At 43.2% G+C, this 144,179-nt stretch overlaps 4 protein-coding genes across 7 annotated transcripts in view; 2 read left to right on the forward strand and 2 right to left on the reverse strand.

Moving 5' to 3' along the window:
- The first annotated feature begins 6,723 nt into the window (after nucleotides 1-6,723).
- si:dkey-284p5.3 (uncharacterized protein LOC557830 homolog) lies at nucleotides 6,724-34,171 on the forward strand. Of its 2 annotated transcripts, XM_067978048.1 has the most exons (4): nucleotides 6,724-7,083; nucleotides 27,904-28,200; nucleotides 30,369-30,482; nucleotides 32,924-34,171. In XM_067978048.1, exons 1-4 carry the CDS (start codon nucleotides 6,993-6,995, stop codon nucleotides 32,938-32,940), a joined length of 519 nt encoding a protein of 172 aa, XP_067834149.1. In that variant the 5' UTR covers nucleotides 6,724-6,992; the 3' UTR covers nucleotides 32,941-34,171. The 2 variants fall into 2 exon arrangements, with proteins under 2 accessions (XP_067834149.1, XP_067834152.1); XM_067978051.1 differs by lacking the exon at nucleotides 30,369-30,482.
- An 8,706-nt stretch (nucleotides 34,172-42,877) lies between these two features.
- rida (reactive intermediate imine deaminase A homolog) lies at nucleotides 42,878-64,695 on the reverse strand. 3 transcript variants are annotated; one of them, XM_067978081.1, is made up of 8 exons: nucleotides 64,060-64,145; nucleotides 58,353-58,805; nucleotides 55,873-55,978; nucleotides 48,409-48,492; nucleotides 46,111-46,165; nucleotides 45,215-45,283; nucleotides 44,302-44,357; nucleotides 42,878-43,219 (listed from the first exon to the last, which is right to left on the reverse strand). In XM_067978081.1, exons 2-8 carry the CDS (start codon nucleotides 58,382-58,384, stop codon nucleotides 43,145-43,147), a joined length of 477 nt encoding a protein of 158 aa, XP_067834182.1. In that variant the 5' UTR covers nucleotides 58,385-58,805; nucleotides 64,060-64,145; the 3' UTR covers nucleotides 42,878-43,144. The 3 variants fall into 3 exon arrangements, with proteins under 3 accessions (XP_067834182.1, XP_067834164.1, XP_067834172.1); XM_067978063.1 differs by lacking the exon at nucleotides 58,353-58,805 and having other exon boundaries at nucleotides 64,060-64,695; XM_067978071.1 differs by lacking the exons at nucleotides 48,409-48,492; nucleotides 58,353-58,805 and having other exon boundaries at nucleotides 64,060-64,689.
- Nucleotides 64,696-64,782: 87 nt separating this feature from the next.
- Nucleotides 64,783-115,987, forward strand: pop1 (POP1 homolog, ribonuclease P/MRP subunit). The gene is made up of 16 exons (XM_067978094.1): nucleotides 64,783-64,846; nucleotides 68,272-68,442; nucleotides 73,401-73,568; nucleotides 77,472-77,644; nucleotides 78,610-78,858; nucleotides 80,747-80,834; nucleotides 82,258-82,445; nucleotides 83,863-84,110; nucleotides 85,595-85,688; nucleotides 86,978-87,092; nucleotides 88,082-88,201; nucleotides 98,049-98,164; nucleotides 100,745-100,936; nucleotides 102,934-103,088; nucleotides 109,838-110,206; nucleotides 112,886-115,987. The coding sequence occupies exons 2-16, from the start codon at nucleotides 68,274-68,276 to the stop codon at nucleotides 113,535-113,537; spliced, it is 3,096 nt and encodes a 1,031-aa protein (XP_067834195.1). The 5' UTR covers nucleotides 64,783-64,846; nucleotides 68,272-68,273; the 3' UTR covers nucleotides 113,538-115,987.
- A 14,220-nt stretch (nucleotides 115,988-130,207) lies between these two features.
- Nucleotides 130,208-144,179, reverse strand: part of LOC137305923 (NIPA-like protein 2) — a 16,779-nt gene continuing 2,807 nt past the window's right edge. The window contains exons 2-6 of the mRNA XM_067974872.1: nucleotides 140,713-140,848; nucleotides 137,763-137,851; nucleotides 136,668-136,731; nucleotides 136,281-136,375; nucleotides 130,208-131,134 (exon numbers count right to left, since the gene is read on the reverse strand). Coding sequence (XP_067830973.1) covers nucleotides 131,025-131,134; nucleotides 136,281-136,375; nucleotides 136,668-136,731; nucleotides 137,763-137,851; nucleotides 140,713-140,848 — 494 coding nt within the window. The 3' untranslated portion in view covers nucleotides 130,208-131,024. The remainder of the gene's footprint in view (nucleotides 131,135-136,280; nucleotides 136,376-136,667; nucleotides 136,732-137,762; nucleotides 137,852-140,712; nucleotides 140,849-144,179) is intronic.

Genomic DNA, 144,179 nt, shown 5'->3' on the forward strand with positions numbered 1-144,179 from the left:
GACTGGAGTCACATGTAGGCCAGACCGGGTCAGGACGACAGATTTTCCTTCCCTAAAGGATTAGTGAACCAGTTGTGCTTTTTACAACAATCCGACAGCTTCATGGTCACTTTTACAGATCCCACCTTTTTAATTCCAGATTTTGTTTTTAGTTGTTTGTGCGGAGAACAATTATACCACAGGGACCTTGCCTGTCCTGTGGGAAACAGCCAAGATTTGCATAGTAACACTGTTGCCTATTTCTCCAGGAAGAAGAAGAAAGCCTTAGCTTGAACTTGCTCATCTGTCTCTGCTGGAGCCTCGAAAGGATTTAGACTCACTTTTGATCTCTCATAGAGAACGCCTTGATATTATGGGGTGTCTTCTGTCCTAAGGCTTTTGGAAGCAACAAAACGGCTACACAATTTTTAAAGTGAAATGGAAGGATAGTTGACTCATCGATCATCCTGTGAATTTTAAGTCTTATTTTGATCTCTACAGGTTGGAACCCAAGGTTGCTTCTGAGTCTAATTGTGGCTAGCTGCTTAATCTTCCATTAGTACATTTGGAGGAGGAGGACTGCACTGGATGTATCTGTGGCTATAGAGAAAGTTACCCATGGTCATAGGTTCCTTTCAGACTGGGCCTGATGACTTCCTGGTTGAACTGTACGGAGATTCGGCTCGTCTTTTAGTAGTTTTTCACTACTTTGCCGTGGCTCAGTGGCAGCACTCTCGCCCCTGAGTCACGAGGTTATGGGTTAAAGTCCCACTCCAGGGACTTGAGCTCAAATTCGAGGCTGACACTCCAGTGCAGTACTGAGAGAGTGCTGCACTGTCGGAGGTGCCATCTTTCGGATGAGACATTAAACCGAGGCCCCGTCTGCCCTCTCAGGTGGACGTAAAAGATGCCATGGCACTATTTGGAAGAAGAGCAGGGGAGTTCTCCCCGGTATCCTGGACAATATTTATCCCTCAACCAACACCACAAAAAACAGATTATCTGGTCATTTTTACATGTGGGACCTTGCTGTGTGCAAATTGGCTGGCACATTTCCTACATTACAACAGTGACTACACTTCAAAAGTACTTCATTGGATGTAAAGCACTTTGGGACGTCCTGAGGTTGTGAAAGGCGCTATATAAATGCAAGTCTTTCTTTTCTTTCTTTTACATCACATACAGCAACTTAATTCCTGATCCCTGGAGAGATGCATTCAGCTCCTTTATCTTGAAAAAGGGCCAGGATCCCAGAGTATACGCTTTCTGCGGACCCAAATTCTAGCTAATCATCTGAACAGATTTGTTTTCAGGTTGGCTCAGCCTCATCAGACAGGTTTTAACTGTGGAAGGCGTTAATATGGCAATTTTTTCCAATGGGGGTAATTTTCACTTTAGGCAGGGGTGTAAAACTGGTGGCAGTGGATGGGCTGCCCGTTATACACCCTGTCCGATTATCCTTTCCATTGGAGTCAACCTCAAAGAAAATCGGGTGAGGTATATAATGGACGGCCAACCTGCAATTGTCAGTTTTCCACCCAAGCTCAAAGTGAAAAGTGCCCCTAGTATCTTTTTCTCATGCGAATGGCTTGACAACAATCACTTGAAACAGATCACATCTTTTAAAAGCAGAAACCTGTGTCTTTTAATCTCTTCCACACTGAGATAGCGTAGCTCATGTCTAACATGTCGCCTCAGTTGGAGTAAAGAAAGAAAGAACTTGTCTTTATATTGCACCTGTCATGATCTCAGGATGGCCCAAAGCATTTTACAGGCAATAAGGTACGTTAATTACTGGAGAATACTTAAGATGCCCACTATTCCTACATTACAACAGTGACTACACTTCAAAAGTACTTCATTGGCTGCAAAGTGCTTTGGGTGCTATATAAATGCAAGTTCTTTCTCTTCTTTCTTACTCCTGCCAATTTGGGACATCAAAAATATTCACAGCTCTAGACTACTGCCTAGATTACTGACAAATAAAGTGATTCTCAGAAGCAAAATTATAAGCAAGATACTATACAGTACAATCAACTGTATGTGTTGACTGTTTAAAGGAGTTTGTGGTTCTTCTGGCTTCTCTTGACAAACTCTTGAGAGGACAGTCTCTGGCAGCACATACATAAGTGCTGCTTCCAGAACTCTATCCATAATAGCATGATAATTTATCATTGAAGAGCGTGAGAGGATTCTTGTGTTAGATGTGTTTGAGGTCCAAGCAATTTCTTGACTATGATATCGACCATCGAGCTTGATTATATTGAATATCAAAGCAACAATGATAGCTTGTTGAATAATAAAAACGCCATTCCTAAACCACAATTTACAAAGGCTTTGCTTGCTCAGCACATTTGATAACAAATTACTGTATGCTCCCAGCAGTTAATTAACAGGGGCTGGAACATTGTCCCTAATAACATTATTGATATACTGGTTGCAAACAACATTTCTGTTTGAGTTGCTAATCAATCAATTAACATTTATAAAATCCCTTCCACTCAAAGGTAGCCTTCAATATGGCTGGTTCTTGATCAAAGGTTTTTAGATCTAGCAAACAGACTGAGCAGCTATTTCAGTTTTCAACACAAGTGTTTGGAGTCCAATTTCGAGTTACCACACTTACAAATGATGCTTATACGAGATAGACGTGTCTCACAGAATGAAGACTCTATGGGCGGAACTTTCAACTTTGATGATTGCGTAAAACTGGCGGTTTTGGATCAGCTGCTCGTTTTTATACCTGGCTCGATTTTCCTTAACTTTGATTTCAATGGAAAGAAAAATCGGTTCGGGTGTATAATGGATGGCCAATCCGATTCTGCCAGTTTAATGCCCATACGATGTTAAGAGTTCCACAATATACTGTTTATAAGATATTAAGGGGAACGGATAGGGTGGATAGAGAGAAACTATTTCCACTGGTTGGGGATTCTAGGAGTAGGGGGCACAGTCTAAAAATTAGAGCCAGACCTTTCAGGAGCGAGATTAGAAAACATTTCTACACACAAAGGGTGGTAGAAGTTTGGAACTCTCTTCCGCAAACGGCAAATGATACTAGCTCAATTGCTAAATTTAAATCTGAGATAGATAGCTTTTTGGCAACCAAAGGTATTAAGGGATATGGAGCTAGATCACAGATCAGCCATGATCTTATCAAATGGCGGAGCAGGCACGAGGGGCTGAATGGCCTACTCCTGTTCCTATATTCCTATGTTCCAATGTTCCACAGTATCAGCTGTGGCTCAGTTGGTTGCACTCTCACCTCTGAGTCAGAAAGGTCGTGGGTTCAAGTCCCATTCTAGAGACTTGAGCACAAAATTTAAGCAGACACCCTACTGCAGTATTGAGGGAGTGCTGTCTTTTGGATGATGCGTTAAACTGAGGCGCCTGTCTTCACTCACGGATGGATGTAAAAGATCCCATGGCACTATTCGAAGAAGAGCAGGAGAGTTCTCCCCAGTCTCCTGGCCAATATTTATCCCTCAACCAACATTACCTAAAACAGATTATCTGATCGTTATCACATTACTGTTTGTGGGACCTTGCTGTGCACAAATTGGCTGCTGCATTTCCTACATTACAACAGTGACTACATCTCTAAAGTACTTCATTGGCTGTAAAGCACTTTGGGACATCCTGTGGTCATGAAAGACGCTATATAAATGCAAGTCTTTCTTTCACTGAACCCAGGAAAGAGTTACACTCAAACAGGGCGTGGGTTGGAGAATCGGCATTGAAGTATTGTAGCCTTAACTCCATCCCTTGCTCCCTTTAAGCATGGCTCCTTTACGTTCACCATTATGGTTTCTTCTCTGGTTATAAAATCAGTTATGCTAAGTCAGAGCCATGAATTTAGGTTCGCCACTATCCGTGACATTTTGTGAATATTTTTTATTTTGGTGAACTCATTTAGGATCCCAATTTTTTTTTTCCTATTTCTGCCTGTGCCTCTATTGAAATGTCTTAATTTATGGATTAGTTGTACCCTGATATGATCGGTTGCATTCATATCGGCTGAATATCTGAGGGTAGATTTTACGAATTCACACTCCCAATGTGGAGTTCCGTGAAGCGCACGTCGGGAATTTGGGTGTGGAATTCTGGGGGCCCTGCAGCATTTTCCACCCGTTGTGATGAATGGACGAAACATTCTGCGCAGTACAATGATCTCTCAGTCTGAAGTTGTAAAAATGTGCTCCTGGGAATACAAATTCATAGAATTGCCCTCTGATTTGTACATCGCCTGGTGCTCAGGGGTGTACACAGCATCTGGTCACCAAGCATGCAGACCCCCCTTCTCTGTTTTATGACTTTGCTGGATTGAGAAGTTCGGATATAACTCATTCCACATTTACACTTCTAAGGTTTAACGTGTTGCATTGACACATTAACCAGATGCTGTTTTATTTGTGCTTTTTCTTCCCCTGTAAGTTTTAAATAAATGACACTTGTTAGTTTTGGTCTGATAATGCTTCCTAAAGCTGGTACTTCCAGAAATCTGCATTTAAAATAAATGAAAAGTGGGGGGAAGGGTGTGGGAATTGTCAGGCATTTCTAGTTTTCAAGGCCAGATATTTCTGTTAACAATGTACAGTTGAGGTAGTTGGCTTAATGCCATTAATTACCCGCCCTTGTTAATTCAGTCATAATAATTACGCGCCTCCCTTGTCATAGCTCATTAATCATTATCAGTTACGTCAGAACTCAATTGATTTGAACTGACAACTTAGTGTGAAAAGACAGGGTGTCTGCCACATTCATCTCTTTTGGGCTGTGATATTAAAAGTGACAACCTTTGTTGCAAGACAATGAAAGTGCTCAGAAGTTAATGTGAACAAACTGTTTATCCCACTCCCTGTCATTTTTCTTTAAGGTCTGCAGAACAAAAATAATGGAATGGGCTTGACAAAAATAACTGATGTGCAATATGCTTGCTGCATATTACAAAAAGGAAAATGTCAAAGTTTTTTTTTTCTGTTCCACTATTTATTATCAAAATTCCACTGCAATGTGTTTTTTTCCTTGTCCAATTGTCCCTGTGTATATTTATAAGTACTTGTAAAATAAAAAAATACATAGTCACCCAATTACATAACAGTGTGAAGTTATATAATTATTGAGGGTAGCACTCTCGCCTCTGAGTCAGAAGGTTGTGGGTTCAAGCCTCACTCCAGTGACTTGAGCACATAAGCCAGGCCGACAGTCCAGAGCAGTGCCGAGGGAGTGCTGCACTGTCGGAGGTGCCGTCTTTCGGATGAGACGTTAAACCGAGGCACGTCTGCCCTCTCAGGTACACGTAAAAGATCCCACGGTACTATTTCGAAGAAGAGCAGGGGAGTCCTCCCTGGTGTCCTCTCCCACATTTATCCCTCAACCAACATCACTAAAAACAGATTATCTGGTCATAATCTCATTGCCGTTTGTGGGACCTTGCTGTTATACCAAACTATAATCTGTTTTAGTGATAGTGGTTGAGGGATAAATATTCACCAGGACACCAGGGAAAGCTCCCCTCCTCGTCTTCACATAGCACCATGGGATCTTTCACATCCACTTGAGAGGACAGACTTGGCAGCAGTTTAACGTCTCATTCCAAAGACTGCGGGGTGAATTTGGACGTGGGCGGGGATGTAAAACGGGTGGTTACGCATCTGCTGCCGTTATACTTCCCATCCGATATTCAATGCAACTGAATCGGGCGCACTGTATAACGGGCGGCAGACACGATAACGCCCGTTTTTTGCATCCCCGCCCAAATCTAAAATTCACCAGCTGCATGTCTTATAATAACGCAGTCCCTCAATGCTGCACGGTCAGCCTTGATTATGTGCTTGTCTGGAGCGGGGCTTGAACCCACAACCTTCTGACTCAGAGGGTTTTTTTCCCCATTATAAGTTAACTTGTGAATAACAAATAATTAAGAACAACACAGTTTTTACGTATTATTTACGTAGAATTTTACTGCCAGAAATTGGCCATTTGGCCCATTAGGTCTATGCCAGTGTTTATGCTCCACATCTCCCACCATATTTCATCTCACCCCATCAACATATCCTTCTATACCTTTCTCCCTCATGTGTTTATCTAGATTCCCCTTAAATGGATCTATGCTAATTGCCTCAACTCCATGTGGTAGCGAGTTCCACATTCTCACCACTCTGAGTAAAGAAGTTTTTCCTGAATTCCCTTTTTTTTTTATTCGTTCATGGGATGTGGGCGTCGCTGGCGAGGCCGGCATTTATTGCCCATCCCTAATTGCCCTTGAGAAGGTGGTGGTGAGCCGCCTTCTTGAACCGCTGCAGTCCGTGTGGTGAAGGTTCTCCCACAGTGCTGCTAAGTAGGGAGTTCCAGGATTTTGACCCTATTGGATTTATTAGTGACTATCTCATATTTATGGGCCCCTAGTTTTGGACTCCCCCACAAATGGAAACATGTTTTTTACGTCTACCCTATGGAACCAAATAGTAACTATTTGGACTACATTTGTTCCTGACAGAATACAGGATGATGGTTAAAACGAAAGAGGGGACACGGCAGCATTTTAGTAAAATATGGATCAGGAACTGGGCTGTGCTACCTAGCCTGCAGCTCTTTCCCTAACAGTACACTGGCCAGCCCATTATCACTCAAAGCAATGTAAATCAATCCATCTTTAGTCAGGCGGATTACGTCCTGCTCATATGGCAACCGATCAAAACACACAGTGCACATCATCGTATCTTTGCTGAAGCGGAAACAAGGTTAATAGGGGATAAAATTGTCCGGGTTTTAAGAAAACAAGTTGGTTGTTTCACCGTCTTGCCCCAAGCTGGTAAGCAAGTCCTGTTTGCTGCTCCCTCTCCCAGGTGCAGTGCAGAGAGAGAGAGAGAGAGAAAGAAAGAGAGCACCGAGTGCCTTCTTCGAGAGGCTTTATTTATTTTTTGTTGCCAAGCTGAATTCTTTGGACCGATTTTCTTTTTTTTTGCCTGGTGAATTTCTGCTCTGTCACCGATTGTTTTGGAGTCGACTCGATGGGTTGTTCAACCAGCACGCAAACCCAGCTACAGGATAGTAACAGACCGAGCTCCAAACTGGAGGAGAGGAATGCAGCCAACAAATGTGGTGAGTGCCTCCCCCTCAGATAGACTTACTGAGCTCAGGGTACCAACAACCAAATACTCTGGGTTTCTACATTAACACAATTTAGATCTTATAGTTGCTCAAGCATATTTATTTTGTGTTTTGTTATGAAATGCTTTGTTTTTTAATACAATGTTTGTCTAGTCTTGCACCGTTGTTGAAAGTCATGTTTTTTTTTTTGCCTTGTATTTAAAAGAGATTCTTTTAAAATTTTCTCTTCTGGAATGTTTTCAGAAGTTAAATGAGCCTGGTCACTTACTCGGAGTCATAGAATCATAGAAAGGTTACAGCACGGAAGGAGGACATTCGGCCCATTGAGTCCGCGCCAGTTCCATGCAAGAGCAATCCAGCCAGTCCCACTCCCCTGCCCTATCCCCGTAGCTCTGCAAATTTTTTCCTTTTAAGTACTTATCCAGTTCCCTTATGAAGGCCACGATTGAAACTGCCTCCACCACCCCCTCGGGCAGCGCATTCCAGATCCTAACCACTCGCTGTGTAAAAAAGCTTTTCTTCATGTCACCTTTGGTTCTTTTGCCAATCACCTTAAATCTATGTCCTCTGGTTCCACCAATAGGAACAGTTTCTCTCTTTCAACTCTGTCTAGACCCTTCATGATTTTGAATACTTCTATCAAATCTCCTCACAACCTTCTCTGTTCCACCAAGATTAAACTGACTGGCCTTTAGTTGCTGGGTGGGTTTATCCTTACACCCATTTTTGAACAAGGGTGTAACATTTGCAATTCTCCAGTCCTCTGTCACCACCCCCGTATCGAAGGATGTTTGGACGATTATGGCCAGTTCCTCCGCAATTTCCACCCTTACTTCCCTCAGCAGCCTAGGATGCATCCCGTCCAGACCGGGTGACTTATCTACTTTAAGTACAGCTAGCCTTTTCAGTAACTCCTCTTTATCAATTTTTAGCCCGTCCATTATCTCAACTACATCTTCCTTTACTGAGACTCTGGCAGCATCTTCTTCCTCGGTAAAGACAGATGCAAATTACTCATTTAGTACCTCGGCCATGCCCTCTGCCTCCCTGAGTAGATCTCCTTTTTGGTTCCTAATCAGCCCCACCCCTCCTCTTACTACCAATTTACTGTTTACATGCCTACAGAAAATTTTTGAATTCCCTTTTATGTTAGCTGCCAGTCTATTCTCATTCTCTCTCTTTGCCCCTCTTATTTCCTTTTTCACATCCCCTCTGAGCTTTCTATATTCAGCCTGGTTCTCATTTGCATTATCAACTTGACATATGTCATATGCCCCTTTTTTCTTGTTTCATCTTACTCTCTATCTCTTTTGTCATCTAGGGAGCTCTGTCTTTAGTTGGCCAACCTTGGCCCCTCATGGGAATGTACCTAGACTGTACCCGACCCATCTCCTCTTTGTTCGATTACAGTTTTGCCTACCAATCTTTGATTCCAATTTACTCGGGCCAGATCTGTTCTTATCCCACTGAAATTGGCCCTCCTCCAATTGAGGGATCAATATTGGTCAGGGTGTGAGGGGGAAGTATTTTCATCTACCTCAGAAAGAGGAGATGAACGGGTCACTGACAGCTAGGAGAGAGAAAAACAGACCACTGAGTGCAAAAAGAAAACATCGCTCAGCGCAGAGAGAGATCACAGAGCACTCTAAGTGTAAAAGAAAGAAAGACTTGCATTTTAAGAATATCCCAACACTGGACAAACAGGGGACTCTCGGGGGGGAGGAGCTAAATACGATTAAAATCACTCAGGAGATGGTACTCAGTAAAATAATGGGACTCAAGGCGGATAAATCCCCTGGACCTGATGGCTTCCATCCTAGGGTCTTGAGGGAAGTGGCAGTAGGGATTGTGGATGCTTTGGTGATAGTTTTCCAAAATTCCCTGGACTCAGGAGAGGTCCCGGCAGATTGGAAAACTGCTAATGTAACACCGTTATTTAAAAAGGGTAGTAGGCAGAAGGCTGGAAATTATAGGCCAGTTAGCTTAACATCTGTGGTGGGTAAAATTTTGGAGTCTATTATTAAGGAGACAGTAACGGAACATTTAGATAAGCATAATTTAATAGGACAAAGTCAGCATGGCTTTATGAAGGGGAAGTCATGTCTGACAAATTTGCTTGAGTTCTTCGAGGATATAACGTATAGGGTGGATAAAGGGGAACCAGTGGACATAGTGTATTTAGACTTCCAGAAGGCATTCGACAAGGTGCCACATAAAAGATTATTACTTAAGATAAAAAATCACGGGATTGGGGGTAATATTCTGGCATGGGTGGAGGATTGGTTATCGAACAGGAAGCAGAGAGTTGGGATAAATGGTTCATTTTCGGACTGGCAACCAGTAACCAGTGGTGTTCCACAGGGGTCGGTGCTGGGTCCCCAACTCTTTACAATCTATATTAACGATTTGGAGGAGGGGACCGAGTGCAACATATCAAAATTTGCAGATGATACAAAGATGGGAGGGAAAGTAGAGAGTGAGGAGGACATAAAAAACCTGCAAGGGGATATAGACAGGCTGGGTGAGTGGGCGGAGATTTGGCAGATGCAATATAATATTGGAAAATGTGAGGTTATGCACTTTGGCAGGAAAAATCAGAGAGCAAGTTATTTTCTTAATGGCGAGAGACTGGAAAGTACTGCAGTACAAAGGGATCTGGGGGTCCTAGTGCAAGAAAATCAAAAAGTTGGTATGCAGGTGCAGCAGGTGATCAAGAAAGCCAACGGAATGTTGGCTTTTATTGCTAGGGGGATAGAATATAAAAACAAGGAGGTATTGCTGCAGTTATATAAGGTATTGGTGAGACCGCACCTGGAATACTGCATACAGTTTTGGTCTCCATACTTAAGAAAAGACATACTTGCTCTCGAGGCAGTACAAAGAAGGTTCACTCGGTTAATCCCGGGGATGAGGGGGCGGACATATGAGGAGAGGTTGAGTAGATTGGGACTCTACTCATTGGAGTTCAGAAGAATGAGAGGCGATCTTATTGAAACATATAAGATTGTGAAGGGTCTTGATCGGGTGGATGCAGTAAGGATGTTCCCAAAGATGGGTGAAACTAGAACTAGGGGGCATAATCTTAGAATAAGGGGCTGCTCTTTCAAAACTGAGATGAGGAGAAACTTCTTCACTCAGAGGGTGGTAGGTCTGTGGAATTTGCTGCCCCAGGAAGCTGTGGAAGCTACATCATTAGATAAATTTAAAACAGAAATAGACAGTTTCCTAGAAGTAAAGGGAATTAGGGGTTATGGGGAGCGGGCAGGAAATTGGACATGAAGCTGAGTTCGGATCGGTCAATGCCCTATGGGTGGCGGAGAGGGCCCAGGGGCTATGTGGCCGGGTCCTGCTCCGACTTCTTGTGTTCTTTAGATTTGTGGTTGGGATCAGATCAGCCATGATCTTATTGAATGGCGGAGCAGGCTCGAGGGGCCGATTGGCCTACTCCTGCTCCAATTTCTTATGTTCTTATGTTCTTATATAATGCCTTTCGCAACATGCCAAAGCGCTTTACAGCCAATGAAGTACTTTTTGAAGTGTAGTCACTATTGTACTGTAGGAAATGCAGCAGCCAATTTGCACACAGTAAGGTCCCACAAACAGCAATGAGATAATCTGTTGTAGCGATGTTGGTTGAGGGATCAATATCGGTCAGGATCACCAGTGTGAACTCCCCTGCTCTTCTTCACAATAGTGCCATGGGATCTTTTACATTAATCTGAGAGGGCAGACAGGATCTTGGTTTAACATCTCATCTAACAGACAGCACCTCCAACAGTCCAGCTCTCCTTCAATACTGCATTGGGAGTGTCAGCCTAGATTTTATATTCAAGTTTTGGGAGTGGGACTTGAACTCACAACCTTCGGATTCAGAGTCAAGCGTGCTACCCACTGAGCCACAACTGACACCAAGAGAAATAGATCCCCAGCACGACAGGAGAGTCCAGACCACTCAGAGAGAAACAGATCCCGAGCAAGGGAGGCGATCCCTGAAGAGAGTATCGGATCCCTGAGTGCAGAGAAACAGATCCCTGACCACTGAGAGAAGCAGACCATTCAGCACAGAGAGGAATATATCACCGATAGTAGAGAGAAACAGACCCACCAGTGCAGAGTGAGAGAGAGAAATAGATCTCAATGGGCAGAGTACAAGGTCATGGAGGGTAGACACACCATTCAGAGTGGAGAGAGATCATCCGTTGCAGGCAGATTCCTAAATTCATAGACTGATCACTGAGTAAGGAGACAGAGAGAGAGGAAGGGAAGGAGAGAGAAAGAGGGAGGGGGAAGGAGAGAGAGAGAGGATGGAGAGAGAGAGAGAGGGTAAGGAGAGAGAGAAGAGGAAGGAGAGAGAGATGGGGAAGGAGAGAGGGGGAAGGAGAGAGAAAGGGAGGTGGAAGGAGAGAAAGAGAGGGGGAGGAGAGAGAGAGGGGAAGGAAAGAGTGAGAGCGGACGGAAAGAGAGAGAGGGGAAGGAGAGAGAGACAGAGGAAGGAAAGAGGGAGAGGGGGAGGAGAGAGAGACAGAGGAAGGAAAGAGGGAGGGGGAAGGAGAGAGAGAGTGGCAAGGAGAGAGAGGGGAAGGAGAGAGAGACAGAGGAAGGAAAGAGGGAGGGGGAAGGAGAGAGAGTGGCAAGGAGAGAGAGAGTGGAAGGAGAGAGAGAGTGGGAAGGAGAGAGAGATAGAGGAAGGAAAGAGAGAGGTGGAAGGAGAGAGAGAGAGAGGGGGGCAAGGAGAACGAGAGAGAGGGGAAGGAGAGACAGAGGGGTAAATTTTAACTTTGAGCCGGGAAGGGAGTGGGGTGGGGGGGGGGGAGATTTTCGGATGCAAAACCCGGAAGGTAAGTGGGTGACCTTAATGAGGCCCATCAATTTTACCTCTGGGTTTCGTGCCCAGTAGCCAGCCTGATTGACAGGCTGGCTGGCTGTCAGGCAGCAGGCCGCAGCTGAGGATTGGAGGGAGGGTGGAAAGGATCATGGGCCGGGAAGAAGATCAGGGGGCTGGGGAAGAGATTGGGGGGGTCGGGAATAAGATCGAGGGGCTGAGGAAGATTGGAGGTCACTGAAGGTCGGGTGAAGAGTCGGAGGTAGGTTGGGGTCCACCATCTGTTGTGGGTGGGAGGGGTGGAATTGCGGGGATCCTGTCGGCCAGGTGAGCTTGTTGGGCCTGAATGAAGCCCTCCTGCTCCTCCGGGCCCACAAGCAGTGCAATAAAGGCCCTCACCTCACGGATCCGGCCCTTCCCGCCTGCATTCACCTGACGTGAGTGGGAAGCGATGGGAAACCCGAACAGGTACAGCTAAATTCAATTTAATTGTCCAATACACAAAATATTAAGTACCTCAAATATTTCAATGAGTTACATTGCCCCTTTTAAGTATCGGCCTGCTGGCTTTAAGTGGGGGCCGGACTTCCTGGCGTCTGCTCTCCACACGCAGACAAACCCGCCTGGGTCAAACCCGGAAGTGGGTGAGTTGGACCCTGGATGCGGTCCCGCTCCAAAAACAAGTTGTTGTTGTGTCAGTCGCTCAGGATAGAGAGGAATGATAGGGATCAAAGAGAGAAAATATTAAGCAGAGCAAAAATAAAGATAATTGGAAAGTTCTAAGAAGCACCTAACATTCATACCCAGAGACAGGTGAAAGGTTTGGATTGTAGGTAACGGTTACTATTCTATATTTACAGCCACAACTGTTGTGAAAACTGGCGTATAATTTTCACTGTAACACAGGCCTATACGACCTGCAGGCCCAGAGATGCGACTTATATATTCTGGCAATCAATGTTTTTCTGTTAGGTATTAACGACAGAAGAGGGACTTTCACAGTGATTCAACCAACTTGGCTAAAAGAATTGAGGGACATTTACTCCAGCGATCCAGAGCCTGGTGAAATATTCTGCAATGCACTGTTCAGAATAACCTGCTAATCCATGAAGCCCAGTGAAACAAACAGCCCTCCTCCTACGTTATCATTTCACATGATTCTAGGTCCTACTCCACAGCACTAATCTGCAATATCAAAAGTAGCAGTTGACGTAAAAAGAAAATTAAAACTATAGACTAGAAACAAGATTGCAGACAACAATCCAGCCCCATTGGCCCAAATGGTGAATAAATTGAGCTTGAAGCTTGCGGCTTATGACGGTGTCCGAACCCCTCGAGAGAATCACTGCCTTTTAATCTACTCTTGCCGTCTCTGTGTTCTTTGAGAAAATACAATTGGTGTAGCATGTACGCGTTTTGTACAATAGTCCCTTGCTGTGATTTATTTAGGAGTAGAATCATACAAAAAGTATGTGAAAAAGATGTCCATTTGGCTCTTTGTTAGTGAGGGAACCATAAAAATCATTGTTCTATTTGGAGCAACAGTAATGCAGATTTAGCCACGCTGTTTAAATTGTGAATTTTTGGAGTTTCAAGTTAATGTGTAACCCTGTCACTGTAACAATTTCTAATCTATCTACCTATACTACTACAACAACTTGCATTTATACAGCACTTTTAATGTGGTAAAACGTCCCAAGGCGCTTCACAAGAGCGATTATCAAACAAAATTTGACACCGAGCCACATAAGGAGATATTGGGACAGGTGACCAAAAGCTCGGTCAAAGAGGTAGGTTTTAAGGAGCGTCTTAAAGGAGGAGAGAGAGGCGGAGAGGTTTAGGGAGGGAATTCCGGAACTTCGGGCCTAGGCAGCTGCCAGCACGGCCGCCAATGGTGGAGGGATGAACATCTGGGATGCTCAAGAGGCCAGAATGGTATCTATCTACCAATCCATAACATATGAAAAATCTTCCGACTGCATGCATTCGGTGCTATTTGATATTCTGTTGTTATATTTTTGCCACGCATTTTGTGTCAACATTTGACCATTATAAATCCTTGTGTCCACATTTAAAGAAGAAAGAACGAACTTGCATTGATATAGTGCCTTTCATGACATCCCAATATGCTTTACAGCCAATGAAGTACTTTTGAAACGTAGTCACTGTTGTAATGTTTCCACCTCGAACTCCCACAAACAGCAATGTGATAATGACCAGATAATCTGCTTTTAGTGATGTTGGTTGAGGGATAAATATTGACCAGGAAATCAGGAGAACGCCCCAGCTTTTCATCGAAATAGTGCCATGGGATCTTTTACGTCCACCTGAGAGGGTAGACAGAGTTTAACATCTCATCCGGAAGACGGCGCCTTTGACAACACAGCATTCCCTCAGTACTGCATTGGAGCTTCAGCCTAGATTACGTGCTCAAGTATCTGGAATGGGACTTGAACCCACAACTTTCAGACTCAGATACAAGAGTGCGACCAACTGAGCCACAGCTGACACTGACGAACATGACTCCCTCTTCCCCGCTGACCCTCTTCCTTCTCCCTCCCTGCCCCTCCTCTCCGACCCTCTTCCTCCTCTCATCATCCTTTCACTCTCCCTCCTCCTCTGTCCCCCTCTCTTCCACCCCTCCTCTCCCCCTGCCTCTAACCCTCCCCTTCCCCCTGCCCTTACCCCTCCTGTTACCCTCTCCCACCTCCAGTGGGAGGGCATAATTACAGTGAAAGGTTCACATAGACAGTTTCCATTATAAATGTGGACATAGGAATTTATAATAGAAATATACAAATTTTACATCTACGTACCCTGGTCCAGTTGTCCCACACCCTTTAACCCCATTTCACCCAAAGATTACACTTGGTTTTGACTCCCATGTGCAATGCCATAGGAGATTGGCTGGTATATTATTAATATCAGTATGTCTGTCACATGTCCTACGTAAGCTTTTTCCTGTGTCAGCTTTAGGTAATACTCTAGTAGGATTTTTCAATGTTAATTTGAGACCCAGGGATGCACTGTGACACTGAAATACATTGAAAACAATTGGTTTGAGTCTGAATGTTGTTGCAGGCTTTAGCTACTAGCACTTAAAATGTTCTCTTGAAAATTTTCATCCACCATATCTTCTCAGTAAATGATTTTATTTTATTGCTTTTTTTATTGGGTTTTCAAGAATGTGCAATTGTATTTTATGAAGTTATCTTTCATGTAGGTGTAGGAACATAGGAACAGGAGTGGACCATTCAGCCCCTTGATCCTGTTCTGCCATTCAATTAGGTTATGGCTGATCCGAATCTTAACTCCATTTGGCCACATGGGTATCATATCCCTTAATACCCTTCCCTAACAAAAATCTATCAATCTCAGTTTTGAAATTTTCAATTGACCCCCAGCCTCAATGGCTTTTTGGGAGAGAGAGTTCCAAATTTCCACTCCCCTTTGTGTGAAGAAGTGCTTCCTGTCATCACCCCTGAACGGCCTAGCTCTAATTTTAAGGTTATGGCCCCTTGTTCTCGACTCCCCACCAGAGGAAATAATTTCTCTCTATCTACCCTATCAATTCATAGACATATTTTATGAATGTATACGTATAGGAGTACAGTCATCCTTATATTTTATGAAGCTTTTATACATATCAATATACATTTACATTTTTTTAAGAAGCAATTGTGTAATTAAGGGTACATTAATATAGACATTTTATGAGGTCATTGTATATTTAGGTGTATAATAACACACATTGTATGAGAGTGTAAATTCCCATACATAGTTTATGAAATCATTGCGCATTCTGACCACACACTGCCTGCAAGAGTAATGTAGGACAGCATCAGATTGCTTGTACTGGGAGCAATGCAGGTTGAAGGGCTGAGGGAACTTTCTTGGCCCTGCTCTCTGAGGTTAGTTAGAGTTGGTGACAGTGGGAAGGGCCCCTATATACTGCTGACTATGTTAGCTGTGGGGTTCCCTTCGTTACCAGTGGATGAATTAATGTGCTGAAGGGGTAGCTTGTGTTGAGGGGATTTGTAACGTAATTTTTAATATCCAAAATCCAGTGATGGATGCCGAAGTCACTTATGCAACAGGTATGCTCAAGTTTGTGTCCCTTGGACTTGAGGGAGAGAAGATGGGGGTGATAGAAATACTTACATTTATAGAGTGCATTTCATGACCCCAGGACATCCCAAAGTGCTTTACAGCCAATGAAGTCCTTTTGAAGTGTAGTCACTGTTGTTATGTAGGAAACGCAGCAGTTAATTTGCGCACAGCAAGATCCCACAAACAGAAATGTGATAATGACCAGATAATGTGTTTTTTTTGGTGATGTTGGTATACTGAGGGGAATGACCAGGATGGAAGACAGCAAAGATTTTGCTGGGGACAAGGGCATCAAGAGTGGAGTTATGAGAGTGGTTGTGCAAATCAACAGCTGCAGGGGCTATTGTGGCAAATGGAGGGCCGGAGACCGGACAGTGCGGAGTTTGAAAGTATGGTTATGGACGACTTGGGGGAGAGTTTGTTTCCGGAGGCGGATGGAGAAGGAAGAAATGTTGAAGGGGGTAAGGGTGGTGAGGGAAACAAGGAAATGGTTGGAGACATCCTTGTCGGTGATCGAAACCATGGGAGGAGAGAGGCCATGGGAGACTGGATTGCTCTTGGCTAGAGCTGGCACGGACTCGATGGGCCGAGTGGCCTCCTTCCGTGCTGTAACCTTTCTATGATTCTATGGTTCCATCGAGGGAATGATCATGAATAATTGTAAGAAAGTTTATATGGAGGGAGAGGTTAAGAGAGGGCAGGAGGGCTGTGAATTGGGAGGGGAGAGTCCAAGGAGTGCTGATATAGGTTGGAAGTACCTATGATGAGGAGTTGCTTGGTGCAGAGGCTGAGGGAAGAAAGACGGTAGAATATCTCAGCGAGAAACTCAGGGTGTGACTTGTAGACAATGAAGATTTTAAAGCAGAGGTAAGAGAGGTTCAATGCAAATGTTGGAGCATTAGCCTGTCCCAATTAAAATGAACTGAAGGAGAAAGACTGGCTGATTTTTCCTTTCTCCATTGCCCAGGAGCACTGAGGCCAATTGTAGAACCTCTACCGCTGCCTCGGCTGAGATTAACTATTTCAGCACTGAGCAGAAATTGAGCCTGGGACCTTCTGTTTGTGTGTGGTGCTTTTAACCACTAGGCCATCACTTTCAGAGATTATTATCATTGTACGGTCGAAGTGCGATCACTTCAAGGCTGCTACCGTCGACCTGGATCAGCTGTAGCTACATTCTAATGACAATTTGGATAGATGTTCCTCTATTTCCCCGATTTCACGATAGAATTATTTCTCTTCTCAGTCCTATGCTGAAATGGCCCGCTGACATTATACTGTCTAGGTTCACACATGAGAAGTGACTCCTCAGATGAGGTACTGGTGCTGGTGCTTGCAGAACTAAATCCCACAATACGTTAGCATTTTAGGGGGGGGGTGGGAGGAAGGGAAAACAACAACAACTTGCATTTCTATAGTGCCTTCAATGTAGTAAAACGTCCCAGGGCGCTTCACAGGAGCGATTATCAGACAATATTTGACTCCAAGCCACGTAAGGAGATATTAGGACAGGTGACCAAAAGCTTGATCAAACGGGTAGGTTTTAAGGAGCATCTTAAAGGAGGAGAGAGAGCTAGAGAGGCAGAGAGGTTTAGGGAGGGAATTCCAGAGCTTAGGCCCTAGGCAGCCGAAGGCATGGCTGCCAATGGAGGTGCGAAGGATATCGGGGACGCACAAGAGGCCAGACTTGGAGGAGCGCAGAGATCTCGGAGGGTTGTAGGGCTGGAGGAGGCTACAGGGATTGGGAGGGGCGAGGTCATGAAGGGATTTGAACACAATGATGAGAATTTTAAAACTGCAAAAAAACCTTTTTTTTATTTGTACTCAAAAGTGAAATCATAGAATCAGAGAATGATAGAAAGGTTACAGCACGGAAGGAGGCCATTCGGCCCATCGAGTCTGTGCCGGCTCTATGCAAGAGCAATCCAGCTAGTCCCACTCCCCCGTCTTTTCCCCGTAGCCCTGCAATTTTTTTCCTTTCAAGTACTTATCCAGTTTCCTTTTGAAGGCCATGATTGAATCTGCCTCCACCACCCCCTCGGGCAGTGCATTCCAGATCACAACCATTCGCTGTGTAAAAAAGTTTTTCCTCATGTCACCTTTGGTTCTTTTGCCAATCACCTTAAATCTATGTCCTCTGGTCCTTGACCCTTCCACCAATGGGAATAGTTTCTCTCTATCTACTCTGTCTAGACCTTTCATGATTTTGGATGCCTCTATCAAATCTCCTCGCAACCAAGGAGAACATCCCCAGCTTCGCCAGTCTATCCACGTAATTAAAGTCCCTCATCCCTGGAATCATTCTAGTAAATCTCTTCTGCACCCTCTCTAAGGCCTTCACATCTTTCCTGAAGTGCAGTGCCCAGAACTGAACACAATATTCCAGTTGTGGCCGAACCAGTGTTTTAATAAAGGTTCATCATGACTTCCATACTTTTGTATTCTATGCCTCTTATTTATAAAGCCCAGGATCCCGTATGCTTTTTTAATCACTTTCTCAACCTGCCCTGCCACCTTCAATGATTTGTGCACATATACCCCCAGATCTCTGTTCCTGTACCCCTTTTAGAGTTGTGCCCTCTAGTTTATATTACCTCTCCTCGTTCTTCCTACCAAAATGTGTAATTTGCATTTTTCTGCGTTAAATTTCATCTGCCACGTGTCCGCCCATGCCACTAGCCTGTCTATATCCTCTTGAAGTCTATCACTATCCTCCTCACTGTGTCATCTGCAAATTTTGAAATTGTGCCCTGTACACCCAAGTTCAAGTCATTAATATATATCAAGAAAAGCAGTGGTCCCAGCACTGCCCCTGGGGAACACCACTGTATACCGTTCACCACTGCTCTCTGTTTCCTGTCCCTTAGCTAATTCTGTATCCATGTTGCTACTGCCCCCTTTATTCCATGGGCCGCAATCTTGAAGATAACCCTACCATGTGGCACTTTATCAAACGTCTTTTGAAAGTCCATATACACCACATCAACTGCATCGCCCTCATCTACCCCCTCTGTTACCTCATCAAAAAAACTCTATCAGGTTAGTTAATCACGATTTGCCATTAACAATTCCGTGCTGGCTTTCCCTAATCAATCCACACTCGTCCAAGTGACTGATAATTGTGTCCCGGATTATCGATTCTAAAAGTTTCCCCACCACCACAAATAGACCTGAGCATCTGGACAACAACTGCAGCATGGCTGAAATCCATTAAAATCCAATTCTGGAACCGAGTACATTTGGTGTAAATTAACACAATAACACATCAAATTGTGCAAATACATAGTTAAAATGCAAATCAGGGGTAGAAATTATTCTGACAGTGCTTAAGACAAATATCTAACAGGAGACAGATCAAATACCTCCATCTGTTTATCGAGATATTGACCCAGACTTTTAGGAATGCTTTAAGAAGTATAAATTTTGATCACTAGTCAACTCTGAGGCTTGATCTTGTTATATTATCTACATTACAACAGTGACTACACTTCCAAAGTACTTAATTGTTTGTAAAGCACTTTGGGATATCCTGAGGTTGTGAAAGGCGCTATATAAATGCAAGTGTTTTCTTTTGTATAGGTAATAAAGGTTCAAGATAGTGGTTGAAAATATATTGTTACACTGAATAAAAGGCGAGAAAATATAATTTTTTTAAAAGGCTCCTATGCATTTGTATCCCTGAGTCAAAACATTTCAAAATGTTGGTTCTGCAGTGCCATTAATTAAAGTTTTTAAAATATATTTATTCTCAGCATGTAGGTGATGCTAGTAAGGTCACATTTATTGCTATCCCTAGCTGCCCTGAAGGCATTAAAAGCCAACCATATACTGTGGGACTGGAATCACATAGGCCAGGACAGGTCGGTTCCCTTCCATAAATGAATCTAGTGAACCAGTTGCTTTTTTTGCAAAAATCCAACCTCTTCAATGGTCTTTTTTTTTCTGGTGCTAGTCCACAAATTACCAGGTTCATTAAATTCAATTTCACAATTTGCTGTGGTAGGATTTGAATTAATAATAATAAAAACAGAAAATGCTGGAAATACTCAGCAGGTCAGGCAGCATCTGCGGAGAGAGAGAAACAGAGTTAATGTTTCAGGTCGATGACCTTTCGTCAGAACTGGAAGAAGTTGAAGATTTAACAGCTTTTAAGCTTAACACTTAAAAACATTAACTCTGTTTCTTTCTCCACAGATGCTGCCTGACTTGCAGTGTATTTGCAGCATTCTCTGCTTTTATTTCAGATTTCCAGCATAGCTGGTATTTTGCTTTTGATATTATTAAAAAACTTTTGTACACATGCGCTACCTGAGCACATACCTTACTACCTGTTGAAACAATTTTTAGTAATGTTTTTATGACAACATTTTGCATTTAAATTTTCCATGTAAACAATTATAATTGGGATTTCCAATGTAACCAGTTACCAATCACAGTTTGTTAATGAACCAATGATTTCACTCAAAATACTTTTTGTAAAAAAATTCAAAGGCTCAGTAACTGAAATTAATAATGTTCAAAATAAAGTTTTAAACAGAATTAAAACATCAAAAAAATTACATGTTTCACCATTAAATTTACCAATTAAATTGTCTTTTGTGTCTTGAAACCTCATTTGTATAAGTTGGCAGAACCATTTTTTCCTTTCAATAACTTCAATTTCAGTAACTTCAGATCATAACCACTGCTCCCATTTTTTCGGTCAGCTAGTGCCAGTAATAGTTCTGCTGCTGCCATTTACAGCTACTCCTGATCAATCTTTTGTTTCTTAACCTGTCTCATTACCACCTTCCTTGCCTTGCACCATCATCCCTTTTGTCATTTAATCACTCCTGCCCGCCACCCTATCAGAGACCTTCCCTTTTGTTCTTTCGTCCCCTCCCTCCACCCCTCCCCCCTTTCCCTGGCTCTCTGTACTCGCTTAAAAACTTTAACTCTTTTAACATCGAAAGTCATCGACCTGAAACATTAACTCTGTTTCTTTCTCCACAGATGCTGCCTGACTTGCTGAGCTTCTCTAGCATTTTCTGTTTTTATTTCAGATTTCCAACATCTGCAGTATTTTACTTTCAAAAGCCTGGGCTTTGACTGGAAATTTTTCTCAAGAAAGTTGCACGGAGCTTCCAACATCTGTGCATTCTGAGCATGTGCAGCGTGCACAATTTCCAAGCATGTATTAGTATGTTTCTGAGTTGAAGTAGAAAAGTGTGTCCCTTCTTCCTGTGAAGATGTCTGAGTTTCTGTGCTTTTCCAAAAGACTTGAAAACAAACTTGAGATTGAATTTTGAAAGATTTATTTCAGGAAGATCTCATTTGAAATATCATCAAGTTTACTGTTATTAAGTGCTCAGTTAAACAACCTGTGTGATTAACAGCGGCTATCGTTAGCAGCAGTTATGGTTTCTTTGTTTTCCCTTCTGTCAACAAAGGTTGTTTATTGAGAATGGATTTCTTTTCTCTCTGGGTCAAAATCCTGGAACTCCCTATCTAACAGCACTGTGGGAGAACCTTCACCACACGGACTGCAGGGGTTCAAGAAGGCGGCTCACCACCACCTTCTCAAGGGCAATTAGGGATGGGCAATAAATGCCGGCCTCGTCAGTGACACCCACATCCCATGAACAAATTTTTAAAAAATTGAAATGTATAAAAATAGAATTACAAAATCTTCTTCTTCTGAATTAATTTTTGGGGTTAAAGTTTTTTTTAAATTAAAAACTGCAAAACTGTAAACAGTGAACTATTGAGCTTTTTACGAGGTAATTTTTGTTTGTTTTCAGAAACTCATATATGTTAAAAACTGTAGAAGTTGGCAGAACCACTTTTTCCTTCCAAATGCAGCACTTTACACTTGCCTATATTAAATTCATCTGCTATCGTTCTGGCCACTTACATATTTTGTCCAACTCATTTTGTGTTTCCCCATCTGTGTCCTCAGAATCAGCTGCCCCTTTCCAGTTCGTTATCTGCAAATCTGATCAGTTTGCGTCGAGTTTATGAATCAAAATCAATGAAAATTAGAAACAGGAGTGGTCCAAATAGGGAACTCTAGGGCTCCCTACTCATCACTTCTCACTCCACCCTGCCTCTAAGAGGTTCTCATTGTTTCACACCCTTTAGCTAATTTCCAAAGCTGTCTGTCTTTTATTTCAATTTGTGAATGTCATTAAACTTTAACGATAGGAAAATTGCAAAGCATTGATAGAGAAAAAAAATCTGTACACTGAAATCTGAGATAAAACGCAAAATGCTGAAAATAGACAGCAGGTCACTCAGCATCAGAAAAAGAAAAATAGGTTAATGTGAGACTCTTCATCAGAACAGGCTGGAGAAACCCCTTCATGTATAGTCTGCGGTTTTGATGAAGGGTCACACACAAAACATTAACCTATCTTTCTCTTTCAGATGCTAATTACCTGCTGTGTACTTCAGGATTTAAAAGAAAAATTAAAACTGCACCCTTGGTTTAATCATTAGGCAGTCGGTTCATCCATTGTCTATCAGCAAAATTAATTTGATTACCCATTATTTTTATTTATAGAGATACCTCGTGTTTATTTTGCAGTAGCGTTCACTTTAAAATACATCTTAGAGAATTGCTTGTTGACTAATTTGTGACCTTTAATGGTCGTTACATCCACAATAAAGAAGATCCAATTCCATCAAGGAGAATTCCAAACTCATTGTGTTACAAGATGAATTATTCACGCTTTCTCTCTCTTAAAGGATTATTGTCATCTAATTTGGAACTTCTGACCCGCTGTAAACAAAGCAGACATTTATTCATAGACTGCCCATGATGGCAGTGGTCTGTAAACCCACTGCACAATCTGTGTAATAACGCTATTGTGAAGAGTCTAAAGAGTGGAGTCTTCACACAGATGTTACTGCCTTACTCTTCATCTGCCTCAGCATTTAGCTTAACATAACATAGTTCCCACTTCTTCCTTAAGGTCTTTCCACATCCACCTACCACTAGACTCGAGCACATAATCTAAGCTGACGCCTCAGCTAATCATTATCACATTGCTGTTTGTGGAATCTTGCTGTGCGCAAATTGGCTGTCACGTTTCCTACATTACAACAGTGACTACACTCCAAAAGTACTTCATTGGCTGTAAAGTGAAAGGCGCTATATAAATGCAAGTTCTTGCTTTTCTTTTTTCTTTTTGCCTCATTGGGAAACAAATCCCATGTCAGAACACCAAGATCTGAGATATATGCACATGAATTTCAAATTATACATGTGTTTTTATTTACTACTAGCTTTTTTTGGAGTTGCACAGATTTACATTCATATCTGTGTGTTGTACAGAAGAATGCAAAAATCCCTGAGAATACAATAGCGAAAAATGGACCATTAGTGAGCAAACACATTAATCAACTTATACACAGTGAAGGCAGACACAGATTGGGGGATGAGTTTATTTTAGGAAGGAAGCACTAAGAAGTTCAAACATGGAGCTGCACCGTGTGGGTCACACATTACGGGTTTGTGTACAAAGTGATTCTAATGGGATTGCATTCCATTTGCAGTCTAGTGACCAGTTTTATATTGCTATCCATTTACATTGGAAGGAAGATTCCAAAATGCCAATGGCTACACAGGAACCAATAGCACGTGTACAATCATGACTTTAATATTCTGTTCATGGAAGTTCCCTAATGTCAGATAAAAGTCCCTACAGGTCAACAATGAAACAATTGTATTGAGCCATTTGCAGCAGCCTCGTCACCAAATCATTATAGATCAACGAACTTAGCATTGATTGAGGATCAAACCTTGAATCATGTTGGTTAATATGGATTATTACCACACCATTTATCCCCCAAACCATTGAAAGAGCTGTATTACTCTTTGGGCATTTTAAAGATCTCTATCAGGTCTCCTCTTGGTCTTCTCTTTTCCAGAGAAAAGAGTTCCAGCCTGCTCAATCTTTCCTGATAGCTGCATCCTCTCAATCCTGGTAACATCTTTGTAAATCCTTTCTGCACTTTCTCCAGTGCTTCAACATCCGCGTGGTAGCATGGAATCCAGAACTTCTCACGGTAGTCCAAGTGCGGTCTAACCAAGGTTCTATATACATTTAACATTACCTCCCAGCTTTTGTATTCTAGAAATGATCCCCATTACTTTGCACTCGACAGTACTGGCTTGATCGATTTGTGTTACTACCTTTAGCGACTTATCTATCTGTGTTCCCAGATCTCTTTGCTCCTGTAGCCCATTTAGTTTCTTACCTTCCAAGAAATAAGAGGCCTCTTTATTCCTCCTACCGAAATGAACCACCTCACACTTTGCTATATTGAATTTAATTTGCCATTTATCAGCTCACTCTGCAAATCTGTTTATGTCTTCCTGTGTTTTGGTGTGCTCAAAAGGAAGAAATAAAGGGAGTACTTGTATCTTTATATAGTGCTTTTCATGACCTCAGGACATCCCAAAACACTTTACAGCGAATTAAGTACTTTTAAAGTGTTGTAATGTAGGGAGATGCAGGTTGCAGGTGCCGTCTTTCAGATGAGACGTTAAACCGAGGCCCTGTCTGCCCTCTCAGGTGGACGTAAAAGATCCCATGGCCACTATTTCAAGGAAGAGCAGGGGAGTTCTCCCCAGTGTCCTGGCAAATATTTATCCCTCAACCAACATTACTAGAAAAAAACAGATGATCTGGTCATTATCACATTGCTGTTTGTGGGATCTTGCTGTGCGCAAATTGGCTTCTACGTTTCCTACATTACAACAGTGACTGCACTTCAAAAAGTACTTCATTGCTGTAAAGCGCTTTGGGACGTCCAGAGGTCGTGGAAGGTGCTTTATAAATGTAAGTTCTTTCTTTTTTTTCTTTATAGCAGTGAGGTCGAATCTCTCATCTGTGAGATAACAGCCCTGATCTCTCTGTATACACATCTGTCAGCAGTGTGGCTTCCATCAGGCTGAACTAATCAAACAAAGTTTTGTCAGGGGGTTAAAAGCTATTATGTTTCTGATTTTGGGCAGAACCAAGCCATGTCAGAATATTTGCAAAGATGTGATTCCAATAAGACTAAGCAAGTGTGTATAATAAATTAATACCAGTGGAGCCAGACTGAGTTTCTGCGAACTGTTACAAAGGGACTTTGTATCATCGGCAGTCAGGGACGTTTTATTTTGCTGTTTTTGTGCATACAGTTTTAATAACAACAGGAACCAGTGAAGCACAAAAAACTATCAGCAAGAAAAATTAAACATGATTATGTTCACTTTCCAGTTCCTGTCAGAGTATGAGACTCTCGCAGATCTCAATATAAACAAAAACGCAGGGGGTAAAATTCCAGTCAACTGCACCACCACCGGAAGGGGTTGCCACGTTCAGAGTGGGTACATCGCACCTGAGAGGGGGCATTAGCGGTCCTGCCCCAATCCAGCAGCACACAGTTGTGGAAAGGTGACTGATGAGAACTTCGCAATTCCGTGACCTAAGAAATAGCTAAAGATGATCCATTCCACAGAATAATAGAAGAAGAAAGATAGATCTTGCATTTCTATAGCGCCTTTCATGACCTCAAGACGTCCCAAAGTGTTTTACAGCCAATGTGGTACTTTTGAAGTGTAGTCACTGTTGTCCTGTAGGAAACACGACAGCTAATTTGCGCACAGCAAGATCCCACAAACAGCAATGTGAAAATGACCAGATAATGTGTTTTTATGATGATGGTTGATGGGTAAATATTGGCCAGGGCTGCTTTTATGTGGCAGATTGGGAGGGGAGGGTGGGGGGACTTCACAAACCCACAGTGGTAGTAAGTTCATCCATGGAACTAAATTTGAAGATAAGAACGACATCTTAAAGCATATTCAACCAAATATTCTGTCCATTGCCAGTGCTGGGCCTGTGATGAAAGGTTCACAGTTCTTGCTCTATACTGAGCAGTGAGTTGCCAAACATTGTTGTGTTGGTTCAAATCGTGGGTGTCTTGAGCAAAATGGAGAAAATGAGGCCAGAAGATGAGGAACACTAGAACAGAAGGAATGTCATGTATGTCTGCGGGGGGCCTGAATTATGACTGTTGCTTTATCACATGTTGCACTTGTTAATTTCCTCTGGGAGCTCACTGGTTAATGAGTTAATGTAAAATTCCCCTCTGCTATCACACAGCTATTAACCCATTTAAGCCCGAGGAGCTTCACAAATGAGGACATCAAGTTGTAGGGTAGCTGGCAATAGTGAGACACATGAGTTACTACGGTCTCCCGCCATTTGCTTGATTGCGTTCAGGGGGTCAGAAAGGAATTTCCCAGATTTTTTTCTAGATTGGACACAGGTTTATTTTGCATCTCCCAGGAAATTGTATATTTGAGGGACAGGGGTGTGCGTACGTGCCTGCACCGGGCCTGGGTAGGGTATCGCACATCTGTTGGTTGACTGACCATCTCACACTGAGCAGCCATTTTCTTTGGTTGGGGCTGAAGTGAACATTGGAAAGTGATGATTATATATTTTTTTCTTTTGTATTATTATTTTATTGGATTTCTATTTAAAATTATATGTTTTAGGCCTCACAGTTTAGAATTCTGAACCCTCTAAAGAACAAAACCCCAGGCCAAGACCCTGGTGTCCTCACTCAGGTAGATATATTTGTCACTGCTGGTAGAGCTAAGGTCAACTTTTATTTGTTCTTCATCTTTGCTGGTTCAAAGGGGTTAAAAAATGCTTCTTCCACAGCACCTCCCAAACCCGTGACCTCCACCTCCTCGAATGACAAGGGCAGCAGCCTCTCTGTTTCCTCCTCTGTAGCCAGTTTTTAATCCAATTTGCTATCCTTCCCCTAACTCCATACCCCTTAATCTTCTCCAAAGTTCTCTTGGGTGGTACCTTTTCAAAGGCTTTCTGAAAGTCCATGTACACAACATCCACTGCATTTCTCCATCGACGTTAAATATCACCTCCTCAAATCAGGTTTGTCAAGCACGATTTTCCTTTCTGAGCTTTGAGCACTAGTTGTTGTTATTTTCCCCCCTTTAATGTTATGATTTATAGATTCAGTTAGTATGGTGTAGACGTCGTGCAGGACTTTACAAATGTTTAAAAGAGTAAAAGAGAAGATGAAATAACACAGCCTATATATTTGAGCCTCTAGACTTGACAATTCCAATGCTCTCCTGGCCGGCCTCCCACCTTCCACCGTCCGTAAACTTCAGCTCATCCAAAACTCTGACGCCCGTATCCTAACTTGCACCAAGTCCCGTTCACCCATCACCCCCTCTGCTCGCTGACCTACATTGGCTCTCGCTCTGGCAACGCCTTCATGGCCTCGCTCTCTCCCTATCTCTGGGGATCAGGCGGGAAAGTGGAGTTGAGGTCGAAGATCAGCCATGATATTATTGAATGGCGGAACAGGCTCGAGGGGCCATGTGGCCTACTCCTGCTCCTATTTCTTATGTTCTTATGTAACCTCCTCCAGCCCTACAACCCTCCGAGATCTCTGCACTCCTCCAATTCTAGCCTCTTATGCTTCCCCGATTTTCATTACTGCACCATTGACAGCCATGCCTTCAGCTGCCTAGATCCCAAGCTCTGGAAATCCCTCCGTAAACCTCTCCGCCTCTCTCTCCTCCTTTATGACACTCCTTAAAACCTACCGCTTTGACCAAGCTTTTGGTCACCTGCCCTAATATCTCCTTATGTGGCTTGGTGTCAAATTTTGTTTGATAACGCTCCTATGAAGGGCCTTGGGATGTTTTACCACGTTAAAGGCGCTATATAAATGCAAGTTGTTGTTATTGTTGCTTATATGAATGATAAAAACATGATTGATGGGAATATTTTTATTGATCAAAACTTTTTTTGTCTCTCTCCTTTAATGGGCATGATGATCCGTGGGGAAAAAATCATCAGCTCCAGATATAAATGGCCCTATTGCCGATGAAAGTGAAACAATTCCAGATCAGTCCCAACTACTGGAACCCAAGCGAGCCGACACTGTCCCTGATGAGGTTGTCACCAGTGAACCGAGCCCTTCAGAGGTTGGTGGGGTTTTGGAGATGGCTACTGAGGACTGCAACAGTTCTGTTCCTGCGGAGATGATTCTTGAAGAACCAGAGATACCGGCCGCTCCAATGGAAGAGACCTCTCCTTCTGACGCAGATGATATCACAGAGGTACAAGCCTCTGACACGGGGAAACAGACTGAAGGTAACAGAGCAGCTGTGATCTGAAATTGTGGTGTGGCGATGAGCAGTATTTTCCACACGCCGTAACTCAAAAGGGACGGTCAACGGCGAAGGGTATTTTACAGGCGGGTTTAGTTCTTGAAACAGGGAGGGACACTCAGCACTGTAAGACTCAGCTTTCTACATCGAAGGACTTCTGAATGTGAGATTTTCAATTAAAAACGGGAGGCACTCACTCCATAGGTCTGCGTTTTACACGGGCAATCAGTATTTCAGATACATTTAAGGGTAAATTTTAAGAATACATGCTCCCACCCATACAGCCTCGCCCATTGGGAATGTGTAGTGGGAGATCACAGTTTTCAGTTCATTAAAAGCAGTGATAAAAATGTAAATAACCTATTAGATTTTGTTATCTAAAATAAAAGAAACCCTGAAAGCTAAAGAAAACCATTTATCTGAAGTGTGAGTAATTTTAAATATATACACATGATCTCAAGGGACCTTGCCATGTGTGGACTGGGTGCCAGGTGACCAACAGTGACTACACTTCAAAAGTGGTTCATTGGTTGGGGATGTGATAAGCCATTAAATAAATAAAAATTCTTTCATTCTTTTAATTCTCATTCAACTATTTCTGTTACAATGCAGACTAATTAAATATTGATATTTTCTAAAATATCAAGTTAACCTAAACATTAACCAGTTCCCTTAAGAATAAGCAATTTCAAAATGGAGAACAATTACTGTCTTTCCATATTTTTATTGCAATTTTCCATCAATTCGATCACCCCACTGTGAAGCACCAGCAACACTCCCCGTACTTTCCCTTGAACGTGTTGTCGCCTCCCAAATCCGTGCCCATCTTTCCCGCAGCTCCATGTTTGAATCCCTCCAATCAGGTTTCCGTCCCTGCCGCGGCACTAAAACGACACAAATGCCATCCTCTGTGACTGTGACCGTGGTAAACTATCCCCCCTCATCCGTCTCGTCCTGTCTGCAGCCTTTGATACGGTTGACCACACAACGTTTTATTACGTGAAAGGCGCTATGTAAATGCAAGTTGCTGTTGTAGGATAAGTTTCAATGAATAAGAAGGGTCTTTATTTTGTATTTCATTCACAAGGCAAGTGTTACAGTGGTGTGAATGTGTGTTGGTTTTAGAACACAACAGGACAAAACAAGACATTAGGCCAGGAGGGGGCACGGGAAAAGGGAGAGAGTACTTCTGGTACTAAGTTTAAGTTGTTCCTTTAATTGGTCTCTGGGTGCGTGCCTCGTATTGATGTTCACGGTTACAGGAGCCACCTAATCATGTGACCCTCGCTTGCACAGAAGGTCCACACGTGAAGAAGAACTTTATCCAACAAATCTTGGGGCTGGCCTTGGCGTAGCGAGGAACGTTTCAAATCGCGCTGATCTTTGTCAGCAAGCAGTGGGCGGGAAGCGCTGACGGCCAGTATATGTGTTTCAGGAGAGGGGGGGGAAGAAAATTTAAAAAGAAAAAAGGCTTTCATGGAATCATAGACTCTTACAGCACAGAAGGAGGCCATTCGGCCCATCGTGCCTGTGCCAGCTCTTTGAAAGAGCTATCCATTTAGTCCAACTCCCCTGCTGTTTCCCCATAGCCCTGAAAATGTTTCCTTTTTAAGTATTTAAGTATTCCCTTTTGAAAGTTACTATTGAAACTGTTTCTACCACTCTTTCAGGCAGTGCATTCCAGATCATAACAACCCCGGCATTAAAAAAAATTGTCCTCTTCTCACCTCTGGTTCTTTTGCTAATTACCTTAAATCTGTGTCCTCTGGTTACCGACCCTTCTGCCACTGGAAAAAGATCCTCCTTATTTACTCTATCAAATCCCTTCATCATTTTGAACACCTCTTTCAAATCTCCCCTTTACCTTCTCTGCTCTAAGGAGAAAACCCCAGTTTCTCCAGTCTCTCCATGTAACTGAAGTCTTTCATCCATGGTACCATTCCAGTAAATCTCCTCTGCACCCTTGACATCCTTCCTAAAGTGTGATGCCCAGAATTGGTCACAATACTCCAGCTGACTTTGTGTCAGCATTGCTTACTTTTCTGTATTTCAGGGATAAACCCTTTCAGAAAGTCAGCCGGCTGTAAGATAAGAATGTGTCTAGGTAATGCATGTATAACTTGATTCAGATTCCATGGTTACTGTATCCAGGTGAGACCGGAGAAAAGGTGGAAGGTGAGATAGCTGTTGAAGCAGGGGTTGAAGAGCCAGAAACAAAAGAAGCGGAAACAGAAGACACCATGGCCTCTGGAGTGACAGAGATAAGTAGGCTGAAAGTAGAATAATTATTATTTGTACTAATTACTTTCACCAGATTAAGCATTGCCCCTGGCAACAGGCTGACAAGCAGAACACAACATCTCATGTTTCTCATTGTCTTGATTCCCCCCCTGCCTTCCTCTCTCCATCCTCACTTGCGTTGAAATCAACACTCATTGCATCATCTCCCACTCCCACTCCAACTCATTCGTTCCCAAGACCGCTAAACTGAAAGGTTATACTTATCATGAAAGGCAGAACAGGCTGGAGATCTTTTCTCTAGAAAAGAGAAGGCTGGGGATGTGACCTAATAGAGGTCTTTAAAATTATGAAAGGGTTTGATCAGGTAGATGTAGAGAAGATGTTTCCACTTGTGGGGGAGTCCAAAATTGGGGGTCATAAATATAGGATAGTCACCAATATATCTAATAGGGAATTCAGGAGAAGCTTCTTTATCCAGGGAGTGGTTAGAATGTGGAACTCACTACCACATGGAGCGGTTGAGGCGTATAGCATAGATGCATTTAAGGGGAAGCTAGATAAGCACATGAGAGAGAAAGGAATAGAAGGATATGCTGCTAGGGTGGGATGAAGAAGGGTGGGAGGAGGCTCGTGTGGCTCATGTCACCTTTGCTTCTTTTGCCAATCAACTTAAATCTATGTCCTCTGGTCCTTGACCCTTCTGCTAATAGGAACAGTTTCTCTCTATCTACTCTGTCTAGACCCTTCATGATTTTGAATACCTCTATCAAATCTCCTCTCAACCTTCTCTGTTCCAAGGAAAACAACCCCAACTTCTCCGGTCTATCCACGTAACTAAAGTCCCTCATCCCTGGAATCATTCTAGTAAACTGGAGACGTGGGAGGTTGCAGGGCTGGAGACTTGGGAGGTTGTAGGGCTGGAGGAGGTTACAGATTTAGGGAGGGGCGAGCAGGGATAGCGCACCACGGTCACAGTCACAGAGGATGTAATTTGTGATTTTGATTAGAGCCGTTTCAGTGCTGTGGCAAATGCCTGGGATGGCTAAAGTCCACTCACTTTGGTTACAGATTCAGAATTGTGCTGCTGATTCAGACTGGTGAAACACACAGCTGACAGATATCCATGCTTGAGGTACCTTAAGTTGCTGTAGTCTTTTGAAGCCTGAACATACATTCTCTGTATTCCCGCTCATTCCATGTTTATTTCAAATGGCTTAATGACCATCCTAAAATAGCACAGACAGGAAATTAACGTGAATAAGTCATCTGGCCAATTGGCTGCCATGTTTCCTACATTACAACAGTGAGTACACTTCAAAAGTATTTCATCGTTTGTAAAGCGCTTTGGGATGTCCTGAGATTGTGAATGGCGCTATATAAATGCAAGTTATTTCCTTCTTTCCAGTTGCAGTGTTCAAGTGTGAATTCTGAGAGGTGATCTCATGAAATATATAAGATTCTGAGGGGGCTTGACAGGGTAGAGGCTGAGAGGTTGATTCCTCAGGCTGGAGAGTCTAGAACTAGAGGGCATAGTCTCAGGATAAGGGGTTGGACATTTAAGACTGAGATGAGGAGGAATTTCTTTACCCAGAGGGTTGTGAATCTTTGGAATTCTCTACCCCAGAGGGCTGTGGATGCTGAGTCGCTGAGTGTATTCAAGGCTGAGATAGATAGATTTTTGGAATCTAGGGGAGTTGGGGCAGGAAAGTGGAGTTGAGGTTGAAGATCAGCCATGATCTTATTGAATGGTGGAGCAGGCTCAAGGGGCTGTATGGCCTACTCCTGCTCCTACTTCTTATGTTCTTAACTAGTTTTATTGCACAGACAAGTTCGCTCATTGTTATTCACTGCAGTAAATCAGAATACAACAGTCAGTTATATAACCTAATTCACAGCCACCAAAATAACTATAATAGTTCTGTCACAGGCTAATGATATTCCCCAGGCTATAAACACGATTCTAAAATATTACCAACCAGAATATAAAATTTGCGACTACACCCACCCTTCCTCGATTGTTATAGTGATGGTGCTCTGAGTTCTGGCCTACCTTTGCACAGCATTATCACTTTAATAATTAACTTGAGAGGCCAAACATTCCCCATCTTCCTTGAAACAGAAACAAATCCTCGCCAATTCTATACCACCCTCCTTCCCAATATCCCCAAATGGCTGGTCAAAATCTCAATAAAAACTTCTTTCCTGATTTCGAACAGCTGGCTACAGAAAATTCTCTCCCCTCTCAATTTTAATTTTTTTGCACACATCACATGGTTCTATATTTCTGCACATGGAATACATAATGAAGGAGATAAAGAACTACAGGCATCCCTAAAATATTGTAATTGATTCGGTTTGACTTCGATAAATGAATAGTTGTGTTCTGTTGCTATTTTGTTGATGTTGTCTACAATCCGTAAATGTGCAAAGTAACTCAAACTTTTAATGTTTTCTTCTCTTGGCAGAAAGTAAGGAAGATTAAACCTTTGCTATTCCAGTCTTGAAAATTTCTCCTGAAGATACGTTTCTGCTCACCTGGAACCTGTACAGTTGCTTTATATCCTACAATTCACTGTCCTCAACACGAAGAGATTCTAACAGCAGGTATCAGCAATTCTGCAGAATAAAGGGGAACCTGCTTTTACTCAACAATATTCAAGCTGGTGCTTCTACACACATCACTTGCCAAGCCACAGCCAAGCAATCCATTCAACTGGATAACTCGGTGTATTAATGATATCCATTGACTGTCCAGTTATGTCACTGTGAACGAACGAGAGAGTGACCGTTTCACTCTCGGAAGCTGGTTTTTCACTACACATTCACCATCTCTTAAGCCTGAAAAAAAAATCTCGGAAAGTGCCTTTCTGTGTAATTGCAAACTTGGGACTGTAACCTTGCAGGTGAATTTGTTTTTAACCTGTTAAGTCAGGTGGCTATTCACAAGGTGAAAGCCAGCGACACATACACAAAACCAAAAAAATTTAGGGACATATACAAAGTAGTGTTGTGCGATCACTTTGTAATGGAAAGAATAATGTAACAATCTCGCAGTGTTTTATAATTTGTCATTATGCTTACAGTACAAAGTAGAGTATTAATGTTTTTTAAAAAGTGATTTTTTTTTTTGGTAACACTGCACAAGAGCACGCTAATGACTTTATACAGGACCATGTACGCTGTTGGGGAATGGAACTATCGGGAGCACTGCCAAGCTGTTTGCAATACTGGGTACTGCCCTGTGGTTGAGGAGGTTCAGTAATGTGTTCCACCAAAATTGTCTTTTCAATATGCAATGGCAATGTCATACAGACACAAATTATTTTAGAAAAAAAAAATCAGAATTTTATAAATTATTGGGACCATATGCTTATATTAATGGAATATATTCCTGCTCTAACACACCAGATGTTAATAAGCATGTCATTTAGGTACATTGATTGATAAGATTTTTGTTAGGCAAGGGTATTAAGGGTTACAGAACCATGGGGGGTAGAAGGAGTTAAGATGCAGATCAGCCATGATCTAATTGGATGGTGGAACAGGCTCGAGGGGCTGAATGGCCTCCTCCTGTTCCTATGTTTAGAAAAAAAAAGTATGAGAAATCATGACATCACATTAGCTACGAACCTCCTTAAAATTGATCTGTATTTTGATTTATTTTAAAGTGTAAATGCTGGAGGATGTGAAATATACAACAGCTTTCAACAATATTGAGGGCATTCATGTGGTTTATTCCTTACTTAATTGCAGTTCAACATGGACCTCTTGAAATTACAGCTAGACACTATTATTACACTTACTATGGCAACTTAATGAATCATCTCCTGAAAAATTAACATGTAAGACAATAAAACAAATACATTTGCACTTAACGAAGGTATCAAGTGCCCACTAGTCTCGAGTAGTATGGGTCAGGTACAGTACAGATCTCTCTCATATGTGCCCAAATCCTAGTTTAAGAAGACATGTCCTGCTACATTATTTTATATTTCTGTTTCACATATGATCCATTATTAGGGGAACGGAGTCTGCTCACTGAAGTCCTTCACAATAAATGAACGATTAACAAGAACATGTTTTAGCAAGCCAAAGGAAAAACTGGCTGCTGGCAGTGGGGGGTGGGTGAAAGAATCTAAGTTGTGAAAAAGGTGTTTAGTTTTTGAGAGCTGTATAGTGGAATAGGGTTCATGGCAGGAGGTGTTGCTGAGGCTATTTGATCACATGGACACAGATGAGCCCAATCCTGTACTCAGCCAATGACTAACAGGTGTTGTTGGATAATGATCAGGAATTGGAGCCTTAGGCAACTCGACCCTCCATAGACCAGGGACACGGAGACCAAATGTAGCACTCCAACTAACAGTAACTTGCATTTATAGCACGCCTTTAGTGTAGTAAAACGTCCCAAGGAGAGTTATCAGACAACATCTGACACCGAGCCACATAAGAAGATATTGGGACAGGTGACCAAAAGCTTGGTCAAAGAGGTAGGTTTTAAGGAGCGAATTAAATGAGAAGAGGTAGAGAGGCAGAGAGGTTTAGAGAGGGAATTCCAGAGCTTAGGGCTTAGGCAGCTGAAGGCACGGCCGGCAATAAAGGAACGAATGGAATTCAGGGTTGTGCAAGATGCCAGAATTGGAGGAGGGCAGAGATCTTGGAGGTCTGTAGGGCCGGAGGTGGCCACAGAGATAGGGAGGGGCGAGGATGTGGAGGGATTTGAACACAAGGATGAGAATTTTAAAATCGAGATGTTGCCGGACCGAGTGTTGCAAGGCTATTTGATCACATTGACATCATAGTTGAGCCCAATCCTGTACACAGCCAATGACCGACAGGTGTTGCTGGGCAGTGACCAGGAGCAGGAACCTTGGGCAACTCGACCCTCCGTAGACCAGAATTAAAATAGAATTAGCAACAATTGGAACAAATGGAGCTTGTCAACACATGGTGTGCATGATGTTGGGATGTGTACCAAGATTGTGATTGATAAAGTACTTAGAGACAGGTAGAAAAAGTATCGATGATGGCTACTAGCCTATAAACGAACAGTATCGATAATAAACTCGCCAACGCTTCTTCGACAGCACCTCTCAAACCCGCGACCTCTACCACCTAGAAAGACAAGAGCAGCAGGCACATGGGGACAACACCACCTGCACGTTCCCCTCCAAGTCACACACCATCCCGACTTGGAAATATATCGCCGTTCCTTCATCGTCGCTGGGTCAAAATCCTGGAACTCCCTTCCTAACAGCGTTGTGGGAGAACCTTCACCACACGGACTGCAGCGGTTCAAGAAGGCGGCTCACCACCACCTTCTCAAGGGCCTTTAGGGATGGGCAATAAATGCCGGCCTCACCAGCGACGCCCACATCCCATGAACGAATTAAAAAAACAGTATTGCATGCATGATCCTTGCTAACTGCCCCCGTTATTTTGGCAGTCATTTCCTGTTTCTGAGTTAGGGGAATCAGGCTGATACCAGAACTAAGAGGTTAAACTTATCACTATAGATTGAACAGGCTGGGGCTCTTTTCTCCAGAAAAGGGAAGGCTCAGGGGTGACCTATAAAGGCCTTTAAGATTATGAAAGGGTTTGATAGGGTAGATATGGAGAAGACATTTCCACTTGTGGGGGAGATCAAAATTAGGGGCCATAAATATGTTTGTTGCCAATAAATCCAATAGGGAATTCAAGAGAAACTTCTTTACCCAGAGAGTGGTTAGAATATGGAACTCGCTACCACATGGAGAAGTTGAGGCGACTAGCATAGATGTATTTAGGGTGAAGCTAGATCAGTACATGAGGGAGAAAGGAATAGAAGGATATGCTGATAGGGTTAGATTAAGAGAGGTGGGAGGAGGCTCATGTGGAGCATGAACAATGGCAGAGACCTGATGGGCCAAATGGCCTGTTTCTGTGCTCACATCAGTCTGGTGTTATGGGCTTCTTTTTCCTGCAATCGTAAACAACCTGGTGAAGTACAAGAAGTTGAAAAGCCCCAACATACTAATGCTTGTTGTCATCCTGCCTCTCAAACATGTCTGAGACCACCACTGTGCAGCATGCCATGTTGCTGTTGGTGGACATATTAGCAGACTTCTAATAACTGAGCTGCAGCATTACAGATTTTCCTCAAAAGATTCAGTGTGTCATACATCAGTATGAGATACCTTGTGATGGGAAACATGTAAAGTCAAGGAGCAGCTGTTTTAGGTGAAAGTGCTTGTTGCAGGCATGAAACGCTATTTAACTTGAAAAGAAGTTTCTCCTGAATTCCTTATTGTATTTATGAGTGACTATCTTAGTAAAATACTGGAAACACTTACTTTAACAAACATCACAAGAGTGGAAAATATTTTCCATATTTCTTCCAGGCACCGACCTTCTCCCAGGCACATCTGGCCAAAGTCTTTGCCGAAGTCTTCTAAGGAAGACATCCCTCAGATCCATACAAGACGTGTAAATGGCAAATGAATTTCACTATAAGGTGTGAGGTGGTGCATTTCGGTAGGAGAAATAAGAAGGCCACATATTCCTCGGAAAATAAGAGTCTCGATGGGGTAGAGGAGCAAAGGATTCTCGGGGTACAGTCACAAAGCATTAAAAGTAGCGATGCAGGTTAACAAGGCCATAAAAGTGCAAAGCACTGGGGTTCATTTCTAGAGCATTAAAATTGAATAGCAGAGAAGTTATGTTAAACTTGTATATAACCTCAGTTAGCCCACATTTAAGAGGAGTGTGCACAGTCCTGGTCTCCAAATTTCAAAAAGGATATAGTGGGACTGGAGAAACGGCTAAGATTTACAAGGATGATACCAGAACTGAGAGGTCATAAATATCAGGAAAGATTGAGCAGGCGGGGTTTCTTTTCTCTAGAAAAGAGAAAGCTGAGGGGTGACCTAATGGAGGTCTTTAAAATTATGAAAGGGCTTGATAGAGTAGACATAGAGAAGGTGTTTCCACTTGTGGAGGAGTTCAAAACTAGTGGCCATAAATATAAGATAGTCACTAATAAATCCAATAAGGAATTCGGGAGGAACTTCTTTACCCAGAGTGGTTAGAATGTGGAACTCGCCAATACAATGGGCCCGATATTACCAGGGCGGCGGGTTCGCGGCGGGGGGTCGATTGGGCGCGTGGGTAATGCGCCCGGTGAAATCAGTCTGCCCCATGCGCAATCGCAGGCTGATTGGATCCACTTACCTCTTGTTCCGGGTTCCCCGCTGCTAAGCTGCGCGGCGGGCAGACTGCGCATGCGCAGTAAGGTCTGTCAGCTGGAGGAGCTCTATTTAAAGGGGCAGTCCTCCACTGACTGATGCTGCAAGAAATAGGAAAAATTACAGCATGGAGCAACCCATGGGGAAGGCTGCTCCCAGGTTTAATGATGCCTCACTCCAGCTCTTATTGGATGGGGTGAGGAGGAGGGTGAGGACAGAGATCTTCCCCCCGGCGGGCGGGAGTAAGCGGCCTGCCTCTGCCACCAAGAAGGCCTGGCTCAAGGTGGCAGAGGAGGTCACCTGCACCACCAACATATCGCCCACCTGCATACAGTGCAGGAGGCGCTCCAATGACCTCAGTAGGTCAGCCAAAGTGAGTACACTTACTCATTCCCCTACACTCCGTCTGCCACATCACTGCCCCCACCCCACATCTCCTTCAGCACTGCCAACACTACTCTGTCACATCACTCCTCAGACCCACTCAAACCTCATCCTCATCTTACCTGCACTTACTCACCTCGCCAGTACTCAACCCGCCACTACCACTCAACCCAATCCTCATACAATCTCATGGCTCTATCTCATACTCACCCTCTCATGCATCTCTTTCACAGTCAGCCTCACTCAACCTGCCACTACCTGTGCTGCAGCCACAGGGCATGCATCACATATGTGCAGTAGGCAGCGTAAGGCAAACGTGTCGTGAGCATGAAGGGGATGCACAAGGGTGTTTGAGGGTTTGTCATGGTTTTTACTTCTATTTAATTTCTGATCAACTCACATCACATATTATATTGGCACCACTACTGCCATGTCTTTGCGAATCTTGTCTGGTTTGTGCAATAATGCCCTTTCCTGAGGATCACTATGAAGACCCACAACTGATGCCACCCATTGTGTCACTGCAGAGTGGGTGTAGGTGTATTTGCAGGGCTCTTTTGTGCAGACGACTGAGAGACGTCGGCGATGTCCCCGGTGGCACCCTGGAAGGATGCGGAGAAGTTGTTGAGGGCAATGGTGTCTTTGACACCGACAGTTAAGAAGATGGTGCTCGGGCCAACCAGGAGCAGCTCGGCATGAAGGAGGCTGCAGATGTCCACGACTACATGTCGAGTGACTCTGAGCCTCCGTGTGCACTGCTGCTCAGAGAGGTCCAGGAAGCTGAGCCTCGATCTGTGGACCCTGTGGCGAGGGTAGTGCCCTCTGCGACGCATCTCTCTCTGCGGTTGCCCTCCCTCCTGCTGTGCAGGTGGATGTATCACAGCACTGTGTTGTGGAGCTCCACGTGTCAGAGGTGGACGGCATGGCCGGCGAGGCTGGTGATGCTGTTTGCCCTCTGAGGAGGTCATGACTGCAGCTACGGCGACCCCCATCCAGAAGATGCACATCTGAGGGGGTCCGCAAGGTAGGTACGTGTTTGGACACCGGGGTAAGTGTGCAAGTTGGTGAATTTTATTGTTAGGAGGAGGGTGGTGGAGGCCAAACTTTGTCCAAGGTGACAGAGTGGCCTCCTGCAATGAGTGAGGGTCTCCCCCCACCCCCACCTGTCAAATGGACCTTTGCAGCTGCCACAGGCTGATGGCTGCAACACATCCATTTGAACTGGGAGTGTTTCCCCCAGTACGGGAAACAGTCCCAGTTGTTTGCAAAATCCGACCCCTCCTAAAATATCATGTTAATCAGGTCTCTAAACGACCTGAAATACCTAAATAAATACCTTAAGTGGCACCCCGCCGGCTTTAATTGCCGGCGGGAATCCCACATCCGGGAGCTGCGCGCGCATGTCAGCACGTCAGTGGGGAACCCGGAAACGGGGTGGGTTGGAGCCGGGCTCCCGACCCGCCCCGGGAATCCCCGATTTTCGTAGCCCTCCCTGCCAGGAACACACCCGATCGCGGGTGCTAAAATCGAGCCCAAGGAGTAGATGAGGCAAATAACATAGATGCATTTAAGGGGAAGCTGGTAAACACATGAGGGAGAAATGAATAGGAGGGTATGCTGATAGGGTTACATAGAAACATAGAAAATAGGAGCAGGAGTAGGCCATTCGGCCCTTCGAGCCTGCTCCGCCACTCAATATGATCATGGCTGATCCTCTATCTCAATACCATATTCCTGCTCTCTCCCCATACCCCTTGATGCCTTTTGTGTCCAGAAATCTATCCAGCTCCTTTTTAAATATATTCAGTGATTTGGCCTCCGCAGCCTTCTGTGGTAGAGAATTCCACAGGTTCACCACCCTCTGAGTGAAGAAATTTCTCCTCATCACAGTCCTAAATGTCCTACCCCGTATCCTGAGACTGTGACCCCTCGTTCCGGATCCCCCCAACCAAGGGAAACATCCTCCCTGCATCCAGTCTGTCTGGCCCTGTCAGAATTTTATATGTTTCAATGAGATCCCCTCTCATTCTTCTAAACTTGAGTGAATACAGGCTGAGTCGACCCAATCTCTCCTCATACAACAGTCCTGCCATCCCAGGGATCAGTCTGGCGAACCTTCGCTGCACTTCCTCTATGGCAAGTATATCCTTTCTTAGGTAAAGAGACCAAAACTGCACACAATACTCCAGGTGTGGTCTCACCAAGGCCCTGTATAATTGCAGTAAGACATCTTTACTCCTACACTCAAATCCTCTTGCAATGAAGGCCCACATACCATTTGCCTTCCTAACTGCTTGATGTACCTGCATATTTGCTTTCAGTGACAGGTGTACAAGGACACCCAGGTCCCTTTGTACATCAATATTCCCCAATCTATCACCATTTAAATAATACTCTGCCTTTCTGTTTTTCCTTCCAAAGTGGATAACTTCACATTTATCCACATTATACTGCATCTGCCATGTATTGTCTAAATTGCCTTGACACCTCTTTGCATCCTCCTCACAACTCACAATCCCACCTAGTTCTGTGTCGTCAGCAAACTTGGAAATATTACATTTGGTTCCCTCTTCCAAATCATTGATATATATTGTGACTAGCTGGGGCCCAAGCACTGATCCCTGCGGTACCCCAATAGTCACTGCCTGCCACCCCGAAAAAGACACATTTATTCCTACTCTCTGTTAATATACTGGCATGGATTGAAAATTGGTTATCACCAATCCCACGTGCATTAATTTTGCAAACTTACCTTATGTGGGACTTTATCAAAGGCCTTCTGAAAATCCAAATAAACCACATCCACTGGTTCTCCCTTATCTATTCTACCAGTTACATCCTCAAAAAACTCCAGTAGGTTTGTCAAACGATTTCCCTTTCCTAAATCCATGTTGACTTTGTCTAATCCCATTGATATTTTCTAAGTGTCCTGTTATCACATCCTTTATAATAAACCCTAGCATTTTCCCTACTACTGATGTTAGGCTAACCGGTCTGTAGTCTGTTTTTTCTCTCCCTCCTTTTTTAAATAGTGGGGTTACATTTGCCACCCTCCAATCTGCAGGAACTGTTCCATAATCTATAGAATTTTAGAAGATGACAACTAATGCATCCACTATTTCCAAGGCTACCTCTTCTAGTACTCTGGGATGCAGATCATCAGGTCCTGGGGATTTATCGGCTTTCAGTCCCATTAATTTCTCCAGCACTATTTTTTTTACTAATACTAATTTCCTTTAATTCCTCCTTCTCACTAGTCCCTTGGTTCCCTTGCATTTCTGGGAAGATTAAGGTGAGAGGAGGCTTGTGTCGTATAGACCTGATGGGCCGAATGGCCTGTTTCTGTGCTGTAAATTCTATGTAATTCTATGTAAAAAAAAAGTAAATCCTCTCTGCTGCACTCTCTACAGCAATATCCGTGTTTTGGTGAAGTCTGGCAGCTCAATTGTTGGGCCAGTCAATCCCCTTAAAGGCACAGCAACAGCGCTTTGAGTCTGCTGCTGTGCCAGATATCCTAATATTCCCATGTGCAGCGTCCAATCTGTGCAGGGAATGCATGAATAATATTTAAAGGAGTGGAACTCTCAAGGTATCACAATTTGATACCTGTGCTCACTTGGCAGGGATGGGATCCTAAAATTTAGCCAAAAGTGCCTCATCACCTCCTCCGAATGTCCTGAAGCACTACATAGCCAAAAAAATATATTTTTCCAAGCAAAGTCAATTTGAACACAGCAGTTCCGAGAAACATAAAATGAGTTGGCCAGTTATTCTGTTTTTGGTGGTGGTTGGCCAAATGAGGAATGTTGGAACTCCCTGCTCTTCTTGTGATTCATTTTGGTAGGAAGAATGAAGAGAGGCAATATAAACTAAACAGTACAATTTTAAAGGGAGTGCAGGAACAGAGACCTGGGGGTGTACATACACAAGTCTTAGAAGGCTGCAGGACAAAGTTGAAAAGTTTGTTGTAAAAATTCATATGGGATCCTTGCCTTTATTAATAGAGGCATAGAGTATAAAAGCAAGGAAATTATGCTAAACCTTTATAGAACACTGATTAGGCCCCAGCTGGAGTATTGTGGCCAATTCTGGGCACTACACTTTAGGAAGGATGTCAAGGCCTTAGAGAGGGTGCAGAAGAGATTTACTAGAATGGTACCAGGGATGAAAGACTTCATTTACATGAAGAGACTGGAGAAGTTGGGGTTATTCTCCTTACAGCAGAGAAGATTAAGGGGAGATTTGATAGAGAGGTGTTCAAAATCATGAAGGGTTCTGAGAGAGTAAATAAGGAGAAACTGTTTCCAGTGACAGAAGGGTCAGTAACCAAAGGACACAGATTTAAGGTGATCAGCAAAAGAGACACAGAGGCGAGATGAGGAGAAATTATTTTTTTTTTTTTAAACACAGCGAGTTGTTATGATCTGGAATGCGCTGCCTGAAAGGGCGGTGGAAGTAGATTCAATAGTAACTTTCAAAAGGGAACTGGATAAATACTTGAAGGGGAAAAATTACAGGGCTATGGGGAAAGAGCAGGGGAGTGGGACTAATTGGATAGCTCTTACAAAGAGCCAGCACAGGCACGGTGGGCCGAATGGCTTCCTTCTGTACTGTATCATTCTATGATTCTTCAAATAGTGTCAAGGGAACTTTACATCCACCTGAATAGGTAGACAGGGCCTTGGTTTAACTTCTTATTTGAAAGACAGCACCTCTGGCATTCCAGTATTTTCTTAAAACTGAACTGAAATATCAGCCTACATTTTGTGAGAAGCAAGAAGAAAAGAATCAACACATCAATAACCAAGCTGATTCATTTGATATCAGGTGTATTTTGCAAAATCGTCATTGCAGGATATTAAGCATCATTAGTTACTGAAAAATAAAGGTTCTTCTTAAAGGCAATTAGAAGTTACAGAAGACAAAGAACAATCACAATGTTTCGAATTAACAACTTTGAAAGCTTGCCTTTTTAAAAAAATTATTGCTTCATACAAAGAAAACAGAACAAAAGTAAAAATCACAGTTCAGTGACTTCCTTGGTGCTTGTACTATATCCCTACAGTTTTAGTCTCCAATTTATAACTTCTGGTCAAAGGGTCCATCCATAATAGGCCCCAATACAGCCACAGCTTCAATCTCAACTCGGCCCCCCTGCAAAGAAGAAAAAAAACAAAATCACACAACTGCAGCAAATATTTGACCTACAGATGTGTTGTTAGTAGTATGGGCTCTATAACACAGTAGATCCCACTAAATTCTGCTAGGATCAGAAAGCTTTTACAGTTACATTGAATGTACAGCACACAAACAGGCCACTGGGCCCAACTGGTCTATCCCGGTGTTTATGCTCCACAAGAGCCTCCTCCCTCCCTACTTCATCTCAACCTATCAGCGTATCCTTCTATTCCTTTCTCCCTCCTGTACTTATCTAGCTTCCCCTTAAATGCATCTATGCTAGTCGCCTCAACCACTCCATGTGGTAGCAAGTTCCACATTCTAACCACTCTTTGGGTAAAGAAGTTCCTCCTGAATTTTTCATTGGATTTATTAGTAACTATCTTATATTTATGGCCCCTAGTTCTGGTCTCCTCCACAAGTGGAAACATCTTGTTAGCTGACTTGTTAATTACTCAACTAAACGAACAAAAAAAACTGCACACTTGTTGATTTCCTTGTTTTCTTACTGCATATGACATGGGAAAGATTCTGACTTACAGCTGAAAAACAAGCAAGAACGACAGTAAAATGAAAATATGAAGTAATAGGCTGCAAAATGGCAACAAAAAAAAAAATACAGTAGCCTGTTGGTTATGGCACTGGACTAGCAACCCAGGGGGTCATAGATTCAAATCCCACTATTGCAAGTTGTGAAAATTAATTCAATAAATATGGTATTTTGCTAGCGCCAGAAAATAACCATTCAAGCTGCTGGACTTTTTGTAAAAAAACCCCATAAGTCACTAACGTCCTTTAGAAATTTGATACTGAAAGTAAGATTCAGCAGAAAATTGAAATACTGGTTTATGTTCATTATATTTCCACTGTATTCGTAATATTTTGAAAAAACACATACAGGGCACACAGTTAAAAACTGCCACTTGATTGTGAAGAATGTATTCTCAACCTTTTTTTTTAAAAAAAACACTTCCCAATTCTTTCCCCGTGATCCAATGCCTTGGGTCAGCTCACCAACACAGACTACTGAGACGCACCAAACAACCAAAACAGCTTACCCGCGGCAATGCAGCAACCTGATAGGCAGCTCTGGCTGGGAAGTTGGTTTTGAAATCTGAGAAGGAAACAAAAATGTACTTAAATAGAAATTACAGCACAGAAACAGGCCATTCAGCTCAACTGGTCTATGCCGCTGTTTATGCTCCACATGAGCCTCTCCCACCCTATCAGAATATCCTTCTCTTCCTTTCTCCCTCATGTACTTATCTAGTTTCCCATTAAATGCATCTATGCTATTTGCCTCAACCACTCCATGCGGTAGGGAGTTCCACATTCTCACCACTCTCTGAGTAAAGAAGTTTTTTCCGAATTCCCTATTGGATTTATTAGTGACTATCTTATATTTATGACCCCTAGCTTTGAAATCCCCCCCCCCCCAAGCAGAAACATCTTCTTTACATCTACCCTATCAAACCACTTCATAATTTTAAAGACCTCTATTAGGTCACTCCTCAAGCCTTCTCTTTTCTAGAGAAAAGAGCCCCAGCCTGTTCAGTCTTTCCTGATAGATGTAACCTCTCAGTTCTGGTATTATCCTTGTAAATCGTTTTTGCACCTTCTCCAGTGCCTCTATATCCTTTTTATAATATGGAGACCAGAACTGTGTAAAATTCTCCAAGAGTGGACTAACTAAGGTTCTGTATAAGCTTAACATAACTTCTCTGCTTTTCAATTCTATTCCTCTAGAATAAAATAAAAGACAGATGTGTTGGTCAGGGAGAGCAAATACGTTTTACACAAATTGAAATAACTCTGACTGATGCTCTACTTTTGAATACCAGCAGGAAAGCCTTTCAGTACTGAAGCTAAATAGAATTGCAAAAGCATCACTTCAGCATTCACCATCATGAACTGTAACTTAGGGTTATTTTACCACCCCCCTCAATATACAAACATGAGAGCTATACTTACATTGCATGTAAACTTCGTTAACACAGCTGAAGTCGTTTATGTCTGCCAGCAGAACTGTTGTTTTTACAACTAGGAGATAAATTTAAAATAAACCTCTCAATTAAGTATTCAAAACCACAACCATTGGCGATGAAAGGGCTACTATATTAACAACGTCTTACTCAACAGGTCAAAAAAAGTTTTATGCATTTTTCTTTAAAATTGTATCTATCCTGCCAATGTATGGTTGATGTAGTATTCTCTGCCATACTGTAGAGTAAATTCAGTACTGCCATACAGAGTACATCACTCCATTAAGTACATCTTGTTCCAGGGATGAGAGATTTCAGTTATGTGAATTGACTGGAAAAGTTGGGGTCGTTCTCCTTACAGCAGAGAAGGTTAAGAGGAGATTTGATAGAAGTGTTCAAAATTATGAAGGGTTTAGATAAAGTAAATAAAGAGAAATTGTTCTCATTGGCGGAAGGGTCGAGAGCCAGAGGACACAGATTTAAGGTGACTGGCAAAAGAACCAAAGGCGACATGAGGAAAGCAGATTCAATCGTGGCTTTCAAAAAGGAACTGGATAAATACTTGAAGGGAAAAAATTTGCAGGGCTATGGGGAAAGAGCTGGGGAATGGGACTAACTGGATTGCTCTTACAAAGAGCCGGCACAGGCTCGATGGGCCAAATGGCCTCCTTCTGTGCTGTTAACCATTCTATGATTCTATCTTTTAAATTAAAATTCCTAGGTCAAGCCGAAAGTAGATTTTGACCATATTCCCTACTAAAGTCAAATCATTTAACTCTTTTTTGGGTTATTTACTCTCTTTTTGGGGCTTCCTGATTGATGATGACACCTCTAGTTGCTCGTTGTGTGCGCCAAAAGGAGGAACGTTACATTTTAGCTTCGTACCATTATTGTAGTCACAGTTTGCAGCCTTGAGGATCTCTCCCATGTTGATAAGTGCCTGCCAAAACAGTAAACACCACAAATTAGTTCAGGCATTCTTGTTACAAATGTGCATTCTATCCCCCACCCCTAACTGAAGGCATATATAAAAATGTAGTATGTCTGAACTGCAGGCCCCCTAAAATATTTCTTGCAGCAATAAGAACTTGCATTTATATAGCGCCTTTAACGCAGTAAAACGTCCCAAGGCAGTTCATTGGAGCATTATCAGACAATATTTGACGCCCAGCCACATAAGGAGATATTAGGACAGGTGAGGTAGGTTTTAAGGAGTGTCTTAGAGGCAGAGAGGTTTAGGGAGGGAATTCCAAAGCTTAGGGCCTAGGCAGCTGAAGGCACGGCCGCCAATGGTGGAGCAATTAAAATCAGGAATGCGCAAGAGTCCAGAATTGGAGGAGCGCAGAGATCTCGGCGGGTTACATAGAATGTACAGCACAGAAACAGGCCATTCTACCCAACAGGCCCATGTCGGTGTTTATACTCCACGAGTCTCCTCCCACCCTTCTTCATCTAACCCTATCAGCATATTCTTCTATTCCTTTCTCCCTCGTGTTTATCTAGCTTTCCCCTTAAATGCATCTATGCTAGTCACCTCAGCTACTCCTTGTGGTAGCAAGTTCCACATTCTAACCACTCTCTGGATAAAGAAGTTTCTCTGAATTCCCTATTGGATTTATTAGTGACTATCTTATATTCATGGCCCCTAGTTCTGGTCTCCCCTGCAAGTGGAAACATCTTCTCTATGTCTACTCTATCAAACCCATTCATTATCTTAAAGGCCTCTATCAGGTTGTAGGGCTGGAGGAGGTTACAGAGATAGGGAGGGGTGAGGCCATGGAAGGATTTGAAAACAAGGATGAGAACTTTGAAATCAAGGCGTTGCCGGATCGGGAGCCAATGTAGGTCAGCGAGCACAGAGGTGATGGGTGAACGGGACTAGGTGCGAGTTAGGATAAGAGTAGCAACGTTTTGGATGAGCTCAAGTTTATGGAGAGTGCAAAGTGGGAGGCCGGCTAGGAGAGTATTGGAATAGTCGATTCTAGAGGTAACAAGGGCATGGATGAGGGTTTCAGCAGTAGATGGGATGAGGCAGGGGTGAAGACGGGTGATGCTACAGAGGTGGAAGTAGGCAGTCTTGGTGATACATCCAGTGGTGCTTTGGAGAAGCATAATTTCTTTCACAGTGGCTTCGAAAACAAATTATATTTTTGTGGTTTACAAACATGGCTATAAAGTTAATAATTTTCCAAGAGTGACTGCTCTCCCTTCAAATGATTACGGTTTTGTCACTGTCAGAATCTAGTCTAACATGACCCATTAATGCTGGCGCATGTCCGGACTCTGGTTAAATTCCTCTCTGGTCGGCTCTGCAACTTGAATTCTAGGTCCTACTGCAGAGTCAGCTTTTACATTGAAATTACAGCACGGAAACAGGAAAATTAGGCCCAAATGGTCTATGTTTATGCTCCACACATGCCTCCTCCCACCCTCTCAGCATAGCCGTCTATTCCTTTCTCCCTCATGTACTTATCTAGCTTCCCCTTAAATGCATCAGTGCTACTTGCCTCAACTAATCCATGTGGTAGCGAGTTCCACGTTCTCACCACTCTCTCGCCAAGTTGGTAAAGAGCTGCAATCTCTTGTAACCGGCCCCGGCACATGTCTGCAGCACCGAGCTGTTCACTTAGATTTATCTATACTGCTGTTGGGGTTTATAAAGGAGGGAGGAATGGTCTAAATTTGCAGACCAGAATGTGAGTGGGGACAGGATATTTCATTAGAGCTGGGATAATTCTAGGGCTCATTACAATTGTGTATCGGGTTGGACTCTAAAAACGGTTTATTAGTTGAACTGAAATCGATTTTTCAAGTTAGTGATTGAACTCTCTGCTTCACAGGGATTTACTACTAACTGGAGGGAGCGAGTATCTGACGGTGCAGGAGTGATCCGCCATCATTTGTTTCAATGGTTAGATTTCGGCATTCAGTACAGAGCCTGGACTGGTTTATATCCTGGAAATATGCTGCTCAGTAACACATTCTACATCTACAAAGTGATGAAGCAAGTTCACTCCGACACCGGCAAAAAAATGTGGAACTTGCTACCACGAGTTTCCGGATTATTTCTAAAGCAAAATGCAGCGAGTGGAGGATAGTCACATAATACAAGTTATGTGCGTCAAATCAATCCCAGTTACTTGCAGCAGTGCAGTCTCTAGGCGTGATTGACGGAGGAATTACCCAATCGTCTCCATTCTGGACGGGACTTGTGATGTCAGGACACGCAGCCATTAATTTAAGCCAAGTCACCTCATGGACACTTGTCTGTAAAGGATTAATGCAGGTTCAGTTACAAGCCACTTGGCAGAGACAAAAGCAAAATACTGCAGATGCTCGAAATCTGAAATAAAAATAAAGCATCAGCAGGTCAGGCTGCATCTGTGGAGGGAAAAACCGAGTTAACGTTTCAGGTTGATGACCTTTCATCAGAACTGGAAAGTCATCAACCTGAAACGTTAACTCCGTTTCTCACTCCACAGATGCTGCCTGACCTGCTGAGTGTTTCCAGCATTTTCAGATTCTAAAGAGAGATAGTGTGACATTTTCAATATTATTTTAACACATTTCAAATTCTAGTCAGTGCAAGAAATTTTAGCAAATTCTTCTTTTTTTGGGTGGGGATGGAAATACAAAACAGTTCTGCAGTATTTTGCTTTTGTCTCCTTTAGAATCTATTTAGAGAGACTGTAGGTCTAATGTATTCCAGTTTATCAAAAACAAAGATCAGACTTTTATGATTGAACTTCTGTATTTCTGTGACCAGATTGTCCATTGGGTGCACAGTGGGACTGATGTTCATTGTAGGATGTCCCAATCTTTCAATTACACCCTTTCACCAGTTCCATTGTGAGGTGTTTGATCTTTTCTAACTCTTGGGGCTCTATTTTAGCACCCGCTATCGGGTGCATTCCTGGCAGGGGGGGGGGGGGCTCTGAAAATCGGAGAATCCCGTCGCGGTACCGGAGCCCGCCCCGAACCCGCGCACTTCCGGGTTCCCCGCTGACGCGCCGGCATGCGCGCGCAGCCCCCGCTGGTGGGAATCCCGCAGGCAATTAAAGCCAGCGGGATGCCACTTGACAGTATTTATTTAGGTATTTCAGGTCATTAACTGACCTGATTAAGGCACTATGTGGGATTTTAGAACAAAGTGGGACTGTTTCCCACACTGGGGGAAACACTCCCAGGTCAAATGGACGTGTTGCAGCTGTCAGCCTGTGGCAGCTGCAAAGGTCCATTTGACAGGTTGGGGGGGGGAAGAGACCCTCACCCATTGCAGGAGGCCACTCTGTCACTTGGGACAAAGTTTGGCCTCCACCACCCTCCTCCTGACAGTCAAAGTCACCCACCTGCACACTTACCCCGGGGTCCGGAGACATGTACCTACCTTGCGGACCCCCTCAGATGTACATCTTCTGGATGGGGGCTGCCGTAGCTGCAGTCATGACCTCCTTGGAGGACGAACAGCATCACCAGCCTCGCCATCCACGCCGTCCACCTCTGACACGTGGAGCTGCACAACACAGTGCTGTGACACATCCACCTGCACAGCAGGAGGGAGGGCTACCGCAGAGAGAGATGCATCGCAGAGGGCACTACCCTCGCCACAGGGTCCACAGACCGAGGTTCAGCCTCCTGGACCTCTCCGAGCAGCAGTGCACATGGAGGCTCAGAGTCACTCAACATGTAGTCATGGACATCTGCAGCCTCTTTCATGCCGAGCTGCTCCTGGCTGGCCCGAGCACCATCTTCATACCTGTCGCTGTCAAAGTCACCACTGCCCTCAACAACTTCTCCTCCGCATCCTTCCAGGGTTCAACCGGGCACATTGCCGATGTCTCCCAGTCGTCTGCGCAGAAGAGCCCTGCAAATACACCTGCACCCACTCTGCAGTGACACAATGGGTGGCATCAGTTGTGGGTCTTCATAGTGATCCTCAGGAGCGGGCATTATTGCACAAACCAGACAGGATTCGCGAAGACATGGCAGTAGTAGTGCCAATATAATATGTAATGTGAGTTGGTCAGAAATTCAATATAAGTGACACCCATGACAAACCCTCAGACACCCTTGTGCATCCCCTTCATGCTCACGACACGTTTGCCTTACGCTGCCTACTGCACATATGTGATGCATGCCCTGTGGCTGCAGCACAGGTAGTGGCAGGTTGAGTGAGGCTGGCTGTGAAAGAGATGCACGAGAGGGTGAGTATGAGAGAGAGCCATGAGATTGTATGAGAATTGGGTTGAGTGGTAGTGGCGGGATGAGTACTGGCGAGGTGAGTAGGTACAGGTAAGATGAGGATGAGGTTTGAGTGGGTATGAGGGGTGATGTGACAGAGTAGTGTTGACAGTGCTGAAGGAGATGTGGGGTGGGGGCAGTGATGTGGCAGATGGAGTGTAGGGGACAGACTACGTGTACTCACTTTGGCTGACCTACTGAGGTCATTGGAGCGCCTCTTGCACTGTATGCAGGTGGGCGATATGTTGGTTGCGCTGGTGACCTCCTCTGCTACCTCGAGCCAGGCCTTCCTGGTGGCAGAGGCAGGCCGCTTACTCCCACCCGCCGGGGTGGGGGGGGGGAAGATCTCTGTCCTCACCCTCCTCCTCACCCCATCTATTGATACCTGGAGTGAGGCATCATTAAACTGGGAGCAGCCTTCTCCCTGGGCTGCTCCATGCTGTAATTTTTTCTATTTTTTGCAGCATCTGTCAGTGGAGGACTGCCCCTTTAAATAGAGCGCCTCCAGCTGACAGACCTTACTGCGCATGCGCAGCCCGCCCGACGCGCAGATCAGCAGTGGGGAACCCGGAGGAGCAGGTAAGTGCATCCAATTAGTGGATTGGATGCTACAATCGCGCGGGAAACTCACTAATTTCACCGGGCGCGTGCCCCCCCGCCGAGAACCCGCAGCCCTGCTAACATCGGGCCCTTGGAGTCTCTGCCAAGTGGTTTGCAACTGAACCTGCAGTAATCCTTTCCAGACAAATGTTCATGAGGTGATTCAGGTTAAATTAATGGCTGCAGGTACTGACATCACAAATCCCGGTGTCCCGTTCTGGGCACCACAGTTTAGGAAAGATGTGAAGGCCTTAGAGAGGGTGCAGAAGAAATTTACTGGAATGATTCCAGGGATGAGGAACTTTAGTTACGTGGATAGACTGGAGAAGCTGGGGTTGTTCTCCTTGGAACACAGGCCGTTGCGAGGAGATTTGCTAGAGGTATTCAAAATCATGAAGGGTCAAGACAGAGAAGAGAGAGAAACTGTTCCCATTGGCGGAAGGGTCAAGAACCAGAGGTCATAGATTTAAAGTGATTGGCAAAAGAACCAAAGGTGACATGAGGAAAAACTTTTTTACACAGCGAGCGGTTATGATCTGGAATGCACTGCCTGAGGGGGTGGTGGAGGCAGATTCAATCATGGCTTTCAAAAGGGAATTAGATAATTACTTGAAGGAAAAAAATTTGCAGGGCTACGAGGAAAGGGTAGTGGAGTGGGACTAGCTGGATTGCTCTTGCAGAGAGCCAGCACGGACTGGATGGGCCGAGTGCCCTCCTTCCATGCAGTAACCATTCTACGAAATAGCTACAGCTTTCTAATGTGAAGATTAATTTATAGAGTCATAGAGTTATACAGCACGGATAGAGGCCCTTCGGCCCATCGTGTCCGCGCCGGCCATCAGCCCTGTCTACTCTAATCCCATATTCCAGCATTTGGTCCGTAGCCTTGTATGCTATGGCATTTCAAGTGCTCATCCAAATGCTTCTTGAATGTTGTGAGGGTTCCTGCCTCCACAACCCTTTCAGGCAGTGAGTTCCAGACTCCAACCACCCTCTGGGTGAAAAAGTTCTTTCTCAAATCCCCTCTAAACCTCCCGCCTTTTACCTTGAATCTATGTCCCCTTGTTATAGTACCCTCAACGAAGGGAAAAAGCTCCTTAGTATCCATCCTATCTGTGCCCCTCATAATTTTGTACACCTCAATCATGTCCCCCCTCAGCCTCCTCTGCTCCAAGGAAAACAAACCCAATCTTCCCAGTCTCTCTTCATAGCTGAAGCGCTCCAGCCCTGGTAACATCCTGGTGAATCTCCTCTGCACCCTCTCCAAAGCGATCACATCCTTCCTGTAGTGTGGCGACCAGAACTGCACACAGTACTCCAGCTGTGGCCTAACCAGTGTTTTATACAGCTCCATCATAACCTCCTTGCTCTTATATTCTATGCCTCGGCTAATAAAGGCAAGTATCCCATATGCCTTCTTTACCACCTTATCTACCTGTTCCGCCGCCTTCAGGGATCTGTGAACTTGCACACCAAGATCCCTCTGACCCTCTGTCTTGCCTAGGGTCCTCCCATTCATTGTGTATTCCCTTGCCTTGTTAGTCCCTCCAAAGTGCATCACCTCGCACTTTTCCGGGTTAAATTCCATTTGCCACTGTTCCGCCCATCTGACCAACCCATCTATATCGTCCTGCAGACTGAGGCTATCCTCCTCGCTATTTACCACCCTACCAATTTTTGTATCATCAGCGAACTTACTGATCATACCTTTTACATTCATATCCAAGTCATTAATGTAGACCACAAACAGCAAGGGACCCAGCACCGATCCCTGTGGTACCCCACTGGCCACAGGCTTCCAGTCACAAAAACAACCTTCGACCATCACCCTCTGCCTTCTGCCACTAAGCCAGTTTTGTATCCAAAGTGCCAAGGCACCCTGGATTCCATGGGCTCGTACCTTCTTGACCAGTCTCCTGTGGGGGACTTTATCGAAGGCCTTACTGAAATCCATGTATACCACATCCACTGCGTTACCCTCATCCACACGCCTAGTCACCCCCTCAAAAAATTCAATCAAATTAGTCAGACATGATCTTCCCTTGACAAAGCCATGTTGACTATCCCTGATTAATCCTTGCTTCTCCAAGTGGAGACTAATTTTGTCCTTCAGAATTTTTTCCAATAATTTTCCTACCACTGATGTTAGGCTCACTGGCCTGTAGTTCCCCGGTTTTTCCCTACTCCCCTTCTTGAATAATGGTATTACATTAGCGGTTCTCCAGTCCTCTGGCACATCCCCTGTGGCCAGAGAGGTTCTGAATATATGTGTCAGAGCCCCCGCAATCTCCTCCTTTGCCTCACACAGTAGCCTGGGATACATTTCGTCCGGGCCTGGGGATTTATCCATTTTTAGGCCTGCTAAAACCGCCAATACCTCCTCCCGCTCGATGTTAATATGTTCGAGTATATCACAGTCCCCCTGCCGTATTTCTATGTCTACATCGTCCTTCTCCATAGTGAAAACAGATGCAAAAAATTCATTTAGAACCCCTCCTACATCTGCCGGCTCCACACACAGATTGCCATTTTTGTCCCTAATGGGCCCTATTTTTTCCCTAGTCATCCTCTTACCCTTAATATACTTATAAAACATCTTAGGATTTTCCTTTATTTTGCTCGCCAGTGTTATTTCATGGCCCCTCCTTGATCTCCTAATTTCTTTTTTTAAGTATCCCCCTGCACTTTTTGTGCTCCTCTAGGGCTTCCTCCGTCTTTAGCCTTTTGTATCTGCCAAAAGCCCTCCTTTTTTTCCTAATCCATTCTCGTATATCCCCTGACATCCAAGGTTCCCTGGAGTTCTTGGAACCACCCTTGACCTTTACGGGAACATGTTGCCATTGTATGGTCTCAATCTCCCTTCTGAAAGACTCCCATTGCTCCGATGCGGATTTTCCTACAAGCAGCTGATCCCAGTCCATTTTGGCCAGATCCTGCCTTATCCTATTAAAATCGGCCTTCCCTCAATTTAGAACCTTTATTTCCGGCCCCTCCCTGTCCTTTTCCATGACCACCTTAAATCTCACCAAATTATGGTCACTGTCACCAAAGTGCTCACCTACTAGCACTTCTTCCACTTGGCCGGCCACATTCCCTAGAATTAGGTCCAGTACCGCCCCCTCTCTTGTAGGACTTTCTACATGCTGGCTCAAAAAGCTCTCCTGGATGCACGTCAAGAATTTTGTACCCTCTAAGCCTTTTACACTCTGAGTATCCCAGTTAATATTGGGGAAGTTGAAATCCCCCACTATTATTACCCTATTATTTGCACAATTTTCTGAGATTTGCCTACATATCTGTTCCTTATGTTAAAGCCTTGGATTGCAAAAGTTTTTTTGTAATTAAAGCACAGGCTGCATGCCCAAACTTGCAAATATCCTTCAAAGACTTGATCATGCATCATAAGGATTCATAAAGTGTCCTTGTGTATTAGGAATTTATCAATGCTTCACGTACAAAAGGATATGAACCATGAAAAAAAATCTCAGATTTCATCAAACCCAGCCAAAAAAAGTGATTTTCATTTTAAACTGATTAATTGTGTCACAGATATCAGAATAGTGGTTTACAGAGAATAACTCACTTGTATCCTGGTCAACATAATTCACTTACACTTGGGAGCTTTTGCAAGCTACGTTGCATTTCTATAAACCTTCAACTACTGACATGTATAGCTTAGTCTACACCCACACATGCGGTACAAGTACAATTGTATAACTTCTGACTTAACAACAACTGGTATTTATATAAGCGCCTTAGTAAAACATCTCAAAATTTGACACCGAGCCACATAAGGAGATATTAGGACAAGTGACCAAAAGCTTGGTCAGAGGTAGGTTTTAAGGAGCATCCTAAAGGAGAGCGAGGTAGAGGCGGAGAGGTTTAGGGAGGGAATGCCAGAGCTTAGGGCCTAGACAGCTGAAGGCACAGTTGCCAATGGAGGGGCGAAGGAAAACAGGGATGCGCAAGAGGCCAGAACTGGAGGAGCGCAGAGTTCTAGGAGGGCTGAAGGAGGTTATGGAGATAGGGAGGGGTGAAGCCATGGAGGTATTTTAACACAAGGATGAGAATTGTAAAGTCGAGGCGTTGCTGGACTGGGAGCCTATGTAGGTCAGCGAGCACAGGAGTAATGGGTGAATGGGACTTGGTGCGAGTTAGGAAGCAGGCAGCAGAGTTTTGAATGAGCTCAAGTTTACTGAGGGTGGAAGATGAGAATGGGCCAGGAGAAGATTGGAATAGTAGAGTCTGGAGGTGACAAAAGGATGAATGAGGGTTAGAGGAGTGGAAAGAGAACAGTGTCAAACATCAAAACGTGTATTAAATCTACACATTATCAACTGCGGTAGATTGTTGAAGCACTGCCACCCATCGGCATGATCTGTCACCAAGCAATCACAAACCTCGGAAGTCTCCAATTATTGTTGTTCCAGAAAGCAGAAAGCAGGAAACATTCAAGTCTACGCCAGCAAAAGTTAGTACTTGACTAATTTATGATGCAAAGAGCTGTAGTTTGAATTGGAAACTTTTTACTGAGAAACCAAGGTAAAGATCGGAGGCCAGCGGCGAAAGACAGAGTAGACTGGATAAAATAAGAGGAAAGACATGGTTAAAATCAAGACGTAGTGATACAGAATTAAAACTAAATAAATTGCTAGAGGAAGGAAAGAGTGAGGGAAGTAAGAGGTCCACAATATTAAGGTGCTGGGAATGATGGCACAATGAAGAGCAGTAGGAGTATTAACTGCATATAGAACGTACAGTATGAATTGGTCAAGATTTTCATTTTTAATTTGTCTAAGACATTACCTGCTTGGTTTCCTGTGTTGCTCCTCCATTCACAAGCTGCCCAGTTGTAGGATCCATACCCAGCTGCCCGGAAATGTACATGGTGCGATCCACCACCACAGCTTGGCTGCAGGATACAATTACAAAGCACACAATGGTCATAACACTACAGCACACCACGGAATAGCACAGTAAGCAGAGGCTCTAAGATTTCGAATTCCCTCCCTAAACTTCTCCGTCTCTCTCTCCTTTAAGACACTCTGTCAGCTGCGGCTCAGTGGGTAGCACTCTCGCTTCCCAGTCAGAAGGTCGTGGGTTCAATCCCACTCCAGACACTTGAGCATGTAATCCAGGCTGACACTCAAGTGCAGAATTGAGGAAGTGCTGCACTGTCGGAAGGTGCCGTCTATCGGTTGAGAGGTTAAACCGAGGCCCCATTCTGCTCTCTCAGGTGGATGCAAAAGATCCCATGGCACTATTTCGAAATAGGGTGTACTCCCTAGTGAATTGGCAAATATTTATCCCTCAACCAACCCCTAAAAACAGATGATCTGGTCATAATCACATTGCTGTTTGCGAATGCTTGCTGTGTGCAAATTGGCTGCCGCATTTCCTACATTACAACAAAAACTACACTTCAAAAAAAAAGGACTCAACAGCCAAAAGAGTAAATTTTTATCCCATCAGCCCGATCTCACAAAGTTAAATGCCAGGGCCTTGCCAGTGGTTAATCATTCAGAAGGCCCGTCGAGAAACTCAGCAATAGTTCAATCGCCAGTTCAGGGGACTCTGGAACCAATGGTTTAGTCGCTCTGGCACGAAGGCGCAAGCATGTTATGGACTGATCGAGGGTTACAGGATCTGGTAAATCTCCGCAATAACTACGACTTGATGTTGCTGAATTGATAAATAATTCTCCAGATACCAGGCATCAGGACAATGAACAGAAGTTCAATTTGACAGGCTACAGAATCCACTACAGTGTAGCGATCAGAACAACAGGCAAAAATAAATTATTAACTAAAACGATAAAATAAATCTGATTATTCAAACGCTTTACAACATTACATCCACAAGCTAAAACATAAACCCAATACACTAATATTGCGTCTGTTTATGGTACCTGTAAACACCAAGTCTAATTGGAGCTTTAGAAGTATATGCAAGAGCCCGTTTTGTAGCCATAGTCGATATAGTTTCTGCTTACAATTTCCTGAGTCAGATTAGTATTAAAACAATAAAGTGACCTTTGGAGCATACTATTGCCAGAACATTGACAGCAGCCATCAATACTTTTGGCATACATTGTTCTTTGTGATGTCTGAACTATACGATTCTTCCCGTGGGCTATTTTCTCTCAAAAAAAAGACTGGGAGGTGGCCTGATAGAGATCTTTAAAATTATGAGGGGGTTTGATAGGGTAGATGTAGACAAGATGTTTCCACTTGTGGGAGAGTCCAAAACTTGGGGCCATAAATATAAGATAGTCACTAATAAATCCAATAAGGAATTCAGGAGAAACTTCTTTTCCCATGGAGTTGTTGAAGCAAATAGCATAGATGCATTTAAGGGGAAACTAGATAAACACATGAAGGTGAAAGGAATAGAAGGATATGCTGATAGGGTGAGATGAAGTAGGGTGGGAGGAGGCTCATGTGAAGCATAAACACCGACATAGGCCAGTTGGGCCAAATGACCTGGTTCTGTGCTGTAATTTCTATGTAACATTGATGACAGCAATTAATACTTTTGGTATACATTGTTCTTTGTGATGATACCTGAATTATTCGATTATTCCCCACCATCCCAAGATCATTTTGCAGAAAATGAAAGTGATTCACCATTTTTTTTGCTAAACTGCTTCAGTTTTTCCTCTCCACCGCAACACAGTCAGGTCAGGTCACAACCTTTTGTTTGGTCAGCTGGGTGTCTAACATTCATGAAAACCCAACACCATTTTCAGGAGTCTCCAAAATCAACCTGCTGAGAAAACCACAATATAGAGTCTCCATCTGCCCAATATGGAGTGCACTCTCTCCTCAAAGGACACACCACGTTTATACAAGCCCTGAGAATTCAGGCACGGGTTGGCTACAGCCAGTGAGAGAGTGAGGTGAGTGAAACAGATTATCTGATCATTATCTCATTGCTGTTCGTAGGACCTTGCTGTGTGCAAATTGGCTGCTGCATTTCCTACATTACAACAGTGACTACACTTCAAAAACACGTCATTGGTTGTAAAGCACTTTGGCATGTCCTGTGGCTGTGAAAGGTGCTATATAAATGCAAGTTCTTTCTTTCTTTTCTTTTATCCTGGACACTCACTCAGTTTCCAGAAACTCCCACATCATGCTAGTTCTGCAGAGCAGTTTTCCACTGTTCTGCCCTAATATATGGGCTCAAAGGACTTGGAAACTCAAAATAGCAAAGTAGTTTCAAACTAACTACACTTCAACGCCAAATTCCAGTTCAGAATAAACTCCCTGTACTCATTTACTTACTTTATCACTCTGCTAGTCTCTTGCAATTCCATTTTTTCCAAATTTGATCTTTGGAAGGTCACATTTATTGCCCATCTGCTCTGAGGTGGTGGTGATGGGCCCGTGTTCTTGAACTCCTTTTGCGTCACCTCCTCAAAGAACTCCACCAGGTTGGTCAAGCACGATCTTCCTTTTTGAAATCGATATTGGCCGCTTCTAATTATTTTCTGTTCATCTAGATATTTAGTAATTTCATCTTTAATTAAGGATTCCAAAAATTCCCCTACCAACAGATGTTTAATTACAGGCCAAGTAGTTTCCCAGGCTAATTGTCTTCCTTTTTGAACTATGGTTCAGCAGAACGTGAACTGTGTATTCTCAGGTGGACGTAAAAGATCCCATGACATTATTCGAAGAAGAGCAGGGGAGTTCTGCCCTGTGTCCTGGCCAATATTTATCCTTCATCCAACATCACTAAAAAAAAAAGATTATTTGGTCATTATCACATTGCTGTTTGTGGGGCTTTGCTGTGCGCAAATTGGCTGCCGGGTTTCCTACATTACAACAGTGACTACACTGCAAAAGTATTTCACTGGCAATAATGCACCTTGGGACGTCACGAGGTCACGAAAGGCCCTATATGAATGCAAGGGTTTCTGTTGGTGAGGAGGTCATTGATGAATAGGCACTGCTTGATGGTGCTATTGGTGATTCTTTCCATCACTTTGCTGATGATTGGGAAGAGGCCAAAAGGATAGACATTGGTTGGGTTAGATTTGACCTGTGTGTAGAACATCCAGGGGAAATTTTCCACATTGTCCGGTAAATGCCAGTGTCACAGCTGCATTGCAACAGCTTGGCTAGGGAGGTGTTGGTATCTACAATGGTGGTGGCCTCAGAGACCGACAACTAGGATTGTCCACTTAGTACATTTGGCTCAAGTTACTTACAAACACTTTGCCTTGTCTCTTGCACTCAGGTGCTGGGCTCTGCCATGAGTGAGGATGGGAATTATTTGCAGCCCTCTCGTTCTGTTAATTGTCCACTAGTGTTCTCGACTACTCTGATCTGTTGATTATGGGACCACTTTGCTCAGTTTATAGCTTGCTCTTTTTGATATTTAGCATGTAGGTAGCGGTGTGTTGCAGTTTCACTAGATTGCCACTTCATTCTAAGGTATGCGTGGTGCTGCTCCTGACACATTCTCCAATGAATTCTCTCAAAACATCAGTCAGCATACACACAGTCATTTGCCTGATCTTGCAGATTCAGGACCACTATGTCAATGCTGAATTCTTATTCAAGCCAAACTCATTTCTTCACTTCTCTCAGCAAAATCTCAGTCAGCTTCCTGCAGCTCAAGAATCTCTTGCTAGCATAAACCATGATCTATCTACAAGAGTCAACCTGATGATTGCCAAACCCCACAGACCTCAGTGATCTCCTCCAGCAGAAGCTGGTTGAAGTCAATCATGGGGACAAGGGGTAGTCCTCGCTGCCTTAGAATTGACTGTAATCCAGGTGGCTGCTGACATAGTTGCTGGGAAGATGCTCACTTTGTCCTTGATCTTCCCTGTCTACCAGCCTTTGTCCCCGGATACATTGGAGTCCTTGGACAGGAGCTCCACCAGAGGGTCAGCTCCTCGTCAGCTCTGGATTCATAGTCAAACACCGCCGTCGAGAACCTGTGGACGTCGGCCAGATTGGGGTGGGGGGGGACCTATGTACCCATGTATCAGCCGGGAGCTGGGCTCTGACCAGCGGGAGAGCTGCTGAATAGGGAAAAAACAAACTGGAGCCCTTGTTTATTTCAACACAGAAATAGTGGCCTTTGTTTTTTTTTGGAAATGTGTTTTAGGAAATAATGCAAATCAACAGGGAGCAAAGCAAAGAGTAAAAATAAGAGCCCATTGCGGAGGGACTGGGCACTGATCATTAATAACGATGGAGATGGGGCGAGAAACCCCAAGCCCTTCATTAACCAGCCCAGCACTCAATGGCCAGCCTGGTATATGGATGCACAATCCAGGATTTTCTGCAATGGAGCCATCGGGAATGAGTTGCCCTGCAGCTGAAGCTGCCACTTGCAATGGGGACCATCAGGAGTCTCCCTACATCCAGTCTCCCACTGAGTGCAAACTCCTTCTTCAGCATCCCCCACCCACCCCCAGCGATGGTGTTTGACTACGAATCCACGGCTGACGAGGACTACCCCTTGCCCCCGGTGATCGACTTCAACCAGCTCCTGCTGGAGGAGATCAATGGGGTCTGTGGCGTTCGGCAAAGTCTGCAAGGACACTTACAGAAGGGATGAGGTGGCGGTCAAAACAGCCCAACAAGATCCTGACGAGGATATCAGTGTGACAGTTGACAACATCCTGAAGGAAGCCAAGCTCGATGTTGAGGCATCCCAATATCATCCTGCTGAAGGGTGCATGTCTCAATTTGTGTCTCGTGATGCAGTACGCCTGAGGTGGGGCTTTAAACCGAGCCTTCTCTGGGATGAAGGTCCCTCTTCACGTTCAGGTCAACTGGGCTGTGCAGATTGCTAGAGGATTGAACTATCTCCACAATGAAGCTGTTGTCCCGGTCATCCATCGGGACCACAAATCCAGCAACAGTAAGTAGAGAATGCGTCATTACACCCATCATTATAGACTGGTGGATGATGCTGCAATTTTAGTTATATAGAAAAGGCACTTCTACCATTGCCCTTAAGGGATTTCAAAAGAGGCAACTCTAATAGTCCAAGCCGCAGGTTTGAATTAACACCAGTGGAGAAATCACATACAAACTATCCGGAAAGAAAATCTTTCCTTTTGTATGTATTTTTAAAAAAATTGTTCTTTGGGCATGATAGGAGCGTGGTAGGAGCAAGGCAAGAATTTAATACCCATCCCTGGTTGCCCTGAATACAACTGAGGGGCTTGCTAAGCCACATCAGAGAGCGCTAAGAGTCAACCAACCAGTGTAGACTAGTCACAAGTAGGCCAGATGGATAAGAGTGTCAGCAACCCTTCGTTGCATCTGGGTCTGCCAGCTTACGTGGTCATTTTCTCTGGTGCTAGCCCACAAAATACCAGGGATGGGGGAACGTCTCTTATGTGGAGAGACAGGAGGCACTGGGATTGAAAGCCATAGAACAGAAAGTTAAGGGGAGATTTAATAGAGGTATTCAAAATTACAAGGGGTTTTGATGGAGTAAATAAGGAGAAACTGTTTCCACTGGCAGGAGGGTCGGTAACCAGAGGACACAGATTTAAGGTAATTGGCAAAAGAACCAGAGGGGAGATGAGCAGAAAAAATTGTACACAGTGAATTGTGGTGATCTGGAATGCACTGCCTGAAAGGGTGGTGGAAGCGGATTCAATAATAACTTTCAAAAGGGATTTCGATAAATATTTGAAAAGGAAAAATTTGCAGGGCTATGGGGAAAGAGCAGGGGAGTGGGACTAATTGGATAGTTCTTTCAAAGAGCCCGCACAGGCATGATGTGCCAAATAGCCTCCTTCTGTGCTGTAAGATTCTATAATAACAGTGACTACGGTCAGTGACTGAGTGAGAAGATTGTGATTTCAAGTCCCACTCCAGAGACTTGAGCACAAAATCTAGGCTGACACTCCCAATGCAGTACTGAGAGAGTGCTACACAGTCTTTCGGATGAGATGTTAAACCAAGGCCCCGTCTGCCCTCTCGGGTGGACGTAAAAGATCCTACAGCACTATAAGAACATAAGAAATAGGAGCAGGAGTAGGCCTTACGGCGCCTCGAGCCTGCTCCGCCAGTCAATATGATCATGGCTGATCTTCTACCTCAACTCCATCTTCCCGCCCTATCCCGTATCCCTCGATTGCCTTAGTGTCCAAATATCCATCGATCTCAGTCTTGACTATATTATGATGTGGAGATGCCGGTGATGGACTGGGGTTGACAATTGTAAACAATTTTACAACACCAAGTTATAGTCCAGCAATTTTATTTTAAATTCACAAGCTTTCGGAGGCTACCTCCTTCCTCAGGTGAACGATCTGGAAATGAAGTCCTCGAAATGAAGTTGCATTTATAATTCACAGAACAATGCTTGGTGATAACAGACAGTTTTTTCAACTGCCCGTTGCCAAGGCAATCAGTGTGCAGACAGACAGGTGTTACCTGCCAGGTCTCAGAATATACAAATCACCAAAAAAAAACAAACAACAAAAAAAAAAGAGATAGAGAGGTAGAAACATAGAAAAGACAGCAACTGTTCGCTAATGTTATCTGTTTTTAATATAACGGGTCAGTTGCTGTCTTTTCTATGTTTCTACCTCTCTATCTCTGTTTTTTTTGTTGTTTTTTTTTGGTGATTTGTATATTCTGAGACCTGGCAGGTAACACCTGTCTGTCTGCACACTGATTGCCTTGGCAACGGGCAGTTGAAAAAACTGTCTGTTATCACCAAGCATTGTTCTGTGAATTATAAATGCAACTTCATTTCGAGGACTTCATTTCCACATCGTTCACCTGAGGAAGGAGGTAGCCTCCGAAAGCTTGTGAATTTAAAATAAAATTGCTGGACTATAACTTGGTGTTGTAAAATTGTTTACAATTGACTATATTAAGCGTCTGAGCATTCACAGCCCTCTGGGTTAGCCAATTCCACAGGTTCACAACCCTCAGTGAAGAAATTTTTCCTCATCTCAGTCCTAAATGGCCGACCCCTTATCTTGAGACTATGACCCCTAGTTCTCAACTCTACAGCCAGGGGAAACAGTCTCTCAGCATCTATTTTGAGAAGATCTGGGGAGCTCTCCCTGGTGTCCTGGCTAATATTTATCCCTCAAACAACATCATTACAAAAACAGATTTTCTAGTCATTATTACATTGCTGTTTGTGGGATCTTGCTGTGTGAAAATTGGCTGCTGCGTTTCCTACACTACAACAGTGACTACACTTCAAAAGTACTTCATTGGCTTTGGGATGTCCTGAGGTTGTGAAAAGTGCTATACAAATGCAAATCTTACTTTCTTTTACACTTAGAAAGTAATCCATTGACTGTGAAGTGCTTTGAGACATGCCAACAACATGGAAGGCACGAGAGAAATTAGCCTACATTTAATGCCATGATGTGGAGATGCCGGTGATGGACTGGGGTTAACAATTGTAAACAATTTTACAACACCAAGTTATAGTCCAACGATTTTATTTTTAATCCCACAAGCTTTCGGGGGCTTTCCCCTTCCTCAGGCAGTGTGGCTGAGGAAGGGGAAAGCCCCCGAAAGCTTGTGGGATTAAAAATAAAATCGTTGGACTATAACTTGGTGTTGTAAAATTGTTTACATTTAATGCAAGTGCCTTCTTTCCTGACACATACTTAATATTTTGGAAAGTTTCCATGATCTTGAGTGGGGGGGGGGTGGGGAAGGCAGTAATGAAGTGGCTCGGTGCCCAATCGGACTTTGCACTATCCAATAGTTAGGCATAGCTGCTTGTTTTACCAGAAAGAACTTGCATTTATATCGCGCTTTTCACGACCTCTGGGCGTCTTAAATCTCTTCACCGCCAATGAAGTACTTTTGAAGCGTAGTCACTGTTGCAATGTAGGAGTTTTAGTTTAAAAGGCACCTATTTTTGCAGAAGATATGGGCAGTTCCATATGCTTAAAGGGGTTTGCAATGTATCTCACTGTTAGAAACTATATAAGAATCTCACTCGGTCGTCCGACGGGAGCTACCAGCCATAATTTACCTGTAGGGACCGATTGCCCCCGGTGCCTTGGTGGTGCTGATGATCCTCCGCACGAACGCTGCCATTCCGCCCGGGCAATAGATTCGCAAACTCGACACGCACGTGACCCACCAACCCTTCGGGTCCCGCAGGCCAACAGCGCGCATGCGGAACCCGGGCGCGCGGTGCAGCTCGGGAATCGTAGTCCTTGTCCTGCCTCCGACGGGACACACCTCCCAGGATGCCGCGGCGCCCTTTAACCCGGCGGCGGCGGAGGGTGGGGCCCTCGTTTGATTGGCAGCTCGCGTGGCGGCTGGTGCATGAGGCCGGTTGACCGCACCGTCCACAGTTCTTCACCGAGGGGTCGTCCACCTGAAGCGTTAACTCTTTTTGTTTTTCTTTCCTCCACCGACCTGCTGAGTATTTCCAGCGTTTTCTGTTTTTAAAAAAAAAAATTCCAAGTTCTTCACGGAGTTTGGCCGTCTGTCACCGTCACTGCAGCAGAGTAGGAGGCTCGGTAAGTTTTATTCACAGTCACAATGTGGACCGGGTTCCAGCAGATAGTTGTTTTTTTTAAAAAATCCGAGACGATGAATCGGTGGTGGGGAGAGAAAAAAACGGTTTAACGTTTCGCAGTGACTATTGACAACGCCGCATTGCGCAGGCGCGGCGCCGTGGACAAGTTCGCGCACGCGCAATTCCGCGGTGCATGGAGTTAGCGCATGCGCAATTTGGCTACGGAACGGCGCCGCTAACGCTGAGGGTGGAGGTCTCTCCCAGAGTCCGACTCGGACACCGTCTCCTCCCTGTGCGTATGTTTTTGTAAATGTTGTTGTTTCAGGCAACTGGAAAGTTGAAACTTGGGTCTACAAGAAATTCCTCTCCCTCCCCTCCCTCTCCTCCCCCCCTCCCCTCTCCCCCCCTCCCCTCCCCCCCCCTCCCCTCCCCCCCCCTCCCCTCCCCCCCCCCCCCCCCATCTCCCCATGATCTTCTCACCTTGCCCAAGTGCCCACTATTCACATGTCATCTTAATGAGTGAGTATTGGTGAGTAGTTTTCCTTTGGAAGGCATCACAGACAAATCCGACCTTCACCTGATGTCCCTTTTTAAAAGAGAGAGGGGGGGGGGAGTTGACCTCGAAGAGGAGAGAATATAAGGGATGCAAGTCCAGGCCTGAGTGTGGTTAGGTGCATAGTTGGGGCTAAAATGTGAGATACGACTAAAGTTTAGAGCCTTTAACAAAAAGTGCTTGGTAACTATTCTGTTGCTCAATCGCCTTTCGGATGGGATGTTGAACCGAGGCCCCGTCTGCTTTATCGGTAAAAGATCACATGGCATTATTCAAAGAAGAGCAGGCGGAGCTCTCCCTGGTGTCCTGGCCGGTATTTATCCTTCAACCAAGATCATTAAAACAGGTTATCTGGTCATTATCACAGTGCTGTTTGTGAGACCTTGCTGTGTGCAAATTGGTTGCTGCATTTCCTATATTACAACAGTGACTACACTTCAAAAGTATTTCATTGGCTGTAAAAAGGGATGACCTAAGGTCGTGAAAGGCGCTGTATAAATGCAAGTCTTTCCTCTTCAATCACTTCCATTTTGCAGGTTGTGCTAACTTGTGTTGTCTGCCAACAATAAAAATGTGTGCATTTTCTTCCTCCCTGAGAGTAGAAATGGGCCCTTTTTACAATCCAATTTCAGAGATGCTCTTCCCTTGCTGCTACTGTTTAAATATTTATCCTTCGATGCATATTGTGCACACATGGAACATTTCTCTTCAAAGCCACAGCCAGTACTTTGTCTTGAAGCATCTTATTTTTTGAGCCTTAAACAAATGCAAAATTAAATTGATCAAGGATGCAGGCCAGCTAGGAAAAAAAATGAAGTGCTGTTGGGATCTCTGCAGTGATACAATGCAGCAAAGGAGATCATTGGGTGGAGTTGCAGATGGAAAGATAAGACAGGATTTATCTGGCTTGTAATTGTATATGCTAAATGGGTCAAAATGATGTTGTTCCATACTTATGCTACCATTAATGAATGGAGTTGAGCTAAATAATTTCTCTCAGTATTGCAAGGAAGCATCCGTACTGCACTCAGCCTTTTAGTCCATTTATGTCGGAGAACAGTTTCAGATCTTCCAGCCCCTCTGCTAAAAGATAGAGGCGTTGGAGAAGGTGGAAAAAAATTCACAAGGATGAAACCAGAACTGGGAGGATATACTTATCAGGAAAGACTGAACAGGCTGGGCCTTTTTTCTCTCGAAAAGAGAAGACTTAAGGGGTGACCTGATGGAGGCCTTTAAGATAACGAAAGGGTTTAATAGGGTAGACATAGAGAAAATGTTTTCACTTGTGGGGGGAGTCCAAAACTAGAGGTCATAAATATGTTAGTCACTAATAAATCCAACAGGGAATTCAGGTGAAACTTCTTTACCCAAAGAGTGTGGAACTTGCTACCACAAGGAGTAGTTGAGGTGAATAGCATAGATGCATTTAAAGGGAAGGTAGATAAGCCCATGAGGGAGAAAGGAATAGAAGGGTATGCTGAAAGGGTTAGATGAATAATGGAGGGAGGAGGCTCCTGTGGAGCATAAATGCCAGCATGGCCTGTTTCTGTGCTGTAGACCCAATGTAACTCGATGCTCTTTAAAGCATGCTGATTGCCTTGCAAGATATTTGACACACATTGGGGCAGAAAAGGTGGCAAAAACATAGGCACTGCCATGCTGATGAGCTTAAATGATTCCACTCCCCTTTGTACAGGGAGTGAAGCAGCTTCATTTACCATTGCAGAAGTTCTGAACCACTGAAGAAATTATTGGAGTTATAGATAGAACTTTTCTGAAATAATTGCATATAGTGTACAAGTAACAATGCCTTGTATGCAGGTTGTTAAGGAAAAGGTTTTTTTAAAAAAAACTTTGTTTTGGTAACTTCTGCAATAACTAGGGAAGCTCTGTGAAAGAGTGAAGTGAAATGACTTCATCCCTTGCTCAGAGGTGAGTGGGAGCAATCTATTGTCCAGCCTGGTATGTTTACCACTTCTGTCTCTCCAGCACCAGCACCATATCTTATATATACAGACAGAGTTGGCGTTGCTCTCTGCAGCATGAATGCAAACCCACCAACTTTCCCACTCCCTGACGACAATTTCCAACAATTTAATGGTTTAAATTATTGCAGTGAAGTCTACAAACTACTAATGAAAAAAGCTCTTCAATTTATCTTGTTTCCCAGTCTTTCCAACCCCGGATTGCTGAGTATTCACCAATGTTTGCCTGAGTTGACATTTTTAAGTATCACATTAAAGAATTAAGTCCTCTACATAAAGTCCTTGTTTAGCTTTTAGAATAGAACAGAATACTGCAGAGATTTTCTTGTGTGTAAGATTGGATGTATTTCACTGCCAGCTGTATGAAGCAAAGGCAGAGAGCCATGTTGTTATTCCATGCTGTTCCACCTTATTGGATAATTTCATTAAATGTTCTTTCAACTTTTTTTTAAAACTCCGCATTACGTTTAGAAGTTTGTTCCTCTTAAAGACGCTGAATGCCCCTCTCTTTGTTGGCTTGCAAACGTTATACAATAAATACCTGAAGTATCATTTTTAAATTTATAGAAATGTTTTGATACTGGATATTATTTTCATACTTTTTTGATTAAGCAGTCAGTAAATTCTAATTAAATTACACCCCTAATTATTTTGTTATGTGCAATGCTTAATTTTTGTATAATGAACAAAGTTATTACTGTGTGTATATTTATCTGTGTTTCAGATTTTTTTAATTCTTGGGATGTGGATGTCACTGGCAAGGCTGGCTTTATTGTCCATCTCTAGTTGCCTTGAGAAGGTGGTGGTGGGCTGCCTTCCTAAACCACCACAGTCTCTGGTAACAACTGAGTTCCTTGCTAGGCCGCTTCAGAGAGCATTTAAGAGTTGACCACGTTAGTGTAGGACCAGTCACACAGGGCAGACCGGCTAAGGACAATAGGTTTCCTTCCCTAAAGAACATTTGCCCACAGGTATAGCAGTCTTTTAGAAATGTATCTTCCAGTGGCATGGACATATAGAAAAATATTTTCTCTAATAAATGCATCCTTGTTTTAATTATAGTACAGCAGCTTGTGTATTGTGTATATTTAATTATAGTACAGCAGCTTGTTCATTGTGTATATTTCATGTGTAAATTTTGTGGTGAAAGTATATTAATTAATTTTTTTTGTTGTAAAGCCATGTCTGGAATCAATCGAAAAGAAAAGAAATATGCCAAGAAGATGAGAAACCAGCCCAGCAATATCACCTTTTCCTCATCTGATACAGGGGCCGGCAGATCTGGAATGGGGCGATCTGAATCACAGACAGATATTCCACATGACGGGTGGTTTACATGTCATCGTGAAGGTACAAAATGTTTGTATAGTCTGAAGTTTTGAGCAGCATGTACCTGGTTTATGGGTGAAAAATAAAAGTATTGATCCATTCGTGTTGGTAAAGTATTTGAGATCTATAGATCCTTTTGGCTTTGCTCCACCCTCTGCTGCAACCTTGTCCAGCCATACATCGTAATTCAAGCTGTCTTCTTTTGAGTTTGGACCACTGTGCCCCTCTTCCTCCCTCCGTTCCACCACTGGTGGCAGAGCCTTGAGCCATTACGCTCCTGCATTCTGGAATTCTCTTCTCAAACTGCTCTGACTTGCTATACATATCCCAACCTTCAAAAACCTCCTCTAACCTACCTTTCTGACCATGCCTATATTGACCCTCTATAACTCTCTCCATATCTTGCCTGTTGTTTACTCTTCCCTCCCCCTTAGAATGGTTTTACTTGAAAGGAGCCATATAAATTTAATTCCTGCAAAATCACTAACCCATTTTTTTTAAATAGTGAAAACTTCATTTCATGGAACCAGTCATTACAAATTCAAACAGGAAAGCAGTCAAACATTTAGCTATTAATAGTTAAGGTATAAGCATTCTTTGAAGAGAAAGTTTGTATGGTGGTTTACATAGTATTATGGTACATTTTCTTATGGCATGTACAGAAAGGTACATCAATAACATAGTTGTGCCGATTTGTACATTGGTCTTGCATGCCTCCCAGGCTCAGCCAGCCATCGCAGTGGAGAACTCAGTCAGGGGAGCACATGGGCTATTTTGGATGTGTTGTTGGATTGTCAGTGTTCTTGTGCATCTGGGAGAGAGGGTGACTGTGCTTCCATTTTTGATTTGACATTGTCCTTCCACACTCTGCACCTGTTGGTAAGAGGAGGCTTGTGTGGGCCACCAGGTAGTGTGCAGATTATTTAATATTTTCCCAGTTCTATGAGGCCGTGTATCATGTACATCTCGGGTGTGTGATAAGGGTGAGAGGGTGAATCATTTGCTGCTAACAGTAAGAGTTGCACTCGTTTGTGAATCTCAGGTGGTTCTTGTATCCTTGGAGACAAGCACAGCAGATGGAATAGGATCTGAGGATATCTGCATCTTGGTCATGACATTTGTGGCCTCCTGGATTGGTGTTCCGAATGTTTGGATCTGAAGCAGAACCAGAAGATGTACAGTAACTGGCTGCATTCTCTCCAACATTTATCTGACTGGGAGAGGTGCAATCTGATTTAGACTGTTATGTCCAGTTTGCATTGGCTGTCGCTCAACTTGCAAATGGCAGTTGAGGATTTGTTCCCAATTGTCCTCCATGTTATTTGATGGACTAGATCTCGCTCCCAGGCTCTGTTTAGACTTTCTGTGGCGGTTTCAGAGTGATGCATGGAAGTTACAACATGAAACAGGCGATTCGGTCCAAGCACTCCATGTCAGCATTTACCCTTCATGGGAGTAAATCGTCCTAATCACATTTACCTACCCTGTTCCTCTATCCCTTCATCCCCTTTTCCTTCATCCACCTGTCTTATCTAATTTTGAATGTTGACATTCTAGACTCCTCAACTACTGGAAACAGGCTACTTCTATGCACCCTGTCCCATCCTTTCATAATTTTAAACACTTTGTTCATATCACCCCATAATTTACATTCTTCTAACAAAAAAAGACCCAATTTTTCAAATATTTTCTCATTAGGCAGCATCCTATTGAATCTATTGTACTCTCTCTAAACTTCCTATAGTGTGGAGCCCAATACTGCACACAGTACTCTTAACAGGTCTTAAGGTTTTGTGTAGGATCATTATCTCTTGGCTTTTATATTCTATACCTCTTGTGATAAAACGGTGTTCCATTAGCTTTTTTTAAGCATAATCAACCTGAGGGGGCTGCCTTTAATGCCCTGTGAACTTGTACCCCCAAATCCCTCTGCTCTTCCACAGCACTGAACCTACTTCTGTTCAGAGTATATTTACTGCTGTTATTTTTACCAAAATATATCACCTTACACTTGCCTGTCACTTTTTAGCCCATTACCCCAACTTATTAATATTCCTTTGCAGCTTTCTTTGCTCTTCTAGAGAATTAATTGTACTTCCTATTTTGGTATTGCCTGCAAATTTTGCCACCCCTTCCTCTAGGCCTATATCCAAATAATTGATATACGTATATATTGATTGCTTTCAACAATTCTCTTTTTCTGATATACTTGTAAAATAGTTTACTGTTCCTTTTGATGTTTTGTGATTTTTTTTTTCTCATGCTCCCTCTTAGTGTTCCAAATCCCACTCTTGACCTTTTTTTATTTTCTCATTCTCCTTTAGCTTTTTCATTATTATTATAGTGCTTCATAAGCCTCTTCAATTTTAATTGGTTTCTAACCTCTTTATTTATTCATGGCATCTCAAAAGTACTAGTAGTTTCCTTTTTTAATGGATATGCTTATTCTGTACATTTACAATCTCTTTTTAAAACAGTCCTATGTGCCAATTTCTCCTTCCACCTCAGCTAGCTCACTCTTCATCTTTCTAAAATCTGCCTTAATTCAATCTAGTATTCTAGCCTTCTCCCCTTTTTAGTTGAATCTTAAATTTTATTACACTCTGGTCACTACTTGCAAGGTTGTCGCCCACATTCAGCTCATCTATCTGATCTATTTCATTGCTCATAACCAGCTCTAGCTTTTGGGTTCAGGATGTGTAGCTCTAAGGAGGCCAATTCTTGCTGGAGTTTGCAGCGTATTTGCCTGTCAGCTGCTAGTGGGCCAAGATCTTCCTCTTGCAGAGAAGCTGACCCAGCCTAGCAATACCTTTCTCATGCCAGGCTTGGATTCCACTCATAATCAGCGCCTCTGGAATTCCTTTTGTAGTGCCACAGTGGGGAGAGGGCTCACTAACCTGGTGGAATCTTCAGTCGAACTTGGGCCTCTTTCTAGATTTATTATGTTAGCTTGACAATGGGTGCTTTTGTTCTCTTGCCAGGGCTTATGAGAGCACACTGGGCAGAGAAATGGATTGGGAGGCTTCAGCTTCCCTACCTTGCCATGGGTTCTATGGTGAGGCTGTATTCCAGCGACACAAGCATCCTCTGCGTGTATGTTCTGTTGTCTGCAGTATGACGGTGCCTTTGGTTGATGTGTGGTAGGGCTTCCTGTGGTTCTCGGTGGGTGTTTGCATACGCCTCATCCTCCCTCAGCAGCTGATGTTGTCATGTTCAAGGGAATGGAAGAATGGGGTGGATGGGAAGCCTGGGTGTCCCTGTTCTGTAGGTAGTCTGGCTGTCTCTGGGCTGGTAAGAAGGGTTTAGGTGTCATCGCTCAGTATTTTGAGCTTGACAGGTTACGTCATGTTAGCGATACCTGTCTTGCAGAGTGAGCTTGACCTCCTCGAGCTCAGAAGTCTGCAAAGATTAATGTGTGCCTGGAGGTTCAGCACTTCTTTGACTCTTGCTGTTCTGACTTCTAAGGTTTGAAATTTTTGTACACAGACCACAAAACTCCTTGGTGATTTGGGGCTGAGGGCATGAGCTCTGACCAATATCAGGTTTACTTTAGTAATCGGGTTCAGGAAGGATTTGAGGCTATTCTGGATGAATATGATTGGTCTGTCTTTCTCAAGGCCTTCAGAGGTACCAAAGATGCAAAATTACATCTCCCCCTGTTGTTGAAGTTGTCCAATTTAGTGGATGTTTCTTGTCCCACTCGCACAGGTACATTATCTGCATAGTTGGGATTCTTATGATATTTAATTTTCACAAACAGGAGTCTCAAGTTCATTTCTACAGTGTCCCACCAGGGATTTGCACTATTAATTTTTCATTTGCTTGCTAACGAACGTTCTAAAGTTCTCACTGTCCTTCAGGAATTCCGTGAGAAGGATTTCATCGGTTGGCGTTACTTTCCAGTCTGATTCTGTCCTTGCCACCTTTCTTGGAACTGCATGGGTTGTTGACGGTGGTTGGCTAGTGGTGTTGTGCGTGCTGCCTGGTTCCTTGGGGCTTCAGGATCTATTGGATTTGGAAGCCCTGGGGCTCACCACTATGATCACATTTGGGGACCGCTTGTCTGTAATGGTACCACTCTAAACAACACCCGTCATGTTTCGGACTGCATGCCCTGTTTCCTTTGGGAGCTGGTGGTATTTTGGGCCTGGCTACTTCTGGTGCTTCTCTATGGTTGAAGGTGTTCAGGGGCATCCAAGCTGGCAGTTTTTTCTGAAGAAGAGTGTAACCAGTTGAGCTGGGGTGGCTCTAAACCTTGAGGGGCCCTCCTGAGGAGAGGGATAGGGGAGGATAGGTTGCTACTGGGAATGAATTCAGCTGTTTCTCTGGTATCCCCAGTAAGCCCTGGCTGTGGGCTTGGGAGGTGGCTCCAGGGATTAGGGACTGCATACTGGCAAATGTAATCCTGCTGCTCCCTACCAGTAGGTAAGCCTGTTGTGTCTGAATCTGCTGAGAGGATTTTAAAATTTCTGCCCTTTTGAGATGGGAGGAAACTTTTGGGGGTGGATTTTAACTCGGAGTGAGTTTCCAGCAGGAAACTGCTTTGATAAGTTAATATCCCACCTGCCGGCGGCAACAGGAGGCCTTTGGCTATTTTAACCGCCAGGCCTCATTTAAATGCCGCTGGTCCACTTCACGGCCGAAACAGTGCTGGCGTTAACGCGATTTACCTGTTATAAGCGGGAGACTTGGCATTCATATCTATTGTTTAATTGTTCATGCGTTCTGTCTGCCTTCCTTTTAGCCAAAGGATAATAGAGTTCTAGAATGTTACCAGGGAAGGCCTTGAAGCAGATAGTATCAAGTAGTATCTATCAGGTGTGTTTTTGGAGAAAGAAGGGATTGTGAGGTATTGTGTGAAGGCAGGTAGTTGGGATAGAGATCTGTCAAAAAGATACAGGCTTGTTGGCCTAGTGGTCCCTTTTTTTTAAACTTCTATGAGAATTCAATCATTCTTAGCCTTTTCTTTTGAAATTCAGGTGTTAATGGTGACCGTGTTCAACAGCAGCAGGTGGGACCCAGTCACCAGGCAGCCTGTTATAGTGATCGGCAGAGGGGTCCACATAGAGGAGGTTTCAGAGGATACAGAGGAAGCTCAAGAGGAAGTTATCGTAGCCATTCACAAGAAATTCCCAAAATTATAACTGGTAAGCATTCTGCAGTGGACAGTACTTTATTATTTATTTATTATTGGAACAAAAGTTTTTAAATGTCTGGTTCTAAAGCTCTCGTACTGGCTGACTGTTTTATTTGATGCTGCTGTGTAAACTGGGTGTCTTGTAATGGTGTTGAACAATGAATAGGGTTATGACCTTCAACGGGCGACTTGCATTCTGTCAAATAAATTGACCCCTGAATTATAAATGTCAGTTGTGGTCAGCAACCGTAGTTAGTTAATTGTTGGATCCTCACGTTATTTGGCAGTTTCCTCCGTTCATACGCCCTCACCGCACATAACCTTCATTTTCCTCTGAGTAATGCCTGAATCGCTATATATTGGTCTCCTTCCTGTCCTTCTATTGGGGCAATGATGAAATTGGGGTAAAAATTCTGATGCGCTATTCCTTGGTGCACACCTTTTTTTGTTCATTCATGGGATGTGGACGTCATTGGCAAAGCCAGCATTTATTGCCCATCCCTAATAACCTGGAATGCGTATTGCCAAATTGAGATAGTTTATTTTCCCCTCCATCCATTAACTTTAATTGACAGAAATTCCAAGGTTGGGAATGATCAAATTATACCAAACATCCCAGCAGGTGCTGAGGAGCAAGTTCATTAGATTTTTTTTCCCTTTTTGATTTTTCACGTTTCTCATAAGTCTAACCAGCAGCTATCACCCCTTGTCTTTAATTTCTTCCACTGTAGTTTTTCTTCAGCTATTGACATTCTAGGACTCGCAAGCTCCTTTGATCTCTAGTGGAATTGCCACCTCTCCATTGTTGCTGAAGTAGCCTTCAAAAAGTTTGGTTTACCGTTTTGTACCTAACAACATTTTCCCTTCAACAATTTTTAAGTAAAGCCCAACTCTGTCCATGAATTAAATATTGCTCCCATGCCTGGGAGGTTTTTCTAATGTTTGTTTAGCACTTCTGAACAGAAAAGTTTTTTTTTTAAATAACTGGTGGGTGAAACCCATTCTCCTCTCTAAAGGTATCTCATTTTCACCCTCTACTCAGATCTGTACTTCTCTGAACCTTCCACTTGTTCTCCTAAGCAAACATGCTGCTTAGGAGCTGCATGCTCTACCTCCTTGCATCCTCACTTCCTTACTATGTTGCAATCAAGACTCACTTGCATAGTCTGTTACTGTAGCTCATTCTTTCCCAGAAAGATTGGGAAGCAGGGATAATAGCAACACTGAGGAAAAATTGAATTCTTCAAAACCATCCTTGCGCAGAAGGAACATACAAAATTGGTGGGCACACAAAGATCAGCTGGTCCATCAAGCTTACCCCACACCAACACTTCTTCTCTCCCTCTACCTCTTTATTTCCCCCCCACCCCTCACCCATATATGTCCCTAGCATTCAAAAGGGCACATGGTAAAACAAAAACAAATGAGCTAACTGGTCATGTCCAATTACAAATTAGACTAAATTTTTTACAGGTTTAAGGAAAATAACTCCCAGGAGAACACAGATAGGTATCCAGTTCAGCTGAGGACAACAATAGCTACTTTAAGAACAGCCAAAAATACACTAGTAAAGAGGATAATGGATAGGTGTGGTAGTAATAACAAGACTTTTCTCAGCTATGTTAGGAGTTAGGGGTTAAAGGGCCATTGAAGGATTCCACAGGGCAGCTTCGGGTGGATTTTAAATGGTTACTTTATCAGTCTTCAGTAGTGGAGACTATGGGTTACCAATAATATAACATAGGATTTATTCTACAATTGAAAGTGTTCAGGTAGATACGGATATAATCCTTGCTATACCATTGATCTTAAAACAGATCAGGAGGGCATTCTCCCTAGGGTGCACAGAGAATTGCTAGGACCACTCTGCTCCAGACCTCATTACAGCCTTGGTCCAAACATGGACAAAAGAGCTGAATTCCAGAGGTGAGGTGAGCGGGACTGCCCTTGACATCAAGGCAGCATTTGACCGAGTGTGGCACCAAGGAGCCCTAGTAAGTTCAGTTCCATTCGTAACCCCTCAGATAATGAAGCAGTCCGTGCCTGCATGCAGCAAGACCTGGACAACATCCAGGCTTGGACTGATAAGTGGCAAGTAACATTCGCGACAGACAAGTGTCAGGCAATGACCATCTCCAACAAGAGAGAGTCTAACCACCTCCCCTTGACATTCGATGGCATTACCATAGCCGAAACCCCCACCATCAACATCCTGGGGGTCACCATTGACCAAAAACTTAATTGGACCAGCCATTTAATACTGTGGCTCCAAAAGCAGGTCAGAGGCTGGATATTCTGCAGCGAGTGACTCACCTCCTGACTCCCCAAAGCCTTTCCACCATCTACAAGGCACAAGTCAGGAGTGTGATGGAATACTCACCACTTGCCTGGATGAGTGCAGCTCCAACAACACTCAAGAAGCTTGACACCATCCAGATCAAAGCAGCAACCCTATTCACCACCCTAAACATTCACACCCTTCACCACCAGTGCACTGTGGCTGCAGTGTGTACCATCCGCAAGATGCACTGCAGCAACTCGCCAAGGCTTCTTCGACAGCATCTCCCAAACCCTCGACCTCTACCACCTAGAAGGACAAGGGCAGCAGGCACATGGGAACAACACCACCTGCACGTTCCCCTCCAAGTCACACACACTATCCCGACTTGGAAATATATCTTCGTTCCTTCATCGTCGCTGGGTCAAAATCCTGGAACTCCCTTCCTAACAGCACTGCGGGAGAACCTTCACCACACGGACTGCAGCGGTTCAAGAAGGCGGCTCACCATCACCTTCTCGAGGGCAATTAGGGATGGGCAATAAAAGCCGGCCTTGCCAGCGACGCCCACATCCCATGAACAAATTTTTTTTTTAAATTTGGGGGCTGTGCTATCCAAGCCAATAGCTTGCTTGACTCTGGGATTGTTGCCATGGGCTATGGGAAGATATTTATGGTACCAATATTTAAAAGGACAATAAGTCAGCACCAGGAAAAACATAAGGCTTAGTTTGACTTCAGCTACAGGTAGGTTGCTCGAAGGGATCATTAGTTATGCACTGTGCAATGGGAATCTCAACATGGCTTCTGAAAAAGGTCCTGTCTCTCCAACTCGGTTGAGATTTTTGAGGAAGTTACAAAGTTGGTGAATGTTGGAAGCTAGGTTGACATTGTGCATCTAGCCTTTCAAAATGCTGCACAAAAGGCTACTAAGCAAGGAAGAGCCTTGTGGGAGTGGTGGGCAGATTTTGGGTTGGATAAGGAACTAGTTGATTCGCATAGACCGAAGGTAGTTATTAATGGTAGTAGTTCCATGTGGGGACAAGTTACTAGTGAAGTCCTGCAGGGACCGGTGTTTGGGTCAGAGAGGAAGTTCTCTGAATGTTATCCTAAATTAGCCTGAGAATTTTTCTCTCCAAGGAAATTGCTTGACTGAGTGGGCAGGGACGGAAGTTACACCATGCCGGGATGGGACAGGCCCAATGGACTAGCTACTGGTCTCTTTTCCCCTACCTTTTTGTATGTTTGTAGAATCTCTATATAGTGGAATTTCTTACCTCCTTCAGTTTTTCTTCTACAATTTTCAATTGTGTTGAGTTATGAATCAAGGCTATAAAGTGAGTTCTGGAATTAGACTTGACATCTGTGGGCTAGGAAAATTTGTCAATATACCCGCACCTGAGAGTGCATCTGTGTGGATGATGTCTTTAACGGCAAATAACTTGGTGACATGTATTGTCCAAGGGTTGCACAGTATTGAAGTGACCACCTTCAGAAGAAAAGGTGTAAAGGGGAGGAAATCAGAGAAAACGCGAAGGGGATAAAAGTTGGAAAAAGGAAACTTTTGTCGTCTTAAAATTTTAACACTAAATAGGGTCAAAATCCATATCTTAACATTTGTTTTTCATATTGCAGCAACAAATTTTGCTCAAGCCCGTGCTGCCGAAATCAATGCCATGTTAAAAGCAGTCACGCACAAATCTAGTTCTCAGTTTCTTCAGTCCCTACCACCACAGATGCGCAGAAGAGCGATGAGTCACAATATTAAACGTCTTCCACGAAGACTGCGAGAAATTGCAAAGAAAGAGGTAAAGCTATTACAAGTGAATCAATCAAAGTGATTGGTAGAGTAATAGAGGCAAAAACTCTGGAGTCATTCAATTATTGATTAGATGTTATGAATGGGGCATTATGGGTTTTTATGGAAGGAAGACCTCCCTTATCTTTGGGAATGTAAATAAAAATCCAGGTTGTAGTTACATATCCTTTACGCTGAAGGCGAATAAATAAGACTGGGCTCCCTTGTTGGAGCAGCTAATTTATCATTGAGTAGCACAGCTATATTATTTTTTAGCAATTGCTAATGTAAATGGTTAATGTTCACCGTGCTCTTCTGGCATTCAATACTCGGCATAGCTTCTACATGCTGATGGCCTTGCTGCTACATTTCATCTTGTGCATGAAATAGTCATTGGTAGATTCTCATTCTGATTAATGTTGAGTAGATTTTAAGAACATAAGAAATAGGAGCAGGAGTCGGCCATATGGCCCTTCGAGCCTGCTCCGCCATTCAATAAGATCATGGCCGATCTTCGGCCTCAACTCCACTTTCCCGCCTGATCCCCCATATCCCTTGATTCCCCTAGAGTCCAAAAATCTATTTATCTCAACCTTGAAAATATTCAACGACTCAGCATCCACTAGTGCTCTGGGGTAGAGAATTCCAAAGATTCGCAACCCCAGACCTTTTTAATTAGGTCTAGTCTTGATTGTTTCAGGGTGCAGAACAAATTTTCTTTTTTAAAATATTTTTTTAAAACTCTAGCTTTTGATTATAATCTATTTGATTGATTATACATTTTATAAGCGGAAGTGCAGTGAGAATGTTGTCCTGTGCTGAATTAGACAAACTTTATTCGAGTATTGATGCAGATAATTATGGTTTGTCATTTTTGTGTGCTGTTGTGGTCAGTGTAGCTGCTCGAAAGAACGATTTGAAAATGCTTTGTGAAAGCCCTGATTGAGCAACTTACTGACCAGACCTTTCCTACAGGTAGAAAAGATTGCCCATCTGAAAAAAGAGCAATCAAAAAGCAAGTCTCGCAAAGCCCGTCGACGACATGGGAACTTGCTACTGGAATTTAACCGAAGACAAAGAAAAAACATTTGGCTGGAGACTCACATATGGCATGCAAAAAGATTCCATATGGTCAAAAAGTGGGGATATTGTTTGGCCAATAAACCAACCACAAAAAGTTACAGAGCGTGCTATCATGCTATGACAACACACTGCCTTCTGCAGGTATGTTACATCTAAAATCTGTTTGATGTTTTAACATTCCATGGAGGAGAATTACATTCTATACTGGAAGAAAGTAATAAAATTTGGCAAGTCCCTATAATTAAATACGATGCAAAAATTCATCTTTCTAAAAATGTTATGAAGCTATTTTAATATTTAATACCACACCTGGAGCACGATGCCCCCTCCTTCTCCTCCCCAACCCCCCCTCCCCCCCCCCCCCCCCCCCCCCAAACATCAAAAAAGAGATGTATGGGAGAGAAGGATAATTTACAAGCAAAAGTAGGTTCCCTCCCTGATGTATTGCTGGGAGAATTCTGGATGAGTATTGTAGCAGTGCCAATATTGCCTGGTTCACTGTTCACCATCGTCACTGGACAGTTATAGGAACAGGAGTAGACAGTGTAGCCCCTCGAGCCTGTTCCACCATTCAGTGAGATCATGGCTGATCTGTGACCTAACTCCATGTACCTGCTTTAGCCCCATATCCCTTAATACCATTGGTTAACAAAAATCTATCAATCTCCGATTTAAAATTAACAATTGAGCTAGCATCAACTGTCGTTTGGGAAAGAGTGTTCCAAACGTCTACCACCCTTCGCATGTAGAAGTGATTCCTAACTTCACTCCTGAAAGTCCTGGCTCTAATTTTTAGGTTATGTCCCCTTGTCCTAGACTTGCCAACCAGTGGAAATAGTTTCTCTCTATCTACCCTATCATCTACCCTTAATATCTTGAAAAACTTCGATCAAATTACTCCTTAATCTTCTAAATTACAGGGAATACAACCCTAATTTTTGTAATATCTCTTTGGAGTCCAGGTATCATTCTAGTAAATCTACACAGCACTCCCTCCAAGGCCAATATGTCCTTCCTAAGGTGCGGGTCCCAGAACTGAACACCGTGCTCCAGGTGTGGCCTAACCAGGGCTTTGTGATCTGACAATCTGAAAGCTCTGGACAATGTCATGTTTCATTTTTTTTTCCTTCCTGCTACTCAACTGACCCTAATCTCTTACTATGATTTTCACGATGTGGAGATGCCGGTGATGGACTGGGGTTGACAATTGTAAACAATTTTACAACACCAAGTTATAGTCCAGCAATTTTATTTTAAATTCACAAGCTTTCGGAGGCTTCCTCCTTCCTCAGGTGAATGTTGTGGAAATTTCCACAACATTTAAAATAAAATTGCTGGACTATAACTTGGTGTTGTAAAATTGTTTGATTTTCACATCAGTTATTTAATTATGCAATAGCCTCAAAGGACATTCACTTTAGAATGTAACAGTTGGGCTGCAGAAGAATTTTGAAATAATTTAGAAACTGTTATAAATTTACCAGTAGCTCAGAATATGGACTCATAATTCACTTACTCTGTTTTGATAGGTTTATGAAGAGAACTATGCTCAACTCTATTCCGAAAAACATTAATTACATTTTAGTGGAGGCTGCAATTTTTTCCCCTCACACTTTGTCCAGAAGTTAATCTGAGATAGTGAGAAAAAATATTTGGATGGAGCTCCTGTTAAATTGTGTCCTCCTGATCTCAGGATTTGAGTGCAATAAGAGGGTTCTCGTGTACTGTGTCCCAATTGAGTGAGAAGTTTTGTCCACACAATTTAACAAGTACATTTTCTAACTTTTTATTAAATCTGAAAATGAAGTTATGTTGAAAACTGTAAATATTTCAGATCAGTACTATTTTATCCTGCATACTTTTTTTGGACAAAGGGTAACTATTTATTTATCTGGACAAGATGAAGATAATTGTTTGAATCAATTCATAGAGATATCACTGTTTATAATTGCCATTTTATATTCTGGGATCATTTGGCCGTAGTTTTCATTAGTAATCATGGCGGTGTTTTTGAATGCATTTCTTTCAGGATTTGTCTTACTATTGCTGCTTGGAGCTGAATGGTACAGAGGACAAACTTCTGAAGGCACTTACACGTTTGAGTAGTAGAGATGCAGGTATTTCAATCGTTATTCTCAAATCCAAATTAAATATTTAAACATTATCCTCATTTTATTCTGTTGTTTCCTGATTGAGACAATGCAACATGCTACCAGACTTTTGACCACACCATTCTTGACACAGCTAATAGGAGCTTCATGATGTGTGGTACACATTTTAAAGTAATTGGTAGAAGGATTAGAGAGGAGCTGAGGAAGAATTTTTTCGCCCAGAGGATGGTGGGGGTCTGGAACTCACTGCCTGAGCGGGTGGTAGAGGCAGCAACCCTCATCATATTTAAAAAGTACTTGGATGGGCACTTGAAGTGCCGTAACCTACAAGGCTACAGACTAAGTGCTGGAAAGTGGAATTAGGCTGGGTAGCTCTTTTTCAACCAACATGGACACGATGGCCCGAATGGCCTCCTTCTGTGCCGTAAACTTTTCTATGTTTCTATGCATGAACCAAGTTTACTGCTTCCCCTTGGTGGCCTGATAAAGATCAGGAACTCTGGGGAATCCCGGATGCACGCCCTCCTCCTACAACCTAGGTGACATTGTGTGTTAATTCACCACACAAATGCAGTTAATCCAATCCATACAGCTCCCAGGTAATAACAAGACACAGAATTCATTGCTACTTATACTTTTCAGTGGACTGAAAACTTTTCACCTGCTTAATCATTTTGATGCACGTACTTTTCCTTAACATTCTTTTTTGGCACAAATGAACTTCAAACTAAATAAATGACCTCTTTCTCCCTGCTCCAGTGCAGAGGAGTTTGAAGTGCCTGGAAAGCCACCCTTATGAGAAAGTGAATAGGTGTTGACTCTTCCCCACTTTGTTACGAGACTTTGCTAGTCAAGACTAATCTTTCTTTTTCTCGCTCTCTCCCTCTTGCCCCTCCACCCAAGATAGGTTAATGGCCCAAACCCCTAACCCCCCTTTGTTTACTGGGCTTTGGAACAGCATTATAAGCACCCCCCACCATCACAAGCTCAGAGGTAATTGGCCTTGAAGTAAAATGTGTGACGTCCTGTCCCCCCAGTTGAGTGGAGTCTACTTGCATTGATTGTCTTTCCTATCCCCCCACCCCCCCCTCAACCTCTCGAGAGGTGGCAGGCCATGCTTCCCTGTTTTGTGCGTGTGTGTGTGTGTGTGTGTGTGTGTGTGTGTGTGTGACTCCAGTTATCCCCCTATTTTACCTGAACACTGGTCGTAACGCACTGTGTGGAATGCTGCAGGTGATCAACTGGTTATAGTAATCAAGACCTTTCATTAATTACCTATTTGTGAAAATGACTAGATGACATAAACCTGTGAATTTTTTTTATAGTGATTAGTTCCCCACTATATGTAAAACTTGTTCTGAGAGAAATTATTGTACCTTTTTAAATGGTGTAATGAATAACTTTCCTGCTGATTTTTGTGGTACTACAGGTGCAACATTTGCCTCTGTGGCCTGTCTGTCTGGGAAGTGTCAAGGGTCATTGATTCTTTACAAGGCAGACCAATATCCTGAGAAGCCACTGGGCCCAGTTACATTCCTGTGGAGGCCTAAAGCACAGTCTGAAAGCCATTCTGAAAACAGACAGCTTTGGATTTGGACGCATCCAGCACTTAAAATGGTAACTAATTTTCATTGTATGCGATGCTATTGTGATGTAGAGATTTACATCAAGTGTTAACAAATGTAATTTACAGAATAACTGAAATTACTGTAAAATAAATTTGTAACAGGGCATGACTTTTACTTAGCCTGATTGCTAATAGTACATAAGGTGTGTGACTCTAGCCTCTTGTGTATTCCCCCCCCCCCCACCCCCAAACTGCCTTCAGCTGACTAGACACTATGCTTCTGAATTCCTTTCCTAAACCCAACTGTCTATCCACCTCCCTAAAATCCACCTCTTGCCAAGGTTTTGATCACCTCTCCTAATCGTTTTTTTGGCTCGGCATCTATTTTCTTCCCTCGTTGCACATCTATGAAACACCTTGGAATGTTTTTTACATTAATGGTTCTACAAATGCAAGTTGTTGTGTATCGTTTGGAAGTATTTCTAGTGCAGACATAGGCTGCACTTATATTAGATGTAAACTTCATGTTAGGTAAAAGTTGTGAGTAGCTTTCCAATGTCAGCTTGCCTCAGATGCAGCACTCAGAAGGTCATGGGTTCAAGTCTCTCTCCAGGACTTGAGTACATAATTTAGACCAACACTTCATTGCAGTAGATGGTGCAGTATTCTTGGAGGGCCATCTTTTTTAAATGAGATGTTAACCTGAGGCCCCATCTACCTGTTCAGGTAAACATAAAAGATCACAAGCCGACCAAAAGAAGAAAGAAAGAACTTGCATTTATGCCAGGTAGAAAATTCACAAACAACTGAGGTGTGAGCGACAGATACGATGTTTTCCACAGTATAAGCAGTTAAATAATCCCAGTTAGATGAGAATTTTTATCTAAGGGTTTTTTTTGTTGCTGAAAGCAACTGATGTTTGCAGCAGGAGCAAAAGAGAATATTATAACTACATAAATAGCTAAGAAAAAGAAATAAGGTTTTGGGAAGGAAGATGGGAAGAATTAACAAAGTACTGGTATTTTAAGCAAATACTGGATGGAAATAATGTAAAAACTATATAAATAACTGGAAATAAGATGCTTTGAGGAGAGTACAAAAGTTATTTGCATCTTACATTTTGTAAAACAGTAAGTATGAGGTTTGTAACTTTTCAGTGCCAGTAAGATGTGTAATATTTAATCGTGTTATTCATGTGATATAGCTTCAGTATATTTACTTTAGGAATATTTCCTCAAGAGCAACGAAGATGGAGGAGGATTTTTATTAGACAATCAATTGCATGTAGTAACATTCTGTAACTGAGAATTACCTCTCGTGCTGGATATCAAACATAGCTGCTGTAATTGTCAGTGCAACTTCATCTTATGTGAACTTCTTGCAAATCGTCTTGTATCTATATTTACATCTGAATATGATAGGAGACAATCCAGAGAATGCATTTTTAATTGATTTTGTTTTCTTTAGGATATATTAACTGAACTTCAGTTGGTCTGTCAATGTTTGGATGTCCCTTTGCCTGAACCAGTTCCTAGTGAATGTAAATCTACAACACAGACGACAGAAAATCAAACCAAAGTGGTTGGCTTGAAAAGAAAACTGCAGGATAAAGATGGAGAGGAGGTCATACCCAAGAAAAAGATCTTGGGCAATGGTACCAGAGATCCATCGGAAACAGTGTCTTGGACATCGTTAACTACCGGAATTGTAATAGAGTGAGTATACTACCTTTATGTAGAATGAGCGCAACCAAAAATGTTAATGTCTAGTTAGATGGCATTGTTGACATTACCAGAAATGGACCAGTACAGACTGTTTATTGCCATATCATATGCTTCTATTATTCTGGGTCCCTAATTCACACCTCCCAAGTGTGACTTCAGACCTGTGAAATTGGGTAAGTAGGTTTGTGGGAGGCTTTATTATAAGAAATGGCACAGCTGAGTTTGGCAAGCTCCATTCAGTTCAAACTCATAAGCACTTGATTTACAATCTATTTGCTACAGTCGAAAAACTACTCTATAATTCAAAGAGCCTTATGTGCTCCAAAATGTGTGGCTGAATTTGTTCTGTAGTACTAGAATTCTTGAGCGTGCACTGAATGAAGCTGTTAGATTCCTATGGTTGACATTGCTATTCTCATACTACCATAGCAAATTATAATGCTACCTTAAAGGGACTATACGTTAAGTAAGTTCATTCCGATTGGCCAGAATTTGCCTGAAAAGTCAATGGAGCAAAGATATAATCTTGTATAAAGTGCCAGAAAACTTTTGCAAAAAGCAGGTAAAAGTTTCCTGCTTTGATAACTTAGAGATCAGAGAAAGGATATTTTTATCCTATGGTTACATTCTGATATTTCTACATCAGTCTAGGCTGGTTTTGAATCCAGAAATGCGAGTTGGCAGAATAGTTTTCCAATCCACTTTGCCACTCAGTTCCCCAAACTCCACCGTTGTGTTTTGATGCACTGGTACCAAATATACATTGGGCTGCTGAAATTTGGAAGTTGGATCCGTGTTGGCTATCTGATGCTCTAAGTTTAGCAAAAACTTACTATAATCTCAAGGGAAGGCTGGATTGATGTATTTTTGCTACTGGTTTGTTGGTTATCTGGTTGACTTTAACCTTCCCTTGCAAGCCTTTAATATATCAGTTCATCGTCAGTGATGCCTCTATAGGATGCTCACATCATAGAAGCAATAATACTTATCCATGCGCTTCAGTTTACTTGAGCCACTGCTGTTTTCACTTGAGTACGGTTGCTAATCTGCAACTAAATCTTTCTTGGCCTTTCTCTACCTTCATGCTGTCCTTTGGGTAAATACCTTGTGGCATTCTCATATCATGAAAGAACAAAAATACAGTAAAATATTAAGACAGGTATTTAATTTGGGCAACTGGAATAATACCAAATATAAGGGATGCCTGTGGGAAGAAAAGTAATTTCCTACATTACAACAGTGACTGCACTTCAAAACGTACTTCATTGACTGAAATGCTTTAGGATGTCTGAGATCAGGAAAAGATCTATACGAGTATAAGTACAAGTTTGTTCTTCTTTCTTTAACTCTTATAAATGAGTGTTACTGAGGCAGAAGGGAGGGCTTTGCAGCAGCAAATGTTCACCTAAGTGAATAGGTTTATTGTATGTGATTGCTCTGTTCAATACAGAACTTGTGGGATCATCTTCTTTCAGAGATCTGACCATGGAAATCCTGAGGTATCGGCTGATTGGCCCTCTATCCCACTGTGTGATACTCGAAGCCTTACAGGCTGCTGCTGTCCTGAAAGTGAGTCTTTTCTTTGAGTCATCCTGTTGTGAAATAATGAAAGATTCACACTGGCCTCAAAAAAAAAAAATTAGTCAGTGCATTAATTATAATTGAGTGTTTAATACTTAGCTCCATTTCCCTGAGTACCTGTGTCATCAATAAACCTGCAGGTCTAATGCTGCTATTTATTTGTGGCTCAGCAGTTATGCATTACTGTTCTAGTTGTCAATTTTTAAGTTAAGAGTGCAGTATACTAACATAAGCATTGTGACAGTGTAGTACTTCAGTAAGTTATAACAATACAATGACAGCCAATCTGCTTCCACATTGACATGTCTGGGGCAAAATCGCACTATGCAGTATTTTAAAAGGTACTAACCTGTTCAAAATAAGCAGATAAGCAAAATAAGCCTTTGTTAAAGTAGTGACCAGAGGAATTTTCTGTGAATGCTTAATTACCTCACAGCATGATTTTAGCCCCTTAACGATATTGCTGACTCTTGCTCCTGTTGGTTAGTTCCTCATTACTGTTTAGGTTCCTTGATGTCCTGCCACTACAATGTGAAATAAAAATGACTATAATAAAGCATTTTGACTAGTTTTGTGTATGCACCATAGAATTTAACAAAAAGGGTGTTGCAGTATTGTAAATATAACAGATTATTTCCTGGTAATCAGTTGGAAAATATTTAATGGTGATAGTAAAGTGCTGAGATCCACAAGGTACTGGTTGCTTTTGTTCCCTTTCGAATACCATTTTCTGCATCAGGCATTAATAATGTGCACAGGCATCTGTGCTGTGTTTTTTAAGAGGAAAGAAACTGAACAACAAATGAAATCGTATTTGTGATAACTATACGGTAAACTAAGAGGTGCAGCACTATTGGGTTTAAATAATGATTCTAAAATTTCAGCTTTGCTCTTCTGATTCCTGAAACCCTGTAATACTGGATTCTATGTGATACTGTCTATCTTCAATTCCACTGTCTCAAGCAGTGGTGGTAATGTACACCACACATTGTTTTGCTGCCCATCTCTAGCACACCCACAATGGCAAACCCCATCCCCATCCCCCCCCCCCCCCCCCTCCAAAAAAAAAATGTTGATCTGAAGTTGGAAAGAGGTGTGGAGGTGGGTGAACACCATCTAATTTGTTAATGCAAGTGTTGCCAAATTCCATTCATTCTGGGGAAATGTTTAACTTCTCCCTGCGGAATTCCATTTAAGGGGGGATTCTGATGGGATTTACTATATGTTTTTGTTTTTCTTCTACTGACACGTCCTTTTTGTTTTAAAACTGGCCTTAGAATTCTGAAGTTACAGAAGAGATGGGATTGCACTGCTGGTGGTCAGAGTATTGCAGGAGATCTGAAAATGTGACTCTTCATAATCGTCAGGGAGACTTCCTTCTATTACTTCCTGGTGGGTTGTACAGAGCTCGGAAACAAGTGACTTGATTCAGAACCAATAACACGTGTGAATTGGGCATTAGTACTTGTAGATTTGAGTCGTGTTTATTCATGGTAAATTGACACCAAAATGAGAGTATCTAATCCTCAGCTTTGTATGTGCATAATATTTAAGTTGTTAGGCCACAGTTGAATGCAAGAAGAAGCATCACTAAATCACTGCATAAAACAAGTATATTTACTGGATTATGTGTTGTAGAACTCGGTGTCTTTTTATTAAATTGCAGCCTTGTGGGACCAGTGTTGATCAGTGTAACGCGAATAGTTTTAGGATGCATGTGTTTATGACTTAAATGTCTGATTCTGTAAGTGGCCTTTTTTTTAAAAAAAGGAAATTTTCCTCTTCTCTCCTGAAGGCATCGATTCCTTTGTGAACTATGATTTAAGGAGCACTGACACTTGCTCAAGTGGACATAATTCTTATGTCAGGCTTGATGGTGAGTGTTAGCAGTATATTCAGCTGCAGAAGGCTATCATACCCAGGCCCAACCATGTCCTCACCCAACGCTCTTACTGACACTTCCAGCATTGGCCACTAGGTCAGCTATTGTAGCACAGACCAGTCGAACCGGAGACATTCCTGGTTTATGTGGATTAGCTGTTCATTGGATAAACTTGCTGAGCCTTCCAGAAATGGCCTTTTTTCTGTTGAGTCTTGTAAGATTTTGCTGGTGAGGAACAAAGTAATCAACATGTATCCTTATGCTCTTGTGGTAGTTGAAAGGTTTCATCGAAGACTAGCTTTCATATAACAGCCGGGCAGTAAAGAAACAAGGGTATCATTCTATTATTTAGTGCATATATATTATGATCTTCTATAGATGCACTCAAGTTTCTAGTATATTGGCTTTTAAATCACCTTGGGACAGTTTCATGCCATTAAATGTTCTGTAAAGTACTTCCAGCCTGTTAGTGCTTTCACAATTTTGCGTTTTTTTTAAGGTATTGGTTCACCAGCAGAAATTTCAGCAGGCACTGTACTTGGACTTACTGTGGGGGATCCTCGTCTAAATATGCCTAAAAATAAAACCACAGCGATGCCAGACCCATCACAACCTAAAGGTAGCATCCCTCAGCAATGCTGTTGAGTATAACTTGAAGGATTCTGAATTATTTTCTGTTTTCGGTCATTATACTTTGTTTAATTACCTTCTGGGAAAAGGATCGTACATACTGAAAACCCTAAATATGATACAGTAATAAGACTCATTTTGTGTATGCATTTCCTTCTATCAGATATAAATTGAAAAGCAAATCTGTTGTGCGGAGTTTGAGGAATAGAGAGTGCGAGAATGGTTTTACATTGTGGCATGTCTATCCATCAGTCAGCACAGACCTGTGCTTTCAACAGATTTCCTTTTTTTACCCCCTCCCCCCCCCCCCCCCCCCCCTCCTCCCGCCCAAATAAAATGTAATGGTTTGGTTTGGAAATTCAACCGTTCATTAGTACAAAATCATTGACAAGACTTCAGCATTTCATAGTCATATTTGTACACCAGGGTCTGGGTTCACGTTGCCTCTTGTTTCTTTGGGCAGCAACAAGTATGTGGTTCTGAGACCTAATGAGAGGAGGGAAATGACCCATGCTATCATCGTAACGGTGAAACGCAGAGAAACTGTTTTGACGCATCACATTAATTTTACAGCCCTTTTATCCATTGTGTTTTTTAAAAAATACACTGAGGAGTGATCTTGAGGGGGGGGGGGTGGGTGGGGGAGTCAAGAAAGAGAAGTTGAGGCTTTGGAAAGGGTGCAGAGGAGGACCACAAGATTAATTCCTAGTTTAACACGTCATAGTTATCCAGATAGGCTCAACAAGCTGAGTGTCTATACTTCAGAAAAACGTAGACTTTGGGGTGGTTTGATCGAGATTTATTAAATAATGAAGGGCCTAGGTTGCATTTTATGTAGATCAATTATTTCAACTGAATAGGGATCACGCTTATAAGTTATGTAAGGAAAGAATTACGTTGGATGGTGAGTGGTTCTTTTCCCAGAGAATAGCGGACCTGTAGTACAGGTGGCCTGCTCGTGTGGTGAATGCTGATTTGCTGTATTCCTTCAAGCGCAAGCTGGACCTGTTTCTGGCTGGGGTGGAGATCACCTTGTACAAGAGGTAGGCATCCTGTAACGTAAATCAGGCTCTGAGAGATCTTCAGGGCTTGTTTTGATCACCTAAGGGGGCCGAATAGGAATTTTGCATAAAGCATCAGTATTGTGTGGGACAGGCTGGATGGACCAGTAGGTTTTTTTTTTCCTGTCAGTCATTATTATATGTTCATATGTAAATAGTATGCTTTTGGTTTAGGGAACAATGGTAAATTATTATGTGGATGAATGTCTGTTTTTCCCCTACCTTTTCAGTTTAGAGTTTTATATTGTTACTTCAGTATTTGATTACAATAACAGCAAATATTTAGGCACATTTTGCTGGTCTTGTGCTCAGTGAGAGCCTCTGTTTTTTCATGCAGATGTTCCAGGTTTGAATCCTGGCAAGGCCAACTAGGTGCTGAACGGTATTTGCGACAAGAGTCTACATAGATTGATGTGTTGCTTAGATCTAAACTGACAGTAAGATGATCTGTATGTCCTGGGAAGATATTAGTGCTCTACATGGCTCATTGCTTGTAGCAACCTTTACCAATCCTCCATGCCCAATATCCTTAAAGAGCTAAAGCATTCTTTCCTACTCCCCATACTGTGTTAGTGATCCCAACCAGATCTCTCCAACTGAGGAAACTCCTTTTGAAGCAGTGATTATATCCTTGAAGATAGTACATCTTCAGAAAGATTAAATTATGGAAAGAAAGACTTGCATTCATATAGTGCCTTTCACGATCTCAGGACATCCCGAAGTGTTATACTGCTTTTGAAGTTAATTTTGAAGTTCAAAAAAAAAATGCATCTGGACAGGAGAGAGAGGGGGAGGACCAGAAGAGGATAGGGAGGAGGTGGGAAGATAAAGAAATGGAGAGAAAGACCAAGCTTCAGGGGCACATTCTTCATCGTCTAAGCTTCAGCTTATCCAAAACTTTGCTGCCCACATCCTATCCTGCACCAAGTCCTGCTTACCCATCACCCCTGACCTATAATGGCCCCAGTTCCCCCCAATGCTTCCAATTTAAAATTGTCATCGCCATGTTTAAATCCCTTTTGTAGCCTTGCCCCTCCCTATCTGTCTGACCTCTTCCAGTCCTACAACCTCATGTCCTGAACTCTTCGTTCCTTCGACTCTGGCCTCTCGAGTATTCGTCCCTTTCGCCCTACCATTGCCAACCGTGGTTTTAGCCGTGTAGACCCCACACTTTGGAATCCCCTCCCTAAACCCCTCTGCCCCTCCACCTCCCTCTCCTCCTTTTAAGGCCATCCTTAAAACCCACCTCTTTGACCAAGCTTTTGATCACCCCTCCTAATATCTTTTCCGGCATACATTTTCATCTGATTACGCCTCAGTGAAGTGCTTTGGAACGTTTTTCTACTTTTAACGGTGTTATTTTGTCTGTGGGAGAGCTTGCATTCGTGTGTACGGGACTTAAAATCTGCACAGCCACATGTGGCCCACTTACTGGTTTTAACATGTCTCTAGCCCTCAACTCAAAAGGTTGGACAGCCCTGCTTTAAAGAAGCATACTTTGTAACAGTGCCCGTTAGTGTCCCTCCTTTTGGCTTGGTGGATTTATCAAATTTTTTAAAAGAAATAGCCAACACCCTGTTCTTTAAATGTGTCCCAAGTGCTAACCGAACCATTCTGCTCGAGATAGCTTAAGTACTTGTGTTCACAGAAGGTGACTGCGAAATACCAGAAAACAATCACTATCTTTAAATTGAGAAGCCACCCTCAACATTTTAAGAAAGTTCAAAGAATTCTTTGAAATGTTAAAGCCTAGTCTTCCTCAGTTTTTGAACTGAGGCTGAAAGTTAGTGAGGGCAGCAAATACTGACCTTAAGTTGAATTTTATGGTGTAGCTGAAAATAATATTTTATAGAACAGTGGATAGGTTTGTTTTGGAAACCAACCTATTTTTAAAAAATGGTCAAAAAGACTACTGACTTGGGTTTGATTTCAGCAGACTTTACAATTGCACCCTTTGAATTCATAACTACAGTTACAGCTACTCACAGGAATGGTTTCTTAGTTCCTATCTTAACAGTAAAAATAACTTCAATGCTACATTTATTTCTCTAAGTTGTGTTTTTCAGGATCCGTATTATCTGCTCCATTGTGTGGTCTTTGAGCTACAGTTTTTTATGGTTTGACCATTCTTTGATTTGTGCTTTTGTTTTTTCTTTCTCTTTTCGACTGCTGTAGGAATTTCCACTTTCTTTTATTATTGGTCTGTACTTATTTTTTCCCCCATGAACACCTTTCACACAGTTTTGCAATAAGAAAATGAATTGCAAGTTTAAGCTCAATGTTTCAAACTAATGCATATTTTTAATATAATGTACATTTTATTCTAGAGGAATAGAATTCAAAAGCAGAGAAGTTATGTTAAACTTATATTGACTCTGGTTTTTTCACACTTGTACGTGCACAGTTCTGGTCTCCATATTACAAAAAGGATATATATGCAAAAAAGAATGACAAAGATGATACCAGAATTGAGAGGGTACAACTATCGGGAAAGACTGAACAGGCTGAGGCTCTCTTTTGAAAAGAGAAGACTGAGAGGTGACCTGATAGAGGTCTTTTAAAATTATGAAGGGGTCCGATAGGGTAGACGTAAAGATGTTTCCACTTTGGGAGGAGGAGGAAGAGAAAGAGTCCAAAACTAGAGGCCTTAAATATAAGATGGTCACTAATAAATCCAATAAGGAATTCAGGAGAAACTTCTTTACTCAGCGAGTAGAATGTGGAACTCACTACCACACAGGGTGGTTGAGGCGATTAGCATAGAGGCATCTAAGGGGAAGCTAGGTAGACATGAAGGAGAAAGGAATATACCGATATGCTGATAGGATTAGATGAAGTAAGGTGGGAGGAGGCTCGTGTAGAGCATAAACACTGGCATAGACCAGTTGGGCCAAATGGCCTGTTTCTGTGCTGTAAAATTCTATGTACACAAGAAATAGGAGCAGGAGTAGGCCATACGGCCTCTCAAGCCTGCTCCGCCATTCAATAGGATCTTTTTTTTTTCATTCATGGGATGTGGGCATTGCTGCAAGGCCAACATTTATTGCCCTGGAGAAGGTGGTGGTGGTGAGCCGCCGCCTTGAACCGCTGCAGTCCATTTGGTGAAGGTACTGCCACAGTGCTGTCAGGTAGGGAGTTCCAGGATTTTGACCCAGCGACAATGAAGGAACGGTTATCTATTTCCAAGTCAGGATGGTGTGTGACTTGGAGGGGAACGTGCAGGTGGTGGTGTTGCCGTGTGCCTGCTGCATTTGTCCTTCTAGGTGGTAGAGGTTGTGGATTTGGGAGGTGCTGTCGAAGAAGCCTTGGTGAGTTGCTGCATTGCATCCTGTGGATGGTACACACTGCAGCCACAGTGCGCCAGTGGTGGAGGGATTGAATGTTTAGGGTAGTGGATGGGGTGCCAACCAAGCGGGCTGCTTTGTCCTGGATGGTGTCGAGCTTCTTGAGTGTTGTTGTAGCTGCACTCATCCAGGCAAGTGGAGAGTATTCCATCACACTCCTAACTTGTGCCTTGTAGATGGTGGAAAGGCTTTGGGGAGTCAGGAGGTGAGTCACTCGCCACAGAATACCCAGCCTCTGACCTGCTCTTGTAGCCACAGAATATATGTGGTTGGTCCAGTTTAGTTTCTGGTCAATCGTGACCCCCATGATGTTGATGGTGGGGGATTCAGCAATTGTATGCTGTTGAATGTCGAGGGGAGGTGGTTAGACTCTTGTTGGAGATGATCATTGCCTGGCACTTGTCTGGTGTGAATGTTCCTTGCCACATGATGTCCAGGTCTTGCTGCATGCGGGCATGGACTGCCACTTCATCGGAAGGGTTGCGAATGGAACTGAATACTGCAATCATCAGCGAACATCCCCACTTCTGACCTTATGGAGGGAAGGTCATTAATGAAGCAGCTGAAGATGGTTGGGCCTAGGACACTGCCCTGAGGATCCCCTGCAGCAATGTCCTGGGGCTGAGATGATTAGCCTCCAACAACTACCACCATCTTCCTTTGTGCTAGGTATGACTCCAGCCACTGGAGAGTTTTCCCATCTGATTCCCATTGACTTCAATTTTACTAGGGCCACACTTGGTCAAATGCTGCCTTGATGTCGAGGGCAGTCACTCTTTCCTCATCTCTGGAATTCAGCTCTTTTGTCCATGTTTGGACCAAGGCTGTAATGAGGTCTGGAACAAAATGGTCCTGGCGGAACCCAAACTGAGCATCGGTGAGCAGGTTATTGGTGAGTAAGTGCTGCTTGATAGCACTGTCGACGACACCTTCCATCACTTTGCAGATGATTGAGAGTAATTTGCTGGAGCGGTAATTGGCCGGATTAGATTTGTCCTGCTTTTTGTAGACAGGGCATACCTGGGCAATTTTCCACGTTGTCGGGTAGACGCCAGTGTTGTAGCTGTACTGGAACAGCTTGGCTAGAGGCACGGCTAGTTCTGGAGCACAAGTCTTTAGCACTACAACTGGGATGTTGTTGGGGTCCGTAGCCTTTGCTGTATCCAGTGCACTCGGCCATTTCTTGATATCATGTGGAGTGAATTGAATTGGCTGAAGACTGGCTTCTGTGATGGTGGAGATCTCAGGAGGAGACCGAGTTGCATCATCCACTCAGCACTTCTGGCTGAAGATGGTTGCAAATGCTTCCCGTGCCGGGCTCTGCCATCATTAAGGATGAGGATGTTTACGGAGCCTCCTCCTCCCGTTAGTTGTTTAATTGTCCACCACCATTCGTGACTGGTTGTGGCAGGGCTTCGATCTGATCAGTTGGATGTGGGATCGCTTGGCTCTGTCTAAAGCATGCTACTTCCGCTGTTTAGCATGCACGTTGCTCTGTGTTGTAGCTTCACCAGGTTGGCACCTCAATTTTAGGTACTCCTAGTGATGCTCCTTGCATGACATCAGCATAGCTGATCTTCGACCTCAACTCCACTTTCCTGCTCAGTCCCCATATCCTTTGATTCCCCTAGAGTCCAAAAATCTATCGACCTCAGCCTTGGATATACTCAACAACTCAGCATCCACAGCCCTCTGGGGTAGAGAATTCCAAAGATTCACAACCCTTTGAGTAAAGAAATTCCTCCTCATCTCAGTCTTAAGTGGCTGACCCCTTATCCTGAGACTATGCCCCTCGTCAAGGGAAACAATCTCTCAGCATCTACCTTGTCAAGTCCCCTCAGAATCTTATGTTTCAATGAGATCGCCTTTCATTCTTCTAAACTCCAGAGAGTATAGGCCCATTCTACTCAATCTCTCATCCCAGGAATCAATCTAGTGAACCTTCGTTGCACCACCTATAAGGTAAGTATATCCTTCCTTAGATAAGGAGACCAAAACTGTGCACAGTACTCCAGGCGTGGTCTCACCAAAGCCCTGTACAATTGTAGCAAGACTTCCTTACTCTTGTACTTTAACCCCCTTGCAATAAAGGCCTATATGCCATTTGCCTTCCTAATTGCTTGCTGTATCTGCATGCTAACTTTCTGTGTTTCTTGTACGAGGACACCCAGATCTCTCTGAAGACCAACATTTAATAGTTTCTCACCCTTTTTAAAAAAAAAAAAAATTCTGTTTCTATTCTTCCTACCGAAGTGAAAAACCTCACATTTCCCCACATTATATTCCATCTGCCGGCACCTTGCCCACACACTTAGCCTGTATATCCCTTTGCAGACTCTTTGTGTCCTCCTCACAGCTTACTTTGCCACCTAGCTTTGCATCGTCCACAAACTTGGATACATTACATTCGGTCCCTTCATCTAAGTCATTAATGTAGATTGCAAGTAGCTGCGGCCGAAGTACTGATCTTTGTGGCACCCCACTAGTTACAGCCTGCTAACCTGAGAATGACTCGTTTAACTCTACTTTCTGTTTTCTGTCCGTTAACAAATCTTCAATCCATGCTAATATATTACCCCCCAACCCCATGAGCCGTTATCTTGCGTAACAACCTTTTATATGGCAACTTATCAAATGCCTCTTGGAAATTCAAATATACTACATCCACTGGTTGCCCTTTATCTATCCTGCTAGTTACATCTTCAGAGAACTCTAATAAATTTGTTAAACATGATTTCCCTTTCATCAAACCATGTTGACTCTGCCTAATCATATTATGATTTTCCAAGTGCCCAGTTACCACTTCCTTAATAATGGATTCCAGCATTTTCCCGACAACTGATGGCAGGCTAACTGGCCTGCAGTTCCTTGTTTTCTCTCTCCCTCCTTGGATAATGCTGTTACATTTGCTACCTTCCAATCCATTGGGACAGTTCCAGAATCTAGGGAATTTTGGAAGATCACAACCAATGTATCCACTATTTCTGCAGCCACTTCATTTAGAACCCTAGGATGTAGGCCATCAGGTCCAGGGGATTTGTTGGCTTTTAGTCCCATTAGTATCTCTCGTACCTTTTCCTCTACTGTTATTAATTACTTTAAGTTCCTCACTCTCATTAGTCCCTTGGTTCCCCACTATTTTTGGTACGCTTTTTGTGTCTTCTACTATGAAGACAGATGCAAAATATTTGTTTAACGTCTCTGCCATTTCTATGTACCTCATTATAATTTCCCCTGTCTCAGCCTCTAAGGGACCAACGTTTTTACTTTTGCTACTGTCTTCCTACATACATGTAGAAGCTCTTATAATCTGTTTTTATATTTCTTTCTAGTTTAGTCTCCTGTATTCTCCCTTTTTATCAATTTTTTGGTCATCTGTTGGTTTGCTGGTTTCTAAAACTCCCAATCCTCAGGCTTTCTACTGTTCTTCGCAACATTATTAGCCTCTTTGTATCTAATACCATCCTTAACGTTGTTAGCCACGGATGGATCACTTTTCCCATGGAGTTTTTAGTTCTCAATGGAATGTGTATTCATTGAGAATTATGAAATATTTCTGTAAATGTCAGCCATTGTTTATCTACCATCATACCTTTTTAATCTAATTTCCCAATCTACCTTAGCCAACTCGCCTCTCATACCGATGTAATTGGCTTTATTTAAGTTTAAGACTTTAGTTTCGGACTTAAGTATGTCACTCTTGAACTCAATGTGAAATTCATCATATTATGATCACTCTTCCCAAGAGGATCCTTTACAATGTGATTACTAATTAACTAATATCTCATTACACATTACAAGATCTAAAATTGCCTGTTCCCTTGTTGGTTCTGTGACCTATTGTTCTGGGAAACTGTCTCAAATGCATTCCAGAACTCGTCCTCCAGACTAGCTTTGCCAATTTGGTTTGCCCAGTCTATATGAAGATTAAAGTCCCCCACGATTATTGCATTATCTTTGTTACAAGCTCCTATTATTTCATGATTAATACTCTGATCAACGGTATCGCTACTGTCAGGGGACCTATAAACTACTCCCACCAGTGTTTTCTGCCCCTTATTATTTCTTATCTCCCACCCATACTGATTCTACTTCCTGATCTTCCGAGCCAAGATCCTTTCTTACTACTTTCCTTATGTCATCCTTTATTAGGGCTACCCCCACCACCCCCACCTTTCCATTCTGCCTGTCTTTTCGAAACGTCAAGTACCCTAGAATATTTAGTTCCCAACCTTGGTCACCTTGCAACCACGTCTCTGTAATGACTATTAGATCAAACCCATTTATTTCTATTTGTGCCACTAATTCATCTATCTTACTACGAATGCTTTGTGCATTCAGATAAAGCGCCTTTAATTTTAAACTTTTTACCATTATTCCCTGCTTTGACCTTATTCGTTGATGCGCTATTTCCGTTAAACTCTCTATCCCTTCCCGTCACACTCTGCTTATCTTTACCCAAATTACTACACTGCTGTATTGCCTTATCTTTTCTGTTTAGGTTTCTAAATTTCCCCTCACCTGACGACTCCTTTTTTTTCCCCCCCGCCACCACCCCCAAACCCCTTTTAGTTTGAAGCCCTATCTACAGCCCTAGTTATTCAATTCGCCAGGACACTGATCCCAGCCCGGTTTAAGTGGAGCCCGTCCCAACGGAACAGCTCCCTCTTTCCCCAGTACTGGTGCCCATGCCCCATTAATTGAAACCCCCTCCTCCCACACCACTGTGAGCCATGCATTTAACTCTCTGATCTGCTTGACCCTATGCCAATTTTCACATGGCTCAGGTAGTAAGCCAGAGATTATTACCTTTTTGAGGTGGTAATTTATTAATTTAGATCCTAGCTCCTCAAACTCCCTCAGCAGCACCTCATTCTTCGTTATACCTATGTCTTTGGTTCCTATGTGGACCACTGGATCCTCCCCCCTCATGCTCCAAGTTCTTCTCCAGCTGTGAGGAGATGTCCTTAACCCTGGCACCAGGCAGGCAACACAGCCTTCGGGACTCCTGCTCGTGACTGCCGAGAACAGTATCTATCCCCCTGACTATACTATCCCCTAACACGACCACATTCCTTTTTACTCCCCCTCCACTTGAATGGCCCCCTGTACCATGATGCCATGGTCAGTTTTCCCAGTATGTATAACCTTCTCGCGCTCTCGCTCTCTTGCTAACCACTTTGTTTTGGAGATGTTTCAACACTAATCGGTAATTTGTAAAACAAGTTTATTATTGTGATTTTTTTTTTTTTCCCCCCCCCCCCCTTTCTGCTCTCGTGCCCCACAACTTTTCTGCTCATGTCCAGAAAATTACATGCTTATACATTGCTTGTAGGAAATGTGCAACATAAGTGTGAACTGTATTTGCATTCTGTATATATTTGTGATTGGTGCATGCATTTTTTGTAATTATTTTCCCCTTGCATTGTAGATCTGGAAAAGACAAGGGAGTTGTGTCTGAAAGGAGTTGGTGCAGAGTGTGCTCAAAGTCAAATCTGGGACCCGAATGTGCGAAATATTGTCACAGAAACGAAAATTTCTGAACAGGTAATTTAACTGCAATGAAAGAGCAAAATAATTGCAGTGGAAAAATACTGTTCATGATTACACTTCTTTCCAAATGTCTTCCCACACCCTTGGAAGGTTGACTTGCGCTGCTGTGCAGTTTCATTGCAGCTTTCAGCAACCCCCCCTGACCTTGCCCCGGTACTTTGCCCTTTCTTCATGTATAATGCCAATTCTTCATGTGTGAACATAGATGGTGAGTATCAGCTGTGCACTTGATTGTGGCTTCATCACAGCTGAGCTGGATTTTCCCTTCACCCAACATCTACACGCGCCTGATTCCAGCATATTACATAGAAACGGGCCGTCCGGTCCAACTAGTCGATGTTTATGCTCCACACGAACCTCCTCCCACCCTACTTCATCTAACCCTATCTGCATAACCTGCTATCCCTTTCTCCCTCATGTACTTATCTAGCTTCCCCTTAAATGCATCGATGCTACTCACCTCAACCACTCCATGTGGTAGCAAGTTCCACATTCTAACCTTTTCTGGGTAAAGAAGTTTCTCCTGAATTCCTTATTGGATTTATTAGTGACTATCTTATATTTATAACCCCTAATTTTGGATTCCTTCACAAGTGGAAGCATCTTCTCTACGTCTACCCTATCAAACCCCTTCATAATTTTAAAGACCTCTATTAGGTCACCTCTCAGCTTTCCCTTTCTAGAGATTAGAGCCCCAGCCTGCTCAGTCTTTCCTGATAGATGTATATGTTGGTACCATGAGTGGAGGCCCTGCCTTTTTCCCTTTGCCAGGGATGCTGAGGACAAATATAGCCCTGTCTGAGATCAGCTAACTCAGCACTTACTGAAGATGAAGCTTGGGCCCTTCCTGTATGGCTCAGCTGCTTCCTGAATAAACCTGCTGATCCATCAGGAAATCCTTATGCTTCTACAAATCCTGGAGTATTTAACCTTTTTTTCCATCAGTCAGATTAAATATTTTGTAAATCCAACACTGTCCAGATGTGTTCATATTGCCAATTAGAGGCACTGCACCGGTTAGTACTCTTTACCTCCCCAGACTCTTCAAACTACAGTTTTTTGTTTCTTTTAACTCTCATCTGACAATCTTGTCTATAAAGTTTCTGTCAGACCTATACATCCTCCCATGTTAACCATTCCAGCTGTACATTGCAAGGATTCATTTACTTTTGTTAGTTACCATTTTTAAAAAAATAAGTGGAACATGTGGTTTTCCAGTACAGTATTTGCTTTCATTGTGACATGCTTACTACAGCACACATTCCTCCAATAAGTAAATTCCACACAGTACTGGTATCTTTTTATAGTGAATGAATTAATGTAATAGAGGTGGCCAAGACACATTATAGCCAATTTTAATTATTACTTTTTTAATAATACAAGTTGGAACCATATGCGGTGTTGATTTTATTAATCCTTAGTGGATACATATTGTGCAATTCTTACTTTTGACTAGATCTGATTGGGTCAGAAGTTAGTTTGTAAAAAAAAAAAAATGGGTTTCAAGAATGTATACTGTCCAAGGAAATCTGTGGTAATATAGGTACTAGCTTTTTGGTTCTAAGCACTGCTGTTTAGTATATTTTTAGTATCGCTGCATTGAATTTTTTTTTTCTGGGCAGGCATCAAGAGCTCAAGAGACACTCCATTGATGTTGCAGTTGAAGTTTATATTAAAAATCTATTTGCGACATGTTTTCATAGCTGGATTATGTTTGCCTCTGTGTGCATTGTGTATAGTCTATTCTCAACCAGCAATATTTTATATTGTCACATTCCATTTATCAACAGCCGTTTTCTTTTTATACCCCACTACAAATGATATTTTCTTAGAATGCTGAATTGAATTCATTAACTCTTCTGCATCCTGTAGTATCATCATTCATGCAAATGTGATAGATTCAGCAACAACCCAGCCCCAAATGGACAGAACTGATAAAGGGTACACAACTGAAACATCATGACCTGTGTTTTCTCTTTACACAGGAATTGACTAACCAGCTGTGTATTTCCAGCATTTTGTGTTTTTATTTCAGTATTGTGAAACTGTTTCCCATTCAGTCACGATCACTGAACTGTTTCGCTGCTCAGGAGCTGCTTCAAATGCACATTTTTAATACCAGGCTTGCCACGGGCACATACCCAAAGTGTGGGTATATGGAGAGCGCTTGATGTGTAATATGTTTTATTTAATAAGTTCCAGGTTTGTGTTACATGGAATGCTTTTTCACGGAGTAGTTAAGGCAGAGACTGCTGCCTCTTTTACTGGGTGAATAGATAAATATTTGAAGCAGAGGAAGATGTGTGGGAAGAGTGGGCCAGTGGCATTAGTTTTGGATTGCTCTAGCAAAGAGCTGGTAAAGAAACGATGGGCCAAAGAGGTTCCTTCCGTGGTTCTATAAAACAAATCTGCAATGAAGCTTTAAACCTCTCATTAGTCATTCCCAACCAACAAAAAATAAATCAGCATTTTTTTAAATTTTAAAAATGCTTTAAAATGAAAAGAAAAGAAAATGTGACGTTGACATATGTCCACTATCAAGTTAAAGATGCTGTTATTTGTATTGTGTTCCAGGAACTGAACCGGATGAGAAGCAAACTCTTAGTCCCTGGGACTCGTCTGGATCTGGGGCCACAAGAATCCAAGATTCCCATCCTGTTAGTGCAGCAGCCTGGGAAGGTGGCTGGAGAAGAGCACACAGGTTGGGGGAGTGGCTGGGATATCCTAATCCCAAAAGGATGGGGAATGGCGTTCTGGATCCCTTTGGTATTAATACATGCAGTAATACCCAATTTAAACCCTGTGTATATAAGGTGTACCAGTCGTTCTCAGCAATAATTGGGTTGGGTCACTGAAGTCATTTCCAAATGGTCTAGAATCATGGAATCTACAGCACGAAGGGAGGCCAATTGACTCGTGCTGGCCCTCTGAGCTATCTACTTAGTTCTATTCCCCTGTCCTTTCTTCATAACTTTTAAAATTTTCTTTTTCAAATATTTATCTATATGTCTTTTATAAGCTATTATGAATTCTGCATCCACCACTATTTCTGGAATGACATTTCATGTCCTAACAACCCACTATGTAAAGAAGACAAAATTCCTAAGCTCCCCCTTCATTCTTTTGGTGATTGTTTACATTTATTTGCTCTAGTTACTGACTCACCAACTAATGGAAATAGTTTGTCCCGATTTGCCTGATCTAAAACCATTCATCATTTTGAGCATCTCTATCAGAACACCTCTTATTTTCTTTGCTCTAATGAAAAGAGCCCCAGTTACTCTAGTCTCTTCTCATAACTAAACTTCTCTCATACCTAATATCATAATGAATCTCTTCTGACCCCTCTCCATGGCCTTAATATCTTTGTGCCCATCTTTAATGATATGTATAGGTTTAGCATTATCCCTTTGCATTTGTACTTGACGCCCCTGTTTATAAAACCTGGGATCCCATTTGCCTTTTTTAGCAGCTTTATCAACTTTTCTTACTACTTGTAAAGATTTGTCTAGCTGGACTCCAAAGTCTCAAAGTCTGTCTGCTCCTCTACTGCTTTTATAGTTTTACCATTTAGTGTATCTGTTGTCTTGTTGTTCTTTGTTCCAAAATGTCACATCACATTTCTCTGCAATTAGTTTCATTGAACATCTATTTGACTAATCTACAAACCTGCCAGTGTCCTCCTGAAGTTGCCTACAGTTAACCGTGCTCCCTATTTTTGTTTTGCCTGTAAATTTTGATGTTGCATTTCATATATCCAAGTCCAGATTATTTACTTGTACAATGAGAAGACCAACAGTGCCAACATCTCACCCTGGGGAAACCACATTCCTCTAGTCTGGAAAATATCAATTAACCACTATGTCATTGAGCCAGCTTCCTATCCATGTTACACTTTTTTAATACTGTATACCATAATTTTATCAATAAGCCTCCTATGCAGCACCTTATCAAATGCTCTTTGAAAATCCACTGCATTTCCTTTATCAATATACTGAAATACTTCCTCAAAGAACTCTTATTAAATTTGTGAGACACAATGTAACTTTTACAAATCCATGCTGGCTGTCCTTAATTAACCCAAGTATTTCTAAGTAACTATTAATTTTATCCAATAGTATGGCCTGCAGGAGATCACCCACTACTGATGTTAGACTGACTAGTCTACAGTTACCTGGTTTATCCCTTTCACCATTTTTGAATGGAGGTGCTTCATTGGTAACTGTCCAATACTCTTGCACAATTTTCATTCCCCAGAATGTTTGAATGTGATCAGAGCCCCTGCGATTTCCTCTCTCACTTCACTAGGATGCATTCCATCGAGGCTTGCTGCCTTTTCCACTTTTGAGTTTCACCAATTTTGTCAGCAATACTTCCTTATTACAGTTCCATAACGTAGATAAAGCATGTTTTATATCACTTTTAAATCTTACAAAAGAACCAACTAGCAGTGTTTGCCCTTTTGAATTGTAAAAGAATCATAAAATGATACAGCACAGAAGGCGGCCATTCGGTCCATCATGCCTGTGCCATGCAGACGTTGACAGGGAAATTCCTCTTTTAAAAAGTGCTTTGGATAAGTAACTTTTTTTTGACATGTAGAAATAATTTCTGATGAGCATCCTCGTTGTAATTGCTAATTTTAAAGGACTGTTAAGTCATTGTAATTGATAGAACAGAATATTGTCCATTTTCTCTCAAGGTTTTGAACAATGACTTGTGCATAATTTCACAATGTTTTTTGCTGCTGACCATTTTGTCAGATCTACAGGGGTGCTCGAGCAGGAGGTTTGCAAGAAGGAGCCAAACACTCTCAGTATAAGGGAATTCCACATTTCCCAGATGATTTTCCGGACTGTCCAGCAGGCATCCAGCACAGTAAGGAGACCGAGAAGGAGCTAATAGACAAATATAAGAGGTGAACAACAAGTCAAATTACAGTTAGCAATTTAACTTGGCGTGAAATAAAAACTGAAAATGCACAGCAACTCCATCAACATGTAAAAAGCTAGGTTAACACTTTGAGCCAGATTTTTCTGCCCTGTATCTATTTTATGGCTTAGGTGCAGCACATTCAGGCAAATCAGGTTTGGAAGAGTGTGCACCCATAATGGAGCCCATCCATTAATTTAACTGAGCAAAAATTTGGATGGTCTCCCTTATGCGCATGTCCTCCTCCCTGCTTGATTTTTCTGTATTTGCTACAGTCTGGCTCTCTCAATACCTTCAAGCAATGAAACAGGAAAATCTGCCTTTTTTTTGCTTTTATTTGACTCCCAGTATTTGCACAGTTTTTTTTTCTAACTGCAGTCCTACTTGTTATAAATTTCAAAAGCTTTGCATGGAGTGAATCCTGGGCTGCTTTACAGCTTCACTCAGTGTGATTCTCTGCTCAGCTGGAGCACCATTTGGTTCTGCCAGTTTTCTGTGTTTCAAAATGTAATACTCTGCTGCCAAATGTTGCCTTGTCTAGCTAGCTACCTGGCGTTTCTTCCTTAATTAAGACATCTAGATAAACCTTGCATTGTGCTTATGTCACAATTCAGACCTGCGTCATGTTGCAGTGCTTTCAGATTCATCATTTACCTGTCCTGCTTTTCCTGAAGTTTTGTCTGTGCTCTGCCTTTCTGGTAGTATCACTTGAAGTGCATTTATTTAATTGGAATGCAGCAGGCATGACCAGAAAATGTATGTTTTTGTGGCTTTATTTTATCTTGCTAATAGCCAAAATCAAGAAAATAGACTTTTAAATGTATCTTTTCAAAAATACTTATCCATCATCCCTTTTAAAAGCTATTATTGACTCTTTCCACCACTGTTTTGTACACACCAAAATAAAAAATTGTCTAAACAGCTCCCTTGGTTCTTGGGTTAACATCGGTGATTGGTAACACTAAGAATTTCTTACGTCTTCTTGCAAAAAAAAATATTTGGGCAGTCATCTGAACGTGGGAATGACTTATTTCTGCCAGTTGGTAGTGAGTTTGATCTTTTGAACCACCACCGAGGCAAATACACTGGTTCACCTGCGGCTAAAAGTTTTAATATTCACATATTAACGATTTGGAGGAGGGGACCGAGTGTAACATATCAAAGTTTGCAGATGATACAAAGATGGGAGGGAAGGTGGAGAGTGAGGAGGACATAAAAAACCTACAGGGGGATATAGACAGGCTGGGTGAGTGGGCGGAGATTTGGCAGATGCAATACAATATTGGAAAATGTGAGGTTATGCACTTTGGCAGGAAAAATCAGAGAGCAAGTTATCTTAATGGCGAGAAACTGGAAAGTACTGCAGTACAAAGGGACCTGGGGGTCCTAGTGCAAGAAAATCAAAAAGTTAGTATGCAGGTGCAGCAGGTGATCAAGAAGGCCAACGGAATAGAGTCATAGTTATACAGCACGGATAGAGGCCCTTCGGCCCATCGTGTCCGCGCCGGCCATCAAGCCCTGTCTACTCTAGTCCCATATTCCAGCATTTGGTCCGTAGCCTTGTATGAGCATTTCAAGTGCTCATCCAAATGCTTCTTGAATGTTGTGAGGGTTCCTGCCTCCACAACCCTTTCAGGCAGTGAGTTCCAGACTCCAACCACCCTCTGGGTGAAAAAGTTCTTTCTCAAATCCCCTCTAAACCTCCCACCTTTTACCTTGAATCTATGCCCCCTTGTTATAGAACCCTCAACGAAGGGAAAAAGCTCCTTAGTATCCATCCTATCTGTGCCCCTCATAATTTTGTACACCTCAATCATGTCCCCCCTCAGCCTCCTCTGCTCCAAGGAAAACAAACCCAATCTTCCCAGTCTCTCTTCATAGCTGAAGCGTTCCAGCCCTGGTAACATCCTGGTGAATCTCCTCTGCACCCTCTCCAAAGCGATCACATCCTTCCTGTAGTGTGGCGACCAGAACTGCACACAGTACTCCAGCTGTGGCTTAACCAGTGTTTTATACAGCTCCATCATAACCTCCTTGCTCTTATATTCTATGCCTCGGCTAATAAAGGCAAGTATCCCATATGCCTTCTTTACCACCTTATCTACCTGTTTCGCCGCCTTCAGGGATCTGTGAACTTGCACACCAAGATCCCTCTGACCCTCTGTCTTGCCTAGGGTCCTCCCATTCATTGTTTATTCCCTTGCCTTGTTAGTCCCTCCAAAGTGCATCACCTCGCACTTTTCCGGGTTAAATTCCATTTGCCACTGTTCCGCCCATCTGACCAACCCATCTATATCGTCCTGCAGACTGAGGCTATCCTCCTCGCTATTTACCACCCTACCAATTTTTGTATCATCAGCGAACTTACTGATCATACCTTTTACATTCATATCCAAGTCATTAATGTAGACCACAAACAGCAAGGGACCCAGCACCGATCCCTGTGGTACCCCACTGGCCACAGGCTTCCAGTCACAAAAACAACCTTCGACCATCACCCTCTGCCTTCTGCCACTAAGCCAGTTTTGTATCCAAAGTGCCAAGGCACCCTGGATTCCATGGGCTCGTACCTTCTTGACCAGTCTCCTGTGGGGGACTTTATCGAAGGCCTTACTGAAATCCATGTATACCACATCCACTGCGTTACCCTCATCCACACGCCTGGTCACCCCCTCAAAAAATTCAATCAAATTAGTCAGACATGATCTTCCCTTGACAAAGCCATGTTGACTATCCCTGATTAATCCTTGCTTCTCCAAGTGGAGACTAATTTTGTCCTTCAGAATTTTTTCCAATAATTTTCCTACCACTGATGTTAGGCTCACTGGCCTGTAGTTCCCCGGTTTTTCCCTACTCCCCTTCTTGAATAATGGTATTACATTCGTGGTTCTCCAGTCCTCTGGCACATCCCCTGTGGCCAGAGAGGTTCTGAATATATGTGTCAGAGCCCCCGCAATCTCCTCCTTTGCCTCACACAGTAGCCTGGGATACATTTCGTCCGGGCCTGGGGATTTATCCATTTTTAGGCCTGCTAAAACCGCCAATACCTCCTCCCGCTCGATGTTAATATGTTCGAGTATATCACAGTCCCCCTGCCGTATTTCTATGTCTACATTGTCCTTCTCCATAGTGAAAACAGATGCAAAAATTCATTTAGAACCCCTCCTACATCTGCCGGCTCCACACATAGATTGCTATTTTTTCCCTAGTCATCCTCTTACCCTTAATATACTTATAAAACATCTTAGGATTTTCCTTTATTTTGCTCGCCAGTGTTATTTCATGGCCCCTCCTTGATCTCCTAATTTCTTTTTTAAGTATCCCCCTGCACTTTTTGTACTCCTCGAGGGCTTCCTCCGTCTTTAGCCTTTTGTATCTGCCAAAAGCCCTCCTTTTTTTCCTAATCCATTCTCGTATATCCCCTGACATCCAAGGTTCCCTGGAGTTCTTGGAACCACCCTTGACCTTTACGGGAACATGTTGCCATTGTATGGTCTCAATCTCCCTTCTGAAAGACTCCCATTGCTCCGATGCGGATTTTCCTACAAGCAGCTGATCCCAGTCCATTTTGGCCAGATCCTGCCTTATCCTATTAAAATCGGCCTTCCCCCAATTTAGAACCTTTATTTCCGGCCCCTCCCTGTCCTTTTCCATGACCACCTTAAATCTCACCGAATTATGGTCACTGTCACCGAAGTGCTCACCTACTAGCACTTCTTCCACTTGGCCGGCCACATTCCCTAGAATTAGGTCCAGTACCGCCCCCTCTCTTGTAGGACTTTCTACATGCTGGCTCAAAAAGCTCTCCTGGATGCACGTTAAGAATTTTGTACCCTCTAAGCCTTTTACACTCTGAGTATCCCAGTTAATATTGGGGAAGTTGAAATCCCCCACTATTATTACCCTATTATTTGCACAATTTTCTGAGATTTGCCTACATATCTGTTCCTCTATCTCCCCCTGACTGTTTGGGGGCCTATAGTACACTCCCATCAAAGTGCTTGCCCCCTTTTTGTTTTTAAGCTCCACCCATATGGCCTCATTAGAGGAACCTGCTAATATATCATCCCTCCTTATGGCAGTAATTGATTCTTTAATTAATATTGCGACCCCCCCCTCCTCTTATACCTCCCCCTCTGTCTCGCCTGAAGATTCTGTACCCCAGAATATTGAGCTGCCAGTCTTGCCCCTCCCTCAACCATGTCTCTGTGACAGCAACAATATCATACTCCCATGTGTTTATCAACACCTTCAGTTCATCCACCTTATTCGCAAGACTCCTTGCATTAAAATAGATGCCATCCAGCCTTGCCCTCACATATTTGCCCTGTCTTCCAAGCTGACTTTTTTCCTCTATATTTGGCTGCACATCACCCCCTATTGTAGCTCCACTCTGTATCCCATCCCCCTGCCAAGTTAGTTTTAAACCCCCCCCCCCCCCCCCCAACAGTGCTAGCAAACCTCCCCACAAGGATATTTGTCCCGCTCTGGTTCCAGTGCAACCCGTCCGACTTGTACAAGTCCCACCTTCCCCAGAAGCAGGCCCAGTGATCCAGGAAACTGAAACCCTCCCTCCTGCACCAACTCTTTAGCCATGCATTCATCTGTTCTATCCTCCTATTTCTATACTCACTAGCCCATGGCACTGGGAGTAATCCAGAGATTACAACCTTTGAGGTCCTGCTCTTTAATCTGCTACCTAGCTCCCTAAATTCTTGATGCAGGACCTCATCTCCCTTCCTACCTATGTCGTTGGTCCCAATGTGGACCACGACCTCTGCCTGCTCACCCTCCCCCTTGAGAATGCCCTGTAGCCGCTCAGTGACATCCATGACCCTGGCACCAGGGAGGCAACAAACCATCCTGGAGTCACGTTTACGGCCACAGAAACGCCTGTCTGTTCCCCTTACGATAGAATCCCCTACCACTATAGCTCTTCCACTCTTTTTCCTCCCAGCCTGTGCAGCAGAGCTACCCCTGGTGCCAGGAAGTTGGCTGCTGCTGCCTTCCCCTGATAAGTCATCCCCCTCAACAATATCCAAAGTGGTATATTTGTTTGAGAGGGGGACGGCCACAGGGGACCCCTGCACTGCCTGCCTGCTCCTCTTACTCTGCCTGGTGGTCACCCAATTACTTCCTGCCTGTACAACCTTTACCTGCGGTGTGACCATCTCACTAAACGTGCTATCCACGACGTTCTCAGCATCGTGAATGCTCCTTAATGAATCCATCCGCAGCTCCAGTGCCGCAATGCGGTTTGTCAGTAGCTGCAGCTGGATACATTTCCCGCACACATGGTCGTCAGGGACACCGGAAGGGTCTCTGATTTCCCACATAGAGCAGGAAGAGCATAACACGGGGCTGGGCTGTCCTGACATGACTTACCCTTTAACTAATTAATTCAAATTAAATGAATCCCACCAATTTCACTTCAATTAAAAGGTATACTCAAGGGCCCTTGCTGAACAGCAGTCCCCCACTACACAACAGAGACCCGAGAATCCACAAACTCTAACCTTAGACAAATTCAGCAGGAAAATACTCACCAGCCAATCACTTACCTCTTCCTTGGTGACGTCCCACTTGGATTACTTTTTGCTTCTTATTTATCTTAGGTCCAGGAGTTAAGTCCCTGTGATGTCGCACAGTAGTTGTCTCTTGGTGCAGGTCTGCTGCTGCTTTTATTCCACAATCTCAGTCTTCTACTCTCAGGTCCACTACCGCTCTGCAGGAAAAGTTTGGAAAAGCAAGGCAAAGCAGCACCTCCTTCCCCCACTTCACCAAACTCCCACACTATGTTGGCTTTTATTGCTAGGGGGATAGAATATAAAAACAGGGAGGTATTGCTGCAGTTATATAAGGTATTGGTGAGACCGCACCCGGAATACTGCATACAGTTTTGGTGTCCATACTTAAGAAAAGACATACTTGCTCTCGAGGCAGTACAAAGAAGGTTCACTCAGTTAATCCCGGGGATGAGGGGGCGGACATAGGAGGAGGGGTTGAGTAGATTGGGACTCTACTCATTGGAGTTCAGAAGAATGAGAGGCGATCTTATTGAAACATACAAGATTGTGAAGGGGCTTGATCGGGTGGATGCGGTAAGGATGTTCCCAAGGATGGGTGAAACTAGAACTAGGGGGCATAATCTTGGAATAAGGGGCTGCTCTTTCAAAACTGAGATGAGGAGAAACTTCTTCACTCAGAGGGTAGTAGGTCTGGAATTTGCTGCCCCAGGAAGCTACATCATCAAATAAATTTAAAACAGAAATAGACAGTTTCCTAGAAGTAAAGGGAATTAGGGGTTACGGGGAGCGGGCAGGAAATTGGACATGAATTTAGATTTGAGGTTAGGATCAGATCAGCCATGATCTTATTGAATGGCGGAGCAGGCTCGAGGGGCCGATTGGCCTACTCCTGCTCTATTTCTTATGTTCTTATCCCAGATTTGCACTTTCCATAAAGGTTCACCTTTAAGGAGATTAATGAATTAATTTAACGAATGTCTCACCATCTCCCAGTGGGTGTGTGCCATTTAAAAGTCCAGCTGAGAACTAACACAATTCATAACAAACTGAAACTGGCAGATCCAAACCAAGACCATGGAGTCCTGGTTTAGATCATGACCTGTTGTAGTTGCATTGGAGGTTTTTTTTTAAATCCTCTTGGTAATGTTGAAAGATCAAGTTGAAGTTTTATACTTTTTTTTTCTTATTTAACCGAATTTCTGTCTAGGTACCCACCAGCCAAGAGGCCTAACTATATCCATCATGGTACCATGACTCCATTCTGTTGTCCTTGGCAACGACTAGTGGAGGAATGGGAAACGCGGAACAAAGATGATGGTATCAAACCTGGCGTCAGTGGTAAAGAACAAGCACTCGGGTCTGAAGTGCCGGACTCCAACAAGCAACATGCTGGGGAACGTGAAGAGAGCGCATCTGAAGCAATGTCAAATGAAGAAAAAGCTCCAGAGCTGGAGGAGGAAATGGAAGAGGATTCTGAAAATGTTACTGCTCTTGAGCTGAAGGCGGGATGTGAAAATATCCAGAATTCAAGTACTAAAGAAATTCCAGGAGACAGTGGTCATGTTTACGTATTGAGGTCTGTATATGACTTTTTTTTTTATAAGTTCATCAAAAGTCACTGGCTGATTTTGCTAATGAAAATATTCTCCTGAAAGGAGTTCTGCGCCTTTATTGGGCAGTAGCAGTGGAATGGATGATATCATGATCCTGTGATCAAGTAACAAAGTTTAACTGTGGGTAAAATAGCACTCTGCAATAACCACTGTTTCACAGGTGAGTGCAATGAGTAAACTGCAGCTCATCTGTTCCTACCCACCTGCAGGATTGTTGTTTCCATTACTTCAACTAAGCAGGAGACTGGATGCATTAGGGAGCTATTCCTTAATTATCAATTTAAAAGAAATCCTCCTCAGGAACTTGGTACCTACAATTTGCATTTAATACTGTCTTCTCTTCTCGCCATCTCTAGTTTAAATCCAGAAATATGGATGCTAAATTGTCACCTCAGTTCTGCAGTTGCGCTTGGAGCCTCAACGTACCTGAAAGAATACGGCATGAGCTTGTGCTTGTAATGGCACTCAGCCATAACACTGGCAAGCACTGAGCAAGTGCTTTGCCACAGAGACAGAAGAAAAATCAGCTGGGGGGAATGATGTGTGGTCAAGAAGACAAGCAAGGAAAGGGGAGAAAATACACAATCACAAGATAATTATGGATCAGGAAGGCCGTTCCACCTATCACATCCAGAAAGACCCTAAAGTGTCCCTATTGCAGCATCCAATTATTTTTAAAATGGTTCTAGGGTTTTCGCTGCCACTATCTGGGAGTCCATTTCATGTATTGATCACTCTTCGTTTGAAGGTGAACTTCCTGATATTAGTCCTAAATTTGCCTTTTACTATTTTAAGCCTGCGTTTCCCCCTTGTTCTATTTTCACAGTTTAGGTTAAAGTTATTGTTCTACACCACACTTTAATTTAAAATAGTATTTCTGATTAACCCTTTCAGTACCATTGATGGGTGAGTAGAACTTGGTACAGGATAGAGTATGGGCCGCAGAGTTTTGACGAGCTCAAGTTTGGAGGATGTGAGGTCGGCCAGAAAAGCATTGGAACAGTCGAGGCGGGAGGTAATAAAGGCATGGATGAGTGTTTCAGCAGCAGATGGGCTGAGGCAGGGGCAGAGGTGGGTGATGTTACAGAGGTGGATCAGTCTTTGTGATGGAGAGGATATGGGCTCAAAAGCTTAGCTCGGTGTTGAATAGGAAGCCGGGGGTGCGAACAGTCTGGTTCAACCCGAGACGATGGCCGGGATCTCTCGATGGTGGGGACCGAAAGGTGATGGCTTTGGACTTCCCAGTTGTTTAAATGGAGGCGAATGTGGCTTATACAAAGCTGGATGTTGAAGGAGCAGTTTGAAAGCAGAGACAGTGTAGGGGTCGAGAGGTGATGGAGCGGTAGTGCTGGGCGTTCACCATTGTGCGTGTGGAAGCTAGTCCCATGTCTTTGGGTGACGTCACCGAGGGCCAGAATGTGGATGAGAAAGATGAGGGAGCCAAGGATTGATTGGTGTCTCCAGAGGTACTAGTGTGAGGGGTGGGAAGAGAAGCCGTTGCTGGAGATCCTCTGGATTGGATAGATAAAAGTGGAACCTTATGAGGGCAGTCTCACTGAGCTGGACGATGGAGAATAGGTGTTAGAGTCGACCACACCGTCCTCTATCAAAGGCTGCAGAGAGGCTTAGGAGGGAAAATGTATCACAGTCACAGAAGATGTTATTTTTTGACTTTTATTTGGGCAGTTTCAATGCTGTGGCGGAGCAGAAACTTGAGTGGAGACATTTAAAGATGGAGTGGCAGGAAAGGTGGGCATGGATTTGGAAGGAAACAAAATGATCAAGGACAAAAGCAAAATATCGCAGTTGCTGGAAATCTGAAATTAAAACAGAACATACTGGAAACACTTAGCAGATCAGGCAGCATCTGTGGAGAGAGAAACAGTTAATGTTTCAGGTCTATGACCTTTCATTGAAACTGGAAGATGCTGGCGATGATCAGCTTTTAAGCAAATACAGAACTGGGGAAAAGGGGGAGTTGGGGGGAAAGGAGAAAAGGGTCTGATAGGTTGGAGGGCAGGAATGATTAAATAACAAAAGAACTTTCCCATTTAGTGGAATTGGAGAAAATGATCGAGAACTTGAGAGGTATGGTAGTTTGCAAGAACAGAGGGGTCGAGGTTGAATTCTTTGGAGGAGGGGATGCTGATGATGTTTTGAAAGGGATGGGGACAGTACCTGAGGAGAGGGAACCATTTACAATATCGGCCAGCATGGGAGCCAGAAAGGAAAGTTGGGTGGTCGTCAGTTTAGTGGGAATGGGTCAGGGGAGCAGGAGGTGGGTCTCCAGGCCACATTGAGCTTGGAGAGGCCATGAGGGGAGATAAGAGATTAACTAGAAAAGAAAATGGGATCAGAGCTAAGTTTGGCTTGGAATGGGGAGGCAGCTGCTGAACAGATGTTCTCAACCTTAGTGACATGGAATTCCATGAGCTCCTCGCACTTGTTCAAGGTGAGTGTGGAGGGGGCAGGGAAGAGGGGCCTGAGTAGATGTTGGCAGTGGACAAAAGAAGTTGGGGGTTATCTTTGCTTTCCAACTTAATTGCATTGCGTGCTTATAATTTTAAATTTAATACAGCAGTTTTGTATAGATTCTAGGAATAGGTAAGATATTGTAAATATTAACTTTTCTATTGTTACAGGAGTAAAAAGTTGCTGAAGCAGATGTCGGCATGGTGTCGCCCTACATCCAGCAAAGGTCAGCAGACTCAACAGCGCAGACGGTCTGCGCAAGTGCAGATGACGACAGATGCTGTGAAGTCCATCATCTGCTCTTATCCCCGGTTCCTAGTCTGGATCAGGCTGACATTACTGAAAAAAGGCAGTCCCGTTGCTAATGCGACAATTTGTATTCCTTCCAAAGAGGACCTCCAGCTTATGGTGTCAGATCCTAACTGTAGCGGCCCTCAAGAACCAAAACACAGAGACCCCTTCAAACGGAAGTGCAAAACCTTGAAGGGCAAGAAGAAAAAGGCTCTGTCGGAGGATCTAGAAACTGGTTCCGCAGATTTGGGAATAAAATCTGTTTCCAGTGTTAGAATGGATTTAATTCGAGGATTATGGCCAGACCAACTGCAAAATGTGACCTCCCACTGCTCCAGACTTATAATTGGATATGTGAGCCAAGGGGATTTTTCATTGACTGTAGGCTGCGGAGAAGCACTGGGGTTTGTGAGCTTGATGGGACTTTTGCATATGGTGTCCAATCAGGCAGCAGATAAACGTGGTCTTGTACTCTTAAGGAATCCAGCTTCTCTGCAGTATCGATTAGCTAAAATAAATATTGAGGTATAAAAAGACACAAGGTTCTGATACAGATTTCAGGTAGTCTGATTTAAAAAAAAAAAATATATATATATATATATATATATATATTTCAAAGCATGTATGAAGTTAAATGTTTACATTTTCTTTCAAAAGGCAAAGGTTTTTTTTTTTAAGTGGTACAAATCAGTTGAGTTGGGCTTGAATTCTGGTGAAGAAGAATAGAGGAATCTAGAATTAGAACGAGAAGATACTAATCAAAGCTGTCTATTGACCAGATTTCTGTCTTAGTTTTTTGTTTCTTCCAACCATACTATTCTTGCAAATGCTGTAGCTGATTGAAAAATTTGCCCATTTATAAATTTATGAGGGGATGTTTTGGTGCTCTATCGAATATCACTGCATAGACAATAGGAGCAGGAGTAGGCCACTTGGCCCTTCGAGTCTGCTCCGCCATTCAATATGATCATGGCTGATCCTCTATCTCAATACCATATTCCCGCTCTCTCCCCATACCCCTTGATGCCTTTTGTGTCCAGAAATCTATCTAGCTTCTTAAATATATTCAGTGACTTGGCCTCCACAGCCTTCTGTGGTAGAGAATTCCACAGGTTCACCACCCTCTGAGTGAAGAAATTTCTCATCTCAGTCCTAAATGTCCTACCCCGTATCCTGAGACCGTGACCCCTCGTTCTGGACCCCCAGCAGGGGAAACATCCAGTCTGTCGAGCCCTGTCAGAATTTTATATGTTTCAATGAGATCCCCTCTCATTCTTCTAAACTCGAGTGAATACAGACCGAGTCGACCCAATCTCTCCTCATATGACAGTCCTGCCATCCCAGGGATCAGTCTGGTGAACCTTTGCTGCACTCCCTCTGTCAAGTATATCCTTTCTTAGGTAAGGAGACCAAAACTGCACAGATGTGATCTCACCAAGGCCCTGTATAACTGCAATAAGACTTCCTTGCTCCTATACTCATATCCTCTTGCAATGAAGGCCAACATACCATTTGCCTTCCTAACTGCTTGCTGCACCTACATGTTTGCTTTCAGTGACTGGTGTACAAGGACACCCAGGTCCCTTTGTACATCAATATTCCCCAATCTATCACCATTTAAATAATACCCTGCCTTTCTGTTTCTCCTTTGGAAGTGGATAACTTCACATTTATCCACGTTATATTGCATCTGCCATGTATATGCCCACTCACTCAACTTGTCTAAATCGCCTTGAAGCCTCTTTGTATCCTCCTCACAACTCACGATCCCACCTAGTTTTGTGTCGTCAGCAAACTTGGAAATATTATATATTGTGACTAGCTGGGGCCCAAGCACTGATCCCTGCGGTACCCCACTAGTCACTGCCTGTCATCCCGAAAAAGACCCATTTATCCCTACTCTGTTTACCAATTTTCAATCCATGCCAGTATATTACCACCAATCCCATGTGCTTTAATTTTGCACACTAACCTCTTATGTGGGACCTTATCAAAGGCCTTCTGAAAATCCAAATAAACCACATCCACTGGTTCTCCCTTATCTATTCTACCAGTTACATCCTCAAAAAACTCCAGTAGGTTTGTCAAACATGATTTCTCTTTTATAAATCCATGTTGACTTTGTCTAATCCCGTTGATATTTTCGAAGTGTCCTGTTATCACATCCTTTATAACAGACTCCAGCATTTTCCCTACTACTGATGTTAGGCTAACCAGTCTATAGTTCCCTGTTTTCCCCCTCCTTTTTCAAATAGTGGGGTTACATTTGCCACCCTCCAATCTGCAGGAACTGTTCCATAATCTAGAATTTTGGAAGATGACAACTAATGCACTATTTCCAAGGCTACCTCTTTTAGTATTCTGGGATGCAGATTCAGGTCCTGGGAATTTATCGGCTTTCAGTCCCATTAATTTTTCCAGCACTTTTTTTTACTAATACTAATTTCCTTTAATTCCTTCTTCTCACGAGTCCCTTGGTTCCTTAGCATTTCTGGGAAGTTATTTGTGTCCTCTTCCATGAAGACAGAACCAAAGTATTTGTTTACTTGCTCTGCCATTTCCCTGTTCCCCATTATAAATTCTCCCATTTGACTGACTGTAAGGGACCTACATTTGCCTTCACTAATCTTTTTCCTTCTGCAATGGTCCCTACACAAATATGGCCTTGAAGGGTACCATCTAATGCTGCAAACAATAAATGATTTATTCACACCAAATCAGTTTACAAGACCACCTTTCTACAAAAAGGCAATTTCCAATGTTGGTCATTGTAAATAGATGAATTTCAATTTATTTGCAGTATATTTTAGTGACATTAAAATGAACCCCTGTTTGCATAATTGTAATTAGTGTGTTTGAATATGGCTGATTTGTGAAGGACCAAGTCCATATGTTTTACGAACTGAACAGAAAATCAATCAGCTCTTTGCTTAGTCCTCATAGACTTTTGTCAGGATTAAAAATAAAACTGCTGCGAATGATGCTATTTGTTTTACGGTTGTGTTCAATTTTTTTTTAAGATTGCAGTTTATGTAAATAATGTCATTTTATATCTAGTTTTAACTATGGGGAAAATTGTGGTCTGAAACTGGCACGGTCACCTTAAATCCTCATGAGGTGACCCCAGTTGCCTGTTTCTCAGAGGTATTGAAGATAGAGTCATAGGTTACAGCACGGAAGGAGGCCATTCGGCCCATCGAGTCTGCACCAGCTCTATGCAAGAGCAATCCAGCTAGTCCCACTCCCCCGCCCTATCCCCGTAGCCCTGCAAATATTTTCCTTTCAAGTACTTATCCAGTTCCCTTTTGAAGGCCATGATTGAATCTGCCTCCACCACCCCCTCTGGCAGTACATTCCAGATCCTAACCACTCGCTGTGTAAAAAAAAGCTTTTCCTCATGTCACCTTTGGTTCTTTTGCCAATCACCTTAAATCTATGTCCTCTGGTTCTTGACCCGCCAATGGGAACAGTTTCTCTCTATCCACTCTGTCTAGAACCTTCATGATTTTGAATACCTCTATCAAATCTCCTCGCGACCTTCTCTGTTCCAAGGAGAACAACCCCAGCTTCTCCAGTCTATTCACAAAACTAAAGCCCCTCATCCCTGGAATCATTCTAGTAAATTTCTTCTGCACTCTCTCTAAGGCCTTCACATCTTTTCTAAAGTGCGGTGCCCAGGACTGGATACAATACTCCAGTTGTGGCTGAACCAGTGTTTTATGAAGGTTCATCATGACTTCCATACTTTGTACTCTATGCCTCTATTTATCAAGCCCAGTATAAGGATAGTTTTTAAGTCAGAAAGACTCTGCTCATTCAGTTTTATACAATTTTAAAACTGTGATCAAGCTGATCACTACTTGGTCTGCAAATTTATAAATGCTACAAATCTGAAAAACAGGCAACTGGGGTCACCTCATTTAAGGCTGTTTGCCTTCTGAGATGCTTTTCATAATTTTGAAGTGATCTCCCATTAACCTCTGGGCTTCCAATATAGGCTTGATATTTCAAGTCACATCATAACTATATCCTCCAATCAGTGATAACCTAGTAAATTTATATTGCACCCTTCCATAATGCCAATATCCTTTCTGTAACGGGGTGCCCAAACTACACACACTAATCAATGTCTTCGACAGATTCTTCACCCCTTGTCATTGCATTCAATGTCCCTATATGTAAAACCCCATATATAAAATCCATTTGCCCTGTTATGGCTTTTTTGCTTACAATTCTGCATTTAAAGTTGTGTACCTGCACCCTCGGATCATTCTGTTCCTCCAGGCCACCAAATATTTTACCACTTAGGGTTTACTTCTAATCTCTGTTCTATTGCTTAAACCCTCATCCATGCCTTTACCTCTAGACTCGACTATTCCAATGCTCTCCTGACCGGCCTCCTACCTTGCACCCTCCATAAACTTGAGCTCATCCAAAACTCTACTGCCTGTTTCCTATCTCGCAGCACATCCTGTTCACCCATCACCCACTCTGTTTGCTGACCTACATTGGCTCCTGGTCCAAGAACGCCTCGATTTTAAAATTCTCATCCTTGTTTCCCAATCCCTCCATGGCCTCTCCCCTCCCTATGCTAACCTCCTCCAGCCCTACAACCCTCCGAGATCTCTGTGCTCCTCCAATTCTGGCCTCTTGCGCATCCCCGAGTTTCTTCGTTCCACCGTTGACGGCTGTGCCTTCGGCCTAGACCCTAAGCTCTGGAATTCCCTTCCTAAACTACTCTACCTCCTTTTTTAGATGCTCCTTAAAACCTACCTCTTTGGCCAAGCATTTGGTCACCTGTCCTAATCTCTCCTTGTGTGGTTTGGTGTCAAATTTTGTTTGATAATCGCTCCTGTGAAGCACCTTGGGATGTTTTACCACATTAAAGGTGCTATATAAATGCAAGTTGTTTCCCTCACTTCACATTTATCTGTGTTGAACAGTATTTGCCACATGCCTGTCCCCTCCGTAACCCTTTTATGCCCTCAAAATAGGAGCAAGAGTAGGCCATTCGGCCCTTCGGACCTGCTCCGCCATTCAAAATGATCATGGCTGATCGTCTAACTCAGTACCCTGTTCCCGCTTTTTCCCCATATCCCTTGATCCCTTTAGCTTTAAGAAATATATCATCTCCTTCTTGAATACATCTAATGACTTGGCCTCCACTGCCTTCTGTGGGAGAGAATTCCACAGGTTCACCACCCTCTGAGTGAAGAAATTTCTCCTCATCTCGGTTCTAAATGGCATACCCCGTAGCCTGAGACTGTGACCCCTGGTTCTAGACTCCCCAGCCATCGGGAACATCTTCCCTGCATCTAGTCTGTCTAGTCCTGTTAGAATTTTATATGTTTTGATGGATCACCTCTCATTCTTCTAAACTCGAGTGAATATAGGCCTAGTCAACCCAATCTCTCAGTCCTGCCATCCCAGGAATCAGTCTGGTAAACCTTTGTCGCACTCCCTCCAGGGCAAGGACATCCTTCCTCAGATAAGGAGACCAAAACTACGCACAATACTCCAGATGTTGTCTCACCAAGGCCCTGTATAACTGCCGTAAGACATCCCTGCTCCTGTTCTCAAATCCTCTTGCAATGAAGGCCAACGTACCATTCGCCTTCCTAACTGCTTGCTGCACCTGAATGCTCGCTTTCAGTGACTGGTGTACAAGGACACCCAGGTCTCGTTGCACCTCCCCTTTTCCCAATCTATCACCATTCCGATAATAATCTGTCTGTCTGTTTTTACAACCGAAGTGGATAACCTCACATTTATCCACGTTATACTGCATCTGCCATGTTCTTGTCCACTCACCCAACTTGTCTAAATCAAATTGGAGCCTCTTTGCATCCTCCTCACAGCTCACATTCCACCCCAGCTTTGTGTCGTCTGCAAACTTGGAAATGTTACATTTAGTTCCCTCATCCAAATCATTGATATATATTGTGAATAGCTGGGGCCCAAGCACTGATCCCTGCGGTACCCCACTAGTCACTGCCTGTCACCCGGAAAAAGACCTGTTTATTCCTACTCTTTGTTTCCTGTCTGTCAACCAATTCTCAATCCATGCCAGTATATTCCCCCCAATCCCATGTGCTTTAATTTTGCACACTAACCTCTTGAGTGGGATCTTCTCAAAAGCCTTCTGAAAATATGCCCCCTAACTTGGTTTCTTCAGCAAATGTTTATACTGCACGTCCAAATCATTTATCTATATGGAATGCGAGAGGTCCTAACATCGTTTTGAGAGCGTACCATTAGCTACATCTTGCCAATTGGAAAAATATATCATTTACCCCTCTGCTTTCTCTCTTTCGGCCCTACCCCCTAACCACGGCACCACTTTGCATTGGGCTTGAATACCTCCCTTGTGTCTTGGTGACCAGAACTGGATTCAGTCGACAAGGTGTGTGATCTGACCAGAGCACTGTACGGTTTGATCATGATTTCCTCTGAGTCTTACTATTGTGATGTAGTTGTCACTAATAAACCCAATAAGGAATTCAGGGGAAACTCCTATTCCCGGAGAGTGGTGAGAATGTGGAACTCGCTACCACAAGGAGTAGTTGAGGCGACTGGCATAGATGCATATAATGGGAAGCCAGATAAACACACGAGGGAGAAAGGGATAGAAGGATACACTGATAGTGAGATGAAGTAGGGTGGGAGGAGGCTCATGTGGAGCATAAACATCGGCATAGACTTGTTGGGCTGAATGGCCTGTTTCTGCGCTGTAACTTTTTTTTATTCGTTCATGGGATGTGGGCGTCGCTGGCGAGGCCGGCATTTATTGCCCATCCCTAATTGCCCTTGAGAAGGTGGTGGTGAGCCGCTGCCTTAAACCGCTGCAGTCTGTGTGGTGACGGTTCTCCCACAGTGCTATGTAGTTCAACTTTCTGATGGCTTTGGTTGCTGCTCTACATTGGTTGGGCATTTTGTGAGTTGAGTCTAAGACCCCAAGATTCCTCGATTCACGTTTTTTTTTCTTTCTCCCCCTATTTATTTCATCCTTGGTGCGCCCCGCACTGTGGGATTTAGACCTTCCCCGAGGTTTCTCAGTGAACGTGCGTCTTCTGAGCTGTTTCCAGCCACCCTTATCGAAAACATTGTTTAAAAGTATAAACTTCAAGTAATTTTGAGCTGATTGGTAAATGTGGCCCAGTAGAGGGCAGTAAAGCTTCAGTAAATTCATTCTGTATTCCTCTGCGTTCTTGCTTTCCACTGTGAGTGCTTTTATATAGTGCTTTTCACAACCTCAGGACCCCCCAAAGCGCTTTACAGCCAATGAAGTACTTTTTCGAAGTGCAGTCACTGTTGCAATGTAGGAAACGCAGCAGCCAATTTGCGCACAGCAAGATCCCACAAACAGCAATGTGATAATGACCAGGTAATCTGTTTGTGATGTTGATTGAGGGATAAGTATTGGCCTGGACACCAGCGGAGTGGCCGTGGGATCTTCTGCATCCACCTCAGAGGGCAGAAGGGGCCTCGGTTTAAAGTCTCATCCAAAAGGCAGCACCACTGACCCTTGCAGCACTCCCTTGGTACTGCACTGGAGTGTCAGCCTCGATTTTTGTGCTGTAGTCCCTGAAGTGGGACTTGAACCCACAACCTTGTGTCTCAGGCGAGCATTCTACTGCTGAGCCACGGCTGAAATATATGTGTGCCGCACAGTTCGTGCCAATACTTTCCAGGAATAGGTTTGATACATAGTTGTAATATGTTGGTTTGATCAATAATTGTTTTCACGTGGACATTTTGGAATGTGTAGTTATTGATTCACTGACATCTGGGTACTAAAATCCCTTTTGCTCAAGAGAAAGTCACTGACTGGTGAATGTATATTAGGAGGGAGGCAGGCTGTCTTCCCCTTATAATTGCATTGTTCCCTGGCAAGCAATCCTAGGCCTCTGCCAATGCTGTTCTGGGCCGGGGAGCAGACACAAAATCTCCAAACCTCAACTGTGCCATACAAGAGATAAGCCTGCGATGATTCCTGCTCTCCTGGCCGGCCTCCCACATTGCACCCTCTCTAAACTTGGGCTCATCCAAAACTCTGCTGCCCGCAGCCTAACGTGCACCAATTCCTGTTCACCCATCACCCCCGTGCTCGCTGACTTACCTTGGCTCCTGGTCCGGAAACATCTCGACTTTAAAATTCTTATCCTTGTTTTCAAATCCCTTCATAACCTCACCCCTCCCGATCTCTGTAACCTCCTACAACCCTCCGCGATCTCTGTGCTCCTCCAATTCTGGCCTTTTGCATATTCTGTTTTCTTCGCTCCACTGTTGGCGGCCGTGCCCTTTAGCTGCCTCGGCCCTAAGCTCTCCCTAATCCTCTCCGCCTCTACCTCTCTCTCCTCCTTTAAGGCGCTCCTTAAAACCTACCTTGTTATTGCATTGTTCCCCGGCAAGCAATCCTAGGCCTCTAAAAATTGAGGGCAATTTATTGACCTAACTAGGAAATTTGCTGAGCAGCTGGAGACAGAGAGTAGGGATAATGGGCAGGTACTCAAATTGGCAGGGTGTGACTAGTGTCCGACAGGGATCTGTGCTGGGGCCTCAACTATTCACCGTATTTATTAACTACCTAGATGATGGGATAGCCACATATCCAAGTTTGCTGATGACACAAAGATAGGCAGCATTGTTAGCTAGATGGAAGCATAAAATTGCAGAGATATTAATAGATTAAGTGGATAGACTGGAGAAGCTGGGGTTGTTCTCCTTGGAACAGAGACGGTTGAGAGGAGATTTGATAGAGGTATTCAAAATCATGAAGGGTCTGGAGAGAGTAGATAGAGAGAAACTGTTCCCATTGGCGGAAGGGTCAAGAACCCGGGGACATCTCGGCCTCCTCCCGATATTCCCACCATCACAGAAGCCAGTCTTCAGCCAATTCGATTCACTCCACGTGATATCAAGAAACGGCTGAGTGCACTGGATACAGCAAAGGCTATGGGCCCCGACAACATCCCGGCTGTAGTGCTGAAGACTTGTGCTCCAGAACTAACTGCGCCTCCAGCCAAGCTGTTCCAGTACAGCTACAACACTGGCATCTACCCGAATGTGGAAAATTGCCCAGGTATGTCCTGTCCACAAAAATCAGGACAAATCCAATCCGGCCAATTACCGCCCCATCAGTCTACTCTCAATCATCAGCAAAGTGATGGAAAGTGTCGTCAACAGTGCTATCAAGTGGCGCTTATTCACCAATAACCTGCTCACCAATGCTCAGTTTGGGTTACGCCAGGACCACTCGGCTCCAGGCCTCATTACAGCCCTGGTCCAAACATGGATAAAAGAGCTGAATTCCAGAGGTGAGGTGAGAGTGACTGCCCTTGACATCAAGGCAGCATTTGACCGAGTGTGGCACCAAGGAGCCCTGGTAAAATTGAAGTCAATGGGAATCGGGGAAAACTCTCCAGTGGCTAGAGTCATACCTAGCACAAAGGAAGATGGCAGTGGCTGTTGGAGGCCAATCATCTCAGCCCCAGGACAGTGCTGCAGGAGTTCCTCAGGGCAGTGTCCTAGGCCCAACCATCTTCAGCTGCTTCATCAATGACCTTCCCTCCATCATAAGGTCAGAAATGGGGATGTTCGCTGATGATTGCACAGTGTTCAGTTCCATTCGCAACCCCTCAAATAATGAAGCAGTCCGAGCCAGCATGCAGCAAGACTTGGACAACATCCAGGCTTGGGCTCATAAGTGGCAAATAACATTCGTGCCAGACAAATGCCAAGCAATGACCATCTCCAACAAGAGAGAGTCTAACCACCTCCCCTTGACATTCAACGGCATTACCATCACCGAATCCCCCACCATCGACATCCTGGGGGATCACCATTGACCAGAAACTTAACTGGACCAGCCATATAAATACTGTGGCTACAAGAGCAGGTCAGAGGCTGGGTATTCTGCGGCGAGTGACTCACCTCCTGACTCCCCAAAGCCTTTCCACCATCTACAAGGCACAAGTCAGGAGTGTGATGGAATACTCTCCACTTGCCTGGATGAGTGCAGCTCCAACAACACTCAAGAAGCTCGACACCATCCAGGATAAAGCAGCCCGCTTGATTGGCACCCCTTCCACCACCCTAAACATTCACTCCCTTCACCACCGGCGCACTGTGGCTGCAGTGTGTACCATCCACAGGATGCACTGCAGCAACTCGCCAAGGCTTCTTCGACAGCACCTCCCAAACCCGTGACCTCTACCACCTAGAAGGACAAGAGCAGCAGGTACATGGGGACAACACCACCTGCACGTTCCCCTCCAAGTCACACACCATCCTGACTTGGAAATATATTGCCGTTCCTTCATCGTCGCTGGGTCAAAATCCTGGAACTCCCTTCCTAACAGCACTGTGGGAGAACCTTCACCACACGGACTGCAGCGGTTCAAGAAGGCGGCTCACCACCACCTTCTCAAGGCCAATTAGGGATGGGCAATAAAAATGCCGGCCTCGCCAGCGACGCCCACATCCCATGAACGAATTAAAAAAAACATAGATTTAAGGTGATCATCAAAAGAACCAAAGGTGACATGAGGAAAAACTTCTTTACACAGCGAGTGGTTAGAATCTGGAATGCACTGCCCGAGGGGGTGGTGGAGGCAGATTCAATCATGGCCTTCAAAAGGGAACTGGATAAGTACTTGAAAGGAAAAAATTTGCAGGGCTAGGGGGATAGGGTGGGGGAGTGAGACTAGCTGGATTGCTCTTGCATAGATCTGGCATGAACTGGATGGGCCGAATGGCCTCCTTCCATGCTGTAACCTTTCTATGATTCTATGAAGTGAATGGGCAAAACTGTGGCAAATGGATTTCAATGTAGGGAAGTGTGAGGTTATCCACTTTGAACCTAAAAAGGATAGATTAGAGCACTTTCTAAATGGTGAATAGTTTGAAACAGTGGAGGTCCAAAGAGAGCTAGGGGTCCATGCACATAGATCATTAAAATGTCAAAGACAGGTACAGAAAATAATCAAAAATGGTAATTGAATGCTGGCCTTTATATCTAGAGGACTAGAGTACAAGGGGGCAGAAGTTATGCTGCAGCTGTACAAAACCCTGGTTAGACTGTACCTGGAGTACTGTGAGCAGTTCTGGGCACCGCACCTTCGGAAGGACATATTGGCCTTGGAGGGAGTGCAGCGTAGGTTTACTAGAATGATACCTGGACTTCAAGGGTTAAATTACGAGGAGAGATTACAAAACTAGGGTTGTATTCCCTGGAATTTAGAAGATTAAGGGGTGATTTGATTGAAGTTTTCAAGTTTTAAGGTGAACTGATAGGGTAGATAGAGAGAAACTATTTCTGCTGGTTGGGGAGTCTAGGACTAGGGGACATAGCCTAAAAATTAGAGCCAGGACTTTCAGGAGTGAAGTTAGGAAACACTTCTACACACAAAGGGTGGTAGAAGTTTGGAATTCTCTTCCACAAACGCCAGTAGATGCTAGCTCAATTGTTAATTTTAAATCTGCGATTGATAGATTTTTGTTAACCAAAGGTATTAAGGGATATGGGGCTAAGGCAGGGTATATGGAGTTAGATCACGAATCAGCCATGATCTCAGTGAATGGTGGAACAGGCTCGAGGGGCTAAATGGCCTACTCCTGTTCCTATGTTCCTACCTTTTCGACCAAGCTTTTGGTCACCTGTCCTAATATCTCCTTATTTGCCTCGGCGTCAAATTTTGTTTGATAACCACTCCTGTGAAGCGCCTTGGGATGTTTTATTACATTAAAGGTGCTGTATAAATGCAAGTTGTTGTTGCTTCTGATCTCCATCCTGCGTACAACTGTGGCATCAGCTGAGGAAAGGATCAAACTTGATTGGGATTTCGCCACCACCACCACCACCATGGACGAATAGCTTGCCAACTACCTCACAATGACTACTCGGGTGAAGTACCAGGGGTGGTTGGTACCTGTGGAATCATCCTAGCATATGCTCAGGCCTTCAAGAAAGGCAAAGAGAAAGCTTGCATTTATATAGCACCTTTTCATGACCTCAGGATGTCCCAAAGCACTTCACAGGCAATGATGCATTTTTGAAGTGTGGTCACTGTTGTAATGTAAGGAAACGCAGCAGCCAGTTTGCACACAGCCAAGGCCGCACAAACAGCAAGGAGATAAATGACCAGATAATTGGTTTTAGTGGTGTTGGTTGAGGGATAAATGTTAGGCAGGGCACCAGGAGAACTCCCCAGTTTAGAATAGTGCCACGTCCGACTGAGAGGGCAGACAGGGCCTCGGTTTAACGTCTCATCCGAAAATCAGCGCCTCTGCCAGTGGCAGCAGTGCACTGAAGTGTCAGCCTAGATTATGTGCTTCAGTCTCTACAGGTTTGAATCCACAACCTTCTAACGCAGACATGAGTGCTACCCACTGAGCCAGGGCTGACATCTTGGGGAGAAAGCCTTTATAAAACACTGGTTAGGCCTCAGCTGGAGTACTGTGTTCAGTTCTGGGCACCACACTTTGGGAAGGATGTCAAGGCCTTAGAGAGGGTGCAGAAGAGATTTACTAGAATGGTACCAGGGATGAGGGACTTCAGTTACATGGAGAGACTGGAGAAGCTGGGGTTGTTCTCCTTGGATCAGAGACGGTTAAGGGGAGATTTAATGGAGGTATTCAAAATCACGAACAGTTTTGATGGAGTGAATAGGGAGAAACTGTTTCCAGTGGTAGAAGGGTCGGTAACCAGAGGACACAGATTTAAGGTAATCTGCAAAAGAGCCAGAGGCGACGAGGAAACATTTTTTTACGCAGTGTGTTATGATGATCTGGAATGCACTGCCTGAAAGAGCGGTGGAAGCAGATTCAAAAGTAACTTTCAAAAGGGAATTGGAGAAATACTTGAAGGGAAAAAATTTACAGGGCTATGAGGAAAGAGCAGAGGAATGAGACTAATTGGATAGCTCTTTCAAAGAGCCGGCGAATGGCCTCCTGTGCTGTACCTACTATGATACAATTAAAGTTGAGTGGGAAGAAAAGATACTACAGCAGCGTTGTACCAAATGTATGATATGATGGCTGTTTGTGGAATACTGTTTTAAACTGGCAATGATAGTGACAGGCTCATTTATTTTTAGGTTTTAAAAAATGAATTGTTCAGACAGGGACTGTAAATCAAACCACAAGTGGTTTAGTTATGTTTTGTAGTTACTGGGTAAATCTCGTTCAGTTAACACCCAGTAGCGTGCTCATAGCCCAGTTATAAACACCATGGGGGCGATTTTCACCCCTCTGCCATCCTGTTTCTTCAGCATGAATTGAGCAGTAACGAGATGAAAGTTATGCCCGCGGGTCGACTTAGGCGGCCAGTGCTCCCGATCAGAAACAGTCAGGAGCCTCGTGCAGTTATTTAAATTGGGATCCTATCATGTAAAGGGCGGACAAATCAGCGATCCTTAAAGGGACTGCTGGAGGCCGCTCGGAAAACATGAGCATTCCTCACAAAAATCATCCTGCCCACCGCCGGTCCCACCCCTGCCTCCCCCTCTCTCCCCCTCCCCACACACCACCCCGCAGAGCTCTCCCTGCCAGCTCGGCTGCACAGACGATCCAGTGGATTTCCTGTGCCTCATGATCATCGAGCTGCCGGTGCTGATTGAGCTAAATAATCGCTTTATTTAAATGAGACCCAATCACCAAAATCGATCAGGCCTCCCGCCGGTAACATCGGACGGGTGCTGTGATCCAGAGGAGACGTTCCCTCGGTGCCAGTTGCCCGCCGGTATCTTGCCCAAGTGTCTCTATAAGAGTGCGGCTAGGTCAGTGAGTGGTGGCAGCCTACGTGGCCAACCCCCAGTTCAGTCCTCAGTGAAAGTCCACGCCCATTCTCTGTCCAGTCGGGGTTACTGAATTGCAAGCAGGAGCCGGAACCCTGGGTGATTGACCCTTCCTTAACTCGGGAATGTTTGAGGCCAATGGTAGCACCCTTACTGCCACCTTGGCTGAAGCCAGCTAAATCTCTACAAACTGGGAATGGGACGTGAGATCGTATGGGATGGGTGACTCGCCTAATTGTGGTCTTTATCAACTGAGTTATTAGGGGAGTGCAATGGTCCAGTTTTTATAAATAGTCCATTTTTCCATTGACTTTTGTGTCTTGTGATGTAGAGGCATTGGTTAAAAGTTTTTGAAAAATTTAATCAGCAAAGAAAACATCAGAACTCAAACAATGATCCTACCCATTTTGGCTACGTTTGTTTTTTTTTGACTTGGCAAAAGATGACAACTATAGAAGATAGTGATCTGAATGTAATGAAATAATTGAGAACACATTTGAGAACATGTTTACACAGAATGTAGAATTTTGTTTTATAAGGTTCACAGATGTTCTCAACTTTCATGGTCCTTGTATTTGTTTTGCCTTTTTAGGTCTCTGTCCATGGTTCCCACTTCTTCAGGTGTGAGGGTGCAGAGGTCTGGGGTACGATGAGTTGCTCTACCTCTTCCATCAGTGATGTTTTTGTGAAGTGCTCTCAGCGTGTAGCACTCTCGCCTCTGAGTCAGAAGGTTGAGGGTTCGAGTCCCACAAAATCTAGGCTAACACTCGCATGCAGTACTGAGGGAGTGCTGCACTGTCAGAGGCGCTGTCTTTCAGATGAGACGTTAAACCAAGACCCCGACTGCCCTCCCAGGTGGACGTAAAAGATCCCATGTCACCATTTTGAAAAAGGGCAGGGGAGTTCTCCCCGGTGTCCTGGACAATATTTATCCCTCAACCAACATCACAAACAGATTATCCTGGTAAAGGCACAAATGCTACAAATGCTACAAATTTCACATTGATGTTTGTGGGATTTTGCTGTGCACAAATTGGCTGCCACGTTTCCTACATTACAACAGTGACTACACTTCAAAAAGTACTTCATTGGCTGTAAAGTGCTTTGGGAAGTCCTGAGGTCTTGAAAGACGCTATATAAATGCAAGTCTTTCTTTCTTTACTTTCAGTCAAATACAGTACCTGTTTCTGGCTTCTTGAAAAATGCCATAAGCATTCATTTAGCTAAAACCATTTTATTTTGCCTCTTAAAATGAGTTACGTCGCAGAACTGCTCATGGAGTAATGGGAGATCAGAACTGTTTCCAAAGCATTAGAAATGTTGTTTTTAGCTCCAGCTGGGTTAGGAATTGAGGGGTACAGCGATTGACGTCAGTCCCCCAATCAAATTTTAAAGAGGAACTGTCAGTCATGTACAAACTGAACCAATCACACATCATTGTTCTATTTAAAATTATTCTTCTCTCCGGCCTGTACGCAATGAAACTTGCGATGCGCCTATTTTTCGGGTGAGGACCAGCCACTGAAGGGTCCAATATAGCGCACCGTGGCTGCAATGTGTCCTATCTACACGATGCACTGCAGCGACTTGCCAAGGCTTCTTCCACAACACCTCCCAAACCCGTGACTTCCACTGCTTAGCAGGACAAGGGCAACAGGTGCAAGGGAACTCCACCACCTCCAAGTCACACACCACCCTGACTTGAACATACATCGGCCGTTCCTTCATCGTCGCTGGGTCTCAAAATCCTGGAACTCCCTGCCCAACAGCACTGTGGGAGAACCTTCACCACACGGACTGCAGCGGTTCAAGAAGGCGGCTCACCACCACCTTCTCAAGGGGCAACTGGGCATAGACAATAAATATCGACCTTGCCGGAGAGGCGGACATCCTGAAGAATGGATTTGTAGAAATTGATGTTGCTGTGATGTTAGAATGCTCCCCCGTACTTAATTTCCCTGGGTCTCCGCCTGGTAAAGGCACAAATGCTACAAATTTCACCGAAAGTGAGACTCGGAAGGTTTGTCCAGTCCCATCAGATTAAGAGGAAAAAGTGCTTCCTTTTCAGGGCCAGCAAGGAGGGTTAGTGCTTTTGGACAACAACCAGCAGGCCCTGAAGCCAAAAGCCACTACCAATGCTGCAGGAACTATCGGAAGTATTTTAATAGATTCATACAATCTTACAGCACAGAAGGAGGTCATTTGGCTGATTGTGCCTGTGCTGGTTCTTTGAAAGAGCAATCCAGTTAGTCCCACTACCCCAGCTCTTTCCCCATAGCGCAGCAATTTTTTTCCTTTTCAAGTATTTAAAACCTTGGTTGACCACCCTTCAAGTAATGTGAACAGTTCTGGTCTCCATATTACAAAAAGGATATAGAAGCAGTGGAGACTTCCAGAACCGAGAGGGTACAACTGTCAGGAAAGACTGAACATGCTGGGGCTCTTTTCTCTGGAAAAAAGACTGAGAGGTGACCGGATAGAGGTCTTTAAAATTATAAAGGGGTTTGCTGGGGTGGACATAGAGAAGATATTTCCACTTGTGGGGGAGTCCAGATCCAGGGGCCATAAATATAAGATAGTCACTAATAAATCCAATAGGGAATTCAGGAGAAACTTCTTTACCCAGAGAGTGGTGAGAATGTGGAACTCACTACAACTTGGAGTGGTTGAGGTGAATAGCATAGATGCATTTAAGGGGAAACTAGTTAGAATCATAGAATGGTTACAGCACAAAAGGTGGCCATTCAGCCCATCAAGCCTGTGACAGCTCTTTGGATGATCAATCCAGTTAGTCCCTTTCCGCCGCTCTCTTCCCGTAGCCCTGCAAATTTGTTCCCTTCAAGTATTTATCCAACTCCTTTTTGAAAGCCACGATTGAATCTGCTTCCATCACCCTTTCAGGCAGCGCATTCCAGATCATAGCTACTCGCTACATAAAAAAGTTTTCCCTCATGTTGCCTTTGGTTCTCTTGCATGAGTACATGAGGGAGAAAGGAATAGCAGGACATGCTGATAGGGTTAGATGATGTAGAGTTGGATGAGGCTCGTGTGGAGCATAAACACCGGCATAGATCGGTTGGGCCGAATGGCCTGTTTCTGTGCTGTAAATTCTATGTAATTTCCTTTTGAAAGTTATTATTGAATCTGCTTCCACCACCCTTTCAGGCAGTGCATTCCAGATCATAACAACTTGACGTGTAGAAAAAATTCTCCACATCTCCCCTCTTGTTCTTTTACCAATTATCTTAAATCTGTGTATAGATTATATCTACTATATAGTTGACCAGTTAGTAAAATGTTTTGAACAGGAAACCATTTTATTCACAATGACAATAGAACTTTATCATTTGAAAGAATCAAATATTAAGTAAATACTTGAAAGTAACTTAAAAATAAATATTCCATCCTATAGATTAAAATAATAAATGACTGAACTTTGTAATTACAGTACTTAAGGTTGTGGGTTCAAAGTCCCACTCCAGAGATTTGAGCACATAATCCAGGCTGACCCTCCTAGTGCAGTACTGAGGGAGTGCTACACTGTCAGAGGTGTCGTCTTTCGGATGAGACGTTAAACCAAAGCCCATCTGCCCTCTCAGGTGGTAGTAAAAGATCCCACGGCACTATTTCAAAGAAGAGCAGGGGAGTTCTCCCCAGTGTGCTGGCCAATATTTAACCCTCAACCAACATCACTAAATCAGATTATCTGGTCATTTATCTCATTGCTGTTTGTGGGATCTTGCTGTGTGCAAATTGGCTGCTGCACTTCCTACATTACAACCGTGACTACCCCTTCAAAAGTACTTCATTGGCTGTAAAGCGCTTTGGGACATCCTGAGGTTGTGAAAATCGCTATATAATTGTAAGTTCTTTCTTTCTTAAGATAATCTGCACCATTAGCCTAGAATAGTTGCCATCGATTTTCCTCTGCAGTTCCATTGACTGAATCAGCCAAGCTGGCGTTCTCCTTAAATGTATTTTACAGAACAAATAAAATAAATAATGGAATGAATTTTTGTCTTGTTTCTTTGCTTAAACCTTGGAATAAATATATATCTGTTTGTCAAGAGTGGTTTTCAAAAACTAAATAGTACAACCTTTTCAGTCCAAAATGAATTGTCCGATATAAAACAAGGCCAAGAATATCTAATTTGATGAGGTGTTAAGGTTCAGTTAATATTTTGCTTGAATATTAAATCCATTTCGATCTGTACTTTAATAGTTATCTTGCATCTTCACTCTGAGAGTCATTAGTCCGTTCTTCAACACATACAGTCCCATAAGAATTGACGTTGCTCAGCTCTGGCTGGATTTTGTCTGTGCTTCTTTGCTCTGCCGAAAGAAGGAAAAATGTGCTTAAGTATATTTTTTTCAACATTTAATTGTTTCTTTAAACTGGAATTAACATCAAAACTGTCATGTCCACTGATAATGTCGCTACTCATATTATTTTCTCATCTCTACTTATGAAGGGGTCAAAGTTGCTGTACCTCTGAATCCATTTCCTGCAAATCTGGACTTTTGAGAAATGTAATAGAGATTTCTGTACTTTTATGAGGTTGGAATTTAATTTTCAACAGTGTATTATAACCAGTTATGTTTCGTGCTCACTGCCTTATGCGTTGTCATTCATGCAAAATACAGCTTTAGAAATAAACACAAAAATAGGTTCATCAGAGACTAAGGAATTTCTTTGCAATGATGACATTCTGAAAAGAGTTATTTAAACATATACTTCCGTTGGTTCCCTTCCCATGGAATGTGTCAGCCAAGGAGTGTTGTCAGGGAACATTTGGAGAGAGTGGGTTTGTTTCCAATGACAAAACTCCAAGCAAAACATTCTAATGCACTAAGAGATGGGTTAGGAATGACAGTATATCTACAAACCTATTGGAAACATTTGTCAGCCAATATTTTGAAAGATTTAGTAAGTTAAATGAAGAGATAGCTCCAAAATTCCGAGTTTCAATAGCAGATGGTTAGAGGCGGGGTAGAGGTGAGTGATGTTACGGAGATGAATTAGGCAGTTTCTGTGATGGAGAGGGTATTGGGTTGGAAACTTAACTTGAAAGGGTTGTATATTTAAATTATGTGGAGTATCCTAATTATTACAGGGGTATCGCACAGCTATAATATGATCAGACATTACTAAAAGTCTCGCTGATGAATTTGTCTTGCAGCTGTCTCCCAGGTTAGTCACCCTGCTTTGTCCTCCTTATGTCCTTTAAGTTTGTCTGTCTTGAGGGGTTCAGCTTCTGACTCAGTTTCCTCCTCGCAAATTTCAATTTCCAGGCCTTTCTGAAGAATGAATTTGAAGAGTGAAGGACAGAGTAGGACATCACAATTCATGAACATTGGCAGCAAAGTGGAGGGAGTCCCCAGGCCTATCTTAGGTATCTAAATCTTCTTTCAGCGTGTCAATGGCCTGTTCAGTTTGAATTCAAGTGCAGATGTGAGCCTCATTGTAGCATTCCTCCACTTCACTTTTACAATAGTGATAGAAGCCACAGTGGTCTTGGATACCGGTATATCCAAAAATCCCGCCCTTGATTCTGAAAGATTGCAAGAAGACTGCACTGTCAAAGGATGAATGAATCATTGCAACTCCCTGCATACTGTCCAGGAATATGCAAAACCCTGTCCCTGTATTCAAACACTAATTGAACAATTAGGGGGTGACATTCCTTTCAGTTCATATAATGGGCTGACAACAGGGCACATGAGAGCAATCTATAGCTCCAAGCACTCATGGAAACCCATCAATCTGATTAAAGTGAATTGCCAACTCAACCATTTGTCTTAGGATCATAGCAAGTTACTGAACAGCAAGTTATTGGCCCATCGTGTCCCTGCCGGCCGAAAAAGAGCTATCCAGCTTAATCCCACTTTCCAGCACTTGGTCCGTAGCCCTGTAGGTTACAGCACTTCAAGTGCACATCCAAGTACTTTTTAAACGAGTTGAGGGTTTCTGCCTCTACCACTCTTTCAGGCAGTGAGTTCCAGACCCCCACCACCCTCTGGGTGAAAAAATTTCTCCTCAGCTCTCCTCTAATCTTGATCCTGTAAGGGACTGGGCTGCCCTGGGCAACAAGATATCATTATTTGCTTTATACAAGAATGGACAGCAAATGAACTCTTTAGTGGTTAGGAAATTAAGTGCTGTAATGACTTTCTGAGCCACAGTAAACACAATTCTGCTTCTTGAAGAGGTTTGCATAGTTCCCTGTAGGATGGTGCAAAGTTCTTCCAGAGGCTCTGGGCTTGAACTGTAGTTTCCTTATGCATAACTCCAAGGAAATATTCAATTAAGATCTTCTGGGTCGATAGGACCTGTTGACTGGATATCTGTGGGAGGGTCAAGATCTCCTGCAATGCCGTCATATGAGCCTGGTCTCCCAGCTTCTATGCTGTTTCTCCTCCAACATATATATCACAAGAGGGGAATCCCCATTGGAAATACCATACTGCAGTCTTACAGAACCTTATCGGCTAATTCCTGAAACAAAAACTAGTCTTAAGGGAGACTTCCAAAAGAAGCTAGGAGCCTCAACAATATAGTGCAAAAAAAAACCAGCAATGAGTCCTCATAAATTACCACAATGAAACACTGCAATTAACCTTTAAGAACCCAGCATTAGCCTTCAGCTACTGATCTAAGTTACGCCTGTTTTAAAGTGGCTTATCTTAGATGGGCGGTTCCGAGGACTGAAAAGACAGAATCTAAGATGGACAATGTCATCCAGTCTAAACCCTTCATGTGAACAGCTGCACTCTTGCCAGGGCAGCTGCACCTTCCTCCAGCCCTCAACCCCAACGGGATTTATAACACCACTTGAATCGAGATAAACCCGGCGAGTCCAGGCTACATCCCAAATTCACGATCCTTCCTCCGACTCCCAGACAGGTCGGTTGGGTTTCTGCCTTACGAAACCATCAGCATTTCGGGGCTACAGTAAAAATCACTTTGCGGGTGAAATGGAAAATGCGATTCTGGGGATTGTCAATGAATGCTGATTTCGTTTATTATTCATTCTTGGGCTATCGCCATTGCTGGCAAGGCTGATGTTTATTGTCCATCCCTAGTTGCCCTTGAGAAGTTGGTGGTGGGCCTTCTTTTATAACTGTTAATTTTCACATCATAAATGATATTTCGTTTGTGAGGTGAAAATTAACTTGACTCAATTTTTAAAAATATATGAGAAATTATAAGGCAACTTCAATTCAATTTGGCACCAATTACTGGTCCTGGGTAGTGCAAATGAAACACTTCCATCTCAGCCATGTGGGTGCATGTATCTGATGAAGCAGTCACTGGATCCATATTCTATGCATGTGCCAACTGTGCCTTTACTGTGCCAAGTGGAATCTGCAACTCCCCCCGCCTCCCAATTAACCTTTGAAATAGAAATAGAATGGGTCCTTTTTTTGCAAGTACGGAACCAGCAAATCATGGGTAGCTTTAGCCCAGAAGATCCTTGTAGAATAATTTCTGATGTATCCTTTGTAACTACCTCTTTATTGCAGCCTCTGTGCTTGGAAAGGCTAAGATTCATGAATTGTGTGCACAATTAGAATTATGAACAACTACAATTAGAGCAGTGTATTAAAAGTGTTAAATGTATTATTGCATGATATTGCAATAAATTCAAAATCAGAAGTATATTTTACACAAAGGGTTTTTTTCCTGCCCATCATTGTTCATGTGTTCAAATGTAAATCTCTTTCCTCTATTGCCTCGAACTGTTGGTATTGAGGGCTCACACCAGAGCTGACACTTCATCTATCAGATGGGTAACAATACAAAGGGCCTTCCTCATGCTTACCACTGGATCCCCGCTCATGACTAAAAATAGATACGGTTCCAATGATCTTAAGGTGCACCATCACAAATCTTCACACTCCTGAAGACATTCTTGATTATCTACTTCTTGTCACAGTTAGGTAAAAAACTCGTTTCATCTAAACGGTGCTGAGGGGAGAATATTACAACTTAAAAGTTTTTTAAGATCTGACTTATGTGATAACTTTCCAAGTCCCAGGAAACCTCTTTCTTTATAACTCAGTAACACTGAGGCATCACTATAATAGGTGCATGTGTTATGAATGATTTCAACCATATCCATTTTTAGTCATGAGCGGGGATCCAGTGGTAAGCATGAGGAAGGCCCTTCATATTGACTTAGGTCAAGATTTGCTTCACATTGGTCCCAAATTTAACATAAGAACAAAAGAAATAGGAGCAGGAATAGGCCATACGGCCCCTCGAGCCTGCTGTGCCATTCAATAAGATCATGGCTGATCTTCGACCTCAACTCCACTCTCCTGCCCGATCCCCATATCCCTTGATTCCCCTGGAGTTCAAAAATCTATCGTTCTCAGCCTTGGATATACTCAATGACTCAGCATCCACGGCCCTCTGGGGTAGAGAATTCCAAAGATTCAAAACCCTCTGAGTGAAGAAATCCCTACTCATCTCAGTCTTAAATGGCTGACCCTTTATCCTACGACTATGTCCCCTAGTTCTACACTCTCCAGCCAGGGGCAACAACCTACCCCCTCAGAATCTTATATGTTTCAATGAGATCACCTCTCATTCTTCTAAACTCCAGAGAGTATAGGCCCATTCTACTCAATCTCTCCTCATAGGACAACCCTCTCATCCCAGGAATTAATCTAGTGAACCTTTGTTGCACCGCCTCAAAGGCAAGTATATCCTTCCTTAGGTAAGGAGACCAAAACTGTACACAGTACTCCAGGTGTGGTCTCACCAAAGCCCTGTACAATTGCAGCAAGACTTCCTTACTCTTGTACTCCAACCCCCTTGCAATAAAGGCCAACGTACCACTTGTCTTCTTAATTGCTTGCTGTACCTGCATGTTGACTTTCCACATGTTCCATAGCTTTCTGCAGGTTTTGCAAGTGATACATTGTCAAATTTTAATTGACATTGATAAGAGACAATTTGGCAATGGGGTTGTATTATATTAATATGATGGGATTTGTGATGTAAAGGTGAAGCCAGAAATTGTGCTCACTGTTTGGTGCTTTATCTACCTGACCCTTTGATATAGTCAATTAAAAAAAAACCCTGGCTTATCTCTAAAATCTGGCTGCTCCGATGGTCTGCAGAGGTGTTACATCATGATGCATCAGTAGAGGATCCTGTAAACATCTCCAACCACAACTCCATGGGTGTTTGGACACCTGTCGATGGTGTTTCTGAGACCCTATTGTGGAACTGGCAATGCTTTTGCCTTGTGATAGCCAGGAACTGCCTGCAGTTGTGGCCAGGCCTAATAATTCCGAATTTCTTATATTCTCCAAACTAAACAAAAAACCACCAAAACGTAGTTTTGTTTGACTTTTTGCCATATTCCCAGAGTCCTATAGGCTGTGTTGTACTTAATCGCTGTCAGTTTCTTTTTTCGACTACGTTTTGTAAAATGACAAATATAATAACCAAATAAAAAGTTCATACTTGGAATAGTGCCCAAGTCAATATATGGGACTTCAGAGGTCTGTTTTTCTCTGTTTTTGGCTATCAGAAAAACTCCAAGGAATGACAGCATACACCTAGGAATATTGAAACAAGACATTACAGAACTACTGAAGACAAAACATGCACTCCACAGTATGACATCTTCATACAGTCATTTTTACACTATCCAAATGTACAAAACAGTTTAACTTGCATAAATTGTTCGTGCATGAAATCACTCCTTAGGATTTACTGCGAACAAAACAACTTCTAAAAACACGCGCTCAGATTTAACGAGCTGTGAGACAAAGGCACAAATGAGGAAAGTGGGAAGCAGAATAGAGGAGTGAGGGACTTCGCTTACTACCAGCTGGTATTGTCACTTACCCAAACAAAAACATAAACACATTAAGAATCGCAGCACCATGGAACTCCTGATAAAATATCACTCCTGCAGTTAAACAAAAAAAAACAAAATACAGGGCCATGGTTAGAATGACACATTTAATCTTCTACCAGTTTTCTAAGATTGACGGTGTTTAAATACTGATGAGGCAGTGACCCGGTGCACATTCTCAGATTTGTTTTCCAAATTTTATAACTTTATATTTATGATTAGACTGCATGCAATACTCTATATCATTCCTCTTGTTAAAGTGTATTATGAATGAAGTGTGTTGTGATAGTATCTCATATTCAATTGTATCTTCACATCAACTCGTATTAAGACAATACTAGTGCAAATAGTTAACAGCGAATAATTATGTACTTTCCCCATGATAACTTTCAAACCACAGGTAAAATCAGTGATCCGTGTTCTCGTCAGGGAAGCTTGAAGGGAGGGTGGGTCACAAACAAGGCCACAGCACTGTAGCCCTAATTCCACGACCTGCGTTCCCTTTGAGCATGGCCCCCTTGCTAGGGGGACAGGATCACTGCATTTACTCTCATACCAATGAAAGTGCAGCTCATAAAACGTCTGTTCTTTCCCCTTCAAACATAGTGAATGATTTACTAAAGCACTGCATATGTTCCGTCTACCCTCAATTTTCTCTTCTGAATTCAAAATTCTAGCAGGCGTTGCATGCTATGTGCCACTGAGTAATAATCCATTGCCTTGGTTGGTCTGTAATTTATGCTGGCTCTAGAATTTTCTTGTCTTAAACCGCCAAACAGCTTCTTGATAAACCATCAATTGATAAATATCTCAAGACATGTCTGTAAAAGATTTCGATACAGCAGGGTTGAAATGTACATAATGCATAACAAAGTGAATAGTCCAATACAGGTATTTGCCCACTTTCTTTTCGTGCCAGGAGGTGGGGACAGAAGGGAGCTTTGGACAAAGTGCCAAATCCTTTCTTAACAAAGTGAAAAGAAAGCTTCTGAGGTACTGCTACAGTCATTGACCCACGCTCTTATTCACCAGCCAGGATGGGATTTGATTCTCCAGCAGGAAGATGGTGAGATACATAACCATACCTGCTATGATGGCACTAGTTGTAAAGAAAACAAAGTTGATTGGCACCACTTCTGTTGCATTATAGAGCTGCATAGCTTGGTTCAAGAATCTGCAAGAAAACATTGTTGTTTTGTATAAGTAGCAAGTTCCAAATTCAGCTCACAATCCAATCTTTCCATTTTGTGACCTACAAAGCTTCATTTAAAACACTATAAAGAAAGAAAGACTCGCATTTATATAACTACCTCAGGACGTCCCAAAGCATTTTACAGCCAAGGAAGTATTTTTGAACTGTAGTCATAACATAGGACGGCAGCTAAACACGGCGCACAGCAAGGTCCCACAAACAGCAATGTGATAACGACCAGATAATCTTTTTTTTAAGAGGTGTTGGTTGAGGGATCAATATTGGCCAGGACATCAAGGAAAGCTCCCCTGCTTTTCTTCAAAATAGTGCCATTGGATCTTTTACATCCACTTGAGAGGGCGGACGGGGCCTTGGTTTAATGTCTCATACGAAAGACGGCACCTCTGACAGTGCAGCACCCTCTCAGTACTGCACTGGAGTGTCAGCCTTGATTATGTGCTCAAGTCTCTGGAGTGGGTCCATGAACCCACAACCTACTGACTCAAGAGGGGAGAGTGCTACCACTGAGCCACTGCTGACATTATAACAATGCAGGACTGAGGGAGTGCTGCTCTTTTGGATACAATGTCATTGCAGTGGGAGTATCAGACCTCAAAAGTGAACATTTAGGGATTGGAGCTGGAGAAACAGTACAACCAGGAACAGTGTTTTCGTGAGAGGGGTAAACGCTAAGGAAGGCGAAGGAAAAGGGGATACTGGCTGGATTAAGGTTGGGAAAAGAAACAAGGAAGGTAGAAAACCTTGCGTAACTACCCAACGAACAGACACCGGGCACTGTTCAGTACTGCAGAAGGTAATAAGGACCTGGAAGAAAAAATAGCTGGAAAACCAGAGCGGGCAGTCTGGACAAAGCAGCAGGAATGCAGGTCACGGGGAGACTGTATTCATAAGTGATTCTTTGTTCAGGAAAGTGGATAGCCATGTTGTCGTCAGGACAATACGTACAGGACAGTGAGCTGTGTACCTGGATCTAGAGCAGTTCATATTAACCACAGTCAGCATGGATTCAGAAGGGCAAGCTCCTACCTGACCAATCTTCATTGAGGAGCTAACAATCTAAATGCACAATGGGATGTCATATGACAACAACTTGCAATTATATAGCGCCTGTAATGTAGTAAAACATCCCAAGGTGTACCTCAGGGCTTGAGAGACAGCTATAAATATGTGCTCATGATAATGACAATGCCTGAACCCTTTAACAGAAGCCCTCCAAACGGGGGACTAGAACTCTACTGTAGGAGCTCTCTTGCTCGCTCACCACCTTTGAAGACGTCAGGGCTGATTTCTAGATTGGGTGTTCCTGGAGAGGAGTGGTCTTTGCAGGGAGCAAGGGTCAGGAAATCGCGGGCCCACATTGCCACATTTTCTACCCAATTAAATTAATGGGAAACAAAATTCAAACCAGTGAAAGGTTATTTTAGTATTGATATCAGGGAATTCTTCACACACAGAGTGATCAGAATATTCCATAAACTCCCAGATAGAATAGTGGAGGCCAAGACCCTGGAATAATTTTTTAATAAAAACAATTGGATGCTACAATGGGAGGATGTTGGGATCTCTCTGAGTGGATGAATTCGGATGAGCTGAATGGTCTTTCTCATCGGTAATACATTTGTGAGACGGAGGATCAATTCCCCATGCACTGGGACAGCTGAGTTCTTCATGTCAGTTGTCCTGCTGTGAGGAGTTGCTGGGCAGAGGTCGGGTACCTGCCTGTGCAGAAAATCAGAGGGAGAAACATCCTCAAGCTGCTGTCATGTGTCAACTCACATGGTACGACATTAGTAAACAATTTTACAACACCAAGTTATAGTCCAGCAATTTTATTTTAAATTCACAAGCTTTCGGAGACTTCCTCCTTCCTCAGGTAAATGTTTACCTGAGGAAGGAGGAAGTCTCCGAAAGCTTGTGAATTTAAAATAAAATTGCTGGACTATAACTTGGTGTTGTAAAATTGTTTACAATTGTCAACCCCAGTCCATCACCGGCATCTCCACATCGGTACGACATTAAACATTGGATGAGACGTTAAACCGAGGCCCCCGTCTGCCCTCTCAGGTGGGTGTGAAAGATCCCATGGCACTATTTCAAAGAAGAGCAGGGGTTCCCCCCTCGGTGTCCAGGCCAATATTTATCCCTCAACCAACATCACTGAAAAAAAAACAGATTATCTGGTCATTAGCACACATGATATCTGTGGGATCTTACTGTGTGCACTTTTGGCCTACTGCGATTCCTACATTACAACAGTGACTACACTTCAAAAAAGAACTTCATTGGCTGTAAAGCGCTTTGGCACGTCCTGAGCTCGTGAAAGGCACTAAATAAATGCAAGTTCTTTCTTTTTATTGGAGAAGGGCTCAGAGCAGGTTTCTGTTACACTATCTCAGACACAGCTCATGCAAGGCTGGAACAGCACCTGCACTGACTCTAAGGGACAGAGAGAATTTCATTCCCTGCTCTTTTCAGCCTTTACGGTGTCCTGCACTATGGTCCTTCAACTCAGCTTCTCAATTTGTTTTTTTTAAAGCAAAAGCACCATTCAAATGTAAATAACTTGCTCACCAATAAAGCAAACTTGTTTTTGCAGATGTATTTGGTTTGGAAATGCAGAATGCTTGCACTTGTCTATACCGTCATATTGAACTGTTTCTCTTAATTTATAATCCAAAGTATTTCTGAAACATTCATACTTCCCCAGAGCCACTGATGCAGTGGGAATGCTTTTAATTTCCTTCATTGAGACAAAGACTGGAATAAAACATTCATGTTAGCCTCGTTTTCCAAACTGTTTTCTAATAACGCTGGTCACTTACTGTACTTGGAAAATACAAGAAGAGATCATAATAAGAAGCATCACATAGAATACGGGGTACTGGAACTGCAGCTGACCCTTAATGGAGCTTGTCACCATCCCAGACACGGCCTTTACTGAGATCACGGTCATCGAGGCTGTAAAGCACACAATCAATATCGATTATTAGGCTTGAGTAATAATCAGCGACATCATCCGAAAACACAACATCAGGTTCCACACGGACGCTGACGACACCCAGCTCGACCTCACCACCACCTCTCTCGACCCCTCCACTGTCTCTCATTTGTCACACTGCTTGTCCGACATGTGCAAAAATTTCCTCCAACTAATTATTGGGAAGACCGAAGCCATTGTCTTTGGTCCCCGCCACAAACTCCATTTCCCCATCCCTCTCCCAGGCCACTGTCTGAGGCTGAATCAGACCGTTCGCAACCGTGGCGTACTATTTGACCCTGAGATGAGCTTCCGACCACACATCCTCTCCATCACCAAGACCGCCTACTTCCACCTCCGTAATATCGCCTGTCTCCGCCCCAGCCTCAGCTCATCTGCTGCTGAAACCCTCATCCATGCCTTTGTTACCTCTAGACTTGACTATTCCAATGCTCTCCTGGCCAGCCTCCCATCTTCCATCCTCCATAAAATTGAGCTCAGCCATAACTCTGCTGCCTGTATCCTAACTCGCACCAAGTCCCGATCACCCATCACCCCTGTGCTTGCTGACCTACGTTGGCTCCCAGTCTGGGAACACCTCGATTTTAAAATTCTCATCCTTGTTTTCAAATCCCTCCATGGCCTCGCCCCCTCCCTATCTCTATAACCTCCTCCAGCCCTACAACCCTCCGAGATATCTGCACTCCTCCAATTCTGGCCTCTTGCGCATCCCTGATTTTAATCGCTCCACCATTGGTGGCCGTGCCTTCAGCTGCCTAGGCCCTAAGCTCCGGAATTCCCTCCCTAAACCTCTCCGCCTCTCTGCCTCTCTCTCCTCCTTTAAGAGGCTCCTTAAAATCTACCTCTTTGACCAAGCTTTTGGTCACCTGTCCTAATATCTCCTTATGTGGCTCGGTATCAAATTTTGTTTGATAATCACTCCTGTGAAGCGCCTTGGGACGTTTTACTACATTAAAGGTGCTGTATAAATGCAAGTTGTTGGTGAGTATGCAAAAGTAAAAAAAGAAGGCATTTCATTTGCAGAATAAGAAAAGAAAGACTTGCACTTATATAGTGCCTTTCACATCCTCAGGACGTCCCAAGGCTCTTTAAAAACAATGAAGTACTTTTTGAAGTGTAGTCACTGTTGTAATGTAGGAAACGCAGCAGCCAATTCGCACACAGCAAGGTCCCACAAACAGCAATGTGATAATGACCAGATAATCTGTTTTGGTGATGTTGGTTGAGGAATAAGTATTGGCCAGGACAGCGGGGAGAACTTCCCTGAAAGACTTCCACAAGAGTTGTGCTGCAGCTGGACTCTGTGCCCTGCATTCCGGAGCACCAAGGCAGAGCAGGATCGGTAGCATGATGCCCCTTTTACACTTCTCCTCTCTTTACCCCGTTGATATTGTAGTAAAGGATGCATAGCCCTCAAGAGTCTGTGCCGTAATATCAACAAAGAGCCACACATCTATCTGAAATCTCAGCTGTAATACACATTACACAGAATTTACTGCACAGAAACAAGCCATTCAGCCCAACTGGTCTATGCTGGTGTTTATGCTCCACACCAGCCTCCTCCCACCCCTTTTCATCTAACCCAATCAGCATATCCTTCTATTCCTTTTATGTACTTATCCAGCTTCCCCTTAAATGCATCTATTCAATTCGCCTCAACCACTCCATGTGGTAGCGAGTTCCATATTCTCACCACTCTCTAGATAAAGAAGTTTCTCCTGAATTCCCTATTGAATTTATTAGTGACTATCTTATATTTATGGACCCTGGTTTGGACTTTCCCACAAGTAGAAACACCTTCCCAACGTCTACCCTATCAAACCCCTTCGTAATTTTAAAGACCTCTATTAGGTCACCCCTCAGCCTTCTCTTTTCTCTCATGTAAACGAGCACATAGCCCTCCACAGCATGTGCTCTAATATAAAAGGATCTCAAATCCTTCTGAAGCCTGTCCTGTGATTTAAACAAAGGAGAGTACATCACCCCATTGACAGTGCTCTAATATAAATATAGAAACATAGAAAATAGGAGCAAGAGTACGCCATTCGGCCCTTGGGCCTGCTCCGCCATTCAAAATGATCATGGCTGATCGTCTAACTCAGTACCCTGTTCCCGCTTTTTCCCCATATATCTTGATCACTTTAGCATTAAGAAATATATCTATCTCCTTCTTGAATACATCTAATGACTTGGCCTCCACTGCCTTCTGTGGTAGAGAATTCCACAGGTTCACCACCCTCTGAGTGAAGAAATTTCTCCTCATCTCGGTTCTAAATGGCATACCCCGTATCCTGAGACTGTGACCCCTGGTTCTGGACTCCCCAGCCATCAGGAACATCCTCCCTGTATCTAGTCTGTCTAGTCATGTTAGAATTTTATATGTTTCAATGAGATCACATCTCATTCTTCTAAACTCTAGTGAATATAGGCCTAGTCGACCCAATCTCTCCTCATACATCAGTCCTGCCATCCCAGGAATCAGTCTGGTGAACCTTTGTTGCACTCCCTCCATGGCAAGGACATCCTTCCTCAGATAAGGAGACCAAGACTGCACACAATACCCCAGATGTGGTCTCACCAAGGCCCTGTACAACTGCAGTAAGACATCCCTGCTCCTGTACTCAAATCCTCTTGCAATGAAGGCCAACATACCATTTGCCTTCCTAACTGCTTGCTGCACCTGAATGCTCGCTTTCAGCGACTGGTGTACTAGGACACCCAGGTCTCGTTGCACCTCCCCTTTTCCCAATCTATCAGCATTCAGATAATAATCTGTCTGTCTGTTTTTACAACCAAAGTGGACAACCTCAAATTTATCCACGTTATACTACATCTGCCATGTTCTTACCCACTCACTCAACTTGTCTAAATCACATTGGAGCCTCTTTGCATCCTCCTCACAGCTCACATTCCACCCCAGCTTTGTGTCATCTGCAAACTTGGAAATGTTACATTCCCTTCCCTCATCCAAATCATTGATATATATTGTGAATAGCTGGGGCCTAAGCACTGATCCCTGCGGTACCCCACTAGTCACTGCCTGCCACCCAGAAAAAGACCCATTTATTCCTACTCTCTGTTTCCTGTCTGTCAACCAATTCTCAATCCATGCCAGTATATTCACCACAATCCCATGTGCTTTAATTTTGCACACTAACCTCTTGTGTGGGACCTTATCAAAAGCCTTCTGAAAATCCAAGTACACCACATCCACTGGTTCTCCCCTATCTATTCTACTAGTTACATCCTCAAAAAACTCCAGTAGATTTGTTAAGCATGATTTCCCTTTCA

Source organism: Heptranchias perlo, chromosome 3 (assembly GCF_035084215.1).
Source record: "Heptranchias perlo isolate sHepPer1 chromosome 3, sHepPer1.hap1, whole genome shotgun sequence".
Classification (NCBI taxonomy): domain Eukaryota; kingdom Metazoa; phylum Chordata; class Chondrichthyes; order Hexanchiformes; family Hexanchidae; genus Heptranchias; species Heptranchias perlo.

Coding starts and splice junctions, on each gene's coding strand:
- rida (XM_067978063.1), bottom strand. CDS start 64,205: ATGCGCGCTGTTGGCCTGCGGGACCCGAAGGGTTGGTGGGTCACGTGC. Junction 55,979..64,059: donor GGGGCAATCGGTCCCTACAG/GTAAATTATGGC, acceptor TGTATCCTGCAG/CCAAGCTGTGGTGGTGGATC. Junction 48,493..55,872: donor CAACACAGGAAACCAAGCAG/GTAATGTCTTAG, acceptor AATCCTTTACAG/ACAAGTGTCCATGAGGTGAC.
- pop1 (XM_067978094.1), top strand. CDS start 68,274: ATGTCTGGAATCAATCGAAAAGAAAAGAAATATGCCAAGAAGATGAGA. Junction 73,569..77,471: donor AATTCCCAAAATTATAACTG/GTAAGCATTCTG, acceptor TTCATATTGCAG/CAACAAATTTTGCTCAAGCC. Junction 85,689..86,977: donor AGGCTGCTGCTGTCCTGAAA/GTGAGTCTTTTC, acceptor AACTGGCCTTAG/AATTCTGAAGTTACAGAAGA.
- si:dkey-284p5.3 (XM_067978048.1), top strand. CDS start 6,993: ATGGGTTGTTCAACCAGCACGCAAACCCAGCTACAGGATAGTAACAGA. Junction 7,084..27,903: donor GAATGCAGCCAACAAATGTG/GTGAGTGCCTCC, acceptor AAAAATCATCAG/CTCCAGATATAAATGGCCCT. Junction 28,201..30,368: donor CACGGGGAAACAGACTGAAG/GTAACAGAGCAG, acceptor TACTGTATCCAG/GTGAGACCGGAGAAAAGGTG.